Here is a 113005-nt window from a genome sequence, read left to right as displayed (position 1 = left end):
GGGAAAGACGATTTCAAGTATCTCATACCAGCAAGCTTGACGTCTCGCCAAAACTAAAAGTGAAAGAGTGGGGATAGTGTAGATTGGAGGGAACCCGCTGATGAACATTTCCTTATTATAGATTTATGGGGCTTCCCTAATGGGGCTGCTTCTAACAGAAAAGTAGCACCAGAGGAAGGGAACCTGGAGGTGATAATAGGATAAAGCCCACAGAACTGGAGAGTTCAAAGGGAGCGGGAGGGGAGATTTATGCAGGTGGCTGTCCATAGCGATGTGGTAAACGCATGGGAATATTCTTCCTATATTTCCCCTTATAGGTGAGATCACAAATCCCTTGTTGAATAAACAGTTATGGGCTTTGGCTACTAACATAACCATCGTGAGGAAATCTACAGGTCGAGTTCAAATTTCAGCGTGACAATGGGGGGTGATTTTAACCCCCAAGGACGGGTGGGTTGGGGGCGGGTGGGAGTCGAAAATAGTTGTTTTTTGGGTCGCGACCGCAACCCGGCTTTATTTCCGGATTTAACTCAGGCGCGGAAAAGCCCAGGCTTCCCGCTGGGAAATGCAAAGTCCGAAAATTTTGCAGTTGCGACCCAAAAAAACCAACTATTTTCAACTCCCGCCCGCTCCCAACCCACCCGTTCTTGGGGGGTTAAAATCACCCCCAGTGTGTGAAAATAAATCGCTGAAAGGCGGCCATTTGTGGGCGGGTGCTGGATGAAAATGGAAAGTTAGCAGGTTGTGGGGAAAAACCCAACTGGTTCACCCCCATGTGCCAGATCAGCCATCATCTGAAAATCGTCCATGGGTCATTTTTAGTGCAGGTGACCAACAGATTGGTCAAAGAGCTAGTCTTAAAGGAGGAGAGAGAGGTAGAGAGGCAGGGAGGTTAAGGGAGGGAATTCCAGAGCTTAGGGCCTAGGCAGCTGAAGGCACGGCCGCCAGCGGTGGGGCGATGAAAATCGGGGATGTGCAAGAGGCCAGAATTGAAGGAGCGCAGAGATCTCGGAGCTGGAGGAGGTTACAGAGATAGGGAGGGGGTGAGGCCATAGAGGGATTTGAAAACAAGGCTGAGAATTTTTAAATCAAGGCATTCCCGTACTGGGAGCCAATGTCGGTCAGCGAGCACTGGGGTGATGGGTGAACGGGACTTGGTGCGAGTTAGGATATGGGCAGCAGAGTTTTGGATGAGCTCAAATTTATGGAGGGTGGAAGATGGGAGGCCGGACAGGAGAGCATTGGAATAGTCAAGTCTAAAAGTAACAAAGGCATGGATGAGGGTTTCAGCAGCAGATGAGCTGAGGCAGGGGTGGAGACTGGAGATGTTACAGGGGTGGATCTATGCAGAACTCTATTACACCAAAGCCTAATAAGGTGCTTGACTTCTCACTCATAACTTGGTCATTTGAATTTAGTCCTCTGGTATTTGAGTATATCCTGAGGAAGGAAGGAAGGATTTAGTTTGAACGAGAGACCGGAGTATAGAGAGTGAGGGGCTGTGGTGAGGGCTAATTTGCTCTTTCCTCAATTTTGAGCCTCCCACATCCCTCCTGAACTCTGCAGGACAGGTAAGAACGACAGAACTTGCATTTATATAGCACCTCACGACATCCCAAAGCGCTTTACAACCAATTAAGCACATTTGAAGTGTAGTCACTGTTGTAATGTAGGAAACACGGCAGCCAATTTGCGCACAGCAAGATCCCACAAACAGCTATGAGATAATGCCCAGGTAATCTGTTTTTAGTGATGTTAGTTGAGGAATAAATATTGGCCAGGACAGTGGGGAGAACTCCCCTGCTCTTCTTCGAATAGTGCCGTGGGGTCTTTTACACCCACCTGTTATTCCCCCAGTGTGGTTTCCTGGTCATAGTGCCTCACACAGAAGCGTGGGGCCGTGGGAACAGATGGTCCACACCGTCCAACACAAATGCAGATGGAATCGCATCGGTCGCCCGTTATACGTCCCACCCCATTGGGCTGGAACTTGCTCCGACCGGCGTGACCAGGCTGGCCGCACATCCTGCGGACAAACACGACGAAAATACTTCCCTCGCGGTCTCCGACGTCCACTTGCTCCCACTTCAATCTTTTTTAAGTTCAGCGCTGTGATTTCAGCCCAGGTTCATTCGGAACTGATACAAACTGTGGGAATGGCAGCCCCGCCCACACAACCTATCAAGAGAAGCCACGCCCACACAACCTATCAAGAGAAGCCACGCCCACAGAACCTGTCACGAGAAGTCACGCCCACAGATCTGTCAAGAGAAGCCACGCCCACAGAACCTGTCAAGAGAAGTCACGCCCACAGCATCTGTCAAGAGAAGCCACGCCCACAGAACCTGTCAAGAGAAGCCACGCCCACATAAGAACATAAGATCATAAGAAATTGGAGCAGGAGTAGGCCAATCGGCCCCTCGAGCCTGCTCCGCCATTCAATAAGATCATGGCTGATCTGATCCTAACCTCAAATCTAAAGAACACAAGAAGTAGGAGCAGGACCCGGCCACTCAGCCCCTGGGCCCGCTCCGCCACCCACAGGGCCTTGACCGATCCAAACTCAGCTTCATGTCCAATTTCCTGCCCGCTCCCCGTAACCCCTAATTCCCTTTACTTCTAGGAAACTGTCTATTTCTGTTTTAAATTTATTTAATGATGTAGCTTCCACAGCTTCCTGGGGCAGCAAATTCCACAGACCTACTACCTTCTGAGTGAAGAAGTTTCTCCTCATCTCAGTTTTGAAAGAGCAGCCCCTTATTCTAAGATTATGCCCCCTAGTTCTAGTTTCACCCATCCTTGGGAATATCCTTACCGCATCCACCCGATCAAGCCCCTTCACAATTTTATATGTTTCAATAAGATCGCCTCTCATTCTTCTAAACTCCAATGAGTAGAGTCCCAATCTACTCAACCTCTCCTCATATGTCCACCCCCTCATCCCCGGGATTAACCGAGTGAACCTTCTTTGTACTGCCTCGAGAGCAAGTATGTCTTTTCTTAAGTATGGAGACCAAAACTGTATGCAGTATTCCAGGTGCGGTCTCACCAATACCCTATACAACTGCAGCAATACCTCCCTGTTTTTATATTCTATCCCCCTAGCAATAAAAGCCAACATTCCGTTGGCCTTCTTGATCATCTGCTGCACCTGCATACTAACTTCTTGATTTTCTTGCACTAGGACCCCCAGATCCCTTTGTACTGCAGTACTTTCCAGTTTCTCGCCATTAAGATAATAACTTACTCTCTGATTTTTCCTGCCAAAGTGCATAACCTCACATTTTGAGGGTATGGTAGCATAGTGGTTATGTTGCTGGACTAGTAATCCAGAGGCCTGGACTAAAATCCAGAGTCGAGTTCAAATCCCGCCATGGCAGCTGGGGAATTTAAATTCAATTAATTAAATAAAAATCTGGAATTAAAATACTAGTATCAGTAATGATGGCCATGAAACTACCGGATTGTCGTAAAAACCCATCTGGTTCACTAATGTCCTTCAGGAAAGGAAACCTGCCGTCCTTACCCGGTCTGGCCTACATGTGACTCCAGACCCACAGCAATGTGGATGATTCTTAATTGCCCTCTGAAATGGCCAAGCAAGCCACTCAGTTGTAAATTCTCGGTACGAAAAGTCATAAATAAGAATAAAACCGGACGGACCACCCGGCATCGGACCACTAGGCACCGGACACGACAACGGCAAAACACGAAGCCCAGTCGACCCTGCAAGGTCCTCCTTCCTAACATCTGGGGACTTGTGCCAAAATTGGGAGAGCTGTCCCACAGACTAGTCAAGCAACAGCCTGACATAGCCATACTCACAGAATCATACCTTTCAGCCAACGTCCCAGACTCTTCCATCACCATCCCTGGGTATGTCCTGTCCCACCGGCAGGACAGACCCACCAGAGGTGGCGGTACAGTGATATACAGTCAGGAGGGAGTGGCCCTGGGAGTCCTCAACATTGACTCTGGACCCCATCAAATCTCACGGCATCAGGTCAAACATGGGCAAGGAAACCTCCTGCTGATTACCACCTACCGTCCTCCCTCAGCTGATGAATCAGTCCTCCTCCATGTTGAGCACCACTTGGAGGAAGCACTGAGGGTAGCAAGGGCACAAAATGTACTCTGGGTGGGGGACTTCAATGTCCATCACCAAGAGTGGCTCGGTAGCACCACTACTGACCGAGCTGGCCGAGTTCTGAAGGACATAGCTGCTAGACTGGGCCTGCGGCAGGTGGTGAGCGAACCAACACGAGGGAAAAACTTACTTGACCTCGTCCTCACCAATCTACCTGTCGCAAATGCATCCATCCATGACAGTATTGGTAGGAGTGACCACCGCACAGTCCTCGTGGAGATGAAGTCCCATCTTCGCACTGAGGACACCATCCAACGTGTTGTGTGGCACTACCACCGTGCTAAATGGGATAGATTCAGAACAGATCTGGCAGCTCAAAACTGGGCATCCATGAGGCACTGTGGGCCATCAGCAGCAGCAGAATTGTATTCCAGCACAATCTGTAACCTCATGGCCCGGCATATTCCTCACTCTACCATTACCAACAAGCCAGGGGATCAACCCTGGTTCAATGAGGAGTGCAGAAGAGCATGCCAGGAGCAGCACCAGGCGTACCTAAAAATGAGGTGCCAACCTGGTGAAGCTACAACTCAGGACTACATGCATGCTAAACAGCGGAAGCAACATGCTATAGGCAGAGCTAAGCGATTCCACAACCAATGGATCAGATGAAAGCTCTGCAGTCCTGCCACATCCAGTCGTGAATGGTGGAGGACAATTAAACAACTAACGGGAGGAGGAGGCTCTGCAAACATCCCCATCCTCAATGATGGCGGAGTCCAGCACGTGAGTGCAAAAGACAAGGCTGAAGCATTTGCAACCATCTTCAGTCAGAAGTGCCGAGTGGATGATCCATCTCGGCCTCCTCCCGATATCCCCACCACCACGGAAGCCAGTCTTCGGCCAATTCGATTCACTCCATGTGATATCAAGAAACGTCTGAGTGTACTGGATACAGCAAAGGCTATGGGCCCCGACAACATCCCAGCTGTAGTGCTGAAGACTTGTGCTCCAGAACTAGCTGCACCTCTAGCCAAGCTGTTCCAGTACAGCTACAACACTGGCATCTACCCAACAATGTGGAAAATTGCCCAGGTATGTCCTGTCCACAAAAAGCAGGACAAATCCAATCCGGCCAATTACCGCCCCATCAGTCTACTCTCAATCATCAGCAAAGTGATGGAAGGTGTCATCGACAGTGCTATCAAGCGGCACTTACTCACCAATAACCTGCTCACTGATGCTCAGTTTGGGTTCCACCAGGACCACTCGGCTCCAGACCTCATTACAGCCTTGGTCCAAACATGGACAAAAGAGCTGAATTCCAGAGGTGAGGTGAGAGTGACTGCCCTTGACATCAAGGCAGCATTTGACCGGGTGTGGCACCAAGGAGCCCTAGTAAATTGAAGTCAATGGGAATCAGGGGGAAAAATTTCCAGTGGCTGGAGTCATATCTAGCACAAAGGAAGATGTTAGTGGTTGTTGGAGGCCAATCATCTCAGCCCCAGGACATTGCTGCAGGAGTTCCTCAGGGCAGTGTCTTAGGCCCAACCACCTTCAGCTGCTTCATCAATGACCTTCCCTCCATCATAAGGTCAGAAATGGGGATGTTCGCTGATGACTGCACAGTGTTCAGTTCCATTCGCAACCCCTCAAATAATGAAGCAGTCCGAGCCCGCATGCAGCAAGACCTGGACAACATCCAGGCTTGGGCTGATAAGTGGCAAGTAACATTCACGCCAGATAAGTGCCAGGCAATGACCATCTCCAACAAGAGAGAGTCTGACCACCTCCCCTTGATATTCAACGGCATTACCATCGCCGAATCCCCCACCATCAACATCCTGGGGGTCACCATTGACCAGAAACTTAACTGGACCAGCCATATAAATACTGTGGCTACGAGAGCAGGTCAGAGGCTGGGTATTCTGCGGCGAGTGACTCACCTCCTGACTCCCCAAAGCCTTTCCACCATCTACAAGGCACAAGTCAGGAGTGTGATGGAATACTCTCCACTTGCTTGGATGAGTGCAGCTCCAACAACACTCAAGAAGCTCGACACCATCCAAGATAAAGCAGCCCACTTGATTGGCACCCCATCCACCACCCTAAACATTCACTCCCTTCACCATCGGCGCACTGTGGCTGCAGTGTGTACCATCCACAGGATGCACTGCAGCAACTCGCCAAGACTTCTTCGACAGCACCTCCCAAACCCGCGACCTCTACCACCTAGAAGGACAAGAGCAGCAGGCACATGGGAACAACACCACCTGCACGTTCCCCTCCAAGTCACACACCATCCCGACTTGGAAATATATCGCCGTTCCTTCATCGTCGCTGGGTCAAAATCCTGGAACTCCCTTCCTAACAGCACTGTGGGAGAACCGTCACCACACGGACTGCAGCGGTTCAAGAAGGCGGCTCACCACCACCTTCTCAAGGGCAATTAGGGATGGGAAATAAATGCCGGCCTTGCCAGCGACGCCCACATCCTGTGAACGAATAAAAAACATTTTCCTGTCAAGAGAAGTCACGCCCACAGAACCTGACAAGAGAAGCCACGCCCACAGAACCTGTCAAGGGAAGCCACGCCCACAGAACCTGTCAACAGAAGCCACGCCCACAGAACCTGTCAGGAGAAGCCACGCCCACAGAACCTGTCAAGAGAAGCCACGCCCACAGAACCTGTCAGGAGAAGCCACGCCCTCAGAACATGTCAAGAGAAGCCACGCCCACAGAACCTGTCAGGAGAAGCCACGCCCACAGAACCTGTCAAGAGAAGCCACGCCCACAGAACCTGTCAGGAGAAGCCACGCCCTCAGAACATGTCAAGAGAAGCCACGCCCACAGAACCTGTCAGGAGAAGCCACGCCCACAGAACCTGTCAAGAGAAGCCACGCCCACAGAACCTGTCAGGAGAAGCCACGCCCTCAGAACATGTCAAGAGAAGCCACGCCCACAGAACCTGTCAGGCGAAGCCACGCCCACAGAACCTGTCAGGAGAAGCCACGCCCACAAGCAAGCAACTAGAAATCACTCCTTTCCAGTTAACTTCTGTTAGTTTAAATGAAAAATGAACATATTATAAAAAGCCAAGCCAATGATCTAATTTAGTGAAACTTAAAGAAGTTAAAACTATAAAAAGTGTTTTAATTTTTTTGAAAACGTTTTAATGATAAAAAAATATTAAAATAAGTGTAATATAACATTCCACATTTTTAAAATTTAATGTTTTATTGTTTCATTGACAGTCATGGCGCTTTTAAAAAGTAGGGCTTGTATTTTTCAGCTTATCTTTTGGTGTTTTTATTCCAGTTGGGTCGGTGTGTAATGTTGAATGATTTCATTGATTGGAGTCCTTTTAACTCAGAGCTGACAAACTCCCTGCCAACCAAAGGGAGCAAGTTCCCGATTTCTGGCCCAATAGTAAAATTAGAGAGGAGGCGAACTCCGCCCACCCGAGCACTTCCTCACTTGGTGCGAAATCGAAAGTTAGAAATCGGTCGAGCCCTTTTTTTTTTGTTGCTGGTGGAATGGCTGCTGGAAATCAAATGCAAAGTATGATGAGTGAAGCAACTTGCTCCATCTGTTTGGCTTTCTACACAAACCCGGTGACTACACAGTGCGGGCACAGCTTCTGCAGGTCGTGCATCCTGCAGTACTGGGAGGAATTAACGGGACAGTTCCCATGCCCTCAGTGCAAGGAGGAGTTTCGCCATAGAAGCGTGAGACCCAATCGGTCAGTGTCGGAAAGGGTGGCGAGGGCTCGGAAGCGGATTCTCAGCCTTATCGAGGACAGGGTGGCTCTCTCTGGTCAGGGGCAGCCCGAGGCATTGGCTGAGCAAGCAGTGGCTGGCCGCAGGGGCAAGCCGATCAGTTCTGTGAAGGAGGTCACCGCCCTCTACAAGGTACAAAATAAGACAAAAAAGACTTTATAAAGGGCCTTCCACGTTTTTTTGGGGAGGTCTCAGCGCGCTTGAGGGCCAGAGAAATTGCCTTTGAAGTGCAATCGTGTTTATTATGTAGGCACAGCAAGATCCCACAACCAGCAATGATGATAATGAATGTGGACATCTATTTTGGTGGTGTTAGTTGAGGGATGAAACGTTGGCCAGGACACCCAAAGAACTGCCTTGCTCGTCTTCCAAAAAAAGAGAAAGACCTTGCAATTATATACCACCTCAGGACGCCCCAAAGCGCTTTACAGCCAAAGGAGTACTTTTTGAAGTGTAGTCACTGTTATAACAGTAGTTCTTGGTGGAAATATAGGTTTTATAATTACATTGAGGAATTACTCTGTCAAAAGATAACTGCCACCTATCATCTGACAGTGAACAAGAGTCAGTCAGTTGGAAATTTGGGCTTCTTTTGAATGAGCTCGAACAAGAGTTGCTCTCGTGATCAAGTGTGCATTTACACAACAACAGTTTCTGCTAAAGCCGTAGTGTAAATTTGAAGCAGAGCCAATCTGTCGGGCGGGACACGTAGATGGTGGCCAATTTGATACCGATCATTATACACTAACGGCCAAGGTTGAAATTGAGCCTACACCCCATTTAACTGTTGCTGTGCGGTGTAGGCCAGTCCTTGTATACCCGCAGTCAGGCACTCTCAGCGGTTCAATGGGAGAGGATGCTGCTTAGCTTAAATTGGAAATATAGCTAGCTGCAGTGCCGATGCACTGTCAGTAATGATACTGTGCATGGATTCAAGGAGGTTTCATCTGCTTACTATTTCTGGAGAAATTGTAAATGTGTTGGGGTAGAATTTCCATGGGGTCCACCGATCTCTAGTCAGTGAAACCCCTGGAGAAACAGCGATATCGAATTGGCCACCTGGTTTTGCGCTACACCTCTCCCGATTTTCCTTATATATTACATCTCTCCTGCTTTTCCTTATATTCTACACCTCTCCCAATTTTCCTTGTGCATTACACCACTCCTGATTTTCCTTATACATTACACCTCTCTCGGTTTTGCTTATACATTACACCTCTCCCAGTTTTCCTTATACATTACACCTCTCCCAATTTTCCTTGTACATTACACCACTCCTGATTTTCCTTATACATTGCACCTCTCCCAATTTTCCTTGTACATTACACCTCTCCCAATTTCCCTATAGATTAACCTCTCCCGGTTTTCCTTATACATTACACCTCTCCCAATTTTCCTTGTACATTACACCTCTCCCAATTTTCCTTGTACATTACACCTCTCCCAATTTCCCTATAGATTACACCTCTCCCGGTTTTCCTTATACATTACACCTCTCCCAATTTTCCTTATACATTACACCACTCCTGATTTTCCTTATACATTACACCTCTCCTGATTTTCCTTATACATTACACCTCTCTCGGTTTTCCTTATACATTACACCTCTCCCAATTTTTCTTATACATTACACCTCTCCCAATTTTCCTTATACATTACACCTCTCCCAATTTTCCTTATACATTACACCACTCCTGATTTTCCTTATACATTGCACTTCTCCCAATTTTCCTTGTACATTACACCTCTCCCAATTTCCCTATAGATTACACCTCTCCCGGTTTTCCTTATACATTACACCTCTCCCAATTTGCCTTGTACATTACACCTCTCCCGATTTTCCTTGTACATTACACCTCTCCCAATTTCCCTATAGATTACACCTCTCCCGGTTTTCCTTATACATTACACCTCTCCCAATTTTCCTTATACATTACACCACTCCTGATTTTCCTTATACATTACATCTCTCCTGATTTTCCTTGTACTCTACACCACTCCCGATTTTCCTTATACATTACACCTCTCCCGGTTTTCCTTATACATTGCACCTCTCCCAATTTCCCTATAGATTACACCTCTCCCAATTTTCCTATAGATTACACCTCTCCCGATTTTCCTTATACATTACACTTCTCCTGATTTTCCTTATACTCTACATCTCTCCTGCTTTTCCTATAGATTACACCTCTCCCGATTTTCCTTATACATTCCACCACTCCTGATTTTCCTTATACATTACACCTCTCCTGATTTTCCTTATACTCTACACCTCTCCCAATTTTCCTATAGATTACACCTCTCCCGGTTTTCCTTATACATTACACCTCTCCCAATTTTCCTTATACATTACACCTCTCTCAATTTTCCTTATACATTACACCTCTCCCAATTTTCCTTATACGTTACGGGGTAGCCGCTTCTCTTAGATGGTAGTGCAGGACCGGTGGTACCGCATCAGCTGTCCCTTCTACACCCCGCCCGAGGTTCATTTCCATTGACTTCATTGACCCGATTTTATCAGGTAATCCCTCTATTAAAGATGCACCATTATTGAAACCTGAGATTTAATCTAAACGCTCTGTCAGCGCATCGAAATATCCGCAAACATTCTGACTGTAGTGAGCTCACCGGGGTGGAATTATGGGATGCAAAGCAGGCAGAATTGCATCGGCCTCTATTGAAGTCAGTGGGACTGAATATGGGGCGGTGTGTATAATGGGCATCTGATGCGATACCCGCCGTTTTATGCCTCCGCTCAGGTCCAGTTTCCCCCTCATCAACATCTTGGTTTAATTGCCTTCACTTTGTTTCAGGAAAAGTTGCAAATTAAGCTGGATTCTCTTCAGAAGCAAAAGGATTACCTTTACAAATGCCAGGGTGAAGAGGAAGCAAACCAAGTGGAACTGAAGGTGAGATGTTTGACTTTCCAGCGGTGAGGCAGTATAAAGGGGATTAAACTGGACATGGAGTGGGGGGAGACGCAAAACAGGTGGAATTGCATCGGTCGCCCGTTATAGGCCCTGCCCCGTTCCGCTGACTTCAGTAGAACGGAATATCGGGTGTGTGGTGTAACGGACAGCAAATGCTTCTGGTTTGTGTCCGCCGCCCAGGTCCGATTTAATGTTAGCAACACATTACCGAGGATGTGAATTTGAATTATTGAAACAGAAGGTAAACCTCACTAGGGATGGGAGGGAAGGTTTCTCCTCAGTGAAGGATACACTTAGCATCAGTGAGATGACATTGGTTCATTCCTAACATCATTAGTACTGAGGAGCGACTGGGAGTCCATGAACAGGACGAAATTCTTTCTACAGGGGCAGCTATGGCTCAGTGGGTAGCACTCTCGCCCCTGAGTCAAAAGCTCATGGGGTCAGGTCCCACTGCGGGTAGTGCTGCATTGTCAGAGGTGCTGTCTTTCGGATGCGACGTTAAACCGAGGCTCCGTCTACCCTCTCGGGGGTGACGTAAAAGATCCTACGGCCACTATTTGGAAGAAGAGCAGGGGAGTTCTCCCTGGTGTCCTGGCCAAAATTTATCCCTCAACCAACATCTGATCATTATCACATTACTGTTCGTGGGATCTTGCTGTGCGCAAATTGGCTGCCTCGTTTCCCAACATTACAACAGTGTCTACACATCAAAAAGGGCTTCATTGGCTGTAAAGTGCTTTGGGACGTCCTGAGGTCTTGGTAGTGAGAAAACATAACATTTAATCAGCAAAACAATGTCGGAAGGAGTAAAACAGAACGCTTTAACTATTAAATGATGGCATTGAGGTTTCTGGGTTTTATTGGTGTCAACACTAATTTTGCATTTCATCTGCTGTGGTTTAATCCCTAAAATGAAAGGGGGACAAATTTGACATGGGTGGGGGCTGCAAAGCAGATGTTATCGCATGGGTAGCCTGTTATACGCCCAACCCCGTATTGAATGTCGGGCGTGTGATATAGCAGGCGCCAAAAGTGATTCCGCCTGTTTCGAATCCCCGGCCCACGTCCGAATTCACCCCCAAAGACTTAAATAGAAATGATGTAAAAGACGGCTGGGTCCTTGCTATCCCGAGAACGCCATGGTAAAATTCTACCCCTGAATCACGGAACTGCCAACAGACAGATTTGCGGAGTGGCTCAGACAGGCAACAGCGAACGCGGGCGTGGAAAATGGTGATGGGCCGCTTACGGTTTGGCTTTTTAATGGCCGGGTAACGTGCGCCTTTGTCTGTATTTGGTGCGCGCCTGTTTCGCTTCTGTGACTATTTGGCGCTGGCCAAATATCTTTCCAAGTCTCCAGCGGGAAATTTGTTTGCCTCGTTGCGGGAAAAGCCATTTCCCAACCTGCTCGCCGAATGCTGCTTTTCCCCTCAACATCTGGTGCATCAAAATCTGTCACAGAGACCCAGACACTGCTCCCATCACTGCCAATGCTCCTCTAACACTCCAGGATAGGGCACGAGAGAAAGTGGGTCGATTTTCAACTTGCAACATGGAAACCGCACGATTTTCATTTCCATTGGCTTCATTTCATTTCTCTCTTAAGCTCTCAATCCGCCCACATCCCTCTCCCTGGGTACCACAAGGATGAAATCAAGACAAACTGCATTGCTTCCTATTCGTATTTTCCCCAGGATCGCAGAATTGTGGAGCTCCCTTGCAGTCTCCTCTTACTCTGCCATTTTCAAACCTAATATTGGCACTACTTGATTACTAGAATGTTACAGCACTGGAGGAGGCCATTCGGCCCATCGTGTTTGTGTCGGTTCTTTTAAAGAGCTCTCCTGCTCTTTCTCCTTAACCCTGCAATTATTTTTCCTTTTCAAATATTTATCCAATTCCTTTTTGAAAGTTACTATTGAATCTGCTTCCACCGCCCTTTCAGGCAGCGCATTCCAGATCAGAACAACTCGCTGCGTAAGAAAAATTCTCCTCATCTCCCTTCTGGTTCTTTTGCCAATTATCTTAGATCTGTGTCCTCCGGTGCCCTCCTGCCAGTGGAGATAGTTCCTCTGTTTTTACTCTAGCAATACCCCACAACATTTTGAACACCTCTACTAAATCTCCTCTCAACCTTCTCTGCTCTAAGGAGAACAACCCCAGCTTCTCCAGTCTCTCCACATAACTGAAGTCCCTCATCCCTGGTACCATTCTAGTAAATCTCCTCTGCACCCTCTCCAAGGCCTTGACATCCTTCCTAAAATGTGGTGCCCAGAACTGGACACAATGCTCCAGCTGAGGCCTAACCAGTGATTAATGAAGGTTTGGCATAACTACTTTGCTTTTTGTACTCTATCCCTTTATTTATAAAGCCCAGGATCGCGAATGCTCTTTTCACATCTTTATCGACTTGTCCTGTCACCTTTAAAGATGCGTGTGACCCCCCCCCCCCGGGTCTCTCTGTTCCTGCACCCCCTTTATTGCCTCTCCTCATTCATCCTTCCAGAATGCATCACTTTACACTTCTATGTGTTAAATTTCATCTGCCATGTGGCTGCCCATTTCACCAGTCTGTCTGCGTCCTCCTGAAGCCTGTTACTATCCTCCTCACTCTTTACTACATTTCCAAGTTTCGTTTCATCTGCAAACTTTGAAATCGTCAGTTATGATGCTTTCGGATATTTCGTGGATTACAGTGAATGGGGGAGCTGTTGTCGCCTTTAAGAAGTGACACACTTGGAAATATATCGCTGTTCCTTCATCGTCGTTGGGTCAAAATCCTGGAACTCCCTTCCTAACAGCACTGTGGGAGAACCTTCACCACACGGACTGCAGCGGTTCAAGAAGGAGGCTCACCACCACCTTCTCAAGGGCAATTAGGGATGGGCAATAAATGCCGGCCTCGCCAGCGACGCCCACATCCCATGAACGAATTTTTAAAAAAGTATCAAACACCAGACTACTGGTCCAAGATCACCCTGAGTAAAGTAACTGGGGAGCTATTAGTTTCTGCTACAATGACTGAAACCTTCTTTCCCATTATTTCTCTAATTTCTTTGCAATAACTCAACACATGCTCGACACTGGGGCCTTTCTGCCAATAAAACGAATCTATTGCTATTTGTCCGTAATAAAAGAAAACTTGATTTCCACAGAAATACGTCGAAAACCTTCGGGAGGATATCACCTCTGAGTTTGCTCAGCTGCAGCAGTTTCTCAGGAACGAAGAGGCAGCCCTGATCGCAAGACTTGAGGAGAAGCAGAAGGTCATTTCACAAAAAATAGAGGAGAATATGATGAAAATTTCAAAGGACGCTGCCTCTATTAACCAAACAATAAGCGACATACAGAGCAGGCTGGCCGCACAAGAGACGGAATTGCTACAGGTATTAACATTAGAGCATAAGAAATAGGAGCAGGAGTAGTCCGTAAGGCCCCTCGAGCCTGCTCCGCCATTCAATCAGATCATGGCTGATCTTCGACCTCAACTCCACTTTCCTGCCCGATCTCCATATCCCTTGATTCCCCTAGAGTCCAAAAATCTATCGATCTCATTCTTGAATATATTCAACGACTGAGCATCCACAGCCCTCTGGGGTAGACAATTCCAAAGATTCACAACGCTTTGAGTGAAGAAATCTTTCCTCATCTTGGTCCTATATGGCTGACTCCTTATCTTGAGGCTATGAGTCCTAGTTCTAGACTCTCCAGCCAGGGGAAGCAACCTCTCAGCATCTACCCTGTCAAGCCCTCTAAGGATTTTATACGTTTCAATGAGATCACCTCTCATTCTTCTAAACTCCAGAGAATATGGACCCATTCTACTCAATCTGCCTACATCGTAAATAAACCACTAATCACAAACTTAAAAGGGGCTAATGCCAATACTAGTTGCTCATCCTGATGATGTGTTAGAGCTACACAGCCAATCAGGTGTCAGTCGTGGCTCAATGGTAGCCCTATTGCCTCTAGTCAGAAAGTTGTGAGTTCAAATCCCCCTCCAGAGACTTGAATACATAATCCCGACTAGCACTCTAGTGCAGTACTGAGGGAGTGTAGCATTGTTGGAGGAGGTGATGTCTTTTGGATGAGGTGGTGGATGTAAAAGATCCCACGGCATTATTTGGTAGAAGAGCAGGGGAGTCCTCCCCAGAGTCCTGGCCAATATCCCCCAACCGACATCACTAAAACAGATTCATTATTTCATTGCTGTTTGTGGGATCTTGCTGTGCGCAAATTGGCTGCCGCATTTCCTACATTACAACAGTGACTACCCTTCAAAAACTACTTCCTTGGCTGTAAAGTGCTTTGGGACATCCTGAGGACGTGAAAGGTGCTATATAAATGCAAGTTCTTTCTTTCTTTATAATGTTATGCTGAGAGGCTGTTTCCCCTGGTTGGAGAGTCCAGAACTAAGGGGCATAGTCGCAGGATAAGGAGTCGGCCATTTAGGACTGAGATGAGGAGAAATTTCTTCACTCAAAGGGTTATGAATCTTTGGAATTCTCTACCCCAGAGGGCTGTGGATGCTGAGTTGCTGAATATATTCAAGGCTGAGATCGATAGATTTTTGGACTCTAGGGGAATCAAGGGATATGGGGATCGGACGGGAAAGTGGAGTTAAGTAAGAAAGGGTCAGGAACCAAACGATTGGAAAGTAACTACTCTGTTTCAGATTTCAGCCTAGATATACCGTACAATTAAAGAAAGTGGCACACCTTAATGTGACTGGGTCTGTGCGAGCCTGAAAAATCGCCGACTGTTTGCGGAGTGGTTAATGATATCCAAAAACAAATTCTTATCAGGAGGCAGTAGCTGTGTGTTTTGTACACTGAATTCAATATGAAATGTGCAGCCGAGGAACGGGCTGTCCATTCTCTGAACACAAGAACCTGTTATAGAGCAGAGACGTTAACCAGCATTGTGCAACATATAGGTAGATCTTTTAATTTGTGCGATAGTATAAAATGGGTGATGGCAAGTCAGCAGCCTGTTTTCACATCTCTCCCGATTTTTATTTCCGTTGAAGTTAATAGAAATAAGAATCATTGGCCAGGTGTAGAACGGGCGGCCTATCCGATATTGCCCGTTACACCACTATCGCCAAAAGTCAAAATGATCCCAACTATCCCATTGCTTTGCCACCTTAATCTAAATTGTCTTTTCACCTTCCCTTTTCTGAGTTTAAACCCGTATCTCCTGGTTACAGAGATTGTAGCGGCGCTTAATAATTTATGAGGGATCAGTTCGCCTAGACTCATTAATGTTCTGAACCTTTGTAAGATCTGCCCTGAACCACCCTTTTTTTAAAAATTTGTTCATGGGATGTGGGCGTCGCTGGCGAGACTGGCATTTATCACCCATCCCTAATTGCCCTTGAGAAGGTGGTGGTGAGCTGCCTTCTTGAACCGCTGCAGTCCGTGTGGTGAAGGTTCTCCCACAGTTCTGTTAGGAAGGGAGTTCCAGGATTTTGACCCAGCGACGATGAAGGAACGGCGATATATTTCCAAGTCGGGATGGTGTGTGACTTGGAGGGGAACGTGGTGGTGTTGTTCCCATGTGCCTGCTGCTCTTTTCCCAGCGTAAATGTTCCCAGCGACCAAAGTCTCTCCTCCCAACCCAGCTGCATATTCCACCGTATCAGTTTGGTTCCCTCTCCCACCATCCCCCCCGTGTCCTCTTCAAAGATGGACCCACTGTAGTATGGTGACCTGAACTGTACACAGTATACCAATTATCACCCAAGGACCTGTGCTGTATTTCTTGGTTACGCAGCCTATTGAAAGGAACTCGCATTTCTTTAGTGCCTTTCACGGCCAAAGTGCTTCACAGCCAGTTAAGTACTTTTTGAAGTGTAGTCATTGTCGTAATGTAGGAAATGCGGCAGCCAATTTACTCACAGCAAGATGCCACAAGCAGTGAAAAAAGTGACCAGGTAATCTGTTTTAGTGGTGTTGGTTGAGGGATAAACTGGGGAAGGGAGAACTCCCCTGCTCTTCTTCGAAATAGTGCCATGGGATCTTTTACGTCCACCTGACAGGACAGGCTCAGTTTAACGTTTCATCCAAAAGACGGCACCTCCGACAACGCAGCACTCCCTCAGTACCGCACTGGAATATCAGCCTAGGTTTTATGCTCCAGTCTCTAGAGTGGACTTGAACACACAACCTTCTGATTCTGAGAGTGCGACCCACTGAGCCACGGCTGAAACTATTGAGGATACAAAAACGCAGTGACTTTGGCTAATAGTGTACATTGGGCGATATCGGATCAGCCGCCCTTTATTAATGACTTGGATGAAGAGCTTTGGTGAGACCTCACCTGGAGTACAGCTTACAGTTTTGGTCTCCTTAATCTAAGGAAGGATATACTTGCCTTAGAGGCAGTGCAAGGAAGGTTTACTGGATTAATTCCTGGGATGAGAGGGTGGGCCATTGAGGAGAGGTTGAGTAGAAAGGGCCTATACTCTCTGGAGTTTAGAAGAATGAGAGATGATCTCATTGAAAGATGTAAGATTCTGAGGGAGCTTGACAGGGTAGAGGCGGAGAGGTTGTTTCCCCTGACTGGAAAGTCTAGAACTAGGGGGCATAGTCGCAGGATAAGGGATCGATCATTTAAGAATGAGACGAGGAGGAATTTCTTCACTCAGAGGGTTGTGAATCTTTGGAATTCTCCACCCCAGAAGGCTGTGAACGCTGAGTCATTGAGTATATTCAAGGCTGAGATGGATAGATTTTTAGACTCTAGGGAAATCAAGGGATGTGGGAATCGGGTGGGAAAGTGGAGTTGAGGTTGAAGATCAGCCATGATCTGATTGAATATCGCAGCAGGCTCGAGGGGCCGTATGGCCTACTCCTGCTCCTATTTCCACTATCTACAAGGCACAAGTCAGGAATGTGATGGAATCCTGTCCACTTGCCTGGATGAGTGCAGCTCCAACAACACTCAAGACGCTTGACACCATCCAGGACAAAGCAGCCCGTTTGATTGGCACCCCATCCACCACCCTAAACATTCACTCCCTTCACCACCGGCGCACTGTGGCTGCAGTGTGTACCATCCACAGGATGCACTGCAGCAACTCGCCAAGGCTTCTTCGACAGCACCTCCCAAACCCACGACCCCTACCACCTAGAAGGACAAGGGCAGCAGGCACATGGGAACAACACCACCTGCACGTTCCCCTCCAAGTCACACACCATCCCGACTTGGAAATATATCACCGTTCCTTCATCGTCGCTGGGTCAAAATCCTGGAACTCCCTTCCGAACAGCACTTTGGGAGAACCTTCACCACACGGACTGCAGCGGTTCAAGAAGGCGGCTCACCACCACCTTCTCGAGGGCAATTAGGGATGGGCAATAAATGCCGGCCTCACCAGCGACGCCCACATCCCATGAACGAATAATAAAAAAAAATTCTCATGTTCTTATACATCGGATTTGCAAGTGGCCATTTTACACTATCGCACAAAGTCAACATTACTCCCCAATCTGACTTGAGATCAGTTGTTCACTTTCATTCAGTTAACACTTAAATCTGTTTCAAAGCAATGAGATGAGAACAGATTTGTCTAATATTGAAATAATTATTAATTGTAAATTTCACAGTTTCCGTTCATCTCCCTGTGGAAGTTTAATTCTGACATTACCTTCTGTTTTCGTTCTAGGGTATGGAGTCCACAATTAAACGGTGCGTCCTATCTTTATGTATACTTAACTTATATATTCATCCTTGTGTTCAAGTCTCTCCATGGCCTTGCCACCCTTCTTATCTCTGGAATCTCCTCCAGCCCTACAACCTTCCAAGATCTCTGCGCTCCTCCAATTCTGGCCTCTTGCGCATCCCCGATTTTAATCGTTCCACCATTGGCGGCCATGCCTCAGCTGCCCAGGCCCTAAGCTCTGGAATTCCCTCCTTAAACCTCTCCGCCTCTCTCTCTCCTCCTTTAAGACAGTCCTTAAAACCTACCTCTTTGACCAAGCTTTTGGTCACCTGTCCTAATATCTCCTTATGTGGCTCGGTGTCAAATTTAGTCTGATAATCGCTCCTGTGAAGCGCCTTGGGACATTTTACCATATGAAAGGCGCTATATAAATGAAGTTATTGTTGCCGTTGCTCCAACATTTTCCATTTCTTTCCAAATTTTCAATAAAACCTATTCAGCCCATTCTCTCTCTCTCTCTCACTCACTCTCTCTTCCTTCCTCTCCCCACTTTTGCAGTCCTATTAAGAGACTTGGCTATCTTCCAGAATTCACTTCTGACCAAGGCGCCGCACCCAAAATGTTGACCTGTCTTTCCTGTTCACAGATACGTATCTTCCCACCCACTCACCAAAAGTAATCTCTTCTTCACCGAAAGTAATCGTGCTTTTAAATCGTGCGAGAATAGTTAATGGCTTGAAACGCAAAGAGTGTGAAATTGGACCTGGGCCTGTTATACCCCCCGTCTGATATTCCGTTCCGTTAATGTAAAGCAAAATCGGCCGGGGTCTATAACTGGAGGCCGGTTCGCTCTAGCCTGTTCTACACCCGTCGCCCAAAGTTACAGTTACCCACAGTGCGTTTCATAACACGACCTTTAAAATTAAACAATTTTCAATGTTTGGTCAGGTCTGGCATCAATTATCAGAATCCCGTGAGGGTTTCTGCTGCTCTGAATCTCGGAGAATTCAATGGACCTTTGCAGTATATGGCGTGGAGACGGATGCTGAAAACCATCACTACAGGTAAAATTGGGCCTTATTCTGTTGACATAAGTGGGGAATGATTATAGTTGCAAAAGTGACCGTCAACATTTGACTTCAACAGAGAGTAAAATCAGGCCGAGTGTTGCACCCGATCCCCGTCAGTTTCCCGATGGGCGGGTTAGGTTAAAATTGCCCCCCCCTATATCTCATAGCGGGGGGAGAGGGGAAGGTCGGTGGGGGGAGAGGGGAAGGTCGGTCGGGGGAGAGGGGAAGGTCGGTGGGAGAGGGGAAGGTCGGTGGGGGGAGATGGGAAGGTCGTGGGGGGAGATGGGAAGGTCGGTAGGGGGAGGGGAGATATCGGGGGGTGAAGAGGGGAGATCGGGGGGACATCGGGGGGGATGAAGAGGACAAAATCGGGGGGGGGTGGGAGGGGGAGATCTGGGGATGTGAAGAGGGGGAGATCGGGGGAGAAGAGGATGAGATCAGGGGGGTGAAGAGGGGGAGATCAGTGGACATTGGGGGGGTGAAGAGGGGAGATCAGGGGGAAGAGGGGGAGATCGGGGGGCGAAGAGGGGGTGATTGGACAGGGAGACATTCTGTGGATATCAGAGCAGGGTGGAAAGGTAGGTTGATTTTGTGTTTTAATTTTGTGCAATGGTTAGTTGATTTATTTTGTTTATTTTTGCCTGATCTGGCCCTGGTTTCACCAGGCGTGAATCAGAAGCGGTGGGAAAGCCGCCCATGTAAGTTAAAAAATCGTTCTAACTACCTAATATGTCACAAGTAAAGAGCCTTGAGTACCTCAATGAGGTATATTTGGTTCTTTAACTATCATCCCATCGGCTTTAATTGCCGACGGGACTTCTGGACACAGGTGCGTCCGTGGGGAACTGGGAAGTCGGCCGGTTGGGGCCGGCTTCCGAACCCGGTCCGCATTTCTGCAATTCTCGCAGCCTCCCCCCTGCCCCCAACGCACCCGCAATTTAAATTTAAAATTGAGCCCAGAAGCTCTGGAAAAGATTAAAATCTGTGGGGAATTCAATCCAATCCCTTCAAAATTGGCAGAAACTTCAAAAATAGCTAGAAATAGGAATTGGAGCTGGAAACTACTATTGACTATCTGGAATTATGGTATTCCCGCTGGATTTATGATCGCACGGCACGATTCCAAGATGTGGATGTTCTCCCAGTGTCCTGACCAGCATTTGCTCCTCAACCACTACCAATGACAAATCAATTGGTTATTTGCTTCAGTTCTGTTTGTGGGAGCTTGTTGGGTGTATATTGACTGCCCCCATTCGCCGACTAAACAACAGCAAATTCACCTCAAAGAGTATTTCATTGACTGTGAAGTGATTTGAGGACATCCCAGGGACATGAAATGTGTTGCGTTTGAACCCCTCCAAACCCCTGTCACTGTACTGAAACGGCCCTTATCAAAATGACATCCTATGTGACTGTGACCGTGGTAAACTATCCCTCCTCATCCTTCTCGACCTGTCTGCAGCCTTTGATACGGTTGTCCACACCGTCCTCCTCCAATGCCTCTCCTCCGTCGTCCAGCTGGGTGGGACTGTCCTCACCTGGTTCCGTTCTTATCCATCCAGTCGTAGCCGGAGAATCTCCTGCAATGGCTTCTCTTCCCCCTCCTGCACCATTACCTCTGGAGTCCCCCAAGGATCTATCCTTGGCCCCCTCCTATTTCTCATCTACGTGCTTCCCCTCGGCGACATCATCCGAAAACACGACGTCAGATTCTACACGTACGCTGACGACACCCAGCTCTACCTCACCACCGCCTCCCTCGACTCCTCACTACCTCTGATTTGTCACTCTGCTTGTCCAACATTGGAGGAGCAGAAATTTCCTCCAATTAAATATTGGGAAGACAAAAGCCATTGTCCTTTGTCCTCGCCACAAACTCCGTTCCCGAGCCACCGACTCCATCCCTCTCCCTGGCCACTGTCTGAGGCTGAACCAGACCGTTCGCGACCTTGTTGTCCTATTTGACCTTGAGATGAGCTTCTGACCCCGTATCCTCTCCATCACCAAGACCGCCTACTTCCCCCTCCGTAACATCGCCCGTCTCCACCCCTCCCTCAGCTCATCTGCTGCTGAAACCCTCATCCATGCCTTTGGCACCTCGAGACTTGACTATTCCGATGCTCTCCCATCTTCCACCCTCCATAAACTTGAGCTCATCCAAAACTCTGCTGCCCATATCCTAACTTGCACCAAGTCCAGTTCACCCATCACCCCTGTGATCACTGACCTGCATTAGCTCCTGGTCTGGGAGCGCCTCGGTTTTAAAATTCTCATCCTTGTTTTCAAATCCCTCCATGGCCTCACTCCCTCCCTATCTCTGTAACCTCCTCCAGCTCTACAACCCTCCAAGATCTCTGCGCTCCTCCAATTCTGACTTCTTGCACATCCCCGATGTGGGGTACGGTAGCGTAGTGGTTATGTTACTGGGCTAGTAATCCCGAGGCTGGGACTAAAATCCAGAGTCATGAGTTCAAATCCCACCACGGCGGCTGGTGAATTTAAATTCAATTAATTAAATAAAAATCTGGAATTAAAATACTAGTATCAGTAATGATAGCCATGAAACTACCAGATTGTCATAAAAACCCATCTTGTTCACTAATGTCCTTTAGGGAAGGAAACCTGCTGTCCTTACCCAGTCTCCAGATGTGACTCCAGACCCACAGCAATGTGGTTGATTCTTAATTGCCCTCTGAAATGGCCTAGCAAGCCACTCAGTTGTAAAAATCTTGCTGGGGATGGGCAATAAATGCCAGCCTTGCCAGCAACGCCCACATCCCGTGAACGAATAATAAAAAAAAAATCGCTCCACCATTGGCGGCCGTGCCTTCAGCTGCCTAGGGCCTAAGCTCTGAAATTACCTCTCTCCTTTAAGTCGCTCCTTAAAACCTACCTCTTTGACCAAGCTTTTGGTCACCTGTCCTAATATCTCCTTGTGTGGCTCGGTGTCAAATTTTGTTTGATAATCGCTCCTGTGAAGCACCTTGGGACGTTTTACTATGTTTAAGTCGCTATATAAATGCAAGCTGTCTCTTCCTTTTCCAAATATTTTAACGGAGTCGTTAATTCATCTAAACTAAAAGCCTAGGCCTCAAAATTATTCATTCTGGTTGTCCGCTGTTTATTACCCATCCCCATACAACTAAATGACTTGCAAGGCCACTTCAGAGGGCAGTTAAGAGTCAACCACTTCGGTGTGGGACTGGAGTCAAGTATTGGCCCAGACCGAGTAAGGTCGGCAGGATTGCTTCCCGAAAGAACGTTGGCAAACCAGTTGGATTCTGACGACAATCCGACAGCTTTATGGTCACTTATACAAAAACCAAATCTTTATTTCCAGATTTTCTTTTAAACTGAATAAAATTCTCAAACTGCCATTGTGGGATTTGAACTCGCGTTCTTGACCCCTTCACTCCCAGAGTTCGGGACCAGAGCTTTTCTTTGCTACTGATTTAAATCGCCAAACATCATCCCAATGGGTGCCTTGATTGTGGCGGTTGAGCTGAACGTCAATTGTGCCCTATTTATAAATCCGCTCGCATTCACGGGTGGGGATTCTGGGGGTGGGGTGGGGACGCAAAACACCCGGAATCGCATTGGTTGCCTGTTATACCCCCCTCCTGATATTCAGCCCCATTGTGGGGGGGGGGGTATTTTAACCTAACTCGCTCGTCGGGAAACCCACGGGATCGGGGGCGACGCTGGTTTTACACCCCGCCCTGATTTTACTCTCCCTTGAAGTCAACATTGGGCAGGATGTAAAACCGGCTTTCCACCCGATTCCATGGGATTCCTGCCCGGTGAGTTAGGTTAAAATTACCCCCCAATTGACTGCAGTAGCACCGAATAGCGAGTGTTTTTTTTCATTCGTTCATGGGATGTGGGCGTCACTGGCGAGGCCGGCATTTATTGCCCATTCCTAATTGCCCTTGAGAAGGTGGTGGTGAGCCGCCTTCTTGAACCCCTGCAGTCCGTGTGGTGACGGTTCTCCCACAGTGCTGTTAGGAAGGGAGTTCCAGGATTTTGACCCAGCGATGATGAAGGAACGGCGATATATTTCCAAGTCCGGATGGTGTGTGACTTGGAGGGGAGCGTGCAGGTGGTGTTGTTCCCATGTGCCTGCTGCTCTTATCCTTCTAGGTGGTAGAGGTCGCGGGTTTGGGAGGCGCTGTCGAAGAAGCCTAGGCGAGTTGCTGCAGTGCATCCTGTGGATGGTACACACTGCAGCCACTGTGCGCCAGTGGTGAAGGGAGTGAATGTTTAGGGTGATGGATGGGGTGCCAATCAAGCGGGCTGCTTTGTCCTGGATGGTGTCGAGCTTCTTGGAGCTGCACTCATCCAGGCAAGTGGAGAGTATTCCATCACACTCCTGACTTGTGCCTTGTAGATGGTGGAAAGGCTTTGGGGAGTCAGGAGGTGAGTCACTCGCCGCAGAATACCCAGCCTCTGACCTGCTCTTGTAGCCACAGTATTTATATGGCTGGTCCAGTTAAGTTTCAGGTCAATGGTGACCCTCAGGATGTTGATGGTGGGGGATTCGGTGATGGTAATGCCGTTGAATGTCAAGGGGAGGTGGTTAGACTCTCTCTTGTTGGAGATGGTCATTGCCTGGCACTTGTCTGGCGTGTTGTATAACAGGCGGCAAATGCGATTTCATCTACCACGTCCAATATCACCCGCCCTTATCTGCTGGGATGAAGTGCCTTTCAAAGCATCCACCTGACTAGCACCAAATTTGAATGTTATTTGCTCCAGTCCCAGCACCGCTGCTTCTAGATCCCAAAACCGCGCACCCGCGCCTCGAGCTGTCCGCCGATTGTAGCCGCCTGCGAGCCGGGAGCTGGAAGCAAGTCTCGAGGGAGCCGACGAGGTTCAGCCTCTGCCTCTGCGTCCTGGCCTCCGAGGGATTCAGGTCGGGGAGGATCTACTGGGAGGTGGAGGTGAAGATGAACAGGGACTGGATCGTGGGGGTGGCCAAGGAATCCGTGAGCAGGAAGAAAAGCTTCACGCCAAGACCGAAGGCTGGTGTCTGGGCCATAAGACGGAGTGGCGAGGAGTATGCGGCTCTCACCTCGTCTCACAGCCCTCTGGTCCTGAGCGTCAGGCCCCAGAAGATCGGAGTTTACCTGGACTACCAGGGAGGACAAGTGTCCTTTTACAATGCCGATGACATGTCCCACCTCTTCACGTTCATTGATAACTTCACTGAGGAACTGTATCCTTATTTCTATACTAGCTGTAAAGCGGACTCACTGAGACTCATTACCTTACGCGTTTAACATAGCAGCAGGCCATTCAGCCCCTCGAGCCTGTTCCACCATTCAGTCAATTCATGGTTGATCTGTATCTTAACTCCGCCTTTGCTCCATTATCCCTTGATACCCTTACCTAACAAAAATCTATCGATCTCAGTCTTGGAAGTTCCAATTGTCTCCCAGCATCCACAGCCTTTTTGGGGGAAGGGACTTCCAGATTCCCACTGCCCTTTGGGTGAAGGAGTGCTTCCTGATTTCACTCCTGGCTCTAATTTTAAGATTGCGCCCTCCCTCGTTCTTCATTTCCCCCACCAGAGGAAATAGTTTCTCCGTATCCACCCTATCGAACCCTTTTAACATCCTAAACACCTCAATTAGATCACCACTTAATCTTCTAGACTCAAGGGAATACGAGCCAAGTCGACGCAACCTGACCTCATAATTTAACCCTTTAGTAGTTGTAAAAAAAATGGCAACGTTACATTTTGTGATGCGCCTCTGAGTTTGGCTCTAAGGTGCATTGATAGGACAGTGAGTACACTTTGCTTTGGCCTGGGCGGTTTTATTTCTGATATGGGGGTGATCGCAATGTCGAATTATCGAATCTTACAGCTCAGGAGGAGGCCATTCAGCCCATCGTGCCTGTGCCGTCTCGTTGAAAGAGCTATCCAATTAGTCCCACTGCCCCAGCTTCTTCCTCATAGCCCTGCAAATTTTCCCTTTAAATATCAAATATCAAAAGTGAAAAAAATGCCCTTTGTCCCTTGCTACCACATGGAGTAGTTGAGGCGAATCGCAAAGATGCATTTAAGGGGAAGCTAGATAGGCACATGAGGGAGAAAGGAATGGAAGGATATGCTGATAGGGTGAGATGAAGTAGGGAGGGAGGAGGTTTATGTGGAGCATGAACACCAGCATAGACCAGTTGGGCCGAATGGCCTGTTTCTGTGCTGTAAATTCCATGTAATTCTATGTAAATTTCCATCTCTCAATTAGAACAACTTAAAAAAATTACAATTGCTGATATTAAAAAATTTCACTGCTTAGTTCACTAATTTTTTGAAAATTGCATTTGTATTTCCTAATGTTGGGAATCTTGTTGAGTAATTGTGGGTTTGATTGCAGTTTTCCTGCACGTGATGAAATTAATAAATTGGGCAATTTGTAAATATATCGGAGGACCCACGAATAGAATTTTCCGAATTGCATTGCATGAGTCGAATGTTTTTTTTTTAAAAAGTGTTAATTACCAGAATATTTGCGATTGTATTTGTTCATTGATTTACAAGCTATCGTCATTAGAGCACAGATAATAATGTCTTGCAATCAGATGCGATATTGTGCAACAGAAGACAGTATTTTGTTGCATTGAATAATATTCTGTAAGCGTGGGAGCATATTGTCTGCTTATAATTAAATGGAATATAAGTGTGCAATGTCTGGATTAAATAGAATATAAGTGTGCAATGTCTAGATTAAATGGAATATAAGTGTGCAATGTCTAGATTAAATGGAATATAAGTGTGCAATGTCTAGATTAAATGGAATATAAGTGTGCAATGTCTAGATTAAATGGAATATAAGTGTGCAATGTTTTAGATTAAGTGGAATATAAGTGTGCAATGTCTAGATTAAATGGAATATAAGTGTGCAATGTTTTAGATTAAGTGGAACATAAGTGTGCAATGTCTAGATTAAGTGGAACATAAGTGTGTAATATCTAGATTAAGTGGAACATAAGTGTGTAATATCTAGATTAAGTGGAATATAAGTGTGCAATATCTAGATTAAGTGGAACATAAGTGTGCAATATCTAGATTAAGTGGAATATAAGTGTGCAATATCTAGATTAAGTGGAACATAAGTGTGCAATATCTAGATGAAATGGAATATAAGTGTGCAATATCTAGATTAAGTGGAACATAAGTGTGCAATATCTAGATGAAATGGAATATAAGTGTGCAATATCTAGATTAAGTGGAACATAAGTGTGCAATATCTAGATGAAATGGAATATAAGTGTGCAATATCGAGATTAAGTGGAATATAAGTGTGCAATGTCTAGATTAAGTGGAACATAAGTGTGCAATGTCTAGATTAAGTGAAATATAAATGCCTGAATTACATATTTACATTGATAATACTGTAGTGATGTTACTGCCTGCGATTTTTTTCATGACAGTTCAGTATAGGAAGAGTATTTCTAGAAATGCAAATTGTAACATTGTTTGCAATAAACAACTTTTCAGCTTTGGATATTGATCTGTCTGCTTCCATCTGTTGGTAACCTCCCAATCTATAAGGAAAGGTTCTTACTTTTCTTCCACATTTAAAAAAAAATTTATGCCTCAATTTTCTGTCCTCCGCCATCCGTGATGTCATTCGCCCTCCGGGAACTCGGCTGTGTTGCTCGTGAACACACATGAGCCTTGGCTGAGATTCTGGGGGCAATTTTAACCTAAACCGCCCATCGGGAAACTGGCGGGATTGACACCAGTTTCACACCACACCCGATTTTACTCTCCATTAAAGTCACCCGATCCCGTCAGGTTCCTGCCCGACGAGCTAGGTTAAAATTACCCGCCCCCCCCCACAATGAGTGGGTACAGGATGAAAAGGAATGGCCACTAGCTGCAGGCATTGCATACAAGCATTGAAACCACCACCAGCAGTTTGTGGAATGAAAACTGATACAATGAGCACTAATCGTCTCCTCTCAGGCCCAGCGGCCAGGATTGGCCCCCATTCACCTTGGGCACTGCAGGAGTTGTTCTCTTTAAACCCACAGCCAAGAGTGCGGGAGAGGTAGTCGGTTTTATTGATGGGCCTACTGGCAAATTACTACAGGAGGAGGTCAATGTCTCAGCCCACGAAAGGGAGAAAGGGTCACCCTTTCAGTCTTAAACAAGAGAGTGGAATACAGCCCATGGCCTGGAGCTGGAAGCTAAGAAAATACAAGAGGTCCGTGTCTTTCAGTTAGAAGTCATCTGAACGAAAGGTAATGCCAAAAACAAGGATCTCCACCAACTAAAGGGACACGTTATTTTTCCCATGTTTTTGCTGAGAGAATTGAGATTGGGTGAAATGAGTAGAATTTGCATATTACAAGGGGGTTGGGGTACAAGAGTAAGGAAGTCTTGCTACAATTGTACAGGGCTTTGGTGAGCCCTCACCTGGAGTACAGTGTACAGTTTTGGTCTCCTTATCTAAGGAAGGATATACTTGCCTTAGAGGGGGTACAATGAAGGTTCACTAGATTGATTCCTGGGATGAGAGGGTTGTCATAGAGTCATAGAGTCATAGAGTTATACAGCACGGATAGAGGCCCTTCGGCCCATCGTGTCCGCACCGCCCATCAAGCCCTGTCTACTCTAATCCCATATTCCAGCATTTGGTCCGTAGCCTTGTATGCTATGGCATTTCAAGTGCTCATCCAAATGCTTCTTGAATGTTGTGAGGGTTCCTGCCTCCACAACCCTTTCAGGCAGTGAGTTCCAGACTCCAACCACCCTCTGGGTGAAAAAGTTCTTTCTCAAATCCCCTCTAAACCTCCTGCCTTTTACCTTGAATCTATGTCCCCTTGTTATAGAACCCTCAACGAAGGGAAAAAGCTCCTTAGTATCCATCCTATCTGTGCCCCTCATAATTTTGTACACCTCAATCATGTCCCCCCTCAGCCTCCTCTGCTCCAAGGAAAACAAACCCAATCTTCCCAGTCTCTCTTCATAGCTGAAGCGCTCCAGCCCTGGTAACATCCTGGTGAATCTCCTCTGCACCCTCTCCAAAGCGATCACATCCTTCCTGTAGTGCGGCGACCAGAACTGCACACAGTACTCCAGCTGTGGCCTAACCAGTGTTTTATACAGCTCCATCATAACCTCCTTGCTCTTATATTCTATGCCTCGGCTAATAAAGGCAAGTATCCCATATGCCTTCTTTACCACCTTATCTACCTGTTCCGCCGCCTTCAGGGATCTGTGAACTTGCACACCAAGATCCCTCTGACCCTCTGTCTTGCCTAGGGTCCTCCCATTCATTGTGTATTCCCTTGCCTTGTTAGTCCCTCCAAAGTGCATCACCTCGCACTTTTCCGGGTTAAATTCCATTTGCCACTGTTCCGCCCATCTGACCAACCCATCTATATCGTCCTGCAGACTGAGGCTATCCTCCTCGCTATTTACCACCCTACCAATTTTTGTATCATCAGCGAACTTACTGATCATACCTTTTACATTCATATCCAAGTCATTAATGTAGACCACAAACAGCAAGGGACCCAGCACCGATCCCTGTGGTACCCCACTGGCCACAGGCTTCCAGTCACAAAAACAACCTTCGACCATCACCCTCTGCCTTCTGCCACTAAGCCAGTTTTGTATCCAAAGTGCCAAGGCACCCTGGATTCCATGGGCTCGTACCTTGTTGACCAGTCTCCTGTGGGGGACTTTATCGAAGGCCTTACTGAAATCCATGTATACCACATCCACTGCGTTACCCTCATCCACACGCCTAGTCACCCCCTCAAAAAATTCAATCAAATTAGTCAGACATGATCTTCCCTTGACAAAGCCATGTTGACTATCCCTGATTAATCCTTGCTTCTCCAAGTGGAGACTAATTTTGTCCTTCAGAATTTTTTCCAATAATTTTCCTACCACTGATGTTAGGCTCACTGGCCTGTAGTTCCCTGGTTTTTCCCTACTCCCCTTCTTGAATAATGGTACTACATTAGCGGTTCTCCAGTCCTCTGGCACATCCCCTGTGGCCAGAGAGGTTCTGAATATATGTGTCAGAGCCCCCGCAATCTACTCCTTTGCCTCACACAGTAGCCTGGGATACATTTCGTCCGGGCCTGGGGATTTATCCATTTTTAGGCCTGCTAAAACCGCCAATACCTCCTCCCGCTCGATGTTAATATGTTCGAGTATATCACAGTCCCCCTGCCGTATTTCTATGTCTACATCGTCCTTCTCCATAGTGAAAACAGATGCAAAAAATTCATTTAGACCCCTCCTACATCTGCCGGCTCCACACACAGATTGCCATTTTTGTCCCTAATGGGCCCTATTTTTTCCCTAGTCATCCTCTTACCCTTAATATACTTATAAAACATCTTAGGATTTTCCTTTATTTTGCTCGCCAGTGTTATTTCATGGCCCCTCCTTGATCTCCTAATTTCTTTTTTAAGTATCCCCCTGCACTTTTTGTACTCCTCTAGGGCTTCCTCCGTCTTTAGCCTTTTGTATCTGCCAAAAGCCCTCCTTTTTTTCCTAATCCATTCTCGTATATCCCCTGACATCCAAGGTTCCCTGGAGTTCTTGGAACCACCCTTAACCTTTACGGGAACATGTTGCCATTGTATGGTCTCAATCTCCCTTCTGAAAGACTCCCATGTCCTATGAGGAGAGATTAATTGGAATGGGCCTATACTCTCTGGAGTTTAGAAGAATGAGAGGTGATCTCATTGAAACATATAAGATTCTGAGGGGGCTTCACAGGGTAGATGCTGAGAGGTTGTTTCCCCTGGCTGGAGAGTCTAGAACTAGGGGGCATAGTCTCAGGATAAGGGATCGGCCATTTAAGACTGAGATGAGGAGGAATTTCTTCACTCAGAGGGTTGTGAACCTTTGGAATTCTCTACCCCAGAGGGCTGTGGATGCTGAGTCATTGATTATATTCAAGGTTGAGATCGATAGATTTTTGGACTCTAAGGGAATCAAGGGAAATGGGGATCGGGCGAGAAAGTGGAGTTGAGGTAGAAGATCAGCCATGATCTTGTTGAATGGCAGAACAGGCTGGAGGGGCCGTATGGCCTACTCCTGCTCCTATTTCTTATGTGTCTTATGCTAGTGTCTGGCCTTGTCTCACCTGGGTAGATTTTCCTCTTGACCATCTGGGCGTTAAGCATTGCCTTGGCAGAGAACAGAATGGGAAATCTGGTTAGGAGGCTCGCACGCCCCTTACAGTGTCAGCCATGACTCAGTGGGTAGCACTCTCACATCAGAGTCAGGAGGTTGTGGGTTCAAGTCTATGTAACTTGGCCTCATAATTTAACCTTTTTAGCCCCGGTATCATTCTGGTGAATCTGCACTGCACCCCCTCCAAGGCCAATATATCCAGACTGAGGAGCGGTGCCCAGAACTGAAAGCAGTTCTCCTGATGGGGGTCTGACCAGAGCTTTGTGCAACTGTAGCTTAACTTTCACCTCTTTCTATTGCAGCCCCCTTGAGATAAAGGCCAGCATTCCATTAGCCTTTATAATTACTTTTTGTACCTGTTCACTAGCTTTTAGTGATTTGTGTACTTGGACCCCCCAATCTCTTTGCTCCTCCACAGTTCCTAGCTTCTCGCTATTTAGAAAATATTCCAATTTGTCTTTCTTGGGTCCAACATGGATGACCTCACGCTTTCCCATTTTGAACTCCGTTTGCCACTGTTTCGCCCACTCACTTATCCTGTCCCATTGCAACTTCCTGCTCCCATCTGCACGACTTAGTCTCCCTCCTAAAACTGGCTACAATGGAGGGTAAAATTGGGGTGGGGTGTGAAACCAGCGTTGCCCCCCCCCCCGCCGATCCCGTCAGTTTCCCACGGGCTGGTTATGTTAAAATTGTCCCCCTGGGATTGTGAGGGAGAGTCAGGGCAGCTACTGGACTCAACCCTGAGGTGTCGGCTGCGCTGTTGAGACACACAGCGGTGAGACAACGCGCAGAAACTCGTGCCACTTATTTCCACTGGGGGTTCCCGACCGTCCGGCCTAACTGTGGCAGAAGTTCAGCCGATATCTCGGAGAAGCGGGCGTGAATTGGCTTCCCATTGATCCTACATAAAGTTACATGGAATTTACAGCACAGAAACAGGCCAGTCGGCCCAACAGGTCTATACCGGTGTTTATGCTCCACACAAACCTCCTCCTCCCCCCCACGTCATCTATCTTCATATCCTTCTATTCCTTTCTCCCTCATGTGTTTATCTAGCTTCCCCTTAAATCCATCTATGCTATTTGCCTCAACTACTCCTTGTGGTAGCAAGTTCCACATTCTAACCACTCTCTGGTAAAGAAGTTTCTCCTGAATTCCCTATTGGATTTATTAGCGACTATCTTATATTTATGGTCCCTAGTTTTGGTCTCCCCCTCAAGTGGAAACATCTTCTCTACATTGACCCTATCAAACCCCTTCATAATTTTAAAGACCTCTATCAGGTCACCCCTCAGCCTTCTCTTTTCTAGAGAAGAGAGCCCCAAACTCAACCTTTTCTGATAAGTATAGCCTCTCAATTCTGGTATTATCCTTGTGAATCCTTTTTGCACCTTCTCCAGGGCCTCTATATCCTTTTTATAATATGGAGATCAGAACTGTTCACAGTATTCCAAACGTGGTCTTTTTTTTAATTCATTCATGGGATGTGGGTGTTGCTGGCGAGGCCAGCATTTATTGCCCATCCCTAATTGCCCTTGAGAAGGTGGTGGTGAGCCGCCTTCTTGAACCACAGCAGTCCGTGTGGTGAAGGTTCTCCCACAGTGCTGTTAGGAAGGGAGTTCCAGGATTTTGACCCAGCGACAATGAAGGAACAGCGATATATTTCCAAGTCGGGATGGTGTGCGACTTGGAGGGGAACGTGCAGGTGGTGTTGTTCCCATGTGCCTGCTGCCCTTGTCCTTCTAGGTTGTAGAGGTCACGGGTTTGGGAGGTGCTGTCGAAGAAGCCTTGGCGAGTTGCTGCAGTGCATCCTGTGGATGGTACACACTGCAGCCACGGTGTGCCGGTGGTGAAGGGAGTGAATGTTTAGGGTGGTAGATGGGGTACCAATCAAGCGAGCTGCTTTGTCCTGGATGGTGTCGAGCTTCTTGAGTGTTGTTGGAGCTGCACTCATCCAGGCAAGTGGAGAGTATTCTATCACACTCCTGACTTGTGCCTTGTAGACGGTGGAAAGGCTTTGGGGAGTCAGGAGGTGAGTCACTCGCCGCAGAATACCCAGCCTCTGACCTGCTCTCGTAGCCACAACATTTATGTGGCTGGTCCAGTTAAGTTTCTGGTCAATGGTGACCCCCAGGATGTTGATGGTGGGGGATTCGGCCATGGTAATGCCATTGAATGTCAAGGGGAGGTGGTTAGACTCTCTCTTGTTGGAGATGATCATTGCCTGGCACTTGTCTGGCACGAATGTTACTTGCCACTTATGAGCCCAAGCCTGGATGTTGTCCAGGTCTTGCTGCATGCGGGCACGGACTGCTTCATTATCTGAGGGGTTGCGAATGGAACCGAACATCCCCATTTCTGACCTTATGATGGAGGGAAGGTCATTGATGAAGCAGCTGAAGATGGTTGGGTCTAGGACACTGCCCTGAGGAACTCCTGCATTTTGCTGGAAAACTCACCCTGCTTTTAATGGGACTGGCTCGTAGGGATTCTTTTTAAATAGACTGTTTGCTGTAGTGGGCTGTTTACACAGAGTCTGTTTGCTGAGTAAATAGACTTTGCTGTAAAGTAGACTGTTTGCTAAGAGTCCGGCTATTAGTCCCTCCCTACCTCCAATTAATTATAATGCGATAAGCATTTCAAATTGCTGGTTCCAGCTTGGTGCCAAGCAGCATATTTAACAACATACTATGGGGGTGGAAGGAGGGGACTGTGGGGTCAGCTCTTATTCTGACCCCCATCTCACGCCTTTCTTCAACTGAGCATCTACCCCAGCCCCTGACCAGTCCTACTCCCACCTCATCCCGTCATACAGGATTCCAAGGGTCTTTTTTGGCAGCTTGATCGCAGAGGGGTTACGAGCGTCTTGCTGCATTTTTTCGAAGCCTTATCGGGGGATTTAGCCGCTCCCTGCTCGTGTAACGAAAGAGAACTTGCATTTATATAGCGCCTTTCACGACCTCCGGACATCCCAAAGCTTTTTATAGCCTAATGTACTTTTTGAAGTGCAGTCGCTGTTGTAATGTAAGAAACGCCAATTTGCGCTGCACTGGCGGAGGTGCCGCCTTTCAGATGAGACGTTAAACCGAGGCCCCGTCTGCCCTCTCAGGCAGACGTAAAAGATCCCAGGGCCACTATTTCGAAGAACAGCAGGAGAGTTCTCTCTAATGTCCTGGGGCCAATATTTTTCCCTCAACCAATACCTAAAACAGACGATCTGGTCATTATCACCTGGCTGTTTGTGGGATCTTGCTGTGCGCAAATTGGCTGCAGCGTTTCCTACATTACAACTTCAAAATGTACTTCATTGGCTGTAAAGCGCTTTGGGACGTCCTGAGGTCGTGAGAGGTGCTATATAAATGCAAATTCTTTCTTTTTCATTCAGGGGATTTACCTGGGAGTCTCATCTCCTCTGGGAGAGGGAGGGTGGCTGTAAAATAATATGCCTTTAAGGCGCTGCCCCTTTAAGGATGTTCGCAGTGCTATAAAGCCGGCAGAGTGGCAGGTCACAGACAGCAGTCGGTGGTGAAATGGCCTGTGGCAATAGACCAGAAGCGACCTGCTCGGTCTGTCTGGATTTCTACAGGGACTCGGTGAGCATAGGCTGCCTCTTGAAACGTTGGGAGAGACCGGGAGCAGGAGTGGTCTCCTGCCCGGTTTGCAGAGCGGAGTTCGCCCAGCGGAATGGGTTGCTGCCCGAGAGCGTCGGGAAACTCGGACTGAATCCAGGCGCAGAGCCAGCGGTGTCCCGTCGTAACGAACAGGAGGCAACACTGGGATTATTTAGTCAAGGGGCGAGTTACCCAATGGCCCATCACCACAAGTATCGTACAGTCGGTCCCATAGAGGAAACCAATGGTCTCTACAAGGTTTCTCAATGTAAATCTATATGTGTGTTATATATATTCTGGCCTTTATATCTAGAGTACAAGGGGGTAGAAGTTATGCTGCAGCTATACAAAACCCTGGTTAGACCGCACCTGGAGTACTGTGAGCAGTTCTGGGCACCGCACCTTCGGAAGGACATATTGGCCTTGGAGGGAGTGCAGCGTAGGTTTACTAGAATGATACCCAGACTTCAAGGGTTAAGTTACGAGGAGAGATTACACAAATTGGGGTTGTAGTCTCCAGAGTTTTGAAGGTTAAGGGGTGATCTGATTGAAGTTTATAAAATATTAAGGGGAACAGATAGGGTGGATAGAGAGAAACTTTCTGCTGGTTGGGGATTCTAGGAGTAGGGGGCACAGTCTAAAAATTAGAGCCAGACCTTTTCAGGAGTGAGATTAGAAAACATTTCTACACACAAAGGGTGGTAGAAGTTTGGAACTCTCTTCTGCAAATGGCAATTGATACTAGCTCAATTGCTAAATTAAAATGTGAGATAGATAGCTTTTTGGCAACTAAAGGTATTAAGGAATATGGGCCAAAGGCAGGTATATGGAGTTGGATCACAGATCAGCCATGATCTTATCAAATGGTGGAGCAGGCACGAGGGGCTGAATGGCCTACTCCTGTTCCTATGTTCCTATATCTCACTGTAAACAGCGTTAGCAGGGATAGGGTCAACTATTGCCTATAGAACTGGACTAGTAGCCCAAGTAAAAAGAAAGAATTGCATTTATATAGCACCTTTCACCATCTCAGGACATCCAAAAACTCTTTACAGCCAATGAAATAATTTTGAAGTGTCGTCACTGTTGTAATGCAGGGTACCAGGCAGCCAATTTGCACACAGCAAGATCCCACCCAAGGCAATGAGATAATGACCAGATCATCTGTTTTAGTGATGTTGGTTGAGGGATAAATATTGGCCCAGGACACCGGGAGAAGTCCCCTGCTCTCCTTTAAAATTGTACAGTGGGATCTTTTGCGTCCACCCGAGAGGGCAGACAGGGTCTCGGTTTAACGTCTCAGCTGAAGGACGGCATCTCTGTCAGTGCAGCGCTCCCTCATGGTGCAGCAGACTCTCATAATTTATAGCGCTGCCCCCCCTCACCATTCCCTCTCCTTCCTGCCCCAAGTCCCAATTCTTCCCACTGCTTCCCCATTCTCCCGCTGCTCTCCCTCTCCCCTCCTGCCCCGACTCTCCATTCTCCCGCTGCTCACCCTCTCCCCTCCTGCCCCGACTCCCCATTCTCCCGCTGCTCACCCTCTCCCCTCCTGCCCCGACTCCCCATTCTCCCACTGCTCACCTTTTCCCTCTCCCCTCCTGCCCCGACTCCCCATTCTCCCACTGCTCCCCCTTTCCCTCTCCCCTCCTGCCCCGACTCCCCATTCTCCCACTGCTTTCCCTCTCCTTCCTGCCCCGACTCCCCATTCTCCCGCTGCTCACCCTCTCCCCTCCTGCCCCGACTCCCCTTTCTCCCACTGCTTTCCCTCTCCTTCCTGCCCCGACTCCCCATTCTCCCGCTGCTCACCCTCTCCCCTCCTGCCCCGACTCCCCATTCTTCCCACTGCTCACCCTTTCCCTCTCCCTCCTACACCTTCCCAACACCGAACCAGATCCTTCCCCAACCAGCACCCTGCGGTCTCCACCCCAAGGTGCACCCCCTGCCCGCGTTCCCTCCCAACTGCCACGACCCGCCAATTCACACGATCCCTCCTCCACCCGACATCCCGCAACCACTGCCACGAAACGGTGCCGTTCCTCCCGTACTGTCGGGCCCATATAGCTTCCACCCGAAAACTTAAACACTGCCTGAAGGGGTGTTGGAAGCAAATTCAATAGTAACTTTCAAAAGGGATTTGGATTAATAGTGGAAAAGGAAAAAAATTGCAGGGCTGTGGGAAAAGAGCGGAGGGGAGTGGGACTAATTGGATAGCTTTTTCAAAGAGCTGGCACAGGCACGATGGGCTGAATGGCCTCCTCCTGATCTGTAAGATTCTATGAAGAGGACAGAGAGAGAGAGATGACTGAAAGAGGAGGCCAGCAGAAGAGCAGCCAGAACAGAGAAGCAAAAAGACAGCAGAGATGGGTAAAAGAGTGAAAGGCCCTGAATCTCTGCAGGTCTTGCTGCAATTATATAGGGCTCTGGTGAGACCACATCTGGAGTACTGTGTACGGTTTTGGTCTCCTTATCTAAGGAAGGATGTACTTGCCTTAGAAGGCGTGCAGTGAAGGTTCACTAGATTGATTCCTGAGATGAGGGTTGTCCTATTAGGAGAGATTGAGTAGAATGGGCCTATACAGTCTGCAGTTCAGAAAAGAGAGGTGATCTCATTGACAGATATAAAATTCTCAGAGGGCTTGACAGGGTAGGTGTTAAGAGGCTGTTTGCCCAGGCTGGAGAGTCTAGAATTAGGGGTAATAGAGATAGAAAATGCTGGAGAAGCTCAGCAAGTCAGGCAGCATCTGTGGAGAAAGTATTTTTGCTTTTGATCTAGAACTAGGGGACATAGTCTCAGGATAAGGGATCGGCCATTTAGGACTGAGATGAGGAAAAATGTCTTCACTCAGAAGGTTGTGAACTTTTGGAATTCTGTACCCCAGAGGGCTGTGGATGCTCAGTCATTGAGTATATTCAATGCTGAGATAAATAGATTTTTGGACTCTAAGGGAATCAAGGGATATGGGGACCGAGGGGGGATAGTGGAGTTGAGGTTGAAGATCAGCCATGATCTGATTGAATGGCGGAGCAGGCTCGAGGGGCCGTATGGCCTACTCCTGCTCCTAATTCTTATGTTCTTAAGGTTATGCCCCCCCTATTCTGGAACTACAAAACTGGCCACTGCCACCACCCCCCACTACCAACCCCAATCCATTGAAACACAAAGGTGTAGTCAAAATCCTGGAACTCCCTACCTAACAGCACTGCGGGAGAACCTGCACCACACGGACTGCAGCGGTTCAAGAAGGCGGCTCACCACCACCTTCTCAATGGCAATTAGGGATGAGCAATAAATGCCGGCCTCGCCAGTGACGCCCACATCCCATGAACGAATTTTTTTTTTTTAAATGCATGAATAGGCCATTTTTTCTTCCAGGAAAAGTTGCAAGGAACGTTGGCTGCTCTCCGGAAACAAATGGAAGACCTCTTCGAGAGCCATTCCCAAGACGAAGGGAATCTAATAAAACTGAAGGTGAGATCGGTTTGATTCTCAAGCGCTGGTCTGGTGTCACACATCTTGGGTGACTGGAAAACAGTCCCAACAGAGACTGAGGGGGGGGGGTTTCAAAACTTGGTTGGGATTGTGGGTGGAATTTTCAGGCGAGAATTCCAATGCTCTTCTTCGAAATAGTGGCTGTGGGATCTTTTACGTCCACCTGAGAGGGCAGACCAGGGCCTCGGTTTGACGTTTCATCCAAAGGTTGGCACCTCCGACAGTCCAGCACTCCCTCAGTACTGGGAAGGCCAGCCTTGATTTTGGGTTCAAGTATCTGGAGGAGGCCTTGAACCCAGAACCTTCTGACACAGGCAAGAGTGTAACCCTCCTCACAGCTATATGCACAACCGCTGATGGAGGGGGTAGCGAGTGAGGGGGACATGCCCACTTTTTTTTCTGCCATGGTATAAGTACCCCAGTTACTCCAACTCCAAATCCCAGACCTGTGTCACCTCCCCACCCGAACTGGTTGCACACGGCTGCCCCTCTGCCCACAATCGCAAGAGCTGAGGACCATCAGGAAAGCGGGGGGGGGGGGCGGGGGTGAGGGGAAGATTCCCCCCCTAATGCAACACTGAAACGGAGTCTGTAAGTATTTATAAAAAAGATCACTGGTCGGCAATTCGTGGAAAGGTAGTAAGAGAGAAACTTTCGTAAACTGTCCTTCGAATGTAATCAAAAAAACACATTCAGTAGGACAAGCTGTCCCTCAAACTCGGCAACAAAATCATTTTTGCAGAGCTCGCACAAGCTGACATTCCAATTTGCCAACAAGTAACCAGTAAAGAGCAATTTATATTAGTGGGGAACCAGCACCAGTTGTCAAGCAAATTCAGCAAGAAATAAAGTAAAGCTACTTCTCTCCTTGTCTCCTTCACATCAACTACAGGTTCCATGTCCTTATTTTTAAGCCCCTCTCTGGTTTTATCTGCCCTCGTGTGTGTTTGTATATCTGTGTGTGTTTGATTGTTTGTTTGTGTTTACTGTCATGTGTTTGTGCGTTTGTATCTGCGTGATTGTGTGTTTGTATCTGTGTGAGTGTGGTTGTGTTTACTGTCATGTGATCGTGTGTATCTGTGTGTGTTGTCACAAGTCAGTGAGTTCACAAGACCAATTTAAACGGCTGTATTTTAACTAGCAGAGGGTGAACACAGTTCTGATTAGTACAGGCGAACATTCTGAAGATGAGCTCGTAAGAACACTGGGATCAGTACACTGACCAGATATTTATCAAGGGCACCCAACAAATCCCTAACCCCCCTCATCAAGGAAAGGTCTGTGTTTTACTGCCCAGTCGATGCTGAGGAGAGAATGATCCCCAAACGTGGCTCGCCAAACTGCCTTGGATCAATCAGTTCGGATTGTATTAGCATTTCCAATACCAGCATCACAAAAGCTATCAATTAATCCTTTTGTGCAAATCAGCAAGGAAGAAGCCAGGCGAATAAATCATGAACCAACATTTCTCTAATCATGATCGCAATTAGACATCGAGTGTGCAAATTGTTTAGTCGAGAGAGTTAACTGACGGACTGAATGACGGAGGTTACAAAGGCAGTTCACTTTTGCTGCAGTAATTCAGCAATAAATGACTTGGTGCGTATAACTGGACAGTAGAGATATAAATTGGTGTGATTCGTTTATTATAGAATCATACAGCGCAGAAGGAGGTCATTCAGCCCATCCTGCCTGTGCCGGCTCTTTGAAAGAGCTATCCAATTAGTCCCACTCCCCTGCTCTTTCCTCGTAGCCCTGCAAATTTTTCCCTTTCAAGTATTTATCCAATTCCCTCTTGAAAGTTACTATTGAATCTGCTTCCACCGCCCTTTCAGGCAGCGCATTCCAGATCATAACTCGCTGTGTTTTTAAAAACAATGTCCCCTCATCTCCCCTCTGGTTCTTTTGCCAATTATCTTAAATCTGTGTCCCCTAGTTACTGACCCTTCTGTCAGTGGAAACAATTTCTCCTTATTTACTCTATTAAATCCCCTCATAATTTTGAACACCTCTATTAAATCTCCTCTTAACCTTCTCTGCTCTAAGGAGAACAATCCCAGCTTCTACAGTCTCTCCACATAACTGAAGTCCCCCATCCCTGGTACCAGTCTCTAGTAAATCTTCTCTGTACCCTTTCCAGCTGGGTGGGACTGCACTCGTCTGGTTCCATTCTTATCTGTCCAGTTGTAGCCAGAGAATCTCCTGCAATGGCTTCTCTTCCCGCTCCTGCACCGTTGCCTCTGGAGTCCCCCAAGGATCTATCCTTGGCCCCCTCCTGTTTCTCATCTGCGTGCTGTCCCTCGGCGACATCATCCGAAAACACAACGTCAGGTTCCACATGTACGCTGACGACACCCAGCTCTACCTCACCACCACCTCTCTCGACCAACCACTGTCTCTCATTTATCGCACTGTTTGTCTGACATCCAGTCATGGATGAGCAAAATTTTCCTCCAACTAAATATTGGGAAGATAGAAGCCATTGACTTTTTGTCCCCACCACAAACTCCGTTCCCGAGCCACCAACTCCATCCTCTCCCTGGCCGCTCTCTGAGGCTGAACCAGACCCTTCGCAACCTTGGCGTCCGATTTGACCCTGAGCTGAGCTTCCAGCCCCATATCCGCTCCATCACCAAGACCGCCTACTTCCAGCTCCGGAACATTGCCCATCTCCGCCCCTGCCTCAACTCATCTGCCGCTGAAACCCTCGTCCATGTCTTTGTTACCTCTAGACTTGACTCTTCCAATGTTCTCCTGGCCGGCCTCCCATCTTCCTCCCTCCATAAATTTGACCTCATCCAAAACTCTGCTGCCCCTATCCTAACTCGCACCAAGTCCCGTTCACCCATCACCCCCTGTGCTCGCTGACCTACATTGGCTCCCGGTCTGGGAAAGCCTCGATTTCAAAATTTTCAAATCCCTCCCTATCTCTGTAACCTCCTCCAGCCATAAAACCCTCCGAGATCTCTGCCCTCCTCCAATTCTTGCTTCTTCTGCATTCCTGATTTTAATCGCTCTGCCATTGACGGCCGTGCCTACAGCCGCCTAAGTCCTAAGCTTTGGAATTCCCTCCCTAAATCTCTCCACCTCTCTACCTCTCTCTCTCCTCCTTTAAGATACTCCTTAAAACCTCCCTCTTTGACCAAGCTTTTGGTCACCTGTCCTAATATCTCCTTATGTGGCTCGGTGTCAAATTTTATAGAATCATAGAATCATAGAATCATAGAAGTTACAACATGGAAACAGGCCCTTCGGCCCAACATGTCCATGTCGCCCAGTTTATACCACTAAGCTAGTCCCAATTGCCTGCACTTGGCCCATATCCCTCGATACCCATCTTCCCCATGTAACTGTCCAAATGCTTTTTAAAAGACAAAATTGTACCCGCCTCTACTACTGCCTCTGGCAGCTCGTTCCAGACACTCACCACCCTTTGAGTGAAAAAATTGCCCCTCTGGATCCTTTTGTATCTCTCCCCTCTCACCTTAAATCTGTGCCCCCTCGTTATAGACTCCCCTACCTTTGGGAAAAGATTTTGACTATCGACCTTATCTATGCCCCTCATTATTTTATAGACTTCTATAAGATCACCCCTTAACCTCCTACTCTCCAGGGAATAAAGTCCCAGTCTGTCTAACCTCTCCCTGTAAGTCAAACCATCAAGTCCCGGTAGCATCCTAGTAAATCTTTTCTGCACTCTTTCTAGTTTAATAATATCCTTTCTATAATAGGGTGACCAGAAGTGTACACAGTACTCCAAGTGTGGCCTCACCAATGCCCTGTACAACTTCAACAAGACATCCCAACTCCTGCATTCAATGTTCTGACCAATGAAACCAAGCATGCTGAATGCCTTCTTCACCACCCTATCCACCTGTGACTCCACTTTCAAGGAGCTATGAATCTGTACTCCTAGATCTCTTTGTTCTATAACTCTCCCCAACGCCCTACCATTAACGGAGTAGGTCCTGGCCCGATTCGATCTACCAAAATGCATCACCTCACATTTATCTAAATTAAACTCCATCTGCCATTCATCGGCCCACTGGCCCAATTTATCAAGATCCCGTTGCAATCCTAGATAACCTTCTTCACTGTCCACAATGCCACCAATCTTGGTGTCATCTGCAAACTTACTAACCATGCCTCCTAAATTCTCATCCAAATCATTAATATAAATAACAAATAACAGCGGACCCAGCACCGATCCCTGAGGCACACCGCTGGACACAGGCATCCAGTTTGAAAAACAACCCTCGACAACCACCCTCTGTCTTCTGTCGTCAAGCCAATTTTGTATCCAATTGGCTACCTCACCTTGGATCCCATGAGATTTAACCTTATGTAACAACCTACCATGCGGTACCTTGTCAAATGCTTTGCTGAAGTCCATGTAGACCACGTCTACTGCACAGCCCTCATCTATCTTCTTGGTTACCCCTTCAAAAAACTCAATCAAATTCGTGAGACATGATTTTCCTCTCACAAAACCATGCTGACTGTTCCTAATTAGTCCCTGCCTCTCCAAATGCCTGTAGATTCTGTCCCTCAGAATACCCTCTAACAACTTACCCACTACAGATGTCAGGCTCACTGGTCTGTAGTTCCCAGGCTTTTCCCTGCCGCCCTTCTTAAACAAAGGCACAACATTTGCTACCCTCCAATCTTCAGGCACCTCACCTGTAGCGGTGGATGATTCAAATATCTCTGCTAGGGGACCCGCAATTTCCTCCCTAACCTCCCATAACGTCCTGGGATACATTTCATCAGGTCCCGCAGATTTATCTACCTTGATGCGCGTTAAGACTTCCAGCACCTCCCTCTCTGTAATATGTACACTCCTCAAGACATCACTATTTATTTCCCCAAGTTCCCTAACATCCATGCCTTTCTCAACCGTAAATACCGATGTGAAATATTCATTCAGGATCTCACCCATCTCTTGTGGTTCCGCACATAGATGACCTTGTTGATCCTTAAGAGGCCCTACTCTCTCCCTAGTTACCCTTTTGTTTGATATTCGCTCCTGTGAAGTGCTTTGGGACGCTTTACTACGTTAAAGGCGCTATATAAGTGCAAGTTGTTGTTGTTTACATCCTTCCTAAAGTGTGACACCCAGAATTGGACACAATACTCCAGCTGACATCTAACCAGTGTTTTATAAAGATTTAGCATAACTTCCTTGCTTTTGTACTCTATCCCTCTATTCATGAAGCCCAGGATCTCATATGCTTTTTTAACAGCCTTATCGACTTGGCCTGCTATCTTCAAAGACTTGTGCGTACACCCCCAGGTCTCTCTGTTCCTGCACCCCCTTTAAAATTGTCCCATTTAGTTTATATTGCCTCTCCTCATTCTTCCTCCCAAAATGCATCAATTCACACTTCTCAGTGTTAAATTTGATCTGCCATGTGTCTGCCCATTTCACCAGTCTGTCTATGTCCTCCTGAAATCTGCAACTATCCTCCTTGCTGTTCACTACACTTCCGAGTTTTGTCTCATCTGCAAACTTCAAAATCATGCCCTCTATACCCAAGTCCCTGAAATTAATATATGTCAAAGAGAGCAGTGGTCCTAAAACCAACCCCTAGAGGACACCATTGTATACTTCCCTCCAGTCTGAAAAACAACTGTTCACCACTACTCTCTGCTTCCTGTCTCTTCGCCAATCTTGTATCCATGCTGCCACTGTCCCTTTAATCCCATGGGCTTCAATTTTGCAAACAAGTCTATTATGTGGCACTTTACCAAACGCCTTTTGGACGTCCAATACACAATACCAACCACACTACCCTCATCAACCCTCTCTGTTATTTCATCGAAGAATTCGATTTTATGTTTAGATTCCTTATATAGCTGACAAGTGAACAGCATTAGACAGCCATCTATTGAATAGATATTTTGAATGGAATAAGTCCATTTGCTTGTCGTTAAGTGTTTCCAGAACTTAGATGAATTTGCCTCGCCTTCCTCTGGGAGGATAGTGTTAGCCTCCTGACATATCAGAGTGATTAACCTTTTATCCTTAGGGGTGATATCTGTTACCTTTGAATTCTCTGCTCCTGGGCAAATCCATCTTACATGCCAGTAGCTGTATTTGGGCTAGCTGGCTTAATCTTGGGGAAACTTACACATCTAAGTGACAATCGTATCTGCCGATACCTGGCTGATACAACGAGTTACATCAAAACTACAGCACAGAAACAGGCCATTCGGCCCAACTGGTCCGTGCCGGTGTTTATGCCCCGCACGAGCCTCATCCCTCCCTTCTCCATCTAACCCTATCAGCATATCCGTGGATTCCTTTCTCCCTCGTGTGCTTATCTAGCTTCCCCTTAAATGTAGCTGTGATAGAGCCAATAAACTTTTGACTTCTGCCATCTATCTCTCTCGAGCCCTGATTTTAAGTTAACCCATCTGGTGGGTAATGGGGTGGTATTAGGTCAGGCTCCTCTTTCTCACCCTACCAATTCCTACGATCATTTGAAGTCTGAAGTATTCCCTCAGTGCTACACTAAAGTGTCCGACTAGATTATGTGTTTGAGTTTCTGGAGTGGGTTTATGAACCCAAGACCTATCTGACTTCGGGGCAAGGGTGCTACTGATAAGCCACACTATACTGTCCCATGTCCATAGCTGTAGCAAATTAAGGATCAATGATCGTACAAGCTTAATGATGTAGTCCTCTGCTTAACTTAACCCTGTTATTCTATTCTCATTTTCTAATCAAGCGGTTGGATTCACACTTGAGCTCATCCAAAACTCTGCTGCCCATATCCTAACTCGCACCAAGTCCCGTTCACCCATCACCCCTGTGCTCGCTGACCTACATTGGCTCCCAGTCCAGCAATGCTTCGATTTTTAAAAATTCTCATCCTTGTGTTCAAATCCCTCCATGGCCTCGCCCCCCTCCCTATCTCTGTGCAACCTCCTCCAGCTCTACAACCCTTCGAGATCCTACGCACCTCCAATTCTGGCCTCTTGCACGTGCCCGATTTTAATCGCTCCACCATTGGCGGCCGTGCCTTCAGTTGCCTAGGCTCTAAGCTCTGGAATTCCTTCCCTAAACCCCTCTGCCTCTCTACCTCCCTCTCTCTCCTTAAAACCTACCTCTTCGACCAAGCTTTTGGTCACCTGTCCTAATATCATCTAATGTGACTCGGTGTCAAATTCTGTCTGATCATTGCTCCTGTGAAGTGCCTTGGGGTGTTTTACTATGTTAAAGGCGCTATATAAATGCAAGTTGTTGTTGTTTCTGGAACATGTCTTCTGTGTTTGTGAGTATCTCCATTTGATTCTGCAGAGAAAGGCTGACTGTTTGAGGAAGGACATTAGTTGCGAATTTGCTAAATTGCACCAGTTTTTGGACGAGGAGGAACAGGCTCTGATACCCAAACTTGCTCAGGAGGAGGCGGCCGTGCTGTGGGAAATAGAAGAAAACGCAAGGAGAGCTTCAGCGCAGAGCGCCTCTGTTAATCAAACTATAGCAGATATACAGAAGAGGCTGAGTCTTCAAGAAACAGGATCTCTGGAGGTATCAGTATTACAGGTTCACAAATAGAGAGACGTACCGGCAAACATATAATACAGGTTTATTTTACACATCTGGATAATGGCCAGGCAAAGAGTATGGTGTCAGCTGTGACTCTCTCCTCTGACATCAGAAGCTTGGGGGTTCATAGTCCCACTTCAGCGATTTTAAGGATATAATCCAGGCTGACACTCCCAGGGTAGTACTGAGGGAGTGCTGCACTATCTAGAGGTGCTGTCCTTCAGATGAGATATTAAACCAAGGCCTGTCTGCCCCCTCAGGTGGATGTATGAGATCCCACATCACTGCTTTGAAGAACACAGCAGGGGTGTTTTCCCTGGTGTTCTGGCTGATATTTAACCCTCAACCAACATCACTAAAAATAGACTATCTGGTCATTATCACGTTGCTGTTTGTGGGATCTTGGTGTGCGCAAATTGGCTGCCACGTTTCCTACATTACAACAGTGACTACACTTCAAAAAGTGCTTCGTTGGCTGTAGAGTGCTTTGGGGTCATGAAAGGTGCTATATAAATGCAAATCTTTCTTTTTTATATAAAAAGATAGTCCAGCTTCAGATTTTCAAGTTTGACTTAAACAAAAAATAGTGAAAGACAAATCAGCTCATGTGCGAGTTCCATTGTTCAAGTTTGCAATGTCTCTCTCTCTCTCTCTCTCTGCTTTTACCTCTAAACCTGCTGCATTTTCAATTTTCTTTTCAGGACATCAAGTCCATCACCAACAGGTCAGTTCCATTTACTAGTATCAACGATAATCTAGAGTGTACATGCATTTTTGTTTTATACTGTGAAACCGAGGTGACGATTCATAAAACAGGGCCCAACCACGGATGGGGAGAAATTATAAGATCTAGTGGTGATGATAGGATTAAGTTGTAAAAGCCTCGATGAAACGGAAGGAAAGACTGCGGGAAGTGTGGCGTTCCACGATTCTGGAACCCTGGGATAGAACCAGTTAGGAACATAGGGGGCTAAATTGGTCCATGTAGTGCCTATTTTATAGTTGACCTCACTAACCTTGCCCACTCGTGTCAAAGCATTGAACTTCTTCCTGCACTGCATTCATGTCGTGGTGCCATGCTCCTGGCATTGACCTCCTCCTCTACTGCCAGGGGAGCATTTGTCTGGAGGCCCTCTTGGCGCCCCCCCTGCCCCCCACCCTGCGAATACAGGATGCCCCTCCTGCTGTCCACCTCTTGCACCAAGGCCTCTAGTGCATCATCAGAGAACCTTGGTGCACGCACTCTCACCGGCCGGGACCATAGAAAAGATGCAGCACAGAAGGGGGCCGTTCGGCCCATCGTGTCCGCGCCAGCTCGAAGAACAGCCAGGTGCCCATTCTAATCCCACCTTCCAGCACCCGGTCCGTAGCTCTGCAGCTTACAGGACTTTAGTTGCAGGTCCAGGTACTTTTAAAAAGAGTTGAGGGTCCCTGCCTCGACCACCAATTCGGGCAGCGAATTCCATACACCCACCGCCCTCTGGGTAAAAAAAGTTTTTCCTCATGTCCCCTCTAATCCTTCTGCCAATCAGCTTCAATCTATGGCCTCTAGTTCTTGAACTCTCCACTTGGGGAAACAGGTACTTCCTGTCTACTCTATCTAGGCCCCTCATAGTACAAACTCCGATCCGGAGATTGGTGGGGTCTGGTGTGCAAATTGGAGGATGTGGGACATAGTTGTGAGCAACCTTTATTCAATGTCTTAAAATAAATCAACAGTTTGTAAATATAAGGACGGGACCTGCATCTGTGTTTTACGTGTGCGATTTCTGATCTCTGTTTAGATTCCATTCAGACCTGTATCTGATATTTTGCATAAGATATATATTATCACCATGACATCATATATAATAAATAGTGATATATCAACAAACATTGAACTGCATGCTCTGCAACAACAATGACCCTCTGACTAACCATGTTCTCTGGTTGTTTATTTGGTTAAATAGAGTCACTGAGACCACATTCGCTACAGAAATCGCAAGCGTGACCCTGGGTTTCCATAGCAGTTCATTGCTAACACTCACGCCCCTCTCCCCCCTCTTTCCTCTTCCCCCCCCCCCCCCCCCCCCCAAGTTCATCTCATTTGCAGGAAATAATATTTAACGCAATCTTCAAAATTACATAAATCCGATTTTGTTTGTTCAGAGTTGTTGTCAAATTCGGCAAACCCGGCAAAGCTTTTCTTGGTCTTAATCTCGGTGAATTCGGTGGACCTTTGCAGTACAGATTGTGGAAACGGATGCTGAAGGTTATGGATCCAGGTAAAATTGTGCTTTGCTTCATTAAAGTAATCACTCTTAGAAATATACTGCTCTCCATCTCTGTTTTATTCTCTCTCCGTATAGAGGAAAGAAAGACTTGCATTTACATAATGCCTTTCATGACCTCAGGACGTCCCAAAGTGCTTTACAACCAATGAAGTACTTTTGAAGTGTAGCCACTATTGTAATGTAGGAAACACAGCAGCCAATTTACACACAGAAAGCTCCCACAAACAGCAATGAAATAAATGAGCAGATCATCTGTTTTTGATGTTTGTTGAGCGATTAAATATTGGCCAGGAAACCTGGGAGACCTCCCCTGCTCTTCTACAAATAATGCCATGGCATCTTTTACATCCACCTGAGAGGGCAGACGGGGCCTTTGTTTAACGTCTCATCTGAAAGACGGCACCTCCGACAATGCAGCACTCCCTCTGTACTGCACTGGGAGTGTCAGCCTGGATTCAAGTCTCTGAAGTGGGGCTTGAAGGTACAACCTTCTTATGCAGAGGCGAGAATGCTACGACTGAGCCATGGCTGTCACTAGTCACCGGGCTCCCCAGTCTATATTAAAAACCCCCTTGAGGATTGCAAACTTTGACAGAGCTCATGCTATAACTGCTGAGCTGGACTTTACTCATGCTCAATTTGTAAATCTGGCCTTGTGCCATATTTTGGCATTTGTTGGCCATTTTTCCACAAAGGATTTGCAGATAGAGATATTCCGAATGTTGCATTTCAAAGCAAAGTGTATTCACACAAGGTTTTTTAAAAAGGCACAGAGATGTTAGGTGATGAATATGATAATGAAATTTTGTTTTCCCCTTAAGATTGTAAACAATCAGCATTTAGTTAACTTGTCTTGGTTCTGGGCACTGCACCTTCGGAAGGACATATTGGCCTTGGAGGGAGTGCCACGTAGATTTACTAGAACGATACCCGGACTTCAAGGGTTAAGTTACGAGGAGAGATTACACAAATTGGGGTTGTATTCTCTGGAGTTTCGAAGGTTAAAGGGTGATCTGATCGAAGTTTATAAGATATTAAGGGGAACGGATAGGGTGGATAGAGAGAAACTATTTCCGCTGGTTGGGGATTCTAGGAATAGGGGGCACAGTCTAAAAGTTAGAGCCAGATATTTCAGGAGTGAGATTAGAAAATATTCTACACAACGGGTGGTAGAAGTTTGAAACTCTCTTCCGCAAACGGCAATTCATACTAGCTCAATTGCTAAATTTAAATGTGAGATAGATAGCTTTTTGGCAACCAAAGGTATTAAGGGATATGGGCCAAAGGCAGGTATATGGAGTTAGATCACAGATCAGCCATGATCTTATCAAATGGCGGAGCAGGCACGAGGGGCTGAATGGCCTACTCCTGTTCCTATGGTAATCGAGAAACATTTCACGCTCGTTGTGTCGGGAAGTCTCCGGTCGTGGGGGCTCGGTAGGGAGTGTTTGGCAGGCTGTCCCTTCTAGCTGTGAACAAAGAAAGATTTTTAAAAAGGGATAGAGACGCAGGGGGTTGAAATTGGACATGGGTGGGAGGGGGGAAACGCAAAGCAGGTGGAATCGACTGTTATACGACACACCCCATATTTGGTTTTATTGAAGTCTGTGGAATTGAATATCTGGAGGAGCGTATAATGGGTGACTGACCCCATTCCACCTGCTTTGTGTCCCTGCCCATGTCCAATTTCACCCCCAGACAGTCTGGTCCAGCTAAAGCTGCAGGAAGGTTAGAACGTAGGAGAGTGATCAGGAGTTAGTTTGCTTAAGTGAAGCAGGACAACTTGATGTGGAGAAGCATGGCATATTCGTTGTTTTTGTATTATTACACAAAGACCAGTAGTCCTGATTGAACTAAAGTGAGTCGAATTGTAACTGTTGCTCTTTTCGTTCAATTGCTGTGAAATAATAGCAGCTTAACGATTCATATCCGGCCTCGTCCTATGGAGTGATTTCTCAGTTTGTCCTTTGAAGAGATTGGGTGCCAATCAAGCGGGCTACTTTGTCCTGGATGGCGCCGAGCTTCTTGAGTGTTGTTGGAGCTGCACTCATCCAAGCAAGCGGAGAGTATTCCATCACACTCCTGACTTGTGCCTTGTAGATGGTGGAAAGGCTTTGGGGAGTCAGGAGGTGAGTGACTCGCCGCAGAATACCCAGCCTCTGACCTGCTCTCGTAGCCACAGTATTCATATGGATGGTCCAGTTAAGTTTCTGGTCAATGGTGACCCCCAGGATGTTGATGGTGGGGGATTCGGCGATGGTAATGCTGTTGAATGTCAAGGGGAGATGGTTAGACTTTCTCTTGTTGGAGATGGTCATTGCCTGGCACTTGTCTGGCGCGAATGTTACTTGCCACTTATGAGCCCAAGCCTGGATGTTGTCCAGGTCTTGCTGCATGCGGGCTCGGACTGCTTCATTATTTGAGGGGTTGCAAATGGATCTGAACACTGCAATCATCTGCGAACATCCCCGTTTCTGACCTTATGATGGAGGGAAGGTCATTGATGAAGCATCTGAAAATGGTTGGGCCTAGGACACTGCCCTGAGGAACTCCTGCAGCAATGCCCTGGGGCTGAGATGATTGGCCTCCAACAACCATAGATTGACCTGCTGCTTGTTTGTCTGTTTTTTGTTTCAGATGATTAAAACATTGTTTTCTCTTCACTTTAAAAGAGTTAACGCCTTTGATGATAGACAAACGTCATTCCAAAGTCCGCTGAGAAGTCACAAGCGATTCCTAGGCTAAAGTCTGTCAAACCTTTATAAATCATTGGTTATTGTGACCAATTCTGGGCACCACATTTTAGGAAGGATGTCAAGGCCTTGGAGAGGGTGCAGGGGAGATTTACTAGAATGGTATCAGGAATGAGGGACTTCAGTTGTGTGGAGAGACTGGAGAAGCTGGGGTTGTTCTCCTTAGAGCAGAGAAGGTTAAGGAGAGATTTGATAGAGGTGTTCAAAGTCATGAGGGGTAAATAAAGAGAAATTGTTTCCAGTGGCAGGAGGGTCGGTAACCAGAAGACACAGGTTTCAAGTAATTGGCAAAAGAGCCTGAGGTGAGATGAGGAGAATTTTTTTTTACGCAGCGAGTTGTTATGATCTGGAATGCGCTGCCTGAAAGGGCGGTGGAAGCAGATTCAATAGTAACTTTCAAATGGGAATTGGATAAATTCTTAAAGGAAAAAAATGCCAGGGCTATGGGGAAAGAGCAGGGGAGTGGCACTAATTGGATAGCTCTTCCAAAGAGCCAGCACAGGCATGATGGGCCAAATGGCCTCCTTCTGCGCTGTTAGATTCTATGGAGCCGTTCCCCGCCCCCCCCTCGCAAGCCTGTTGACGTTTTTGCCATCTGTTTCAGTTCCAGCTCCTCTGACCATGGACCCGCGATCGGCGCACCCCCTCCTCCTGCTGTCTGACGACCGAACCCAGGTGACTGTTTCCAGCCACGTGGCGCGGCAGCTTTCCGAGGGCTCGGGGAGATTCAGCGACTACCCCAGCGTCCTGGGGTCCGAGGGCTTCATCTCGGGGAGGCACTACTGGGAGGTGGAGGTCGGGGGCAACACGGCCTGGGACGTGGGAGTGGCCAGGGAGTCCGTCCGGGGCAAGGAGTTGCTCACGCTGGAAACTAAAACTGGGATCTGGGCCGTTGCCCTGTGGTACGGGGAGTATATCGCTCTCACCTCGCCCCGTACCCATCTCGTCCTGAGCGCCAAGCTCAAGAAGCTGGGCGTTTACCTGGACTACGAGGCAGGACAGGTGTCTCTGTACAATGCTGACGGCATGTCCCATCTGTACACTTTCAGCGACCGGTTCACCGAGAAAATGTATCCTTACTTCAACACTTACTGCAGTGCAGATACACTCAAGCTAACCCCTTTGCAGATTTAAGAAATAGCGGAAGAGAGTAATTTGAACTATCTGAAAAATGGGTGACTGCGAATTGGGTCCCGGTTTTGCACCCCGGCCGAAAATCGGGGTGAAGTGTGAAATCGACTGCCGATTTGCTATCATCCCATTTTTCACCCAATAATAGAAGTTAAAATTGCCCCCACTTAACCGTTATTAATGTGCAGATGCTTCTATTAAAGCTTAAATGTCTGGATCAACTCATTGGATAAATTAATATTATTTCCAAGTTGCCATTTAATATTAGAATTTAGTGCCACATTTTCAATAATTGGGATTCATTAATAACTGAGTGTGGTGGGACTAAGGTGACCCGGTAAATAGTGTAGACTGGAGCAGACAGCTGCAAAGGGCCATTGATAGATTAAGTGAGTGGGCAAAACTGTGGCAGATGGAGTTCAACGTGGGAAAGTGTGAGGCCATCTACTTCGGACCTAAGAAAGATCGATCAGAGTATTTTCCAAATGGCGAGAAGCTAGGAACTGTGGAGGAGCAGAGAGATTTGGGGGTCCAAGTGCAGAAATCACTAAACGCTAGCGAACAGGTACAAAAGATAATTTAAAAGGCGAATGGAATGTTATACTTTATCTCGGGGGCTGGAATTCAAAGGGGTGGAAGTTACAGCTGTACAGAGCTCATCTGCAGTATTGCATTCAGTTCTGGGCACAGCAGCTCAGGAAGGATATATTGCTCTCGAGGCAGTACAAAGAAGGTCCACTCGGCTAATCCCGGGGATGAGGGGGCGGACATATGAGGAGAGGTTGAGTAGATTGGGACTCTACTCATTGGAGTTCAGAAGAATGAGAGGCGATCTTATTGAAACATATAAGATTGTGAAGGGGCTTGATCGGGTGGATGCAGTAAGGATGTTCCCAAGGATGGGTGAAACTAGAACTAGGGGGCATAATCTTAGAATAAGGGGCTGCTCTTTCAAAACTGAGATGAGGAGAAACTTCTTCACTCAGAGGGTAGTAGGTCTGTGGAATTTGCTGCCCCAGGAAGCTGTGGAAGCTGCATCATTAAATAAATTTAAAACAGAAATAGACAGTTTCCTAGAAGTAAAGGGAATTAGGGGTTACGGGGAGCAGGCAGGAAATTGGACATGAAGCTGAGTTTGGATCGGTCAAGGCCCTGTGGGTGGCGGAGCGGGCCCAGGGGCTGAGTGGCCGGGTCCTGCTCCTACTTCTTGTGTTCTTTAGATTTGAGGTTAGGATCAGATCAGCCATGATCTTATTGAATGGCGGAGCAGGCTCGAGGGGCCGATTGGCCTACTCCTGCTCCTATTTCTTATGTTCTTATTGGCCTTGGAGGGAGTGCAGTGCAGATTCACCAGAATGATATCAGGGCTAAAAGGGTTAAATTATGTGGCTAGGAGGATAGATTGCATAGACTAGACTTGAATATAGAAGATTAAAGGGTGATCTCATTGAGGTGTTTAAGATAATTAAAGGATTTGATAGGGTAAATAGAGAGAAACTATTTCCTCTGGTGGGGGGAGTCCAGAACAACGGGGGCATAACCTTAAAATTAGAGCTGGGCCGTTCAGGGGTGATGTCGGGAAGCACTTCTTCACACAAAGGGGAGTGGAAATCTGGAACTCTCTCCCATAAAAAGCTGTTGAGGCTGGGGGTCAATTGAAAATTTCAAAACTGAGATTGATAGATTTTTGTTGGGTATTAAGGGTTATGGAAACAAGGCAGGTAAATGGAGTTAAGATGCAGATCAGCCATGATCTAACTGAATGGTGGAATAGGCTCGAGGGGCTGAATGGCCTACTCCTGAACCTATGTGTGTTGTAACTTCCCCCCCCCCCCCCCCCGCCCCCTCCTTTACATCTGTATCAGTGTGTCCACACATCTGGAACATATTGTGGGAAATTCTGCACCTCAACTCATAATTTTCCAACCGTTAAAATGAATACTTGGAAAATCAAGGGCTGGGTGTGCCGAATATCCCGATACGCACACCTAGGGAATGCTGAAGTGGAAATTCCTGGACTTTGTACTACAATCAGCAATGTTCAGCTTCTTCTATGCTTACAGAACTTGGACACCCTTCTGTAGGTATAATGGTAATGGTGAACAGAAACCCACTGGCACTACCACCACAATAACATGTTGCATTTATATAGTGCCTTTAGATGCACGTGCCTTTGCTGCTGTGGCTCAGTTGGCCGCACTCTCTCGCCTCTGAGTCAGAAGTTCGTGGGTTCAGGTCCCACTCCAGAGACGTGAGCACAAAATCCGGCCTGACGCTCCCAGTGCAGCACTGAGGGAGCGCTGCACTATTGGAGGTGCCTTCTTTCGGGTGAGACGTTAAAACGAGGGACCCGTCTGCCCTCTCGGGGATGTGAAAGATTCCATGGCGTTATTTCGAAGAAGAGCAGGGGAGTTCTCCCCAGTGTCCTAGGCCAATATTTATCTCACAACCAACATCAATAAAACAGATGATCTGGTCATTATCACATTGCCATTTGTGGGACCTCACTGTGCGCAAATTGGCTGCCACATCTGCTACACTACAACATTTCAAAAGTACCTCATTGGATGTAAAGTGCTTTGCAACATCCTGAGGTCGTGAACGGCGCAATATAAATGCAAGTTCTTTGTTAGTGCACGAGGAGATTCTTGAGTTGTAAGGATATTTTCTTCTTTGAAATTCATTTCTTTGAAGCTGGTATTATCTGTCAAGCTTGATTGCATTGCACGTCAAAGCATCAGTGGTATCTTGTCCCTGTGACAATAACACCATTCCTCAATCGCTATTTGCAATGGAGCTATGTGTAGTCAGCTATTTTGTAAAGGGATGGACCTTATGCCTCCAGCAGTTAATGTGCAGACGTCTTCCTTATTGTTAGCACACAATGCAGGAGTGCATCTATCCACAGAGAATTAAATGATGAGGGCACAGCGTGACAAAGTCAATTGGCAAGATACTTGGTTGGCGCACGACGTAGGACAACCAAACAATGGGTTATGTTCTTGAAACGCTAGTGCCAAACCAATTGTACACTTACCTAACCGGCATGCAGTTAACTGAAGTATCATTTAAAATAGAAAATGCTGCAAATACTCAATTGGTCAGACAGCGTGGGGGTGATTTTAAACCCCAAGAACGGGTGGGTTGGGGGCGGGTGGGAGTTGAAAATAGTTGTTTTTTGGGTCGGTTTTCCGGATGTAACTTGGGCGTGTAAAAGTTCAGGCTTCCCACTGGGAATGCTAAGTACGAAAATTTTGCAGTTGCGACCCCAAAAAAACAATTATTTTCAACTCCCGCCTGCCCCTAACCCACCCGTTCTTGGGGGTTAAAATCACCCCCCCCATGTGTGGAGAGCGAAACAGAGTTAGCGTTTCAGGTTGATGGCTTTTTGTCAGAACTGGAAGAAGTTAGACATTTAACAGTTTTTCATCATTTAAAATAGCCCGTCTTCAAAGATGGCCTTTAACTTAACTAATTCTTGATCAAAGGTTTTTTATGCCTCTGACACAGACAACAGCAACTTGCATTTATATAGCACCTTTAATGTAGTAAAACGTCCCAAGGTGCGTCACAGGAGCGTAATCAGACAAAATTTGACACCGAGCCAAGTAAGGGAGATATTAGGACAGGCGGCCAAAATCTTGGTCAAAGAGGTAGGTTTTAAGGAGCATCTTAAAGGAAGAGAGAGAGGCGGAGAGGTTTAGGGAGGGAATTCCAGAGCCTAGGGCCTAGGCAGCTGAAGGCACGGCCGCCAATGGTGAGGTGAAGAGAGTGGGGGATGCACAACAGGCCAGAGCTGGAGGGACGCAGAGATCTTGGAGGGTTGTAGGGCTGAAGGAGATATGGAGGGACGAGGCTACTTAGAGATTTGAACACGAGGATGAGAATTGCGAAATGAAGGCGTTCGGGGACTGGGAGCCAATGTAGGTCAGTGAGCACAAAGGGGTGATGGGTGAACGGGACTTGGTGTGAGTTAAGATACGGGCAGCAGAGTAGTCAAGCCAGTTCTGAACAGTCATTTTGCTATTGGATACATTAGAAACAGGAGCAGGAGTAGGCCATCCGGCCCCTCGAGCCTGCTCCGCCATTCAACAAGATCATGGCTGATCTTCTACCTCAACGCCATTTTCCTGCATTATCCCCATGTCCCTTGATGCCTTTAATATCTAGAAATCTATCGCTCTCTGTTTTGAATGTATTCAATGACTGAGCCTCCACAGCCCTCTGGAGTAGAGAATTCCAAAGATTCACCACCCTCTGAATGAAGAAATTTCTCCTCATCTCAGTCTGAAATGGCCGACCCCTTATTCTGAGACTGTGACCCCTGGTTCTAGACTCCCCAGCCAGGGGAAACATCCTCCCTGCATCTACCCTGTCGAGCCCTGTAAGAATTTTGTATGTTTCAATGAGATCACCTCTCATTCTTCTAAACTCTGGAGAATACAGGCCTACTCTACTCAATCTCTCCTCATACGACAATCCCGCCATCCCAGGAATCAGTCTGGTGAACCTTCGTTGCACTCCCTCTATGGCAAGTATATCCTTTCTTCGATAAGGAGACCAAAACTGTACACAATACTCCAGGTGCGGTCTCACCAAGGCCCTATATAATTTCAGGAAGACATCCTCACTCCTGTACTCAAATCCTCTTGTAATAAAGGCCAACATACCATTTGCCTTCCTAATTGCTTGGTGGACACGTTGCCAGGAAACCATTTTGAGTTTGGATACCGCCATTTTAAGAGGAATATACATGTCTAATGAGATGAAATTGTTTACATTTCCAAGGGGAAGGATGTTCTGCAGAGTTACAATGTGACTACATCATATCTGTTTAGCAGCATGCATGGCTGACTCCTTGGGATGCCTTACAGCAATGATTCTATGCAACAAGTACCAGCAAGTACCAGTTCTAAAATTTACAGGCATCCAGTTTCACATTGTGAAACCTTTATGATAAATGTGTACATTTGTATAGAAGGGAAAACGTGGATTTAACTAACACTTTTTTTCCTGGCCTCAGGCTTTCCAAAGTGCTTCAAAAGTCAATCAGTTCTGAAGTGACAACAGTTGTTGTGCGGTCAAATGCGGCAATTAATTTCCACACAGCAAGATCCCACAAACAGCAAATGAGGTTAATGAGAACATAACTAATGGCAGCAGGAGTAGGCCATACGGCCCCTCGAGCCTGCTCCGCCATTCAATCAGATCATGGCTGATCTTCGCCCTCCACTCCACTTTCCCGCCTGATCCCCATATCCCTTGATTCCCTTGGAGTCCAAAAATCTAGCGATCTCAGCCTTGAATATACTCAATGACTCAGCATCCACAGCTCTCTGGGGTAGAGAATTCCAAAGATTCACAAGCCTCTGAGTTAAGAAATTCCTCCTCATCTCAGTCTTAAATGGCCGACCCCTTATCCTGAGACTGTGCCCTCTAGTTCTAGACTCTTCAGCCAGGGGAAACTACCTCTCAGCATCTACCCTGTTAAGCCCCCTCAGAATCTTATATGTTTCAATAAAATCACCTCTCATTCTTCTAAACTCCAGAGAGTATAGGCCTATTCTACTCAACCTCTCATCATAGACAATCCTCTCATCCCTGGAATTAATCTAGTGAACCTTCATTGCACCACCTCTAAGGCAAGAATGTCCTTCCTTAGACAACGAGACCAAAACTGTACACAGTACTCCAGGTAAGATCTCACCAAAGCCCTGTACAATTATAGCAAGACTTCCTTACTCTTGTGCTCCAACCCCCTTGCAATAAAGGCCAACGTGCCACTTGCCTTCCTAATTGCTTGCTGTACTGGCATGCCAACTTTTTGTGTTTCTTGTACCAGGACACCCAAGTCTCTCTGGATACCAACATTTAATAGTTTCTCACCATTTCAAAAATATTCTGTTTTTCTATTCTTCCTACCAAAGTGAATAACCTCACATTTCCCCACATTATATTCCATCTACCACCATCTTGCCCAATCACTTAACCTGTCTATATCCTTTTGCAAACTCGCTGTGGGTGATTTTACACCCCAAGAACGGGTGGGTTGGAGGCGGGTGGGAGTTGAAAATAATTTTTTTTGGGTCGCAACCGCAAAATTTTCGGACTTTGCATTCCCAGTGGGAAGCCTGGACTTTTCCGCCCCAACATTAAACCCGTAAATAAAGCCGGGTTGTGGTCGCGACCCAAAAAACAACTATTTTCAACTCCCACCCGCGCCCAATCCACCTGTTCTTAGGGTTTAAAATTACTCCCTTTGTATCCTCCTCACAGCTTACTTTCCCAATGGTTTTATTTTGGAGGAATTTTGGCTAGGACACTGGGAGAACTCATCGAATAGTATCAGAGGATCCTTGACATTCACCTGAACGGTTAAACGGGGCCTCAGTTTAGTCTTACGTCCAAAAGATGATGATTGCTCCAAGAAGACTTTGTTAAAGGCAAATCGTGTTTAACCAACTTGATAGTTTTTTAATGAGGTAACAGGGAGAGTCAGTGAGGGTTGATGTGGTGTATATGGACTTCCAAAAGGCGATTGATAAAGTGCCGCATAATAGGCTTGTCATCAGAGTTGAAGCCCATGGAATAAAGGGGGCAGTGGCAGCATGGATACAAAATTGGCTAAGTGACAGGAAACAGAGAGTAGTGGTGAACGGTTGTTTTTCAGATGGGAGGAAGGTGTACAGTGGTGTTCCCCAGGGGTCGGTACTAGGACCACTGCTTTTTTTTGATATATATTAATGACTTGGACTTGGGTGTACAGGGCACAATTTCAAAATTTGCAGAAGACACAAAACTTTGGAAGGGTAGTAAACAGTGAGGAGGATAGTGATAGACTTCAAGAGGACATGGCGTGGCAGATGAAATTCAACACTGAAAAGTGCGAAGTGATACATTTTGGTAGGAAGAATGAGGAGAGGCAATATAAACTAAAGGGTACAATTCTAAAGGGGATGCAGGAACAGAGAGATCTGGGGGTATATGTGCACAAATCGTTGAAGGTGGCAGGACAGGTTGAGAAAGTGGTTAAAAAAGTATACGGGATCCTGGGCTTTATAAATAGAGGCATAGAGTACAAAAGCAAGGAGGTTATGATGAACCTTTATAAAACGCTGGTTCGGCCACAACTGGAGTATTGTGTCCAGTTCTGGGCACCGAACTTTAGGAAGGATGTGAGGACCTTAGAGAGAGTGCAGAAGAGATTTACTAGAATGGTTCCAGGGATGAGGGACTTCAGTTACGTGCCTAGACTGGAGAAGCTGGGGTTGTTCTCCTTAGAACAGAGAAAGTTGAGAGGAGATTTGATAGAGGTGTTCAAAATCATGAAGGGTTTAGACAGAGTAGATAGAGAGAAACTGTTCCATTGGCGGAAGGGTCAAGAACCTGAGGACATAGATTTAAGATGATTGGCAAAAGAACCAAAGGCGACATGAGGAAAAACGTTTTTACACAGCGAGTGGTTAGGATCCGGAAACGCACTGCCCGAGGGGTTGGTGGAGGCAGATTCAATCATGGCTTTCAAAAGGGAATTAGATAAGTACTTGAAGGGAAAAAAATTGCAGGGCTATGGGGAAAGGGCAGGGAAGTGGGAACAGCTGGATTGCTCTTGCAGAGAGCCGGTATGGACTCGACCGGCCGAATGTCTCCTTCCGTGCTTGTGTGATTCTATAACGCAGCACAGTCTAGACTTTGTGCTCAAGGCTGGAAGTGGAACTTGAAACCATGACCTTCTAACTCAGCAGAAAAATTGACAGATTTTGTTTGGGCAAGGGTATTAAGGGATATGGAACCAAGGCAGGTAAGTGGAGATAAGATACAGATCAGCCATGATCTAACTGAATGGCGGAACGGGCTCGAGGGGCTGAATGGCCTCCTCCTGTTCCTAGGTTCCTAAGAGTGCTACCACTGAGCCACACTGATACTTGAGAGGATTGACCTCTGTCAGAGATATCAGGGCGGATAAGAAGATAGAACCTGTATGAGACGCTAGTGCAGTTCGCGTGCCGATTAATTAATAGCTCAGATATTTTACACGCAAGTAAAGGAAAACTGCAATTGAGACCAAGCCTTTCAGTTAATTGAAGGGTGATTGACATACAGTACAATACAGATCTTGTTCAAGGCTTCAGACTGTTTCTGAAGGTGCTTTTGTACTATGTGCAGTGGCACAACCAGGAATTGAGGCAGTCGGTTCCATAGATCTGCTTAAGTGTGTTGTCATAGAATCATACAGCACAAAAGGAGGCCATTCGGCCCATCGTGCCTGTGCTGGATCTCTGAAAGAACTATCCAATTAGTCCCACTCCTCTGTTCTTTCCCCATAGCACTGCAAATTTTTCTTTCTCGTGTTCCCTTTTATGTTTCCCGTTGAAAACCGCGACGATTTTCACTTTTTTTTTAAATTCATTCATGGGATGCGGGCGTCGCTGGCTATGATCTGAAACTTATAACTTTATTTGTAGCATGAATGGCAATAAAAAAGAAAAGAAAGAACTTGCATTTATATAGCGCCTTTCACGACCTCAGGACGTCCCAAAGCACTTTAGAGCCAATGAAGTGCTTTTTGAAGTGTAGTCACTGTTGTAATGTAGGAAACGCAGCAGCCAATTTGCGCACAGCAAGATCCCACAAACAGCAATGTGATAATGACCAGATCATCCGTTTTTAGATGGTGGCTGTGGGATAAATGTCATCCAGGATATTGGGGAGAACTCCCGGCTCTTCTTCGAATAGTTGCCATGGGATCTTTAACATCAGCTGCTTCATCAATGACCTTTCCTCCATCATAAGGTCAGAAATGGGGATGTACGCCGATGATTGCACAGTGTTCAGTTCCATTCACAACCCGTCAAATAATGAAGCAGTCCAAGCCCGCATGCAGCAAGACCTGGACAACATCCAGGCTTGGACTCAAAAGTGGCAAGTAACATTCGCGCCAGACAAGTGCCAGGCAATGACCATCTCCAACAAGAGAGAGTCTAACCACCTCCCCTTGACATTCAATGGCATTACCATCGCCGAATCCCCCACCATCAACATCCTGGGGGTCACCATTGACCAGAAACTTAACTGGACCAGCCATATAAATACTGTGGCTACAAGAGCAGGTCAGAGGCTGGGTATTCTGCAGCGAGTGACTCACCTCCTGACTCCCCAAAGCCTTTCCACCATCTACAAGGCACAAGTCAGGAGTGTGATGGAATACTCTCCATTTGCTTGGATGAGTGCAGCTCCAACAACGCTCAAGAAGCTCGACACCATCCAAGATAAAGCAGCCCGCTTGATTGGCACCCCATCCACCACCCTAAACATTCACTCCCTTCACCACCGGCGCACAGTGGCTGCAGTGTGTACCATCCACAGGATGCACTGCAGCAACTCGCCAAGCCTTCTTCGACAGCACCTCCCAAACCCGCGACCTCTACCACCTAGAAGGACAAGGGCAGCAGGCACATGGGAACATCATCACCTGCACGTTCCCCTCCAAGTCACACACCATCCCAACTTGGAAATATATCGCCGTTCCTTCATCGTCGCAGGGTCAAAATCCTGGAACTCCCTTCCTAACAGCACTGTGGGAGAACCGTCACCAGACGGACTGCAGCGGTTCAAGAAGGCGGCTCACCACCACCTTCTCAAGGGCAATTAGGGATGGGCAATAAATGCTGGCCTTGCCAGCGACGCCCACATCCCATCAACGAATTTAAAAAAATCCACCTGAGAGGGCAGACGGTGCCTCAGTTTAACGTCTCATCTGAAAGACGGCACCTCCGACAGTGCAGCGCTCCCAGGTGCAAGATTGTGGGTTCAAGCCCCAGTCCAGAGACTTGAGCACAAAATCTAAGCTGACACTCCAATGCAGCGCTGAGGGGAGCGCTGCACTGTCAGAGGCGCCGTCTTTTGTATGAAACATTAAACCGAGGTCCCGTTTACCCTCTCAGATGGACGTAAAAGATCCCATTGCACTATTTCGAAGGAGAGCAGGAATTCTCCCCGGCATCCTGGTCAATATTTACCCTTCGACCAACACCTAAAACAAATTATCTGCTCATTTATTGCTGTTTGTGGGATCTTGCTGTGCGCAAGTTGGCTGCCGCGTTTCCCACGTTACAACAGTGACTACACTTCAAAAAGTACCTCATTGGCTGTAAAGCGCTTTGGGACGTCCTGAGGTCGTGAAAGGCGCTATATAAATGCAAGACTTCCTTTCCCAGAACCTCTTGCCAAAATTCGATTGGTGCGACTTTACATCCCAGATGGCATCGCGTGGAATTTACGATGCGAGAAAACGGCCAGGAATTTCCTCAGAGGACAGGCCGGATGCGCAGGTTATGACGACCAGTGAAGCAAGTGGGAATAGCGAGGGTGCGTCACAGGGATGCATGTGGGAAACAGACAGGGAGCAGCAGTAAGGAGGGAGGGGAGGGAAGGGAGGAGGGGCGGGGAGTGTTAATGAATACCAAGGCGGGAGGAAAGATTTTGAAGAGCGATTGAAAGTGGGCAGAAAAGTTCCAAAGTTGAGGAATTTCGAGTTCAGGGCTCAGACTTAGCAGCACCAAACAATGATCACATATGTCGCCCACAATTTACTTAGAAACAATCAGCTTGGGGGATTACTCTCCCTATATCATGTCGTTGCCTGCTCTGCATAGTTTACATTTTGTTTCAATGGTTGAGGACATCTTTAAAACAAAGGAATTCATTGTGGAATTTGAAAAGGGAGTGACACAATAAAATCTTGGCAATTAAACTCATGCTGACAGTTACAGGTCCACATGCCTGATCTTTAAACATTTAATGCTATGCGGAGCTCAAACATAAGGGTAGAGTATTAATGCTGATATGACAGGGTCGCAGAGCCTTCTCCTGTAAAAGCTTAATAGTGTGTATATAGAGGGTGTCATTTGCACGTACATATTTTTGGTCAAATGTACTGAGACAAGAATTCTGATTTTAAAAAAGTTTGATAGTAATGTCTGTATGAAACTCGTCTGAGTCCTGCCTTGTCACAGACCTGTCTGTGATGTTGTAGCATGTCCCTGTCAATAGATGTTGCTTCTCAGAGAACCATAAAGCACAGAAGAAGGCCGTTCGGCCCATCGTGCCTGTGCCGGCTCTTTGGAAGAGCTATCCGATTAGACCCACTGCCCTGCTTCTGCCCCTTTCCTTCCCACCCTCTCCGCTGAGGGAGCGCTGCACTGTCGGAGGTGCCGTTTTTCGGATGAGACGTTAAACTGAGGCCCTCGGGTGGATGTAGAAGATCCAATGGCCACTATTTCGAAGAAGAGCAAGGGAGTTCTCCTCGCTTTGCTGGGCCAATATTTATCCCTCAACCAACATCACTGAAAAAAAATCATTAGGTACGTTCGAAAATGCCGCACAGCAAGAGACCAAATGGTCCGTCCAGCCAGTCCCGTTTAGTTGTGATGTTTTATTCATCACCATAAAAACACTTCCCACCCCAACCGGAATCATGTGATCGCCTGGGAGAGGCAAAGATAAACAAATAAAAACTCAGGCCAATTGAGGGAAAAAAATCTGTAAAATTTCTCTCCAAACCTTTCAGGCGATTGGGACTATTTCAGGAGATCACGTTGACCCTGATTTACAGACATATGGGTCCTGGGTGAGGGCAAGATCAGACCGGGCGCTGTGACGTTCCCCCCAACGTCGGTAAATGTCAGCAGGATATTCTATCAGTAATAGACATTTGGCATCAGAGGCTGACCGCCATCAAACAGCAACTTGCATTTATATAGCGCCCTTAACGTAGTAAAACGTCCCAAGGCGCTTCCCAGGAGCGATTATCAAACCAAATTTGACACCGAGCCACATAAGGAGATATTAAGACAGGTGCTTGGTCAAAGAGGTAAGTTTTATGGAGCATCTTAAAGGAGGAAGAGAGAGAGGTAGAGAGGCGGAGAGGTTTAGGGAGGGAATGCCTGAGCTTAGAGCCTGGGCGGCTGAAGGCACGGCCGCCAATGGTGGAGCGATTAAAATCAGGGATGCGCAAGAGGCAAGAATTGGAGGAGCGCAGAGATCTCGGAGGGTTGTAGGGCTGGAGGAGGTTACAGAGATAGGGAGGGGGCGAGGCCATGGAGGGATTTGAAAACAAGGATGAGAATTTTAAAATCGAGGTGTTCCCGGGCCAGGAGCCAATGTAGGTCAGCGAGCACAGGGGGAGATGGGTGAACCGGACTTGGTAGGAATTAGGATACGGGCAGCAGAGTTTTGGATGAGGTCACGTTTATGGAGGGTGGAAGATGGGAGGCCGGCCAGGAGAGCATTGGAATAGTCAAGTCTAGAAGAAACACAGGGGTCAGTGCATTCAAAAAAAGGAGGCAAATTTAGAGAGCAAAGTGGAGTGTTATGTCTGACACCATGGAGAGTCCCACAGGTCAACCATAGGGCATTATAAGATCAGAGAAAGGGCAGTATGATCTGTAACACCAAGTCATGTTCACCCATCACCCCCAAGTGCTCGTTGATCTACATTGGCTCCCGGTCTGGCAACGCCTCGATTTTAAAATGCTCCTCCTTGTATTTAAATCCCTCCATGGACTCGCCCCCCCCTCCCAATCTCTGTAACCTGCTCCAGCCCTCCAACCCTCCGAGATCTCAGTGTTCCTCCACTTCCGGCCTCTTGCGCATCCCCCAATTCCTTTGCCCCACCATTGGCGGCCGTGCCTTCAGCTGTCTAGGCCCTAAGCTCTGGAATTCCCTCTCTAAACCTCTCCGCCTCTCTCTCCTCCTTTAAGATGCTCCTTAAAACCTACCTCTTTGACCAAGCTTTTGGTCACCTGTCCTAATGTGGCGCACTGTCATTTTTGTCTGATCATGCTTTTGTGAAGCGCCTTGGGATGTTTTGCTACATTAAAGGCGCTATATAAATGCATATTGTTGTTGATGTTGGGGTGCCCTGTCAGAGAGAGCAAAATTTCGCATTAAACCTAAACGCAAACGTAAATTCTGATTCATTTTTGACGTTATTGAGAGTGCTCTTTACTTTTCATACGTTGTATCTTAGGATTTTATACACACATCACAAGGTCACAACACCATTTTACTCCCAGTTCACTTTTCAACTTGTGCTCATAGGGCCCTGAGGTAAAGGTAATTACAAACTCTCCCTAATATTAACTTTTCCTTTGTACCATGCCTTCTTACTTTCACCCTTGCTTTTTGGGTGGGTGGGAAAACATTCAAACAATGTACCGTCCGGGCGGCCAAACTAAAAGGGAGCACTTTTTAATTCCGGGACTCGTGTTCCTGGGCGAGATGTGAGACGCAGAGGCAAAAGGTTGATTCAGCAGGGGAAGGAGCAAGGAAAGAGTTAACTCTCAGAGACACTCCACTGCCAGCCTCCGCAGCTTGTAGGAGTTCCCAGCCGATAGGAAAGGTGATCTTATGTTTGAGCTAGAAAAGGCAAAACTCAGTAAACAGGTCGTCAGTTCCACAGTTCCCTCTCAGCATGGCAAGAGCATCTGTTCTGATCTACGGACTTCTTACCTCAATTTATGCTCACGGTACCTCTACCCAAGGTATGTATTCCATCGTCCATTTATGTAATATGTTGATTCTGTTTATGCTGGGGTCCTGGTTTAGAGTTAAGGTTAGGGATGAGGGGGGTGGGGGTGATTTTAACCCCCAAGAACGGGTGGGTTCGGGGCGGGTAGGAGTTGAAAATAGTTGTTTTTTTGGGTCGTAACTGCGGAATGTTCAGACTTTGCATTCCCAGTGGGAAGCCTGGACTTTTCCGTGCCGATGTTAAACCCGGAAATAAAGCCGGGTTGCGGTCGCGACCCAAAAAACAACTATTTTCAACTCCCGCCCGCCCCCAACCCACCTGCTCTTGGGGGTTAAAATCACCCCCAGGGTTAGAGTTACGATTAGGTTTAGTTTTGTGGGCAGTGTTAGGGTTAAAGGTCGGGTTGGGAATAGGGGTAGCTTTAGAGTTAGGGTTAGAGTTAGTGTTAGGGATAGGGTTAGGGTTAAGGTTAGGGCTAGGGTTAGGGTTAGGGTTAAGGTTAGGGTTAGGGCTAGGGTTAGGGTTACGGTTGGGGCTAGGGTTAGGGTTAAGGTTAGGGCTAGGGTTAGGGTTACGGTTGGGGCTAGGGTTAGGGTTAAGGTTAGGGCTAGGGTTAGGGTTAGGGTTCTCTATCTCTGTCTCCCAAAAGGGTTGTTTTGGAAGTAGGTGGGAGCAGAATTGCCCCCTTAAGCTTTTCAGTGCCAAACAGGATTTAGGTTAAATAACCTGCCTGAAGGTCTCTTTTTCCAACAATGCAGTGTCTCTTCAAATGATGCATTAAATCATGAGAATCATCATGTATATTTTAAATGGATCTGACAATGCCCCTGACATTCCGTCTTGTAGTGTCCTTCTGGTTAATATCGTGGTTAGTGTCCCCGCCTGTCACGTGCAAGACCAGGGTTCAATTCCCCAACGGGGGAGACAGATAACTTGAAAGCGCTCCCTTGTTACATGATCTAAGTAAAACTGCTCCTTGAAGATGAGCAGTGGGCTGGTGTCTTGTCTAGAAGACCCTTCCCCACCCTAAAGAGGCACATATAGGGGTTTCACCTATGCCAAGTAGTATGGGTAGAGGCTACCACCATTGAGAGATGAGGTAAGAGAGTAGAGCAGTTGAATGACATTTGCATTACATATCAGGATAGAGGGAGAGGATGAAAGATGATAGACTATAAATATGGACTAGTCCCCAGAGCTCTTGATGCGCATTGCTTAGCTCAGTGGGTAGCACTCTTGCCTCTGAGTCATGAAGGTCGTGAGTTCGAGTCCCACTCCGGAGACTTGAGCACAAAATCCAGGCTGACACTCCGAGTGCAGTGCTGAGGGAGTGCTGCACTGTCGGAGGTGCCGTCTTCCAGATAAGATGTTAAACCGAAGCCCCGTCTGCCCTCTCAGGTAGATGTAAAAGATCCCACGGCCACTATTTCGAAGAAGAGTGGGGGGAGTTCTCCCCAGTGTTCGATATTTATCCCTCAACCAACATTCCAAGAAACAGATGATCTGGTCGTTATCACATTGCTGCTTGTGGGAGCTTGCTGTGCGCAAATTGGCTGCCACATTTCCCTGCATTGCAATACTTCAGAAAGAAATTCACTGTGCTCATGTCTCTGGAGCAGGGACCTTCTGACTGCAAGGTGAGAGTGCTGCCCACTGAGCCATGGAGTTGGTCCTTGTTGGCTTAACAGTAGCCAGGTGTTGTGGGGGAGGTGGTCGGAGCCTTGTGCGTGCATGTGGTGTGTGTCTTCACAGATAAGCAGTTCCATTGACGGGGGCTGGAGCAGATGGCGGGCGGTATAAAGAACGACGTGTGTCGCTAACTAGGCCCCACCCCCCTCACTGATGCCGATGTGGGATGGCGCCTGTCTGGCTTTTGATGAGCAACAGGCGGGGGCCGGGGCTGTTATGACTGACCCGAGTCAGGCACGATCTCCTTTGATCAGCCTCAAAGAGAATTGCGCAAAACATCTTCTCCCGACAAAGCACAGATTGGTGCGCTGATATCTTCGACAGCTGCCCTCCCACAACACAGAGTGAAACAATTCAGAAACTCTCCGCAAAGTTTACACTGTGCTCTTTGTGTCAGTCTTGAAAGACCTACGGGCTTCAGTAACCCAATCTGCTGGCGTATCACCTGTCGGGTTTGCACTGTTACTCTCACCCACCTTCACCTTTCCCTAACTCCAGGCAAGTTTTCCTTTTCATTCCCGGGATGTGGGCGTCGCTGGCAAGGCTGGCATTTATTGCCCGTCCTCAGTTGCCCTGAGTAGGTGGTCGTAGGCCGCTGGTAGCGGATTAATTCAACTATTTCGGCCATTTCAGAAGGCAGTTAAGAGTCAACCGTGTTGGTATGTGGAACTGGAGCCACATTTAATGAACCAGTTGGTGTTTCTCCGATAATCTGACAGCTTCAGGTTCATTTTTACTGATAACAGCTTTTTAATCTGAATTCAAATTCTCAAACTGCCATGGTGGGATTCGTACAGTATCAGACGGGAGTGAAACGTTCCCTTTTACCCTCTGTGTGCTGTACATGTACAGGAGCTGACACTGAGTCACACACGGGCTGTACAGTATCAGACGGGAGTGAATCGTTCCCTTTTACCCTCTGTGTGCTGTACATGTACAGGAGCTGACACTGAGTCACACACGGGCTGTACAGTATCAGACGGGAGTGAATCGTTCCCTTTTACCCTCTGTGTGCTGTACATGTACAGGAGCTGACACTGAGTCACACACGGGCTGTACAGTATCAGACGGGAGTGAATCGTTCCCTTTTACCCTCTGTGTGCTGTACATGTACAGGAGCTGACACTGAGTCACACACGGGCTGTACAGTATCAAACGGGAGTGAATCGTTCCCTTTTACCCTCTGTGTGCTGTACATGTACAGGAGCTGACACTGAGGCACACACGGCCTGTACAGTACCAGACGGGAGTGAATCGTTCCCTTTTACCCGCTGTGTACTGTACATGTACAGGAGCTGACACAGAGGCACACACGGGCTGTACAGTACCAGATGGGAATGAATCGTTCCCTTTTACCCACTGTGCACTGTACATGTACAGGAGCTGACACTGAGACACACACGGGCTGTACAGTACCAGATGGGAATGAATCGTTCCCTTTTACCCACTGTGTACTGTACATGTACAGGAGCTGACACTGAGACACACATGGACCGTACAGTACCAGACAGGAGTGAATCATTCCCTTTTTCTCCCTTAGTGCTGAACCAGTGTTTTATAAAGGTTCATCATGACTTCCTTGCTTTTGTACTCTATGCCTCTATTTATAAAGCCCAGGATCCCAAATGCTTTTTTAACCACTTTCTCAACCTGCCCTGCCACCTTCAAAGATTTGTGCACATACACCCCCAGATCTCTCTGTTCCTGCACCCCCTTTTAGAATTGTACCCTTTAGTTTATATTGCCTTTGAGTGAATTGTTCCCTTTTACCCGCTGTGTACTGTACATGTACAGGAGCTGACACGGAGACATGGGCCATACAGTACCAGACAGGAGTGAATCATTCCCTTTTACCCTGTATGCACACCGAATGGAAGTGACAGTGAGACACACACGAGAAACATTAAACGAAATCGAGAAAGTAAGTGGACTGTGATTAGAACTAAAAGGTATTCTTATTTTCTAAATTATGTTGCTATCAAACAGGACGCAGTGACATCGCATCACAGACAGTCTCTGCTATATACGGTGAGGAGCTCCAACTGCCCTGTACCGCACCCCATCGGAAGCATGCTCAGACCATACAGTGGCTTTTGGTAAGTGACTTTCTATGTGGCTCTGGCTGTTTGCTGTTGTGCACTGATATTGTTTTAAGGCTCCCACTATGTTACTCTTGTCTCACTTTAAGGCTGTGTGCCTCAGCGTCAGCTCCTGTACATGTACAGCACACAGCGGATAAAAGGGAACGATTCGCTCCCGTCTGGTACTGTACAGCCCGTGTGTGCCTCAGCGTCAGCTCCTGTACATGTACAGCACACAGCGGATAAAAGGGAACGATTCGCTCCCGTCTGGTACTGTACAGCCCGTGTGTGCCTCAGCGTCAGCTCCTGTACATGTACAGCACACAGCGGATAAAAGGGAACGATTCGCTCCCGTCTGGTACTGTACAGCCCGTGTGTGCCTCAGCGTCAGCTCCTGTACATGTACAGCACACAGCGGATAAAAGGGAACGATTCGCTCCCGTCTGGTACTGTACAGCCCGTGTGTGCCTCAGCGTCAGCTCCTGTACATGTACAGCACACAGCGGATAAAAGGGAACGATTCGCTCCCGTCTGGTACTGTACAGCCCGTGTGTGCCTCAGCGTCAGCTCCTGTACATGTACAGCACACAGCGGATAAAAGGGAACGATTCGCTCCCGTCTGGTACTGTACAGCCCGTGTGTGCCTCAGCGTCAGCTCCTGTACATGTACAGCACACAGCGGATAAAAGGGAACGATTCGCTCCCGTCTGGTACTGTACAGCCCGTGTGTGCCTCAGCGTCAGCTCCTGTACATGTACAGCACACAGCGGATAAAAGGGAACGATTCGCTCCCGTCTGGTACTGTACAGCCCGTGTGTGCCTCAGCGTCAGCTCCTGTACATGTACAGCACACAGCGGATAAAAGGGAACGATTCGCTCCCGTCTGGTACTGTACAGCCCGTGTGTGCCTCAGCGTCAGCTCCTGTACATGTACTCTTCTCGCCTCTGAGTCAGAAGGCCCTGGGTTCAAGTCCTCACTCCAGAGACACGAGCACATAATCCAGGCTGACACTCCCAGTGTAGCACCGAGGGAGTGCTGCGCTGTCAGAGGTGCCGTCTTTCGATTGAGGCGTTAAACCGAGGCCCCGTCTGCCCTCTCAGTTGCGTGTGAAGAATCCCACGGCCACTATTACGACAAAGAGCAGGGGAGTTGGTGAGACCACATCTGGAGTATTGTGTGCAGTTCTGGTCTCCTTATCTGAGGAAGGATGTCCTTGCCATGGAGGGGGTGCAAAGAAGGTTTACCAGACTGATTCCTGGGATGGCAGGACTGACGTATGAGGAGAGATTGGGTCGACTAGGCCGATATTCACTTGAGTTTAGAAGAATGAGAGATGATCTCATCAAAACATATAAAATTCTAACAGGACTAGACAAACTAGATGCAGGGAGGATGTTCCCGATGGCTGGGGAGTCCAGAAGCAGAGGTCACAGTCTCAGGATACGGGGTATGACATTTAGAACCGAGATGAGGAGAAATTTCTTCACTCAGAGGGTGGTGAACCTGTGGAATTCTCTACCACAGAAGACAGTGGAGGCCAAGTCATTAGATGTATTCAAGAAGGAGATAGATAGATTTCTTAATGCTAAAGGGATCAAGGGATATGGGGAAAAAGCGGGAACAGGGTACTGAGTTAGACGATCAGCCATGATCATTTTGAATGGCGGAGCAGGCCCGAAGGGCCGAATGGCCTACTTTTGCTCCTGTTTTCTATGTTTCTATGTTTCTCCCTGGTGTCCTAAGCCAATATTTATCCCTCAACCAACACCTAAAACAGATTATCTGGTCATTTAACTCATTGCTGTTTGTGGGATCTTGCTGTGCGCAAATCTGCTGCCGCCTTTCCTACATTACAACAGGCGCTACACTTTGGGACGTCCTGAGGTTGTGAAAGGCGCTGTATAAATGCATGTTCCTTCTTGCAGAACCCAGGCTACAAGCGCTGGCCGTAAGTCCAGTGAAGCTCTCGAGATTCACCCTCCGGTGAGCTGCTCCATTCTTGTTTCCGCTCGTGGTTTATTTGCAACTGGGTTGCTTTATTTGAATTTGGCAGGGCTGGCAATTCACTCTCATTGCTGCTTCCCTCATTGGAAGATAAATCTGTCTAATTCGGCCCTGGTCAAAGTGTCCCTGTAAAGTGCAGTACAGGGGTGCCCAACCCCACTACATCAAATGGGCTAGTCTGCAGGGGGGGGGGGGAATTCCCTGGAAACTCTGCCCAATATGCCCTTATAAGGCCTCACGCCAGCTGAGGGTGGGCTTGAATCGTCCTGATGGCCTGATGAAGGTCTCGAACCCTTCCTAGGGGAGGTTAATCGAACCCGGAGGCCATCGATTACCTTTCTCCACTTGCTCCATTGGGAGCAGAACAGGTGGAAAAGAAGAAGTTCCTCGGGCCCTTTCGGGATCTCCTCTCCACTGTTGTCATCGAAAGAGGTGGGAATGTGGGCCGGGACCTGATTACACCAGGTCCTCGGCCTCTTTGCCCACCGGCCAAAACCTCCAGCCCACCTGCAAACGAGGGAAGGATGGGACCTGATGTCTTTCCTGCATTTACACCCTTAGCAACGCATGAGTGCCCCTGGTGTCCATTGTTGCTAAGGGAGGGTGTTGGAGACTGTTAATTTGTTCAAGGCCCAGAATCTCTTGCTTCAATCTCTCGTGGATCGATCAATACTAGCGGGGAAACCGGCCAATTGGGAAAAAGCTGGTAAATTTCATAGTAAGGATGCCATTCGGCCCATCGTGCCTGTGCGTCCTCTTTGAAAGAGCTAACCAATTAGCCTCACTCCCCTACACTTTCCCCGCAGCCCTTGAAAGTTTTTCCTTTTCAAGTATTTATCCAATTCCCTTTTGAAAGTTACTATTGAATCTGCTTCCACCGCCCTTTCAGGCAACGCATTCCAGATCATAACAACTTGCTGAGTAAACAAAATTCTCCTTATCTCTCCCCTCTCGTTCTTTTGCCAATTATCTTACATCTGTGTCCTCTGATTACCGACCCTCCTGCCAGTGGAAACAGTTTCTCCTTATTTACTCTATCAAAACCCTTCATAATTTTGAACACCTCTATCAAATCTCCTCTAAGGAGAACAATCCCAACTTCTACAGTCTCTCCACTTGCATGAGGGCCGTTTCTTTGTCCCGTCCCACTAACTCCCCTGCTGGCTCCCCTCCCCTCTGGTGTAACTGAGGCAGGGGCTCCCCAGTTGGGCCAGTATTGGCGGAGGCGCCTACCCACTTTACATGAATGCCCTGACCCCCTGGGAATTCCCACAGCGTCAATAGGCAAGATGTCGCCTTGGGTTATGACCGTCCCCAAGGAAAATCATGCCCCCCCCCCCATACCCCGGTGAAAAGACTGCGATCATCCTTAAGTCTTCTTGCTTCCTCCCTTTGCGTTTCTCTACCAGAAAACAAGCTCCAAGGAGCAGTGGGAGCAGATCGCTGTGGTGAGGGGCGATGAGAAGCCGACAGCCGTGGGCCACTTTGAGACGCAGGGGAACGGGACGCTGCTGGTCCGATCCGTGGGCATCGAGGACGAGGGACAGTTCAAGTGCCAAGCGGCGAAGAATGGGTCGGAGCACCACTCTATGACTAATGTCGCGGTCTTCAGTGAGTACCACTCCTAACTCACTCTGAGGGAAGGTGCCTTCCACTGATTCATAGAATCATAGAATCATAGAAGTTACAACATGGAAACAGGCCCTTCGGCCCAACATGTCCATGTCGCCCAGTTTATACCACTAAGCTAGTCCCAATTGCCTGCACTTGGCCCATATCCCTCTATACCCATCTTACCCATGTAACTGTCCAAATGCTTTTTAAAAGACAAAATTGTACCCGCCTCTACTACTGCCTCTGGCAGCTCGTTCCAGACACTCACCACCCTTTGAGTGAAAAAATTGCCCCTCTGGACCCTTTTGTATCTCTCCCCTCTCACCTTAAATCTATGCCCCCTCGTTATAGACTCCCCTACCTTTGGGAAAAGATTTTGACTATCGACCTTATCTATGCCCCTCATTATTTTATAGACTTCTATAAGATCACCCCTTAACCTCCTACTCTCCAGGGAAAAAAGTCCCAGTCTGTCTAACCTCTCCCTGTAAGTCAAACCATCAAGTCCCGGTAGCATCCTAGTAAATCTTTTCTGCACTCTTTCCAGTTTAATAATATCCTTTCTATAATAGGGTGACCAGAACTGTACACAGTACTCCAAGTGTGGCCTCACCAATGCCCTGTACAACTTCAACAAGACATCCCAACTCCTGCATTCAATGTTGAATGCTCTTAAGCAGCCTAAAAGGAGAATATCTCTGCCACTCTTTAATTACTGCTCCCATATCTGGGAGGCTTTTCGAGCTAAGCATCTCTCCCGAAAAGCTGTTGAGGTTGAGGGACAATTGAAAACTTCAAAACTGAGATCGATAAATTTTTGTTAGGCAAAGGCATCGTAGGTTATGGAACCAAGGCGGGTAGATGGAGTTAAGATACAGATCAGCCATGATCTAATTGAATGGTAGAATGGACTCGAGGGGCTGAATGGCCTATTTCTGTTCCTAAGTTCCTCTCAAACTATAAGCATGATGCAAGAAACTGGTTGTTGTGTGACAGAGGAGGTTTCTCTCTCTCTTCTAGCCTCTATATTCCCTCCATTGCAACCTTTCCTGTCTCTGTTTCATTGATGCAATCTTTCTTTTTATTCGTTCATGGGATGTGGGCGTCACTGGCGAGGCCGGCATTTATTGCCCATCCCTAATTGCCCTTGAGAAGGTGGTGGTGAGCTGCCTTCTTGAACCGCTGCAGTCCGTGTGGTGAAGGTTCTCTCACAGTGCTGATAGGTAGGGAGTTCCAGGATTTCGACCCAGCGACAGTGAAGGAACGGCCGATATATTTCCAATTATCATCACTATTCATCTGAGCTTTCTTCTCTTGTTGTAAATAGGAATATAGGAACAGGAGGTGGCCATTCAGCCCCTTAAGCCTGTTCCTCAATTCTGTTAGATCATGGCCGATTTGTACTATAACCCCATTTCCCCGCCTTTGCTCCTTATTCCTTGATGCCCTTATCCAACAGAAATCTATCGGTCTCAGTCTTGAAAATTTCAATTGACTCTTGAACATTTCAATTCAAATTCACTGGTCCTCCTCCCTACATCCTCACTGTGTTCAACCACTAATCCCACTGGTGCAGTCCACAACCTCACAACCCGCTGTGTGTAAAGAAAAACAAAATTCTCCTGCTTTGTGTCCTAAATCTCTGATATATTTAATCTTAAATCTATGCCCCTTCGTTCCAGATCTCTCAATCACTAGAAAGAGTTTACAAACAATGACGGACAAGGAAAGACCCTCTGGTTCATCCAGCCTATCCCACACGATTGTGATACCTCGTATATCACAGTAAATACAAGCCTCCACCCCACCCCACCCCCCCCAAACCATGTGACCTCCTGGGCGAGGCGGAAAACCAAATTAAAACCCCAGGCCAATTTGGGGGGGAGAAAATCTGGGAAATTCCTCTCGGACCCATTTGGCGATTGAAACTGGACCAGGAGATCTCTCTGGCCCTGATAATCCTGCCTTTTGGTGATCTCCACCTCAGCCAGAAACAGGTGCAGCTCTTGTTTGAAGGAATTCAGCGAATTGGCGTTCATCGCACGGGTCGGCAGCCTGATCCAGAGGTCCACTATTCTCTGGGGATAAAACCATCTAACCTCGATCTGGCCTTGTACAACTTCGATCTCCCCGTCACAATTTGAAACACCGCTATCCACTCCGTAATCGTCTCTGTTACAAACCCTCTTACAAACAGTCCATTTTTTTCCAAGTCTTTCTTCATATTCATATTTCCTCACACCCCAGGCAGCATCTTCGTGAACCTGCGCTGTCCTCTCTCTATTGCCTCAACATCCTTCCTATAGCCTGGGGCCTGAAACTGTACGCAATACTCCGACTGTGGTCTTCCTTGGGTTTTACATAGATCCACCATTACATCTTAGCTTTTATATTCTGTACCTCTTGCCATAAAGCCCAGTATTCCGTTAGCTTTTTTTTATGACCTCAGCCGCTTGACGTCCGCGTTTAATGTCTCGGGGAACCTGAACCTCCAAATTCCACTGCTCTCCTACATCGCCCAACCTTCTCCCGTTCAGATATTATTATCACTTTTGTTTTTTTTTAATCAAACTGTACTACCTCACGTTTTCTGACTGAATTCCATCTGCACCCATTTTTGCCCATCCCACCATCTCACCACTATCCCCCTAGTGGCTTTCTTTGGTCCTCAGAGGTATTTACTAGGCCTGACAGATAGACAGACGGACCATATAGACAGACAGACGGACAGACCAGACAGACAGACAGATAGATAGATATATACATAGATAGAAAGATAGATACATACATACATACGTAGAAAGATAGATAGAAATATAGATAGATAGATAGAGAGATAGAAAGATAGATAGATAGATAGATAGGTCGATAGACAGACAGACAGATAGATAGATAGATACATAGATAGATAGATAGAAAGATAGATAGATAGATACATAGATAGACAGACAGACAGATAGATAGATAGATACATGGATAGACAGACAGACAGATAGATAGATACATAGATAGATAGATAGAAAGATAGATACATACATACATAGAAAGATAGATAGATAGATAGACAGATAGACAATGCATTGGTGAGCTGTGGAAGTGCTGTGGGTAACTGTGACAGACTCTGTGCTGCCGAGATCTAATGTAACTATCTTCACTTGCAGAGTCTCCCTCCAAACCTGAGCTAATAGAAAACTACCTGACATTTACAGCTGGAACACATTCTGAGGTAATGATATTTTCAGACGGGCTGGGTTGGGTTGCTGACTGCGACGATGAGTTACACGCCATCGCTTTGAGATTGCTCCCGGGAAGCAAGGCCTGGACATGAAATTCCCACCCCAGTGTCGGCCGATATTTCCAATCGGACCTAACTGTTCTGCTGTCGTGTCGCAAGAACGGGAGACTCTTTTAGGAACAGGAAGAGTCCATTAGGAGCGTGGAATAGTAGAGGGACACGGTGGAAGTGTTGATTCTTTTCAAATGCCAGTTTCTTTCAGAAAATAATATTTTGTGATCCAGTATATGAGTAACTTGAGACATGATCTGTGGTCAGTGGAGCAGGCTTGGGAGGAACAGGTGACTTTGGACCAATGGTTCCCAAAGCTCTCCACCACTGGGGGTTTTCCTCACCTCATGTCTAGGTCTGTTGTAGACTCATTGATGGAGATTGATTGCCCTGAAAGGGCATCTAATCATTTTACTTGGGCAGGCACGGCTTCGCCTATGCCACCACCCCCCCATCCCAGCATCCCTGGGGTCGTTCAGCGTGCCCCCATAGTGGTGCGGGCATCTGCCAGCCAAAGGCAAAGTAGTTGACCTCGCCCTGACCCCACATGGCTCAGCGGAGGTCACTGCAGGTCACTCCCGGGCACTTACTCCAGCCGAGCATTGCCGCCGATTGCTAGGCCCAGGATGCCCTTGGGGGATGGGGTAAAATTCAACTTGGAGAGGGCGCAAAAACGGGTGGTAACGGATCGGGCGCCCATTATCCACCCCGTCCGATTGTCCTTTCCTTTCTAATTAAACATCCACTCCCTCCGCGCAGTGTGTATTATCCACAGGATGTACTGCAGCAACTCGCCAAGGCTTCTTCGACAGCACCTCCCAAGCCCACGACCCTAGTGCACGGGAACACCATCACCTCCAAGTTCCCCTCCGAGTCACATGCCGTCCCGACTTGGACGCATATCGGCCGTTCCTTCATCGTCACTGGGTCAAAACCCTGGAACTCCCCACCCGGGAGAACCTTCACCACATGGACTGCAGCGGTTCAAGAAGAAGGCGGCTCACCACCACCTTCTCAAGGGGCAATAAATGCCAGCGACGCCCACATCCTGAGAATGAATTTTAAAAATGGAAAGGTTAATCGGGCAGCTATTCCAATACCACTTGTTTTGCTCCCCCACCAAGTTGAATTTTAACCTCCCTCCCTCCCCGAATATGGAAAAGCCCCCATCGCCCTTGGCAACAAGATTCACCCGAATGAGCCCAAAATTAACCCAAAAAACACTCTTTTTGTTTTACTTTGCTTGCCTTTAAGTTTGTGACTTTTTTCCGCAGATTGGGAAGTGTATCACGAGGGACGGCTATCCTGTCGGTAACATCACCTGGTATAAGAATGGCAAAGTGCTGCTTGCTAACCGGAACGGTGAGAAACTTGGGATCTGATGCCACCTTTTGCTTTCACTGCTGTAAAAAGAAAAAGAAATTGCATTTATATAGCGCCTTTCACCACCTCAGGACGTCCCAAAGCGCTTTATAGATAATGAACTACTTTTGAAGTCGAGTCGCTGTTGTAATGTAGGAAACGCAGCAACCGATTTGCGCACAGCAAGATCCCACAAACTGCAATGTGATAATGACCAGTGGTGTTGGTTAAGGGATAAATATCGGCCAGGACATTGGGGAGAACTCCACTGCTCTTCTTCGAAATAATGACCGTGGAGTCTTTTACGTCCACCTGAGAGGGCGGACGGGGTCTTGGTCTTTCGTCGCATCTGCAAGATGGCACCTCTAGACAGTGCAGCACTCCCTCAGTACTGCGCTGGGAGCATCAGCCTAGAATTGTGTGCTCAAGTCTCGAGAGTAGGACTTGATCCCATGACCTTCTGACTCAGAGGCAAGAATGCTACCCACTGAGCTACAGCTGATGCCTAAACCCCTATCACGGCCTTCTTGGTCTGTGGCTTTACTATCCGTCCTGTTTTCCAGTCAATACATTTCTTTAGCAGATATGTAAAACGGGCGCCTGAACCGAACCTGCCCTGGTCCCACCGTAAAATCGGAGCTCTCGATGTGGTTGGGCCACTTGCTGCAGTACTTTAGCACGGTGTCCTTTCACCTGCCAGGACCTGAGTCTGAATCCAGCCCGGGCTGATACGAGTGGTGAGCACACCAGGCGGACTGCTCTGAGACCGTGGATTGGCACGCGGTGGGGAAACCGGCAGGCCATTCATGCCGACGGAGGGGGAGGAAACGGCGGTCGGCGCACCCCGCGGTCTTTCCGATAAGCCGCCCACTGGGCAGGAGGCCCGCCATCATCCGATCCGTTCAATCTCAGTGCTGGTGGTCTCATGGCTCCGAACTATTAGATACATAATCACTCTCGGTCAAAGAGGCCGTGAGAGCTGCTCTGCTGAGGTTGGGGGCTGAAATGCCCCTTCCCGTTGAGAACTCATGATACGAGGGACTTCAGTTGGGTGGAGAGACTGGAGAAGCTGGGGTTGTTCTCCTTAGAGCAGAGAAGGTTAAGGGGAGATTTAATAGAGGTGTTCAAAATCATGAAGGGGCAGAAACCCCATCGGCGCACGGATGCAGGTTTTCCGACGTGCCTCCGGCAAAGTTACGACGGCGCAGCAGCGGAAAGTCCGAGGGAATTCGGGAACCGCAGTGTTACCCACCCCCCCCCCCCCCAGTTTTAATTCCACTGGTAATCTTACCCGGTAACTATGTGAGAGCAAGCCTGTTATGTCTGGGGATTGTTGTGTGTATTTACTTCACTCCCATGTAAGAGGAATTCTACAGTGACTCAGTATCTGGGTATTTCATATCAATACAGGTGTTATCTTTCTGTACAAGTTTTATCTCGACTTGCCAAGGCCGGTCCTCGATGCCTGTAGGAAGTTACATTTGATTAACAGTTCCATTTAAATGAACGCCCCATTGCCTGACTCTGCTTGACTGGATTTAAGAAATGCACCATCGATGCCTCGATAGCATGTGCACTACCCAGTGAGGAGCAAGAACAGAAGCTTGCATTTATATAGTGCCTTTAACGTAGTAAAACATCCCAAGGTGCTTCAATTATCAAACAAAATTTGACACCGAGCCACATAAAGAGATATTAGGACAGGTGACCAAAAGCTTGGTCAAAGAGGTAGGTTTTGAGGAGTTTCTTAAAGGAGGAGAGAGAGGTTTAGGGAGGAAATTCCAGAGCGTAGGGACCAGGCAGCTGAAGGCACGGCCGCCAATGTTGGGGGCGAAGGAAATCGGGGAGGCGCAAGAGGCCAGAATTAGAGGAGCGCAGAGATCTCGGAGGGTTGTAGGGCTGGAGGGGGTCACAGAGATAGGGAGGGGGCGAGACCATGGATGGATTTAAAAACAAGGATGAGAATTTTAAGATTGAAGCATTAGAAACATAGAAACATAGAAAATTTGAGCAAGAGTAGGCCATTCGGCCCTTCGGGCCTGCTCCGCCATTCAAAATGATCATGGCTGATCGTCTAACTCAGTACCCTATTCCCGCTTTTTCCCCATATCCCTTGATCCCTTTAGCATTAAGAAATATATCTATCTCCTTCTTGAATACATCTAATGACTTGGCCTCCACTGCCTTCTGTGGTAGAGAATTCCACAGGTTCACCACCCTCTGAGTGAAGAAATTTCTCCTCATCTCGGTTCTAAATAGCATACCCCGTATCCTGAGACTGCGACCCCTGGTTCTGGACTCCCCAGCCATCAGGAACATCCTCCCTGCATCTAGTTTGTCTAGTCCTGTTAGAATTTTATATGTTTCGATGAGATCACCTCTCACTCTTCCAAACTCTAGTGAATATAGGCCTAGTCTGGTAAACCTTCGTTGCACTCCCTCCATGGCAAGGACATCCTTCCTCAGATAAGGAAACCAAAACTGCACACAATACTCCAGATGTGGTCTCACCAAGGCCCTGTATAACTGCAGTAAGACATCCCTGCTCCTGAACTCAAATCGTCTTGCAATGAAGGCCAACATACCATTCGCCTTCCTAACTGCTTGCTGCATCTGAATGCTCGATTTCAGCGACTGGTGTACAAGGACACCCAGGTCTCGTTACACCTCCCCTTTTCCCAATCTATCACCATTCAGATAATAATCTGCCTTTCTGTTTTTACAACCAAAGAGGATAACCTCACATTTATCCACGTTATACTACATCTGCCATGTTCTTGCCCACTCACCCAACTTGTCTAAATCACATTGGAGCCTCCTCACAGCTCACATTCCACCCCAACTTTGTGTCGTCTGCAAACTTGGAAATGTTATATTTAGTTCCCTCATCCAAATCATTGATATATATTGTGAATAGCTGGGGCCCAAGCACTGATCCCTGCGGTACCCCACTAGTCACTGCCTGCCACCCGGAAAAAGACCCGTTTATTCCTACTCTTTGTTTCCTGTCTGTCAACCAATTCTCAATCCATGCCAGTATATTCCCCCCAATCCCATGTGCTTTAATTTTGCACACTAACCTCTTGTGTGGGACCTTATCAAAAGCCTTCTGAAAATCCAAATACCCACAACCACTGGTTCTCCCCTATCTATTCTACTAGTTACATCCTCAAAAAACTCCAGTAGATTTGTTAAGCATGATTTCCCTTTCATAAACCCATGCTGACTTTGTCCAATCCCGTTAATGCCTTCCAAGTGTTCTGTTAGCACATCTTTTCTAACGGACTCTAGCATTTTCCCCACTACTGATGTTAGGCTAACTGGTCTGTAACTCCCTGTTTTTTCTCTCCCTCCTTTTTTAAATCGTGGGGTTACATTTGCCACCCTCCAATCTGTAGGAACTGTTCCAGAGTCTATAGAATTTTGGAAGATGATCACCAATGCATCCACTATTTCCAGGGCCACTTCCTTTAGTACTCTGGGATGTAGATTATCAGGCCCTGAGGATTTGTCAGCCTTTAGCCCCATTAATTTCCCTAGCACTATTTTTTTTACTAATACTGGTTTCCTTCAGTTCCTCCCTCTCACTAGACCCTTGGTTCCCTAACATATCTGGGAGGTTATTTGTGTCCTCCTTTGTGAAGACAGAACCAAAGTATGTGTTTAATTGTTCTGCCATTTCTTTATCCCCCATTATAATTTCCCCCATTTCTGACTGTAAGGGACCTACATTTGTCTTCACTAATCTTTTTCTCTTGACATATTTATAGAAGCTTTTACAGTCAGCTTTTATGTTCCCTGCTAGTTTACTCTCATACTCTATTTTTCCCCTCTTAATCAATCTCTTTGTCCTCCTTTGCTGAATTCTGAACTGCTCCCAATCCTCAGGCTTGCCGCTTTTTCTGGCATTTTTATATGTCTCTTCTTTGGATCTAATACTATTCCTAATTTCTTTTGTAAGCCACGGTTGAGCCACCTTTCCTGTTTTATTTTTGCGCCAGACAGGAATGAATAATTGTTGTAATTCCTACACACGTTCTTTAAATATTAGCCATTGCCTATCCACCGTCGTCCCTTTTAGTAAAGTTCCCCAATCTATCATAGCCAACTCGCACCTCATACTTTCGTAATTTCCTTTATTTAGATTCAGGACCCTAGTTTCGGATTCAACTACTTCACTCTCCATCTGTTATGGTCGCTCATTGCCAGACTGGGAGCTAATGTAGGTCAGCGAGCACAGGGGGTGATGGGTGAGCGGGACTTGGTGCGAGTTAGGATACGCCAGCAGAGTTTTGGATGAGCTGAAGTTTACAGAGGGTAAACTGAACCGCACAAAACAGGACGTTGCCAGCTAGGATTGTTGGTATGTGGTAAGTTAGGTGAGGGGGTGTTTAGTTCGGGGGGAGGGGGAGGGTGTGTTACTATTTGTCTCAGCCCCTCGAGCCTACACCGCCATTCAATTAGATCACGGCTCACCTGTACCTCAACTCCATTTTCCCATAACCTTTGATACCCTTACCTCATAAAAAATCTATCGATCTCAGTCTTGAAAGCTAATAGTGGGCCTGCTTCTTGAAAGTGGTTCAATACGACCGAGCGGCTTGCTAGTCCGCTTCATAGAATTATGGAATCATACAGCACTGAAGGAGGACATTCAGCCCATCGTGCCTATCCAATTAGTCCCACTCCTCCCCCTGCTCTTCCCCCGTAGCCCTGCAAATTTTTCCTCTTCCAGTATATATCCAATTCCCTCTTGAAAGTTACTATTGAATCTGCTTCATTCCAGATCATAACAACTCGCTGCGTTTAAAAAAATTCTCCTCGTCTCCCCCCTGACTCTTTTGTCAATTATCTTAAATCTGTTTATTTAAATTCAGAGAGCAGTTAAGAGTCAATCACAGTGGGTGTGGGACTGGAGTCACAGGTAGACTGAGTGAGGACATTAGTAAACCAGTTGGGATTTTAGAACAATCTTTTTTACTGATACCAGCTTCCAGATTTTATTTTTTTTTAAATTGAAATCAAATTCTCAAATCCCTGGTGGGACTTAAACTCACTTTCTCTGATCCTATTAGTCCAGGCCTGTGCATTACTAGTTCAGTAATCTAACCACTGCACTGCAAAAACCTTACTCTAGAAGAGTCGGCAGTCGAATAGAGGGAACGTTTAAAAATAAAAACAAGAAATAAATGCCACAATATTACTAAGCATGTGCTTTTGGTTTCCAATCCAGGCCAACGTGAGTTCAAATCCCCACCATAGCAGTTTGAGAATTTTGAATTAAACTTTTTTAAAATCTGGAAATAAAAAGCTGGCATCGGTAAAAGTGACCGTGAAGCTGTCAGATTGTTGTAAAAACCCAACTGGTTCATGAATGTCCTTTAGCAAAGGAAACCTGCCGTCCATACCTGGTCTGGCCCTATACGTGACTCCAGTCCCACACCGACGTGGTTGACTCTTAACTGCACTCTGAAGTGGCCGAGCCAGCCGCTCAGTTGTATCAAAACCGCTGGAAAGGAACATAAGAATAAAACCAGACACATCGCTCAGCTGCAACCCAGGCATCGAATTTGGACATGGCAAAGGCACACCCAGTCTAGGTGCCCCTGCAAAGTCCTCCTCACGGACATCTGGGGACTGGTGACAAAATTGGGAGAGCTGTCCCACAGACTAATCAAGCAACAGCCTGACATAGCCATACTCATAGAATCATACCTATCACCCAACATCCCAGACTCCTCCATCAACATCCCTGGGTATGTCCCACCGGCAGGACAGATCCACCAGAGGTGCGGGCATGGTGATATACAGTCAGGTGAGAGTGGTCCTGGGAGTCCTCACTGTTGACTCTGGATCCCAAGAAGTCTCATGGCTTCAGGTCAAGCATGGGCAAGGAAACCTCCTGCTGATCACCACCTACAGCCCTCCCTCAGCTGATGAATCAGTCCTCCTCCATGTTGAGCGCCACTTGGAGGAAGCACTGAGGGTCGCAAGGGCACAGAAAGTACTCTGGGTGGGGGACTTCAATGTCGATCAGCAAAAGTGGCTCAGTAGTATCACTGCTGACCGAGCTGGCCGAGTCCTGAAGGACAGAACTGCCAGACTGGGCTTGCAGCTGGTGATGGGAGAACCAACACTTTACAGAATATAACACTGGCCCTAGAATCTAGAATGCAGAGCTCACCGGCACTCTAGAATATAGAGCTGGCCTATATTCTAGAATACAGAGCTCACTGGACACTCTAGAATATAGAGCTGGCCTATATTCTAGAATACATAGCTCATTGACACTCTACAGAATGTAGAGCTGGCCTATATTCTAGAATACAGAGCTCACTGGCACTCTAGAATATAGAGCTGGCCTATATCCTAGAATATAGAGCTCGCTAACACTGTAGAATATAGAGCTGGCCTATATTCTAGAATACAGAGCTCAACAAGCTCTACAGAATGTGGAGCTGGCCTATATTCTAGAATACAGAGCTCACTGACACGCTACAGAATGTGGAGCTGGCCTACATTCTAGAAGAGAACTCAGCAACACTCTACAGAATATGGAGCTGGCCTATATTCTAGAATACAGAGCTCACTGACACGCTACAGAATGTGGAGCTGGCCTATATTCTAGAATACAGAGCTCACTGACACTCTACAGAATGTGGAGCTGGCCTACATTCTAGAAGAGAACTCAGCAACACTCTACAGAATGCAGTGTTGACTTAGATTCTAGGATAGAGAGAAAAGAAGAAAGATCTTGCATTTGTCTGGTGCTTCTCACATCCCAAAGAGTTTCACAGCCAATCAATTACTTTTGAAGTGCAGTCACTGTTATAGAGGCAAGTACAGAAACCAAACTGCACACAGCAAGATCCCACAAACAGCAATGAGAAGAATGACTAATTCATCTGTTTATACAGAGCTAAACATGCACTTTACAATCTAGACCAACTCAGCATTCTGCAGAGTGTTCTAGAATCTAAGCCGCATTCTGTAGAGTGCTCTGGAATCTAAGACAACTCTGCATTCTGTAGAGTGTCTCTAAGCTCGATGTACTGGAACCTAAGCCAACTCCATATTCTGCAGCACGTTTGTGAGCACTATGTTCTGGAGAGTCTAGAACTAGGGGCATAGTCTCAGGATAAGGGATCGGCCATTTAGCACCAAGATGAGGAAAGATTTCTTCACTCAGAGGGTTGTGAATCTTTAGAATTCTCTACCCCAGAGGGCTGTGGATGCTCAGTCGTTGAATATATTCAAAACTGAGATCGATAGATTTTTGGACACTAAGGGAATTAAGGGATATGGGGATCGGGTGGGAAAGAACAGTTGTGGTAGAAGATCAGCCACGATCTTATTGACGGCTCGAGGGGCCGTATGGCCTACTCCTGCTCCTATTTCTTATGTTCTTAAGCCAACTCCATATTCTGCAGCATCTTTGTGAGCTCAATGTTCTAGAACCAAAGCCAACTCTGCATTCTGAAGAGAGTTGCTAAGCTCCGTACTCTAGAACGCATGCTAGCTCAGTATTCTGTAGTTCCGGTGGGCACCAACCTAGCTCAGATTCTGGAAAATGGAGCTCACTAACGCACTAGGGAATACAGAACTAATCCAGACTGAACAAAATGAAAAGTGAACTATCCCTCTGTAGATTACAGGATCAGATAATATTCAATAAAGAGCCTCTTGTTCTGCCTCGTGATTTGAAGGTACGTTTGCGAATTAACTGTACTTTTCATGACGTAGACAACGATATCCCAGTTCTCTACGGTTTTCACCAGAGATTTCCGAGCTTGTTCCTGATTTTCAGATGCTGTGCCTCTATATTTCCAGAAACACAGATCAAAATTCATATTATGAAGAACCAGAACACCAGGCTTTACACAATAGAGTCAACCCTGTATTATACGCTGAGCAAGAACGACATCAATGCCGAGTTCTTTTGTGAAGTGGTTTATCCTTTCCAAGAGGGAAGTGACACACAGAGCTCCGAGCCGGTTAAGATAGACGTGTACTGTAAGTATTGACTCTTAACTCCTTGTGAAGCCTAAGTCCATTCAATACCTGAATACTGCTGCCATGTCTTCTACCACCTCCTCTCACACTGTTGAACAGTATACAAGAAAAAACTTGTCTGATAGGTGATTGTTCTGCTCCTTAGGCTCTAATCATTCTCTATCTTTGTTCTAGGTTTTATCTTCTCAATGCTTTTATTACCATTGCTCCTGAGGATCCAACACCCCCACTCCTCCTCATTTCCCCCAAACTTCCACATATACCATCATTCTTAGAATTACATCGAATTTTACAGCACAGAAACTGGCCATTCGGCCCAACTGGTCAATGCCGGTGTTTATGCTCCACACGAGCCTCCTCCCACCCCTCTTCATCTCACCCTGTCCTTCTATTCCTTTCTCCCTCATGTGTTTATCCAGCTTCCCCTTAAATGCATCAATGCTATTCGCCTCAACTACTCTTTGTGGTAGCAAGTTCGATATCCACACCACTCTCCGAGTAAAGAGGTATCTCCTGAATTTCTTCTTGGGTTTATTAGTGACTATCTTATATTTATAGCCCCCAGTTTTGGACTCCCCCACAAGTGGAAACATCTTCTCTATATCTACCCTATCGAACCCCATCATAGTTTTAAAGACCTCTATCAAGAGACCCCTCAGGCTTTTCTTTTCTAGAGAAAAGAGCCCCATCTTCTCCTGCCTTATATGTTCAGTGTGTTGAAATCATTGATGGCCTTCTATTTTAACTATTCTTTCCTGGGACCTCACCGTCTCATATTCTTCAAGTTTGCCTTCCTCCTATAATCCCCAAGTTATTAAACCCCAAACTTGGCACTGCGTAACTACCACTACTTGACGTGCCTCATTCTCTCTCCTGCTTCTTCAAACCTCAACGTTCTGGGCCTTGACGTCAGAAGAAAGAACTTGCAGGCCTTATCACAGCCTCAGCATGTCCCCAAGTGCTTTACAACCAATGGACTACTTTAGAAGTGTAGTCACTGTCGTTTATGTCGGCGGAGGCGGCAGCTAAGGCATTGTCGAAAGTGCCACCTTTTGCATGAGACCGAGGCCGTGCCTGCCTGCTTATGAGTCAGGAGGTCGTGGGTCCAAGTCCCCACTCCAGAGACTTGAGCAGAACATCTAGGCTGACACTCCCAGTGCAGCACTGAGAGAGCGCTGCGCTGTCGGAGGTGCCGTCTTTTGGATGAGATGTTAAACCAAGGCCCTGTCTGCCCTCTCCAGTGGACACAAAAGATCCCAGGACACTATTCCAAAGAGGAGCAAGGGAGTTCTCCCCGGTGTTCTGGACGATATATATACATCCCTCAACCAACATCACTAAAAAACAGATTGTCTGGTCGTTATCTCATTGCTGTTTGTGCGGCCTTGCTGTGTGCAAATTGGCTGCCGCATTTCCTACACTTCAAAAGTACTTTGTTGTCTGTAAAGCGCCTCGGGACGGCCTGAGGTCATGAAAGACATACAAATCTTTCTTTCTTTCCTCGAAACTCTTGCCAAAATTCGATTGGTGTGACTTTATTAAGTGCCGGAAAGTGGGATTAAGCTGGATCGCTCTTTCTCGGCCGGCATGGACACGATGGGCCGAATGGCCTCCTTCTGTGCCGTAACTTTCTATGATTCTATGACATGATTCTGATATCCCAGTTAGCTATGGCATCGCGTGGAATTCTCTTTACACCCCCCCCTAAGCGGGACTTGTTTTCTCCCTTCCCCCGTGTACAGATCCAATCGAGCATGTTACGATAGAAGTGGACCCATCCAATGACGTCATCAGAGAGGGGGACACCGTCATCTTGAACTGTACAGCCGACACCAACCCTTCACCAGCAGAGTATCTCTGGGAAAAGGATGTAAGTTGTAACAAGCAGATGGTCAAACAACGTTGATCAACGGAGAGCTGATCTGAAGTCTTGTTTCTCTGGTAATGGAGCGGCTAGCTGTTCCATTAGTGACTGGGACGAGTCTTCGCTTTGTATTGCTGCTCGTAGAATCACTAGCGATACAGTTCTACCGCTGGCAATCTGCCAAACTAGCCCTCCGAGTGCTGGTAGGTACAAGGAGAGTGTGGTTCCCCAGGGGGCCAATTGATTTTGTCGGTTTTCAGCTCGCACACTGCAGGCCCGATTTTAACCTAATCCCGCCCGACGGGGAATGGGGTGAACGCTCGTTTTATCCCCGCCCACCCTGACCCCGACACCACCCCCCGACTAAACCACTGGAGGACCAATGCTTGGGTCGGGGGGTGAGGGGGGTTACTTTTAACCTAACCCGCCCGACGCGAATGGGACTGGTTCAGGTCGCACGCCTCGTTTTACGCCCCCGTCCGATTTTAGGCTTAAACTCGTCCCAGCCTCGCCCCGTTCCTGCCAGGCGGGTTGGGTTAACATTACACCCACCTCCGCGGTATGTTGTGAAGTCAGAACTACATTGACTGTTGGATCTGAATCTCAGGGAAAGCAGCTCAGCGCCTTGGGCTACTACAGATTGCACGCGGTGACCAAGAGGGACGAAGGAGAATACCGATGCACTGTCTTTGACTTTGACTTCAATATGCGGTCAGCTGTAATGCTAATCCAAGTTAAAGGTAAGCCATTCCCTCCAATAGACCTAAGCCAATTACTCAAGTAAAAGAAAGACTTGCATTTATATAGCGCCTTTCACAACCTCAGGAAACATAGGAACAGGAGTAGGCCATTCAGCCCCTCGTGCCTGCTCCACCATTTGATAAGATCATGGCTGATCTGTGATCTAACTCCATATACCTGCCTTTGGCCCATATCCCTTAATACCTTTAGTTGCCAAAAAGCTATCTATCTCAGATTTAAATTTAGCAATTGAGCTAGTATCAATTGCCGTTTGCGGAAGAGAGTTCCAAACTTCTACCACCCTTTGTGTGTGGAAATGTTTTCTAATCTCGCTCCTGAAAGGTCTGGCTCTAATTTTTAGACTGTGCCCCCTACTCCGAGAATCCCCAACCAGCGGAAATAGTGTCTCTCTATCCACCCTATCTGTTCCCCTTAATATCTTGTAAACTTCGATCAGATCACCCCTTAACCTTCTAAACTCTAGAGAATACAACCCCAATTTGTATAATCTTGCCTCGTAACTTAATCCTTGAAGTCCGGGTATCATTCTAGTAAACCTACGCTGCACTCCCTCCAAGGCCAATATGTCCTTCCGAAGGTGCGGTGCCCAGAACTGCTCACAGTACTCCAGGTGCGGTCTAACCAGGGTTTTGTATAGCTTTTCAGCCAATCAAATATAGTGTCGTGATTGTTGTAATGTAGAAAACACAGCAGCCAATTTGCGCACAGCAAGATCCCACAAACAGCAATAAGATACACGACCAGATAATCTGTTTTATTGATGCTGTTTCAGGAATAAATATTGGCCACAAATCTTCTTCAAAAGTGCCATGGGGTCTTTTACATCCACCTGAGAGCGGGGCCTCGGTTTAACGTCTCGTCCGAAAGACGGCACCTCCGACAGTGCAGCACTCCCTCAGTACTGCACTGCGAGTGTCAGCCTAGATTTTGTGCTCGTGCCTCTGGAGTGGGGACTTGAACCCACGACCTTCTGACTCAGAGGCGAGAGCGCTACGGCTGGCCACTTAAAGCAAGCCTCCGCACAGCTTTTTAAACGTGAGCCCGCCCAGTTCCCGTCAGGCGGGGTGAGTCAAAATCCCTCCCTCATATATCAGTATTGGTCAGCACCTTCCAGTTGGGAGATAGAACATTAGAGTGGGCGAACAGTTATCTCATTATTCACAAATAAACTGGAGGTTTTATTACTTATGCGTGATTTATTTTTTTCTCTGTGTATTTCTTGCAGCCGCAAGTGGGGATAACAATGAGATAGAGCATGGTGGAGGTAAGTTTTCCAATGATTTATACGAGAGCTACTTAACCCTTGATCCAACGCGGAGTGAGGATTGATCTGTCGGGATACAACGTGACAAGTTAAGATCAGAACAAGGGGCAATTTCGGTGATCCCAATGATCCCAGTGTGTTTCGGCGACCAGGACTGGACACCTTGCTCGAGCCCAGAACACCGGACAGTTCAATTATCACTTCATCTGACTTGTATTCTACTCTTTTGTCTACATTGTTGACTGCTGCTCTGCATTGGCCGGACATATTCAGCGTCGAGTCCACTTAAACTCCAAGGTCCCTTTCAGCTTCACCGTGACTATTTCATAGAATCATACAGCACAGAGGGAGGCCGTTCGGCCCATCATACCCGTGATGGCCCTTTGAACGAGTTATCCAATTAGTCCCACTCCCCCCTAGCTCTTTCCCCATAGCCCTGCAAATTTTTTCCTTTTCAAGTATATATCCAATTCCCTATTGAAAGTTATTATTGAATCTGCTTCCACCGCCCTTTCAGGCAGCGCATTCCAGATCATAACAACTCGCTGCGTAAAAAAAATTCTTCTCATCTCCCCCTCTGGTTCTTTTGCCAATTACCTTAAATCTGTGTCCTCTGGTTACCGGCCCTCCTGCTGCTGGAAACACATTTTCCTTATTTACTCTATCCAAAACCCTTCGTGATTTTGATCACCTCGATTAAATCTCCCCTTAACCTTCTCTGCTACAAGGAGAACAACCCCAGCTTCTCCAGTCTCTCCACGCAACTGAGGTCCCTCATCCCTGGTACCATTCTAGTAAATCTCCTCTGCACCCTCTCCAAGGCCTTGACATCCTTCCTAAAGTGCGGTGCCCAGAATTGGACACAATACTTCAGCTGAGGCCAAACCAGTGATTTATAAAGATTTAGCATAATTTCCTTGCTCGATGCCTCAACATTGGCCCAACTGTTTCAACATTGGCCTTTCAGCGCCCCTAGTGGCTTAGTATGGAAATGTATTGCCAGGCGTGGAGGTGAGCCAAACAGAACTGTGCAGAGTAAATCGATCCCAGCTGAGGACACTAGAATCATCTTGGTGCCTCTGAATTGGGGGGGGGGACATGGGGAGGTTGACAGGGGGTGATCTTCGACCGGAATTCCTGCTCCTGGACTCTATGCAGCGACCCCTGCTGGAACGTTTCCGTGCGTGGGGGTTGAGGGAAAGGTCGGGCTGGGGCTGCGATGCCCACATGATCGAATAGCGTGAGGAACGGCCACTTGTGTGAGCTACCCGTGGAACCGTACCCACCAGAGGCATCGCCGTCAGGAGAAAAGGGCAAAGCGGGTAATAATATCATGGGGAAAAATAAAAAGAAAGGCTTGCGTTTATATAGCGCCTTTCACAACCTCAGGACGTCCCAAAGCGGTTTAAAGCCAATGAAGTACTTTTGAAGATGTTGTAAGAAACCCGGCAGCCAATTTGCGCACAGCAAGATCCCACAAACAGCAATGTGATAATGACCGGATCATCTGTTTTTTTTTCCGTGATGTTACTTGAGGGCTCGATATTGGACAAGGACACCAGGGAGAACTCCCCTGTTCTTCCTTGAAATAGTGGCCGTGGGATCTTTGACGTCCAACCGGAGAGAGGAGGCAGGGGGCCTCGGTTTAACGTCTCATCCGAAAGACGGCACCTCTGACAGTGCGGCACTCCCGCGGTACTGCAGTGGGAGCGTCACGCCCGGAGTTTTGTGCTCAAGCCTCTGGAGCGGGGACGTGAACCCACGACCTTTGCATGCTAGCAGTAGGGGAAGAGTGCCTCCCATGAAGCCATGGCTGACACCTTAATGAGGCAAAATAGTAAGAAGAGTGAGCCAAATTGCCCATTTCAGTGCCCGCAGCTCACCGGGGAATTGCGTGCCTGTGACTCCCCGTCCGAATGCTGCGAGTAACACAACAGGGTAATAGTAAAGCGGCTTCAAGTGGGAGAGGGAGGATTTTATTGTAACATTTTATCCCTTTCTTTTTCCAACAGTTATTCCACCCATTGCTGAAGAAAGCCACTCAGGAGGTAATGGAACTCCTCAGGAGTACAGTGTTTAACATCCGCTGTCAGATTAAACCTTACCAGGGCGGTAATCGCTCAATCAGGGCGAGTTTAGAGGACGAACATTTTAGGTACTCATGTGACATCCCTCTCTGCGCCATTTTAACAGAGGCGCTAACCAATCTCCAATCAGATAGCAGACGGAGGAACACCACATGATACCGTTTGTCCACTGATATCGCCAGCAGGAGTGTCGAGCCCATAATTTATGATAATTTATTAACGCAACATAACATAAGCAACTAAAAAAAAAAGCTAAGGGGGTCATTTTAACCTAACCCGCCCATGGGGAAACTGACAGGATCGGAGGGGGGGGTGGGGGTCAACACTGCTTTTACATCCTGCCCCGATTTTACTCTCCGTTCAAGTCCGTGGAGAGTAATATCGGGCGGGGGGAGGGTCAAACTAGCGTTCCACCCCATCCCGTGAGTTAGGTTAAAATTACCCCCGAGGGAACAGATCGCAGGGGGTGGGGGGTCAGGGAGCTCACCATTAAAATTAATGGAAATGAAACGCGGGCAGTTTCTATAATGAGACTCGTATTTGCAGCACTGCTTTACACTCGATCTCACTCTACCCCATTATGTATACTCTATATCCCATTGAACCCCACTTTGAGCCCTCTCAATCCCGTTGTATTCCATTGTATGTACTCTATATCCCATTGAACCCCACTTTATGCCCTCTCTATCCCACTCTACCCCATTATGTATACTCTATATCCCATTGAACCCCACTTTGAGCCCTCTCAATCCCGTTGTATTCCATTGTATGTACTCTATATCCCATTGAACCCCACTTTATGCCCTCTCTATCCCACTCTACCCCATTATGTATACTCTATATCCCATTGAACCCCAATTTGTGCCCTCTCTATCCCACTCTACACCATTATGTATATTCTATATCCCATTGAACCCCACTTTATGCCCTCTCTATCCCAGTGTACCCCATTGTTTATCCTTCACATTCCATTGCATATCTATAATCCCACTGTCACCCATTGTTTATCTCATATCCCACTGTCATCTATTGTATATCCTCTGTGTTCTGTTGTCACCCATAGTGTAACTTCTATATCCAAGTGTACCTCATTGTGTACCCTCTGTGTCCTGTTATTACTCATTGTGTAACTTCTATATCCAAGTGTACCCCATTGCGTACCCTCTGTGTCCTGGTATTACTCATAGTGTAACTTCTTTTTTCCAAGTGTACCCCATTGTGTACCCTGTGTGTTCTGTTGTCACCCATAGTTACTTCTATATCCAAGTGTATCCTATTGTGTCTTCACTATATCCCACCGTCAACCAACAATAACTTGCCTTTCTCTGACACCTTCAACAGAGACAAACATCCCAAAACACTGGAGAGAAACAGGTGCCAAGCCGAGGAGATAGAGATTATGAGGCGAAACAAAAAGCTTGGGGAAAGAAGTGGGTTTCAAGGAGAGTCTTATAAGAGGGAAGGGTGGTGGAGAGGCGGAGGGGTTTAGGGACAGAATTCCCAAGCGTGGGGCCTAGGCGGCTGAAGGCGGGGCCAATGGAGGGAAGAGCTATACAAGATTGGAAGTAATGAAGAGGTCGGGAGGGGTTGTAAGATTGGAGGAGGTCACAGGGACAGGGAGGGGCAAGACAGTGGGATGGTTTTAAGACAAGGGGAAGAATTTTATCTGTAAAGCCATTAAATATCTCTATTTGCCTCTGGCCTCCTTTATGTATCTCTCACGCAATTTGACGTTACTGTTCCACAGATCGTCATGGGGAGCCCAAACCACTAAACAGGGCTGGGATGATCATTGGAATCATCGTGACATTAATGCTCGTTGCTTTCTTCACCACCATAGCATACTACATGTGCTACTACAAGGAGAAGACGGAAAAGTGAGTAAGCCTTTCACATTTCCCTAGCAAAACAACATCACCCCCACATCCTGAAGCTTACATAGAACGTACAGCACAGAAACAGGCCATTCGGCCCAACTGGTCCATGCCGGTGTTTATGCTCCACACGAGCCTCCTCCCTCCCTACTTCATCTCACCCGATCAGTACACCCTTCTATTCCTTTTCTCCCTCATGTACTTATCTAGCCTCCCCTTAAATGCATCTATGCTAGTCGCCTCCATCACACCGTGTGGTAGCTAAGGGGTTTAAAATCCTTGGAGTGCACGTCGCAAAATCGCACAATGCCAGGCCTCGATTCTGCCTCCATTTTGGGTTAACGGCCATTGGAATGTTCAAGCCCAGGTTGCTGCCATGACAACCAAGCAAATGAGTCACCTCTACCGCTGGTAGAAGGCACAAGTACACTCCCCCATTTGACATCCTTTGATTTCCCCCTCCCTCCTCCACTTTCTCCCCCCTCCCCTTAAAGACCCGGACACACACTAGGGTCCCATTGTCTGACGCCCGAGTAGAATCCTTCATATTTGAGCCTGGAGAGTTGGGACTTGGGAGACTATTTAACCATGGGGGGTTGGCGCAGTACTGCAGCTGACTCAGACTCACAAGGATGATACCAGGATTGAGAGGACATACCTATCAGGAAAGGCTGAACAGGCTGGGGGCTCTTTTCTCTAGAAAAAAGGCTGAGGGGGGAGACCTGATAGAGGTCTTTAAGATAATGAAAGGGTTTGATCGGGTAGACGTAGAAAAGATGTTTCCACTTGTGGGGCAGTCCAAAACTAGAGGTCATCAATATAAGATAGTCACTAATAAATCCAATAGGGAATTCAGGAGAAACTTCTGGTGAGAATGTGGAACTCGCTACCACAAGGAGTAGTTGAGGTGAATAGCATCGATGCATTTAAGGGGAAGCTAGATAAACGCAAGAGGGAGAAAGGAATAGAAGGATATGCTGATAGGGTGAGATGAAGTAGGGAGGGAGGAGGCTCGTGTGGAGCATAAATGCCGGCATGGACCAGTTGGGCCGAATGGCCTGTTTCTGTGCTGTAGTTTCGATGTAACTCGATGACCCGATGTTGGTACTCAACCAATGCCCACACATCCGCTAAAGATGGCATCAGAGGCCGCTGGTCAGTGTGGATTTCGAACGATGGAGAGAAAACATCACATGTAGCTTCCCTCCAATAGAGATCAACACCATGAAGAAAAGATTTGCATTTATATAGCATCTTTCATGACCACAGGGTGTCCCACAGCGCTTTACAGCCAATGAAATGCTTTTTTTTTTGAGTGTAGGCACTGTTGTAATGTAGGAAACCTGGCAGCCAATTTGCGCACAGCAAGATCCCACAGACAGCACAGATCATTTGTTTTTTAGTGATGTTGGTTAAGGGAAGGAGGAGAGAGAGAGAGGTGGAGAGGCAGAGAGGTTTAGGGAGGGGATTCCAGAGCTTAGGGCCTAGGCGACTGAAGGCATGGCCGCCAATGGTGGAGCAATGAAAATCGGGGAGGCGCAAGAGGCCAGAATTGGAGGGGCGCAGAGATCTCGGAGGGTTGTGGGGCTGGAGGAGGTTATAGAGATAGGGAGGGGTGATGCCATGGAGGGATTTTGAACAGGAGGATGAGAATTTTAAAATTGAGGTGTTTCCAGACCGGGAGCCAATGCAGGTCAGTGAGCACAGGGGGTGATGGGTGAACGGGACTTGGTGCGAGTTAGGATACGGGCAGCAGAGTTTTGGATGAACTGGAGTTTATGGAGGGTGGAAGATGGGAGGCCGGTCAGAAGAGCATTGGAATAGTCCAGTCCAGAGGTAACAAAGGTGTGGATGAGGGTTTCAGCAGCAGATGAGCTTAGGCAGCCCTACAACCCTCCGAGATCTCTGCGCTCCTCTAAAACTCAGGGCCTGGGGACTTGTGTATAACTCAACACCAACTCAGGCCCTGGGGCCTTGTGTATAACTCAGCACAGACTCAGGGTCTGGGGCCTTGTGTATAACTCAGCACAGACTCAGGGTCTGGTGCCTTGTGTGTAACTCAGTACAGTCTCAGGGTCTGGGGCCTTGTGTATAACTCAGTACAGTCTCAGGGTCTGGGGCCTTGTGTGTAACTCAGCACAGTCTCAGGGTCTGGGGCCTTGTGTGTAACTCAGCACAGACTCAGGGTCTGGGGCCTTGTGTATAACTCAGCACAGACTCAGGGTCTGGGGCCTTGTGTATAACTCAGTACAGTCTCAGGGTCTGGGGCCTTATGTGTAACTCAGTACTGACTCAGGGTCTGGGGCCTTGTGTATAACTCAGTACAGTCTCAGGGTCTGAGGCCTTGTGTATAACTCAGCACAGACTCAGGGTCTGGGGCCTTGTGTATAACTCAGTACAGTCTCAGGGTCTGGGGCCTTGTGTATAACTCAGCACAGACTCAGGGTCTGGGGCCTTGTGTATAACTCAGTACAGTCTCAGGGTCTGGGGCCTTGTGTATAACTCAGTACAGTCTCAGGGTCTGGGCCTTGTGTATAACTCAGTACAGTCTCAGGGTCTGGGGCCTTGTGTGTAACTCAGCACAGACTCAGGGTCTGGGGCCTTGTGTGTAACTCAGCACAGTCTCAGGGTCTGGGGCCTTGTGTATAACTCAGCACAGACTCAGGGTCTGGGGCCTTGTGTATAACTCAGTACAGTCTCAGGGTCTGGGGCCTTGTGTGTAACTCAGCACAGACTCAGGGTCTGGGGCCTTGTGTGTAACTCAGCACAGACTCAGGGTCTGGGGCCTTGTGTATAACTCAGCACAGACTCAGGGTCTGGGGCCTTGTGTATAACTCAGTACAGTCTCAGGGTCTGGGGCCTTGTGTGTAACTCAGCACAGACTCAGGGTCTGGGGCCTTGTGTGTAACTCAGCACAGACTCAGGGTCTGGGGCCTTGTGTATAACTCAGTACAGTCTCAGGGTCTGGGGCCTTGTGTGTAACTCAGCACAGACTCAGGGTCTGGGGCCTTGTGTATAACTCAGTACAGTCTCAGGGTCTGGGGCCTTGTGTATAACTCAGCACAGACTCAGGGTCTGGGGCCTTGTGTATAACTCAGTACAGTCTCAGGGTCTGGGGCCTTGTGTGTAACTCAGCACAGACTCAGGGTCTGGGGCCTTGTGTATAACTCAGCACAGACTCAGGGTCTGGGGCCTTGTGTATAACTCAGCACAGTCTCAGGGTCTGGGGCCTTGTGTATAACTCAGTACAGTCTCAGGGTCTGGGGCCTTGTGTATAACTCAGCACAGACTCAGGGTGGAGCTGGGCCTTGTGTATAACTCAGCACAGACTCAGGGTGGAGCTGGGCCTTGTGTATAACTCAGCACAGACTCAGGGTGGAGCTGGGCCTTGTGTATAACTCAGCACAGACTCAGGGTGGAGCTGGGCCTTGTGAATGCCTCCGCTGCTCGCTGCCTTAACCAGCTGAGAAAGAAAGGTTCTTTTATAATGCTTCCAAAATATGTCTAATATCTGTTTGTTTAAGGAAACCGTATGAGGATCTCGAGGAGAGGAGTGCTATGGATCCAGGAAAGGCCGCTCCTACTGCTGAAAAGGTCGATGGCGAGGTGGGTCCTTTTAATTCACAGCACAGTATCATTGAATATTTTATTTCTTCTCTATTTCTCTCTGTCTTTTTTTTCCCCCACAGATTTAAATGGTTGCAGCATCCTTGCTCATCATACAGCCCGAGGCATCGCAGGGTCCTCCTCCCCTTCACTTGAGGCCCTTGGCTGCTCTGAGACTCTGTCCCTTTACTAATGGTCTCGGGTCCTTTATCAATGGTCTCTGGTCCTTTATTAATGGTCTCTGGTCCTTTATTAATGGTCTCTGGTCCTTTATTAATGGTCTCTGGTCCTTTATTAATGGTCTCTGGTCCTTTATTAATGGTCTCTGCTCCTTTATTAATGGTCTCTGGTCCTTTATTAATGGTCTCTGGTCCTTTATTAATGGTCTCTGGTCTGTTATTTATGGTCTCTGGTCCTTTATTAATGGTCTCTGGTCCTTTATTAATGGTCTCTGGTCCTTTATTAATGGTCTCTGGTCCTTTATTAATGGTCTCTGGTCCTTTATTAATTGTTTCTGCTCCTTTATTAATGGTCTCTGGTCCTTTATTAATGGTCTCTGCCCCTTTATTAATGGTCTCTGGTCCTTTATTAATGGTCTCTGGTCCTTTACTAATGGTCTCGGGTCCTTTATTAATGGTCTCTGGTCCTTTATTAATGGTCTCTGGTCCTTTATTAATGGTCTCTGCTCCTTTATTAATTGTTTCTGCTCCTTTATTAATGGTCTCTGGTCCTTTATTAATGGTCTCTGGTCCTTTATTAATGGTCTCTGCCCCTTTATTAATGGTCTCTGGTCCTTTATTAATTGTCTCTGCTCCTTTATTAATGGTCTCTGGTCCTTTATTAATTGTCTCTGCTCCTTTATTAATGGTCTCTGGTCCTTTATTAATGGTCTCTGCTCCTTTATTAATGGTCTCTGGTCCTTTATTAATGGTCTCTGGTCCTTTATTAATGGTCTCTAGTCCTTTATTTATGGTCTCTGGTCCTTTATTAATGGTCTCTGGTCCTTTATTAATGGTCCCAGGTCCTTTATTAATGGTCTCTGGTCCGTTATTTATGGTCTCTGGTCCTTTATTAATGGTCTCTGGTCCTTTATTTATGGTCTCTGGTCCTTTATTAAAGGTCTCTGGTCCTTTATTATTGGTCTCTGGTCCTTTATTAATGGACTGTGGTCCTTTATTAATGGTCTCTGGTCCTTTATTAATGGTCTCTGGTCCTATATTAATGGTCTCTGGTCCTCTTGAATGGTCTCTGGTCCTTTATTAATGGTCCCTGATCCTTTATTAATGGTTTCTGGTCCTTTATTAATGGTCTCTGGTCCTTTATTAATGGTCTGTGCCCCTTTATTAATGGACTCTGGTCCTTTATTAATGGTCTCTGGTCTTTATTAATGGTCTCTGCCCCTTTATTAATGGACTCTGTCCCTTTATTATTGGTCTCTGTCCCTTTATGAATGGTCTCTGTCCCTTCATTAATGGTCTCTGCCCCTTTATTAATGGTCTCTGTCCCTTTATTATTGGTCTCTGGTCCTTTATTATTGGTTTCTGCCCCTTTATTAATGGTCTCTGGTCCTCTTGAATGGTCTCTGGTCCTTTATTAATGGTCCCTGATCCTTTATTAATGGTTTCTGGTCCTTTATTAATGGTCTATGGTCCGTTATTAATGGTCTCTGGTCCTTTATTAATGGTCTCTGATCCTTTATTAATGGTCTCTGGTCCTTTATTAATTGTCTCTGGTCCTTTATTAATGGTCTCTGGTCCTTTATTAATGGTCCCTGATCCTTTATTAATGGTTTCTGCTCCTTTATTAATGGTCTCTGGTCCTTTATTAATGGTCCCTGATCCTTTATTAATGGTTTCTGGTCCTTTATTAATGGTCTATGGTCCGTTATTAATGGTCTCTGGTCCTTTATTAATGGTCTCTGGTCCTTTATTAATTGTCTCTGGTCCTTTATTAATGGTCTCTGCTCCTTTATTAATGGTCTCTGGTCCTTTATTAATGGTCCCAGGTCCTTTATTAATGGTCTCTGGTCCGTTATTTATGGTCTCTGGTCCTTTATTAATGGTCTCTGGTCCTTTATTAATGGTCTCTGGTCCTTTATTAATTGTCTCTGCTCCTTTATTAATGGTCTCTGGTCCTTTATTAATGGTCTCTGGTCCTTTATTTATGGTCTCTGGTCCTTTATTTATGGTCTCTGGTCCTTTATTAATTGTCTCTGCTCCTTTATTAATGGTCTCTGCTCCTTTATTAATGGTCTCTGGTCCTTTATTAATGGTCTCTGGTCCTTTATTAATGGTCTCTGGTCCTTGATTAATGGTCTCTGCTCCTTTATTAATGGTCTCTGGTCCTTTATTAATGGTCTCTGGTCCTTTATTAATGGTCTCTGGTCCGTTATTTATGGTCTCTGGTCCTTTATTAATGGTCTCTGGTCCTTTATTAATGGTCTCTGGTCCTTTATTTATGGTCTCTGGTCCTTTATTTATGGTCTCTGGTCCTTTATTAAAGGTCTCTGGTCCTATATTAATGGTCCCTGGTCCTTTATTTATGGTCTCTGGTCCTTTATTTATGGTCTCTGGTCCTTTATTAAAGGTCTCTGGTCCTATATTAATGGTCTCTGGTCCTTTATTATTGGTCTCTGGTCCTATATTAATGGTCTCTGGTCCTTTATTATTGGTCTCTGGTCTTTTATTAATGGACTGTGGTCCTTTATTAATGGTCTCTGGTCCTTTATTAATGGTCTCTGGTCCTATATTAATGGTCCCTGGTCCTTTATTAATGGTCTCTGTCCCTTTATTAATGGTCTCTGCCCCTTTATTAATGGTCTCTGTCCCTTTATTATTGGTCTCTGGTCCTTTATTAATGGTCTCTGCCCCTTTATTGATGGTCTCTGGTCCTCTTGAATGGTCTCTGGTCCTTTATTAATGGTCCCTGATCCTTTATTAATGGTTTCTGGTCCTTTATTAATGGTCTCTGGTCCTTTATTAATGGTCTCTGGTCCTTTATTAATTGTCTCTGGTCCTTTATTAATGGTCTCTGGTCCTTTATTAATGGTCTCTGGTCCTTTATTAATGGTCCCAGGTCCTTTATTAATGGTCTCTGGTCCGTTATTTATGGCCTCTGGTCCTTTATTAATGGTCTCTGGTCCTTTATTAATGGTCTCTGGTCCTTTATTAATTGTCTCTGGTCCTTTATTAATGGTCTCTGGTCCTTTATTTATGGTCTCTGGTCCTTTATTAATGGTCTCTGGTCCTTTATTAAAGGTCCCTGGTCCTTTATTATTGGTCTCTGGTCCTTTATTAATGGTCTCTGGTCCTTTATTCATGGTCTCTGGTCCTTTATTAATGGTCTCTGGTCCTTTATTAATGGTCTCTGGTCCTTTATTAATGGTCTCTGTCCCTCTATTAATGGTCTCTGGTTCTTTTTTCATGGTCTCTGCCCCCTTATTAATGGTCGCTGTCCCTTTATTAATGGTCTCTTCCCCTTTATTAATGGTCTCTGGTCCTTTATTAATGGTCTCTGCCCCTTTATTAATGATGTCTGGTCCTTTATTAATGGTCTCTGGTCCTTTATTAATGGTCACTGGTCCTTTATTAATCGTCTCTGGTCCTTTATTAATGGTCTCTTCCCCTTTATTAATGGTCACTGGTCCTTTATTAATGGTCTCTGCTCCTTTATTAATGGTCTCTGGTCCTTTATTAATGGTCTCTGGTCCTTTATTAATGGTCTCTGGTCCTTGATTAATGGTCTCTGCTCCTTTATTAATGGTCTCTGGTCCTTTATTAATGGTCTCTGGTCCTTTATTAATGGTCTCTGGTCCGTTATTTATGGTCTCTGGTCCTTTATTAATGGTCTCTGGTCCTTTATTAATGGTCTCTGGTCCTTTATTTATGGTCTCTGGTCCTTTATTTATGGTCTCTGGTCCTTTATTAAAGGTCTCTGGTCCTATATTAATGGTCCCTGGTCCTTTATTTATGGTCTCTGGTCCTTTATTTATGGTCTCTGGTCCTTTATTAAAGGTCTCTGGTCCTATATTAATGGTCTCTGGTCCTTTATTATTGGTCTCTGGTCCTATATTAATGGTCTCTGGTCATTTATTATTGGTCTCTGGTCTTTTATTAATGGACTGTGGTCCTTTATTAATGGTCTCTGGTCCTTTATTAATGGTCTCTGGTCCTATATTAATGGTCCCTGGTCCTTTATTAATGGTCTCTGTCCCTTTATTAATGGTCTCTGCCCCTTTATTAATGGTCTCTGTCCCTTTATTATTGGTCTCTGGTCCTTTATTAATGGTCTCTGCCCCTTTATTGATGGTCTCTGGTCCTCTTGAATGGTCTCTGGTCCTTTATTAATGGTCCCTGATCCTTTATTAATGGTTTCTGGTCCTTTATTAATGGTCTCTGGTCCTTTATTAATGGTCTCTGGTCCTTTATTAATGGTCTCTGGTCCTTTATTAATGGTCTCTGGTCCTTTATTAATGGTCTCTGGTCCTTTATTAATGGTCTCTGGTCCGTTATTTATGGCCTCTGGTCCTTTATTAATGGTCTCTGGTCCTTTATTAATGGTCTCTGGTCCTTTATTAATTGTCTCTGGTCCTTTATTAATGGTCTCTGGTCCTTTATTTATGGTCTCTGGTCCTTTATTAATGGTCTCTGGTCCTTTATTAAAGGTCCCTGGTCCTTTATTATTGGTCTCTGGTCCTTTATTAATGGTCTCTGGTCCTTTATTCATGGTCTCTGGTCCTTTATTAATGGTCTCTGGTCCTTTATTAATGGTCTCTGGTCCTTTATTAATGGTCTCTGTCCCTCTATTAATGGTCTCTGGTTCTTTTTTCATGGTCTCTGCCCCCTTATTAATGGTCGCTGTCCCTTTATTAATGGTCTCTTCCCCTTTATTAATGGTCTCTGGTCCTTTATTAATGGTCTCTGCCCCTTTATTAATGATGTCTGGTCCTTTATTAATGGTCTCTGGTCCTTTATTAATGGTCACTGGTCCTTTATTAATCGTCTCTGGTCCTATATTAATGGTCTCTTCCCCTTTATTAATGGTCACTGGTCCTTTACTAGTGGTCTCTGGTCCTTTATTAATGGTCTCTGGTCCTTTACTAATGGTCTCTGGTCCTTTATTAATGGTCTCTTCCCTTTTATTAATGGTCTCTTCCCCTTTATTAATGGTCTCTGGTCCTTTATTAATTGGCTCTGGTCCTTTATTCATTGTCTCTGCCCCTTTATTAATGGTCTCTGGTCCTTTATTACTGGTCTCTGGTCCTTTATTAATGGTCTCTTCCCCTTTATTAATGGTCTATGGTCCTTTACTAATGGTCTCTGGTCCTTTATTAATGGTCTCTTCCCTTTTATTAATGGTCTCTTCCCCTTTATTAATGGTGTCTGGTCCTTTATTAATGGTCTCTGCCCCTTTATTAATGATGTCTGGTCCTTTATTAATGGTCTCTGGTCCTTTATTAATGGTCACTGGTCCTTTATTAATTGTCTCTGGTCCTTTATTCATGGTCTCTGCCCCTTTATTAATGGTCTCTGGTCCTTTATTACTGGTCTCTGGTCCTTTATTAATGGTCTCTTCCCCTTTATTAATGGTCTATGGTCCTTTACTAATGGTCTCTGGTCCTTTATTAATGATCTCTGTCTCTTTATTATTGGTCTCTGGTCCTTTATTCATGGTCTCTGGTCCTTTATTAATGGTCTCTGCCCCTTTATTATTGGTCTCGGGTCCCTTATTAATGGTCTCTGCCCCTTTATTAATGGTCTCTTCCCCTTTATTAATGGTCTATGGTCCTTTGCTAAAGGTCTCTGGTCCTTTATTAATGATCTCCGTCTCTTTATTATTGGTCTCTGGTCCTTTATTAATGGTCTCTGGTCCTTCATTAATGGTCTCTTCCCCTTTATTAATGGTCTCTGGTCCTTTACTAATGGTCTCTGCCCCTTTATTAATGGTATCTGCCCCTTTATTAATGGTCTCTGCCCCTTTATTAATGGTCTCTGGTCCTTTATTAATGGTCTCTGCCCCTTTATTACTGGTGTCTGCCCCTTTATTAATGGTCTCTGGTCCTTTATTAATGGTCTCTGCCCCTTTATTAATGGTCTCTGTCCCTTTATTATTGGTCTCTGGTCCTTTATTATTGGTTTCTGCCCCTTTATTAATGGTCTCTGGTCCTCTTGAATGGTCTCTGGTCCTTTATTAATGGTCCCTGATCCTTTATTAATGGTTTCTGGTCCTTTATTAATGGTCTATGGTCCGTTATTAATGGTCTCTGGTCCTTTATTAATGGTCTCTGGTCCTTTATTAATGGTCTCTGGTCCTTTATTAATGGTCTCTGGTCCTTTATTAATGGTCTCGGGTCCTTTATTAATGGTCTCTGGTCCTTTATTAATTGTTTCTGCTCCTTTATTAATGGTCTCTGGTCCTTTATTAATGGTCTCTGGTCCTTTATTAATGGTCTCTGGTCCTTTATTAATGGTCTCTGGTCCTTTACTAATGGTCTCGGGTCCTTTATTAATGGTCTCTGGTCCTTTATTAATGGTCTCTGGTCCTTTATTAATGGTCTCTGCTCCTTTATTAATTGTTTCTGCTCCTTTATTAATGGTCTCTGGTCCTTTATTAATGGTCTCTGGTCCTTTATTAATGGTCTCTGCCCCTTTATTAATGGTCTCTGGTCCTTTATTAATTGTCTCTGCTCCTTTATTAATGGTCTCTGGTCCTTTATTAATTGTCTCTGCTCCTTTATTAATGGTCTCTGGTCCTTTATTAATGGTCTCTGCTCCTTTATTAATGGTCTCTAGTCCTTTATTTATGGTCTCTTGTCCTTTATTAATGGTCTCTGGTCCTTTATTAATGGTCCCAGGTCCTTTATTAATGGTCTCTGGTCCGTTATTTATGGTCTCTGGTCCTTTATTAATGGTCTCTGGTCCTTTATTTATGGTCTCTGGTCCTTTATTAAAGGTCTCTGGTCCTTTATTATTGGTCTCTGGTCCTTTATTAATGGACTGTGGTCCTTTATTAATGGTCTCTGGTCCTTTATTAATGGTCTCTGGTCCTATATTAATGGTCCCTGGTCCTTTATTAATGGTCTCTGGTCCTTTATTAATGGTCCCTGATCCTTTATTATTGGCCTCTGGTCCTTTATTAATGGTCTCTGGTCCTTTATTAATGGTCTGTGCCCCTTTATTAATGGACTCTGGTCCTTTATTAATGGTCTCTGGTCTTTATTAATGGTCTCTGCCCCTTTATTAATGGACTCTGTCCCTTTATTATTGGTCTCTGTCCCTTTATGAATGGTCTCTGTCCCTTCATTAATGGTCTCTGCCCCTTTATTAATGGTCTCTGTCCCTTTATTATTGGTCTCTGGTCCTTTATTATTGGTTTCTGCCCCTTTATTAATGGTCTCTGGTCCTCTTGAATGGTCTCTGGTCCTTTATTAATGGTCCCTGATCCTTTATTAATGGTTTCTGGTCCTTTATTAATGGTCTATGGTCCGTTATTAATGGTCTCTGGTCCTTTATTAATGGTCTCTGATCCTTTATTAATGGTCTCTGGTCCTTTATTAATTGTCTCTGGTCCTTTATTAATGGTCTCTGGTCCTTTATTAATGGTCCCTGATCCTTTATTAATGGTTTCTGCTCCTTTATTAATGGTCTCTGGTCCTTTATTAATGGTCCCTGATCCTTTATTAATGGTTTCTGGTCCTTTATTAATGGTCTATGGTCCGTTATTAATGGTCTCTGGTCCTTTATTAATGGTCTCTGGTCCTTTATTAATTGTCTCTGGTCCTTTATTAATGGTCTCTGCTCCTTTATTAATGGTCTCTGGTCCTTTATTAATGGTCCCAGGTCCTTTATTAATGGTCTCTGGTCCGTTAATTATGGTCTCTGGTCCTTTATTAATGGTCTCTGGTCCTTTATTAATTGTCTCTGCTCCTTTATTAATGGTCTCTGGTCCTTTATTAATGGTCTCTGGTCCTTTATTTATGGTCTCTGGTCCTTTATTTATGGTCTCTGGTCCTTTATTAATTGTCTCTGCTCCTTTATTAATGGTCTCTGCTCCTTTATTAATGGTCTCTGGTCCTTTATTTATGGTCTCTGGTCCTTTATTAATGGTCTCTGGTCCTTTATTAATGGTCTCTGGTCCTTTATTTATGGTCTCTGGTCCTTTATTTATGGTCTCTGGTCCTTTATTAAAGGTCTCTGGTCCTATATTAATGGTCCCTGGTCCTTTATTTATGGTCTCTGGTCCTTTATTTATGGTCTCTGGTCCTTTATTAAAGGTCTCTGGTCCTATATTAATGGTCTCTGGTCCTTTATTATTGGTCTCTGGTCCTATATTAATGGTCTCTGGTCCTTTATTATTGGTCTCTGGTCTTTTATTAATGGACTGTGGTCCTTTATTAATGGTCTCTGGTCCTTTATTAATGGTCTCTGGTCCTATATTAATGGTCCCTGGTCCTTTATTAATGGTCTCTGTCCCTTTATTAATGGTCTCTGCCCCTTTATTAATGGTCTCTGTCCCTTTATTATTGGTCTCTGGTCCTTTATTAATGGTCTCTGCCCCTTTATTGATGGTCTCTGGTCCTCTTGAATGGTCTCTGGTCCTTTATTAATGGTCCCTGATCCTTTATTAATGGTTTCTGGTCCTTTATTAATGGTCTCTGGTCCTTTATTAATGGTCTCTGGTCCTTTATTAATTGTCTCTGGTCCTTTATTAATGGTCTCTGGTCCTTTATTAATGGTCTCTGGTCCTTTATTAATGGTCCCAGGTCCTTTATTAATGGTCTCTGGTCCGTTATTTATGGCCTCTGGTCCTTTATTAATGGTCTCTGGTCCTTTATTAATGGTCTCTGGTCCTTTATTAATTGTCTCTGGTCCTTTATTAATGGTCTCTGGTCCTTTATTTATGGTCTCTGGTCCTTTATTAATGGTCTCTGGTCCTTTATTAAAGGTCCCTGGTCCTTTATTATTGGTCTCTGGTCCTTTATTAATGGTCTCTGGTCCTTTATTTATGGTCTCTGGTCCTTTATTAATGGTCTCTGGTCCTTTATTAATGGTCTCTGTCCCTCTATTAATGGTCTCTGGTTCTTTTTTCATGGTCTCTGCCCCTTTATTAATGGTCGCTGTCCCTTTATTAATGGTCTCTGGTCCTTTATTAATGGTCTCTGGCCCTTTATTAATGGTCTCTGTCCCTTAATTAATGGTCTCTGGTCCTTTATTAATGGTCTCTGCCCCGTTATTAATGGTCTCCGTCCCTTTATTAATGTTCTCTGGTCCTTTATTAATGGTCTCTGGTCCTTTATTAATGGTCTCTTCCCCTTTATTAATGGTCTCTGGTCCTTTATTAATGGTCTCTGCCCCTTTATTAATGATGTCTGGTCCTTTATTAATGGTCTCTGGTCCTTTATTAATGGTCACTGGTCCTTTATTAATCGTCTCTGGTCCTTTATTAATGGTCTCTTCCCCTTTATTAATGGTCACTGGTCCTTTACTAGTGGTCTCTGGTCCTTTATTAATGGTCTCTGGTCCTTTACTAATGGTCTCTGGTCCTTTATTAATGGTCTCTTCCCTTTTATTAATGGTCTCTTCCCCTTTATTAATGGTCTCTGGTCCTTTATTAATGGTCTCTGGTCCTTTATTAATGGTCACTGGTCCTTTATTAATTGGCTCTGGTCCTTTATTCATGGTCTCTGCCCCTTTATTAATGGTCTCTGGTCCTTTATTACTGGTCTCTGGTCCTTTATTAATGGTCTCTTCCCCTTTATTAATGGTCTATGGTCCTTTACTAATGGTCTCTGGTCCTTTATTAATGGTCTCTTCCCTTTTATTAATGGTCTCTTCCCCTTTATTAATGGTCTCTGGTCCTTTATTAATGGTCTCTGCCCCTTTATTAATGATGTCTGGTCCTTTATTAATGGTCTCTGGTCCTTTATTAATGGTCACTGGTCCTTTATTAATTGTCTCTGGTCCTTTATTCATGGTCTCTGCCCCTTTATTAATGGTCTCTGGTCCTTTATTACTGGTCTCTGGTCCTTTATTAATGGTCTCTTCCCCTTTATTAATGGTCTATGGTCCTTTACTAATGGTCTCTGGTCCTTTATTAATGATCTCTGTCTCTTTATTATTGGTCTCTGGTCCTTTATTCATGGTCTCTGGTCCTTTATTAATGGTCTCTGCCCCTTTATTATTGGTCTCGGGTCCCTTATTAATGGTCTCTGCCCCTTTATTAATGGTCTCTTCCCCTTTATTAATGGTCTATGGTCCTTTGCTAAAGGTCTCTGATCCTTTATTAATGATCTCCGTCTCTTTATTATTGGTCTCTGGTCCTTTATTAATGGTCTCTGGTCCTTCATTAATGGTCTCTTCCCCTTTATTAATGGTCTCTGGTCCTTTACTAATGGTCTCTGCCCCTTTATTAATGGTATCTGCCCCTTTATTAATGGTCTCTGCCCCTTTATTAATGGTCTCTGGTCCTTTATTAATGGTCTCTGCCCCTTTATTACTGGTGTCTGCCCCTTTATTAATGGTCTCTGGTCCTTTATTAATGGTCTCTGCCCCTTTATTAATGGTCTCTGTCCCTTTATTATTGGTCTCTGGTCCTTTATTATTGGTTTCTGCCCCTTTATTAATGGTCTATGGTCCTTTACTAGTGGTCTCTGGTCCTTTATTAATGGTCTCTGGTCCTTTACTAATGGTCTCTGGTCCTTTATTAATGGTCTCTTCCCTTTTATTAATGGTCTCTTCCCCTTTATTAATGGTCTCTGGTCCTTTATTAATGGTCTCTGCCCCTTTATTAATGATGTCTGGTCCTTTATTAATGGTCTCTGGTCCTTTATTAATGGTCACTGGTCCTTTATTAATTGTCTCTGGTCCTTTATTCATGGTCTCTGCCCCTTTATTAATGGTCTCTGGTCCTTTATTACTGGTCTCTGGTCCTTTATTAATGGTCTCTTCCCCTTTATTAATGGTCTATGGTCCTTTACTAAAGGTCTCTGGTCCTTTATTAATGATCTCTGTCTCTTTATTATTGGTCTCTGGTCCTTTATTCATGGTCTCTGGTCCTTTATTAATGGTCTCTGCCCCTTTATTATTGGTCTCGGGTCCCTTATTAATGGTCTCTGCCCCTTTATTAATGGTCTCTTCCCCTTTATTAATGGTCTATGGTCCTTTGCTAAAGGTCTCTGGTCCTTTATTAATGATCTCCGTCTCTTTATTATTGGTCTCTGGTCCTTAATTAATGGTCTCTGGTCCTTCATTAATGGTCTCTTCCCCTTTATTAATGGTCTCTGGTCCTTTACTAATGGTCTCTGCCCCTTTATTAATGGTATCTGCCCCTTTATTAATGGTCTCTGCCCCTTTATTAATGGTCTCTGGTCCTTTATTAATGGTCTCTGCCCCTTTATTACTGGTGTCTGCCCCTTTATTAATGGTCTCTGGTCCTTTATTAATGGTCTCTGCCCCTTCATTAATTGTCTCTAGTCCTTTATTAATGGTCGCTGTCCATTTATTAATGGTCTCTGGTCCTTTATTAATGGTCTCTGCCACTTTATTAATGGTCTCTGCCCCTTTATTAATGGTCTCTGGTCCTTTATTAATGGTATCTGCCCCTTTATTAATGGTCTCTGGTCCTTTACGAATGGTCTCTGTCCCTTTAGTAATGGTCTCTGCCCCTTTATTAATTGTCTCTGCCCCTTTATTAATAGTCTCTGCCCCTTTATTAATGGTCTCTGGTCCTTTATTATTGGTCTCTGGTCATTTATTATTGGTCTCGGGTCCCTTATTAATGGTCTCTGCCCCTTTATTAATGGTCTCTGGTCCTTGATTAATGGTCTCTGGTCCTTTATTAATTGTCACTGGTCCTTTATTAATAGTCTCTGCCCCTTTATTAATGATCTCTGGTCCTTTATTATTGGTCTCTGGTCATTTATTAATGGTCTCTGGTCCTTTATTTATGGTCTCTGCCCCTTTATTAATGGTCTCTGCCCCTTTGGTAATGGTCTCTGGTCCTTTATTAATGGTCTCTGTTACTTTATTAATAGTCTCTGCCCCTTTATTAATGGTCTCTGCCCCTTTATTAATGGTCTCTGTTCCTTTGTTAATGGTCTCTGCCCCTTTATTAATAGTCTCTGCCCATTTATTAATGGTCTCTGCCCCTTTATTAATGGTCTCTGGTCCTTTATTATTGGTCTCTGGTCCTTTATTATTGGTCTCTGGTCCTTTATTAATGGTCTCTGGTTCTTTACTAATGGTCTCTGCCCCTTTATTAATGGTCTCTGGTCCTTTATTAATGGTCTCTGGTCCTTTATTATTGGTCTCTGGTCCTTTATTAATGGTCTCTGCCCCTTTATTAATGGTCTCTGGTCCTTTATTAATGGTCTCTGGTCCTTTATTATTGGTCTCTGGTCCTTTATTAATGGTCTCTGGTTCTTTACTAATGGTCTCTGCCCCTTTATTAATGGTCTCTGCCCCTTTGTTAATGGTCTCTGTCCCTTTATTAATGGTCTCTGTCCCTTTATTAATGGTCTCTGGTCCTTTAGTAATGGTCTCTGGTCCTTTACTAATGGCCTCTGGTCCTTTAGTAATGTTCTCTGGTCCTTTATTAATGGTCTCTGGTCCTTTACTAATGGTCTCTGGTCCTTTAGTAATGGTCTCTGGTCCTTTACTAATGGCCTCTGGTCCTTTAGTAATGTTCACTGGTCCTTTATTAATGGTCTCTGGTCCTTTATTAATGGTCTCTGGTCCTTTACTAATGGTCTCTGGTCCTTTAGTAATGGTCTCTGGTCCTTTATTAATGGTCTCTGTCCCTTTATTAATGGTCTCTGGTCCTTTATTAATGGTCTCTGTCCCTCTATTAATGGTCTCTGGTTATTTTTTCATGGTCTCTGCCCCTTTATTAATGGTCTCTATCCCTTTATTAATGGTCTCTGGTCCTTTATTAATGGTCTCTGCCCCTTTATTAATGGTCTCTGTCCCTTTATTAATGGTCTCTGGTCCTTTATTAATGGTCTCTGCCCCGTTATTAATGTTCTCTGGTCCTTTTTTAATGGTCTCTGGTCCTTTATTAATGGTCTCTGGTCCTTTATTAATGGTCTCTTCCCCTTTATTAATGGTCTCTTCCCCTTTATTAATGGTCTCTGGTCCTTTATTAATGGTCTCTGCCCCTTTATTAATGGTGTCTGGTCCTTTATTAATGGTCTATGGTCCTTTATTAATGGTCACTGGTCCTTTATTAATTGTCTCTGGTCCTTTATTCATGGTCTCTGCCCCTTTATTAATGGTCTCTGGTCCTTTATTAATCGTCTCTGGTCCTTTATTAATGGTCTCTTCCCCTTTATTAATGGTCACTGGTCCTTTACTAGTGGTCTCTGGTCCTTTATTAATGGTCTCTGGTCCTTTACTAATGGTCTCTGGTCATTTAGTAATGGTCTCTGTCCCTTTATTATTGGTCTCTGGTCCTTTATTAATGGTCTCTTCCCCTTTATTAATGGTCTCTGGTCCTTTACTAGTGGTCTCTGGTCCTTTATTAATGGTCTCTGCCCCTTTATTAATGGTCTTGGGTCCTTTTTTAATGGTCTCTGGTCCTTTATTAATGGTCTCTACCCCTTTATTAATGGTCTCTGGTCCTTTACTAATGATCTCTGGTCCTTTATTAATGGTCTCTGGTCCTTTACGAATGGTCTCTGCCCCTTTATTAATGGTCTCTGCCCCTTTATGAATGGTCTCTGGTCCTTTATTAATGGTCTCTACCCCTTTATTAATGGTCTCTGGTCCTTTACTAATGGTCTCTGTCCCTTTATTAATGGTCTGTGCCCCTTTGTTAATGGTCTCTGTCCCTTTATTAATGGTCTCTGTTCCATTATTAATAGTCTCTGCCCCTTTATTAATGGTCTCTGCCCCTTAATTAATGGTCTCTGCCCCTTTATTAATGTTCTCTGGTCCTTTATTAATGGTCTCTGCCCCTTTATTAATGGTCTCTGCCCCTTTGTTAATGGTCTCTGCCCTTTATTCATGGTCTCTGGAATATTGAGCAATTTGGGATTCAGCCCTGTTCCCTTTCCCATTCTCCCTCTCTCTGACACCATCGATTCTCCGATGAGTTGCCCGCTGGGTGAAAGGCCCTGCCTATGTTGCGGGGCCTCAGAAACCTCCGGCCTTTGTGTCGTTCCACAGGTGCCATGTTCCGAAGCGGCTGTTCTTCAGGTGCGAGCCTGGAAGGTGAGGGTCGGCCAGATATTCGACAGTGGGCAGCATCACTGGCCAACCAAAATCTGCTCCCTCGCCCGCCACCCATGACGGTGCTCTTTTCAACAGGGCGCTGACTGGCATCGCCCAAGGCTACATGGTTGACTGCGTCATTGGCGTCACGGAGTAACTATTGCATGGTGGTGGGAGCAGATTCAATCGTGGCTTTCAAAAGGAATTGGATAAATACTTGAAGGGAAAAAATTTGCAGGGCTACGGGGAAAGAGCGAGGGAATGGGACTAACTGGATTGCTCTTACCAAGAGCCGGCACGGGCTCGATGGGCCGATTGGCCTCCTCCTGTGCTGTAATGATTCTGTGGTTCTTCTATGATTCTTTGACCAAGAGGGGCTCCATTGGCTGTACTGAGTCTTCAAAGGACGGCCATTCTTCAGCTAGACCACTTCCAAGCACTTCATTCGTGCCCCAGGCTCTATTTTGCCGTGGGGTCAGAAGGTCGTGGGATCGAGCCCCACTCCAGAAACTTGATCACATAATCCAGGCTGACACTCCCAGTACTGAGGGAGTGCCACGCTGTCGGAGGTGGACGTCTTTCGCATGAGACATTAAAACCGAGGCCCCGTCCGCCCTCTCAGGTGGATGTAAAAGATCCCACGGCCACTATTTTGAAGAAGAGCAGGGGGCTTCTCTCCGGTGTCCTGGTCAATATTTATCCCTCAATCAACATCACTAAAAAAAACAGATTACCTGGTCATTGTCACGGTGCTGTTTGTGGGATCTTGCTGTGCGCAAAATTGGCTGCCGTGTTTCCGAGATTACAACAGCCACCGCGCTTCAGAAGTACGTCATTGGCTGTAAAGCTCTTTGGGACGACCTGAGACCGTGAAAAGCTCCGTATAAATGCAAGTTCTTTCTTTTATCTCAGGAATGCTGAGCTCCGAGGATGATTATCCAGCCCTGCGGAGACTCCTAGAGTGACACAAGAGCATTCGGGCGCTGCAAAGAGCCAAAGGTTGACCAGGCCGATAGGCCTTTGTTGCGTATGTTTTGTTTTGGTTTTCCAACGCAATTTAAAATGGAGCCTCCAATATCTGCTACCTTGTCATAGCGACTATCTGCCAGGATTCCACAGCACAAGATGGCTGCTCCCTGCACGGCTTCTGTTGTTGTCTCCTTTTAGACTTCCTTTTCCTGTCAAATGGAATGCAGAATGCTTATTTTGTTACCTGGTACTGTCCCTCTCTTCGTTCCGCGTCTCATTGTGTTGCTGTGAGATTTTTTGGGGACTCTCGACTGTACACCTGTAGTGCAATGTTATGACCGTGCTCAGTAAGCATCCATGTTTCATATCATAAGGGGACGGTTCCTTAACAATCGGTGTCTGGTAATATTCCAATCAGTCAACTGGTTTGCTGCCCACCGCTCCAGCAAGATTGAAGATGTAAGCAGAGGCCAGACTGATGAATGCTGCTTTGTATAACGTTTTAAACCTTAATAAAGTTGTTCCTTTTTGAATTCGGTCTTGGATTGAGTGTCACATATAGTGCCCTTGTGAGCATCGAATTACATCTGGTCTTCAGCCCAGTAACAGGTCATTCGGCCCAACTGGTCCACGCCAGTGTTTATGCTCCACACAACGCTCCTCCCTTCCTACTTCATCTAACCCTATCAGACTATTCCTTTCTCCCTCATGTGTTCATCCAGCTTCCCCTTCAATGTATCGATGCTATTTGCCTCAAGTGTCACACCTAGTGTCCTTGTGAGCGTCGAGTGTCACGCCTAGTGTCCTTGTGAGCGTCGAGTGTCACGCCTAGTGTCCTTGTGAGCGTCGAATGTCACGCCTAGTGTCCTTGTGAGCGTCGAGTGTCACGCCTAGTGTCCTTGTGAGCGTCGAGTGTCACGCCTAGTGTCCTTGTGAGCGTCGAGTGTCACGCCTAGTGTCCTTGTGAGCGTCGAGTGTCACGCCTAGTGTCCTTGTGAGCGTCGAATGTCACGCCTAGTGTCCTTGTGAGGGTCGAGCGTCACCCCTAGTGTCCTTGTGAGGGTCGAGCGTCACACCTAGTGTCCTTGTGAGCGTCGAGCGTCACACCTGGTGTCCTTGTGAGGGTCGAGCGTCACACCTAGTGTCCTTGTGAGCGTCGAGCGTCACACCTAGTGTCCTTGTGAGGGTCGAGCGTCACACCTAGTGTCCTTGTGAGGGTCGAGCGTCACCCCTAGTGTCCTTGTGAGGGTCGAGCGTCACACCTAGT

At 46.4% G+C, this 113005-nt stretch overlaps 3 protein-coding genes across 3 annotated transcripts; all 3 read left to right on the top strand.

Moving 5' to 3' along the window:
• The first annotated feature begins 7604 nt into the window (after window positions 1-7604).
• Window positions 7605-27029, top strand: LOC137305239 (E3 ubiquitin-protein ligase TRIM39-like). Its single transcript, XM_067974084.1, has 6 exons — window positions 7605-7998; window positions 10683-10778; window positions 13958-14188; window positions 18472-18494; window positions 19417-19532; window positions 24294-27029. The coding sequence occupies exons 1-6, from the start codon at window positions 7624-7626 to the stop codon at window positions 24815-24817; spliced, it is 1365 nt and encodes a 454-aa protein (XP_067830185.1). The 5' UTR covers window positions 7605-7623; the 3' UTR covers window positions 24818-27029.
• Window positions 27030-34237: 7208 nt separating this feature from the next.
• LOC137305241 (zinc-binding protein A33-like) lies at window positions 34238-51814 on the top strand. The gene is made up of 6 exons (XM_067974085.1): window positions 34238-34307; window positions 37699-37794; window positions 45119-45349; window positions 46069-46091; window positions 47516-47631; window positions 50998-51814. Exons 1-6 carry the CDS (start codon window positions 34245-34247, stop codon window positions 51525-51527), a joined length of 1059 nt encoding a protein of 352 aa, XP_067830186.1. The 5' UTR covers window positions 34238-34244; the 3' UTR covers window positions 51528-51814.
• A 13104-nt stretch (window positions 51815-64918) lies between these two features.
• LOC137304934 (CD166 antigen-like) lies at window positions 64919-112271 on the top strand. The gene is made up of 13 exons (XM_067973719.1): window positions 64919-65068; window positions 68731-68840; window positions 72240-72441; window positions 75606-75670; window positions 77005-77092; window positions 84923-85105; window positions 86848-86975; window positions 87577-87709; window positions 88957-88995; window positions 91008-91043; window positions 92830-92959; window positions 96481-96562; window positions 111682-112271. The coding sequence occupies exons 1-13, from the start codon at window positions 64999-65001 to the stop codon at window positions 111688-111690; spliced, it is 1275 nt and encodes a 424-aa protein (XP_067829820.1). The 5' UTR covers window positions 64919-64998; the 3' UTR covers window positions 111691-112271.
• The last annotated feature ends 734 nt before the right edge of the window (window positions 112272-113005 follow it).

Source organism: Heptranchias perlo, chromosome 39 (assembly GCF_035084215.1).
Source record: "Heptranchias perlo isolate sHepPer1 chromosome 39, sHepPer1.hap1, whole genome shotgun sequence".
NCBI classification, from domain to species: Eukaryota; Metazoa; Chordata; class Chondrichthyes; order Hexanchiformes; family Hexanchidae; genus Heptranchias; species Heptranchias perlo.
This window is presented reverse-complemented; position numbering and strand designations above follow the sequence as displayed.

What these genes read in the sequence shown, in the direction of transcription:
- LOC137304934 (XM_067973719.1), top strand. Translation starts at nt 64,999, where the DNA reads ATGGCAAGAGCATCTGTTCTGATCTACGGACTTCTTACCTCAATTTAT. An exon ending in AATGCTAATCCAAGTTAAAG is followed by an intron (nt 87,710 to 88,956) that starts GTAAGCCATTCC and finishes TATTTCTTGCAG; the next exon opens with CCGCAAGTGGGGATAACAAT. An exon ending in TGAAGAAAGCCACTCAGGAG is followed by an intron (nt 91,044 to 92,829) that starts GTAATGGAACTC and finishes ACTGTTCCACAG; the next exon opens with ATCGTCATGGGGAGCCCAAA.
- LOC137305241 (XM_067974085.1), top strand. Translation starts at nt 34,245, where the DNA reads ATGGCCTGTGGCAATAGACCAGAAGCGACCTGCTCGGTCTGTCTGGAT. An exon ending in ATCAAGTCCATCACCAACAG is followed by an intron (nt 46,092 to 47,515) that starts GTCAGTTCCATT and finishes TTGTTTGTTCAG; the next exon opens with AGTTGTTGTCAAATTCGGCA. An exon ending in GCTGAAGGTTATGGATCCAG is followed by an intron (nt 47,632 to 50,997) that starts GTAAAATTGTGC and finishes CATCTGTTTCAG; the next exon opens with TTCCAGCTCCTCTGACCATG.
- LOC137305239 (XM_067974084.1), top strand. Translation starts at nt 7,624, where the DNA reads ATGGCTGCTGGAAATCAAATGCAAAGTATGATGAGTGAAGCAACTTGC. An exon ending in CAAACCAAGTGGAACTGAAG is followed by an intron (nt 10,779 to 13,957) that starts GTGAGATGTTTG and finishes TGATTTCCACAG; the next exon opens with AAATACGTCGAAAACCTTCG. An exon ending in AAGAGACGGAATTGCTACAG is followed by an intron (nt 14,189 to 18,471) that starts GTATTAACATTA and finishes TTTTCGTTCTAG; the next exon opens with GGTATGGAGTCCACAATTAA.